Source organism: Schistocerca piceifrons, chromosome 7 (genome assembly GCF_021461385.2).
Source record: "Schistocerca piceifrons isolate TAMUIC-IGC-003096 chromosome 7, iqSchPice1.1, whole genome shotgun sequence".
Classification (NCBI taxonomy): domain Eukaryota; kingdom Metazoa; phylum Arthropoda; class Insecta; order Orthoptera; family Acrididae; genus Schistocerca; species Schistocerca piceifrons.
The window spans coordinates 414,038,239-414,182,417 of record NC_060144.1 but is presented as its reverse complement, the minus strand read 5'-3'; the positions used below and the strand labels follow the sequence as shown (position 1 = coordinate 414,182,417).

The following is a 144,179-nucleotide window of genomic DNA, read 5'->3' as shown; positions in this document are numbered from 1 at the left end:
AGTAACAGGTGAAAGTTTTGCGGGGGGTGCAGTGGCTGCAGAAAATTTCAGGAAAGAATGTAAAGAAGTTATTTCCTCCGAAAACCCACATCAGATTTGTAATGCAGATGAGTCTGAATATTTTTATCGGATGCTACCTGGTAAGGTGCTGGCTTCCAAATTAGATGACCCGGCAAGGGGTTATAAAAGGTGTAAGAATAGAGTTACAATTATGCAACTGCAGCAAAGCACCCAGAAGACATAAATTCCCTGTCCCGTTTACAGGAAAATCGAACCATCCAGGGCCATTGAAACATTTTAATCAGGCCTATTTGCCAGTGGTCTACAAGTCAGATATTTCCAGATTATCTGGATTTTCGGTAATCCGGATTACATCCTGTCCCACCCAGTCCAGGTAACGAGGCTCCTATGAAGTTAAGTAACAGTTAGAAGTATTATGGTAACGTTACTGTGACGTATCCTTCTCATAATTTGATATTGTTTGCCACGCTGCTATATTCTTTGAATAGAGTTCTGATGGAGTTCTAAGAACTTTGCGTTGACTTGCACTGTTTGGAACGGGGAGTGGTTTTGAACGTTGTAATATGGTTCGGTACGTAAGCATGTAAAATAGTAAAAAATGTTGGGTTAGTGGTTTGCTTAAATATTGGTTTGCTTAAATGTCTTTATCATGCATGTGTGTGTGTGTGTGTGTGTGTGTGTGTGTGTGTGTGTGTGCGTGTGTGTGTGTGTGTGTGTGTGTGTGTGTGACTGAGAAAGGGTAATCATATTCTGGTCAGTATCACTGGGAGTGGGGTTTTCAGTACCACAAGGGACTATGATGTAGAAGGTGCTTAAAAATTGTAGCAGCCGAAAGAGATAAGTTACAAGCGGGCAATTAAAAGCTGTTCAAGAGCCCGGAAACACTTCGGGCAAGGAAGAAGCAAAAAGCTAATCGCTCGTCTCCGGAGTATATGGAAGATCTGCTGAGGACATATAAGGAAACAAAGAATAGGTTCATGAGAGACAGAAAGGAAGCGGAGAGAAGGAAAGGGAGTAGCCAGAGAAAATGAAAGTGGAAAGGGAGAGGAATAAACTTGTTTAGTTTACATGTGCCCGTTAAACATACGACTACTACTGGTGTACTTAAGCCTGTCAACTCAGTGAGGATTAGGCTAGAGTCTTACGCCTGGTGGGACGATATCGTGAATGGGAAAATTAGATAATTTGTGAATAGTGTAACGATGTTGTGCAGAGTTAGCTCCAAGCGCGGAGTACTACTGTTGTGGGAGTTAGAAGGAGTAAAGTAGAAAACAGCTCCATTATTGCGTGGACTGTAGCGTCTGTAACTTAGCGAGTTTTGGGAGAAACGCTTGGTGGAACTGAAAATAATAAGTAGTTAATGTTTGCTGAGCGGTCGAGGACGCTCTTACAATAGATGACTGTAGCTTAACGAGTCTCAGGAGCCCGACACTACAGTGAAACGTAACGGAGAGTTACGGGTAAGTGGGATTTTATTCTGAGTAAATATGAACAGAAAGCTAAAAGCTTGGAAATGGTTATCTCTAAGCAGGTATGCAGAGGGCCTACGGCCAATGACGAGATTAGCGCGAGCAAGGGACAGGGTTTTACCGGCAGGGCTATTACAGGCGGCCCCAGGACAGCAGCGATGGACCGCAAGTAGATGCATCCTCAAGTATAGGGCTGGATAACGCCAGACGTAGTATTCACTTCAATAACATGAAATGATTCTAGGAAGAATAGTACAGTTAATACAAGAGCCAAATCAATCAACTGAGTGCATTACATCGTATAAAAAATTGCCAACTACAATCATAAGTAAGTTTACAATTCATTATACCACAAAAGTTTATTGTTACTGACCGATAAATAATGTTATGATACACAATAAACCATAAGGCCGTTAATGGCATTGCATAGAAGCCATCAGCGAGACAACAACGAATATTACAGTTTTGTTGTTAAATGTTCTATAATATTAAGTTCTATATCTAATGGTACTGCACCAGACCGTTCTCCACAATTACACTGATGAAATGAAGCCGTATTAAATTACAAATGAATGGGTTTATTAATCTATGATCAATTCTGATGACAATATGAGTGAGGGTGAGCTAAAAGCACAAATAGGTCGACGTTAATAAGATATACAATTAAAATAATAAGAATTGGTGTCAGCAGACATGTCATGACACAATCTGTCAATTAGAATCATTAGTGTAGGACTGGTGGTCCACTCCTATACCAGTCAAGCACCCAACGAAGTTTGCAACTTGGTGGGGAGCCGCCAGAGCTCTCATTGGCTGAAGCGTAATGACGATGGGGGATGCTGGTTGTGGATGAGGTGCTCGTGGGAAGAGAAGGAACGAAAAACAGGGAGATCAGTTGGGGACATCAAACGAGAAGGAGAGACTTTAGTTTTCTGCCATACGAGAGTACGACAGAGTGGGGTGATTAAATTTACCTACCGACACTTTGCATCGCTTATTCGACCTAAGTTATGAGCTGGTGAAGCAACATGTATTGTACACTATGTGATCAAAAGTTTACGGACACCTGACTGAAAATGACTTACAAGTTCGTGGAGCCCTCCATCGGTAATGCTGGAATTCAATATGGTGTTGGCCCACCCTTAACCTTGATGACAGCTTCACTGTCGCAGGCATACATTCAATCAGGTGCTGGAAGGTTTCTTGGGGAATGGCAGCCCATTTTTCACGGAGTGCTACACTTAGGAGAGGTAGCTAAGTCTATCGGTAAGGCCTGGCACGAAGTCGGCGTTCCAAAACATCCCAAAGGAGTTCTGTAGGATTCAGGTCAGGACTCTGTGCAGACCAGTCCGTTACAGGGATGTTACTGTCGTGTAACCACTAACCACTCCGCCGCAGGCCGTGCATTACGAGCAGGTGCTCGATCGTGTTGAAAGATGCAATCACCATTCCCGAATTTCTCTTCAACAGTGGGAAGCAAGAAGTTGCTTAAACATCAGTGTAGGCCTGTACTGTGATAGGGCCACGCAAAACAACAAGGGTTGCAAGCCCCCTCCATGAGAAACACGACCACACCATCACACCACAGCCTCCGAATTTTACTGTCGGCACAAGACACGCTGGCAGATGATGTTCACCAGGCATTCGCCATATCCACACCCTGCCATCGGTTCGCCACATTGTGTACCGTGATTCGTCATCCCACACAACGTTTTTCCACTGTTTCTATCGTCCAATGTTTACGCTCCTTACACCAAGCGAGGCGGCGTTTGGCATTTTCTGGCATGATGCTTATGGGCAGCCGCTCGACCATGAAATCCAAGTTTACTCACCTCTCGCCTATAACTATCATAGGTACTTGCAGTGGACCCTGATGCAGTTTGGTATTCCTGTGTGGTGGCTCGGATAGATGTCTGCCTATGACACATCACGGCCCTCTTCAACTGTCGGCGGTCTCTCTCAGTGAACAGACCAGGTCGGCCTGTAAGATTTTGTGTTGTACGTGTCTATTCACGTTTCCACTTCACTATCACGTCGTTAACAGTGAACCTAGCGATGCTTAGGTGTGTGGAAATCTCGTGTACAGATATATGACACAAGTGGCACCCAATCACCTGACTACGAAGTCCTTGAATTTCGCGGACCGCCCCATTCTGCTCTCTCACCATGTCTAATGTCTACTGAGGTCGCTAATATGGAATACCTGGCAGCAGGTGGCAGCACAATACACCTAATATGAAAAATGTATGTTTGGAGGGGGGTGGGTGTCCGGATACTTTTGATCACATAGTGTATATGTATCGCAGGCTGATTTGAGTGGGGAGTCTGTCATCTTTCGTGTCACACTATACAGCTGAAGGGGTGTGATACATTTCAATAATTAACTTTAGTTACGTGTAAAACTGCTCATAGGATATCCATTCACTGGGAACTTAGACCTTACTGAATAAACCATCTGATTTTAAAAGATAAATCTGTAGTGTTGCCTATGTTTATTACAAATGTTTCCCAGTTCGTTTATTTCATTAATTTATAAAGTGCATAACAACTCTGCCCTCAATTATTCTATCACAGGATCACCTTTTAGTAAAACATTTTGCCAATACAGCAACAGGCCGCAAAGCAGACAGTGTACAGCTCGTCCAAATGACACTTACGAGCCAAACTTTATTCAGAGCCGCATGTTTGTCCCTCTGTCGCATAAAATTCGGGGCACTAACGTCGCACATCTGGGGTAGGTGTAGTGCCAGATGGAACGTGAGCTGCACTAAATTGAATAAGTTTGAGGATAGCAACATGTGTTATTTAATTGCCGTAGTTTCTATCCCACTGGGTGATAATGGGTGCTGTTTAGAGACCTGGGACGTGGGCCAGATGTAGAGAGAAGTACATGTGTCACCGATTTTAGTGTCGTGGAGAGTGGAACTGCAGACAGTGATGGTATGGTAGATACTAAGGAAAATGTGCAGGATGTTGTTATACTGATACAGTGTGCTGCAGGTGTTGTGGAAGAAACGTTACGGACCCAGATATCTACTTCCTCAGAAGTGGGATTAATGTAGCGTCATCAGATTGGAACGCAGACAGTGATGGCGTGGTAAATACTAATGGCTCTGAGCACTATGGGACTTAACTTCTGAGGTCATCAGTCCCCTAGAACTTAGAACTACTTAAACCTAACTAACCTAAGGACATCACACACATTCATGCCCGAGGCAGGATTCGAACCTGCGACCATAGCGCTCGCGCGGTTCCGGACTGCAGCGCCTAGAACCGCTCGGCCACTCCGGTCGGCGGTAAATACTAAGGGAAATGTACAGGAGTTATTAAACTGATATGTTGCAGATGTAGAGGAAGAACATAGCGTCATGCAGAGTGGAACTGTAGACAGTGATGGTACGGTAGATACTAAGGGAAATGTGCAGGAAGTTGTTATACTGACATATTGCAATTGTTGCGGAAGAAACAACCTTGCCGAGCTAGCTGCTGACGCGTACTGTGATTTGTTTACAACGCAGCAGCAGTCTGATACGTGCAACGAGCGTATTAGTCGAACACAACATTATTGCACCTTGGAGTGAAGGCGTTTCGGTCGGCTTATCGTGCGACAGCGCGTAATGGGGGTTGCGGAGGGAAGGAAGGACGATACGATTACATAAGCAATGAAAACTAGTTCACCTTGGTCATTTGCGTTGTGAAGTGGATGGTCCATCACACAAATGATAGAAGCCGAGTTACGTGTTTCACTGGAATCCGTTCCAATTTCATTCGCCGTATCAGTTTCCACAGCATTGTCGTTGTCATGTGCTGCATTTTCATCTTCACTCTCCGGACCATTATTCATTATTACATTCCCTATTGCTTGTCCCGCCAGCTCATATCCGAGCCAATATTCGTTTTCAATTCTTTTACAGGTTCGCATAGTTTTAATCAATCATATTGGGTAATCTTAGGTAAAGACTCTTTCGCTAATTATTTTAGGGTAGTCAAATTAATGGTTTTACTTTGCAGTTTTTTGTTTCATTGTGTTCCAGATCAGCTCTGTAGGGTTCAAATCACAGTGCTTTTGGTAGCAGCCTCAGAACAGTATATCTCTTAAGCATTAAAACTGCATTTGTTTTAAAAACAGGCATCGGCTTACTATAATGCACAAAGCTTATTTCTTGTTAAGCTCAGTTAAAACTGATTTTATTCTGAATTTCTGAATGAGACATTCGGTTGTATCTTTTTACGAATTGCAGAAGTAGAGGGCTACATTTCTCTCAACAGTATGATACAGAGTGTTATTGCCAGGTGGGGCGTTAGGAATCAGTTTATCCTCTAACAGTTTGTGACAATTAGCCTCCATTTAAATCATCGTGATTATCTTGGGATTTAGATTTCGAATAGTAAATTAAGTGTGCTCCCTCTATGAAACCCATTGCTCTTCCAGCGTGGACAGCAACAGCTCTTTGGCCTGCCCTTCTGTTAACCATTATACCCGGTACTTCTTCATACTGCCAGCTCTGTTTCATGCTATAACGCGTGTGCATCAATGTTCCGTCCGTGAATGCTAGAGAATACTACTGCTTCATTTGGCCCCTTTGCATTATTTCCGATTGCCCTCAAGGTCAGGATGATTCTCTTATTTTTACAATATTTGAAATGAGATCCATTCTTGTTCAATATTTGCGGAAATGTTTCCCTTTCCCCTGAAAATATATCTCAATGTTGAACATATAAGCAGCTTTCTTAGCAATGAGATTTCCTTCTTCGGCTCGTAAGATTCCAAAAATTTTCTTCGAAAAATTGCTTTAACGAAGTAATCTAGAGAAACTACCCCTCTTCCCCCCTTCCATCCTGTTTTTCCCCACCCACCCTCTCTTTGACTCCATTCTCTCTCCCGAGTCCTTTTGCTTTCCCCTCCTTTGGCTTCCCCACTCCTTCTCGAGTTCACCCAGCTGCCCGTTTTATGTGTCCTCTCCCGCCATCGGCTCCTCCCCTGTTTGCTTTTTCCTCTCCTCCCCCTTTTTTCTCCTCATCTGTCCGGGGCATCCCCCCCCCCCCCCCCCAATCTGCCTTAGGCTGTGGTGTGTCATCTTCATGTTTATTCTATAGTGCAGTGTTTAGGTGAGCGTTCAGTGTTGTGTGTCCCCTTTTTTACATGCTGCGAACAGAAACCAATAGGTCACCGCTAAGTGACTTTTTATCTCTTGCGAGCAGAAACCTGACTGTCGTCGTGTTTTTTAATTGTCTGTCGTACTATTGTACCTGTCTACTGACTGTGTGTCCTAATTAGCATCACCAACCCTTTGTTTTTATATTTTAACTTCCACAACATTCCGCTATTTTACAGTTTTAAAAAGTCGGCGTTTTTATCGCCTGTTTTTATTGTTTATTATCTTCTTGTTATGTTTTTAACTATTCTGTAGGCTGACGAGCGGCGTAATAAGCTGCTGCCAGCCCGCCCCCCTCTGGGGGGAATCGAAACTCAATAAAGGAAAAAAAAAAATAGAGAAACTACCTTTCTGAAACAGCTTCGTTTTCTAGGAGTTTTAACTTCTCCTCGGTTTCCTCTGCTAACTTAATGTCTTTCATAATACATTTTTCTGACTTCCCTGTCATTGTTGCCACCTGCACGATTGCTTTCTGTAGAGGTATCACTATCTGAGTGTATTTTTTTTTCTTCCCAGCAAAATTCTACAACTCAGAGTATTAAGCTGTTTTCCACTTGAATGTGTCCACTTTCGCGACATCTTCTTTTTTGTCACCCTCAGGGGTATTCATGATTATGGGTTACACCACACTGCAGTACTGACGATATTTCATGAGGACACGCTGAACCACTTGACAATAAAGACATAACTGAAAGCCACTGAACGTGCGATGCGTTTTCCTGGGTCACCACTGTACTTGTTTATCGTAACATCAACGCGTGTTTCGGATAAAGGCCACTTTGATCAAGTGCAATAATATGGTGACTGGCTATTAATGTAGGTGAAACATACGAGATAAACCTGAGATTAAGCTTTGTGCAAGAACATAATGCCAAAATTGACCTTCAACGACAGGTGATGGAAACTAGTGGGACACCATTCCATCTAGGGCAAACTGTCTCCAGCAGACTGCTGTCAAAGGGTTCATCCACCATTAAGCGACAAATTAATTAAACTGTAGACCAAACCGCTAATCCTTAATTCGTGTGGTATTGTGGCAAAAGGCACTAGGAAGTTGCTTTGAGTGAGCAGAGGTATCAGAAAGTTGAGCATTTTAGGAATAATTCAGTCTGAGTGGTAGCACCGTACGCGATTCATGTTTGAGGATAGAGTGGGGAATATTTTTTCTAGGAAAGCATAAGGGGAACTTTTGTCACAGGAACAAAGCTCCAAATGTCGTTACAAAACAAAGGGTTAAAAAAATCTGTATAGACGAAACAGATCTTGAGTGTAAGGGAGTCAGTCAATATTCTGTTAAAGGACCTTTGTTAAGGATAATGTGTAAGGGAGAAAGAGTTTTTCAGTATCATTCTAATTGTAAGTGGAATGTAAGGAGTAAGAGATAGCTTTTGCATTGTAACAAGTGTAGTAGTAAGGAATGTATTTCCTAGTGTTTAAGATGTTATAAGACATGAATTTAAAACTTTTCGTGGCAAATAGAATGTTCAAACAAATTTATGGCTTGCAGCCTGTCGTCTTTTAATTCATACCGTGATATTTCGGTTAGGCTGCTGGCAGCAATCTCAAGGTGAGCCATTGAAGGCTGACAAAGGCGTGTTTTTTTTCCTCTTTATTGTAATTTCATTCCCTGCCCCACGAGGGCAAGGGAGGGCTGGCACTGGTACAGTCCACCACTCTTCAGCCAATTGGCTTTACAAAAATACAGAAAAGTGATCGCATGAAAAGGGGCCATAAAAAGGGAGACATAAAAAACACAGTAAATGGAGATGATGGGAGTTAAAATATATTCTAAGATGGGGACATGCACTGGGGGACAGTTAAAAAGTCGACATATAATTAAAAGAACTCAGCTGGCAAATCAACGTGCACTTAAAAACCACTGGAGGCAAACACAAGTTAAAAGTCGGCCACTGGATAAAAATCACACAGAGCAAGACACTTAAAAAAACCACTGAAAACGATGGAGCTCTCATGAAGAATAAAAAACCGCTGGTAGGGACCTGCTGATGGACTGGAGGCTGGAGGGGAGGGAAAAAGAGGGGAGGAAGGTGCAGGGGGGGGGGCTGGGGCGGTGGGAGGAAGAGGAAAAAAGGGGCAGGAGCCGCACCAAGAGGCAGGAGATGGGCAGGGCGGGAGATGAAGAGGGAATAAAATCCATGAGGGAGTGCAGAGACACTGAAGGGGAACATGGGAGAGGGAGAGGGTGTAGGAGGGGGAAAGCCACTCAGGAGAAGGGAGGGGGAGGAGAGGAAGGCCTTAGGAGGAGGCAGGAGGAAGGTGGGGTTAGAGTTTGTAGGAGGGGTAGACATGAGGGCGAAGCTCATCATCTGGGAGGGGTAGGTGCTGGATGTTGCATGGTAAAGGTGCGGCAATGGTCTGGGGGTGGAGAGGAAGGGGGACACCAGGGGGTGGGAGGGGGGATCGAGTCGGCGGACAATATACAGGGTGTGATTGTGTTCGAGGAAAAAGAGAAGGTGGGGAAAGGGGATGAGGTCATAGAAGATGTTCATGGGGGATGGAAAGCGGATATGGAAGGCGAGGCAGAGTGCATGGCGTTCTAGGATTTGGAGGGCTTTATAGAACCTGGGAGGGGTTCCAAGTGACACTGGAATAACAAAGGATGGGGCGGATCAAGGATTTGTAGACGTGACAAAGACGTGCTCTGTTCTGCCTTATGTAGTGCACTGCGAATGTTCTGCGCATGCGTCAAACTCAGGTTGACAAACGGACCACACTTTCCAGCGGCAGCACCCTCCCTCATGGAACTGCAGAACTCAGATGTCCTCTCTTTATCGCTCGCCACAGCTGTTGGCGCACTCTGTTGTCTTCAATTAGAACATATACAGGAGATCACAGGGTCCCATGCTCTGTTCAGCTGGTAGACACTATCACAGTTCAACTGCTTTTCCGCCAGGCGTATTTCCACGGATTCTTTAATAATGGAGTCCCAAAAAGATGTTGCTGTGGTGAGAAACATCGTTCTGTTATACTCCATTGAATGTGCTGTGGACATACAGCGTTAAGCAACAGCGGATTTGGTTGATTGGAAAAGGCAAGAACAACGTTGATGTTCAGTGTAGCGCTATTTGTGAGTGCGTATGGTCTTTCCTCTGTAATCCCTACCACATTGATAAGGTGTTTTGTAACTTCTGGCCTTCCGCAATAGCAAGTCCCTTTCACTGGAAACGACGGAGCACTCATGAAGAATAAAAAACCGCTTGTAGGGACTTTCTGAGGGACTGGAGGCTGGAGAGGAGGGAAAAAGAGGGGAGGAAGGTGCGGTGGGGGTGCTGGGGCGGCGGGTGGGAGCTGGTGGGCGCATAATCTCTTTCACCTGAAGTTTACAGAAGATTTTTGCTATTTTAAACGAAATGTTGCCCACAAGAGGACGAAAAGCTACAGATTTTGCCACTGTGTTCTCCTCTGTATCCTCTTCCAGATTCTCGGTTTTAAATGACAGTGCCCTGTTAATCTGCTGGGTAGAATACCCATCTTTCCAAACAGTGTCTTTAGATGGCTAAGCTCTTTAGGCAAACTATCTTGACCTGAAGCAGTGCGAGCTTTAAGTACGAGTGTTTTAAGTACGCTCATGGCTTGCGAAGCATGATAACTTGACACCTGCAAATACAAATCAGTATAAGTGGACTTACGATAAACTGAATGGCCTAGAGAGCCATCATTTTATCGTGTAACCAAGACATTCTAGAAAGGCGAACCACCATTTTTCTTTATTTCCGCAGCGAACCGAATGTTGTCATGAAGGAGGTGAGGTGATGGAAAAACTCCATCAATTTATCTTCTCCATGAGACCGCACTATGAAAAAATTGTCCACATATCTTCAAAATACAATTGGTTAAGGGTAGATGATTCAAGTGCTCTCCTCGAAGCCATCCAGAAAAGGGTTGGCTATCAAGGGAGACAAAGGGCTGCGCAAGGCGACAACGTCAGTCTGTTCAAAATATTCTTGGTTGAACATAAAATAGATTGAAGATAGATCACGTCGAAACAAAGCAGTGATGTCCACCTGAAACTTTTTGTCAATTAGTGGCAAAGAATCTGAGAGAGGAATGTTTGTAAAAAATGACACCACAATTCAAAACTAACCAGACGGTCATAACAGCTTAGAGGGAGAGCCCCCAGTCTACTAATAAAGTGAGCTGAGTTACGGATGCGATGTGAGCATTTGCCCACCAACGGTCTCAGCAAAAAAGCTAGATGTTTGGCTAAATCATATTTAGGAGTTCCAACGTTGATCACTATTGGACGTAATGGAACATTTCCCTTAAGAATCTTTAGAGGACCGTAAGTCTTGTCGGTATACAATCACGTGTTCTTAACCTCTTACTGGTCTCTTGTGGTAAGGAGGAGGAGTTCAGTAGTCAGAAGTTTTCCGTAGCACTAGTTCTGTAGGAATGACTGATTACGACCGTTTCTCGTATAAGTAACTGCGACTTTTTAGTAGAGATGTTCACAGTCCGGAAGACTGCCTATGAGGAGGAGACTATGGCAGGCACCGGCACACCACGGGCCCGGCTGGCTGCTACCATGGCGCCATCCACCACCATGCTCGTGGGCCAGCCCAGGCTTGCCCAGTAGCAGCTGGACTCCTGCCCAGGTTCAGCGTTTCATGACCAGGGTGGTAAAGCTGCTCTCCTTTGTACGCTGGTGCGGTCAGGCATCTTGGTGCTTCGTGCCACCACTCGCAGATGCAAGACTCCAGCCAGTAGGCTGACATCCTCCGTAAGACTTCAGGTCGTCTTCTTGCCTCTGATGCCACTCACTCACGCACAGCACGGCACGCCTGATTCGGATGTGTGTCACGATCAGGCTGCAGGCGTCAGCATTCTGGGGCACGTACTGCACATCAGGACTTGCCTACTGGCAGCTATTCACCAACTGACTCCACACCATGTGCGCCTATTTCGCCACGTATCCTAAGGGGCATGACCACTACACTACGGCATCTGAGTGTAGCTGCTTGGGTCCGAATAAAAAGTTGTGGACTTGCTAGTATCTTTTTAATGAGCTGCCGCCAGCCTGCATCCTCACCACGGCCCTCCGCACACAATGGCCCGCCACCCCCGGGTCGATTTCATTGTTAATGTGTTATTGTTATTTACAGACCTGAAAATTATCGATCGAAATTATTAATCATATGTAACAATTTGGAACAGAGACTGTTAAACAAATATATTTTTAAATACACAGTTGCCTCATTTCTCATTACAGTATGACATCTGTTATCAACATTTTGTTCATCTCTACAACTACGATACACTTCTCACTACTGATGTCGTTGAGGAACTTTCCAACGAAACGGTGTACAGGTCTGTGAACGAAACACACTATAGGCACCGCTCACGTGAATTAATGACCCGAGCGACCATCAAGTAAAGTATTAAGAGTTTCTTAGCTTACAGACAGACTGCACCAGAGGAGAAATCTGGTGAACGCGTTGACAAGGCAAGATTATTGGACCATTTTACTTCACTACTGGTGCCCTTGTCACATCTTAATTGTATACTGACATTCTCTGGATGTCTTCCATATACATTTTTTTTTAAGGTAATGGATGATAGGACATTTGTTAAGGCGTCAGAAATTAACCTCCATAGTCCTTGAGGAAACTGTAGATGGTAAAAATTGTAGAGGAAGACAGAGATTGGAATACATCGAGCAAATAATTGAGGGCGTAGATTGCAAGAGCTACTCTGAAATGAAAGGGTTGTTGGCACTGGAGAGCTAGTCGCGCTGTGATACATCAAACCAGTTAGAAGACCGATTACTAAAGGAAAGGATGATGAGCTTCCTTCTTCAAGTGGAGGTTCATGTCTGTCTCGATAACTTTCTCTTACTTTGTCAATGTCTTAGCCTGCACTGACTCTTGATAAAATCTCATTTGTTTTCGTTGGAGCTATGCCAGTGGTAATGGCTGCATCACTCCACTTCCAAATTAGAATCTACATCTCTGTAATAAAGATATCATTGCACTGGTACCTCCTGTGGTATTCACAGATTGAGAGCTGAAGCTGAATATCATGTAGATGGTCTACTGCTAAAAAGATAGCATAAATGGAGACACTGCTGTGTTGTCCTATCTTACACTGAATGTAAGTACTCGTATCTGTGCTGCAGTATGACATTAGTTTCATCCCTGTGGCAAGTTTAATGCAAAAGGTAAATAAAGTTTGCAGTCAACGAAGGTCTTTTTTTAGCCTCTCTCGGCATGTCTTATCAGTTAGAAATTGTAGTTAAATGATAACTCTTCTTATATGACTTCCCGTTGTTTTCAGACTAATTCAATCATTTGGGCATTAACGTTCGTCTCCGCCCAAAATGGACCAAAAATTATTAATACTTTCTCTTACCAGATTATTGTCCTCCATTCATTATTCGCTGCTCAGTGACCAACAGGTTCGAAAATGACGTATAATTACGTCATGTTAGCACTTGTGCATAGAAGTGAATTGTTGTACACAAGATGCCTCTGCCTCATCAACCAGAACGCTTGCGCTTTGATATTCGTGTGTCTGTCTTTCTGTCGGCGCTGCATTACCTGTAATATTTCTTAGATTTCTCACCTTTTCATCACGGAATCGATAACTTCGATCGTAAGGTATTTATGATCACAGAGCGTTCCTTATCGTTCCTTGTTATCCTTAGGCGCATCCGAAAACAGGCACATTTACGACAGAATCAGACTTTCTGGTTACTCGAAATCAGATGAATTATTAAGGCACATTCATCAAACGCTGTTTCGGACAATCAAATGATAAAAAAATGACAGCTTAGTTCGCACTGACGTGAAAGGCACTCCGGCGTCCCATTATTGGATAATCCGATGTAATAGCGATAAATTTTCACTTCGCTGCCAAAGTGTCACAAGTGATTTAATCAGGTCTGTGATCGGATTTTGGAAAACCTACCATCTGAAACCGACACTGTAATTTAAAGTTAAGGATAATAAAATGAACCGGGTAGTTAATCATAGAGAAGTACCAGTGAAACTGTAGAAGGAAATTTCTGTTTTCACACACCTATTGCACGGCACACTCTTAGACCTAGACAATCACCTACAAAATCTGTGCAACACACAGATTTAACGCCGCGTTTTTCTTACGGTCTACACTTTCCGAATCCTTCGCATTGAAACTACCCTGCCAACTTTCCAGAATTAATTCTTCTTCTCCTTTATCTCATTTATTGTAATTTCCATCGTTTTCATGATGTGGTTTCAATAAACTTGTTACATAGAAGAAAATATACGACCAAAATCTACCCATCGAAGGATCGTTATACCTTGGAGAATAGTTTCGATAGTGACTCGTTTTTAACGCTTGGTATGTATCAAGCTAACATGAGCTGAACTTCTTCCAGTTCAGCCTCCTGCTACCTCCTGTGGTATTGACAAATTGAGAGCTGAAGCTGAGCTAACAAGATGGCATAAATGGAGACACGTTTGCTGTCGATGAAGTGCATCGTACGACCATGAGAAGTTTTGTTCAGCAAATATCATACTTGCCTTAGGACTGTTGACTGAAGTCTGCTACTTCATAAGTTTACATCGTTACGAGTGTCACTTTATACAAATTCAATAAAACTGAAACGATACGAAACAGTATACAGGGTGTAAATTTTAAGTTGACAAACCAGAATAACTCGAAAAATACGCTTCACACAAAAAAATGTGTAGAATCCAAAGTTGATTATTTTCGAGAGGGACATCTGCTGATGCTAAAATTAGCCCACCACCCCAGCCCTCTGCGGGTGGCGCGGGAGGCAACTTTAAAATTTCAAATGGGAACCCCCATTTTTTATTGCTGAATCAGATTCTACATAAAAAACTAGGTACATTTTGTCTTAAAAATTTGTTTTGATTCTTGGTAGTTGGCGCTGTAATTCAAGAAAATCCATGTTCTCATTTCTGCGTGGAAAATGGTTACGGAGAAATAAAAAATACTTAGTTACTTCGTAAATTTTGATTCGGTTAGTTAGTTAGTTAGCTATTCAGGTGATTTGTTTGATAATTAAAAGCTGTGTGGCCTCATGACCACGAAACAAACAAAACTTATCCGAATCTACGGCAAAAATTAATATATGGGTCAACATTTATTAAACTCTAATTCCTCTCTCTCAAACACCACCCTATGGGGAGAGAGAGAGTTTTAGTTTTAGCGAATCAAAATTTACGAAATAAATAAGTATATTTTATCTATCCGTAACCATTTTCCACGCAAAAATGAGAACATGGAATTTCTTGAATTACAGAATCAACTACCAAGAATCAAAGCAAATGTTTGAAACAAAATGTACCTAGTTTTTTATGTAGAATCTGATTCGGCAATAAAAAAAATGGGGGTTCTCATTTTAAATTTTAAAGTTGCCTCCCACCCCACCCCTAGGGGGCTGGGCCCGCGCTAATTTTAGCACCAGCAGATGTCCCACTCGATAATAATCAACTTTGGATTCTACACATTTTTTGGTGTGAAGCTTATTTTTCGAGTTATTCTGGTTTGTCAACTTAAAATTTACACCCTGACACTGACAATGTTGAGTGTTTATGGAAAAAGTTCAAGGCAATCGTAAAATGGTTCAAATGGCTCTGAGCTCTATGGGACTCAACTTCTGAGGTCATTAGTCCCCTAGAACTTAGAACTAGTTAAACCTAACTAACCTAAGGACATCACAAACATCCATGCCCGAGGCAGGATTCGAACCTGCGACCGTAGCGGTCTTGCGGTTCCGGACTGCAGCGCCTTTAACCACACGGCCACCTCGGCCGGCAAGGCAATCGTAAAATGCGTTTTAGACACGTACGTGCCGAGTAAAACTGTGAGGGACGGGAAAAACCCACCGTGGTACAACAACTAAGTTAAGAAACTACTGCGAAAGCAAAGAGGGCTTCACTCCAAGTTTAAACGCAGCCAAAACCTCTCAGACAAACAGAAGCTAAACGATGTCAAAGTTAGCTTAAGGAGGGCTATGCGTGAAGCGTTCAGTGAATTCGAAAGTAAAATTCTATGTACCGACTTGACAGAAAATCCTAGGAAGTTCTGGTCTTACGTTAAATCGGTAAGTGGCTCGAAAAAGCATATCCAGACACTCCGGGATGATGATGGCATTGACACAGAGGATGACACGCGTAAAGCTGAAATACTAAACACCTTTTTCCAAAGCTGTTTGACAGAGGAAGACCGCACTGCAGTTCCTTCTCTAAATCCTCGCACAAACGAAAAAATGGCTGACATCGAAATAAGTGTCCAAGAAATAGAAAAGCAACTGGAATCACTCAACAGAGGAAAGTCCACTGGACCTGGCGGGATACCAGTTCGATTCTACACAGAGTACGCGAAAGAACTTGCCCCCCTTCTAACAGCCGTGTACCGCAAGTCTCTAGAGGAACGGAAGGTTCCAAATGATTGGAAAAGAGCACAGGTAGTCCCAGTCTTCAAGAAGGGTCGTCGAGCAGATGCGCAAAACTATAGACCTATATCTCTGACGTCGATGTGTTGTAGAATTTTAGAACATGTTTTTTGCTCGAGTATCATGTCGTTTTTGGAAAGCCAGAATCTACTCTGTAGGAATCAACATGGATTCCGGAAACAGCGATCGTGTGAGACCCAACTCGCTTTATTTGTTCATGAGACCCAGAAAATATTAGATACAGGCTCCCAGGTAGATGCTATTTTTCTTGACTTCCGGAAGGCGTTCGATACAGTTCCGCACTGTCGCCTGATAAACAAAGTAAGAGCCAACGGAATATCAGACCAGCTGTGTGGCTGGATTGAAGAGTTTATAGCAAACAGAACACAGCATGTTGTTATCAATGGAGAGACGTCTACAGACGTTAAAGTAACCTCTGGCGTGCCACAGGGGAGTGTTATGGGACCATTGCTTTTCACAATATATATAAATGACCTAGTAGATAGTGTCGGAAGTTCCATGCGGCTTTTCGCGGATGATGCTGTAGTATACAGAGAAGTTGCAGCATTAGAAAATTGTAGCGAAATGCAGGAAGATCTGCAGCGGATAGGCACTTGGTGCAGGGAGTGGCAACTGACCCTTAACATAGACAAATGTAATGTATTGCGAATACATAGAAAGAAGGATTCTTTATTGTATGATTATATGATAGCGGAACAAACACTGGTAGCAGTTACTTCTGTAAAATATCTGAGAGTATGCCTCCGGAACGATTTGACGTGGAATGATCATATAAAATTAATTGTTGGTAAGGCGGGCACCAGGTTGAGATTCATTGGGAGAGTCCTTAGAAAATGTAGTCCATCAACAAAGGAGGTGGCTTACAAAACACTCGTTCGACCTATACTTGAGTATTGCTCATCAGTGTGGGATCCGTACCAGATCGGGTTGACGGAGGAGATAGAGAAGATCCAAAGAAGAGCGGCGCGTTTCGTCACAGGGTTATTTGGTAAGCGTGATAGCGTTACGGAGATGTTTAGCAAACTCAAGTGGCAGACTCTGCAAGAGAGGCGCTCTGCATCGCGGTGTAGCTTGCTCGCCAGGTTTCGAGAGGGTGCGTTTCTGGATGAGGTATGGAATATATTGCTTCCCCCTACTTATACCTCCCGAGGAGATCACGAATGTAAAATTAGAGAGATTAGAGCGCGCACGGAGGCTTTCAGACAGTCGTTCTTCCCGCGAACCATACGCGACTGGAACTGGAAAGGGAGGTAATGACAGTGGTACGTAAAGTGCCCTCCGCCACACACCGTTGCTTGGCTTGCGGAGTATAAATGTAGATGTAGATGTAGATGTAGATATACGCCTAGAGATAATATAACGGTTTACGTCATTTCTTAATAAATTTAATGCTACTTTAGCCAATTTTGTTTTGTAATGGTGAGACGAGGAATTAAATGCGGAAACCACTCAAAAGCTGAAAGCTGCTGAGGGAGCAATGGAGAGACGTGTGTTGGTAATTACTTGGAGGGGCAGGGAAAGAAACGAAAGCATCAGAGAACACACTGGCTTGGCAGACGCAATTATGACTAATCGAAATAAAGGTGACGTCGCCAAAAAAAATTAACTAGATGAACAGATGGAAGACGTATCAAAAATGTTTTTGATGGATTCCAAGAGAAAAGACAACACTGAAACCGCTTATCAAAACGACAGCTTTTAGAACTGATACTTCTTTTGCGTATTCTACAATTCCAAACATGCTACAAGGATATTTGTGAAGCAGGCGGTCGATCACAAGAGCGGTATAGTGCGCGCAAAATGCCGTCGCCGCTAGATGCGTAGTCAGCTGGGGATGCGGGAAAGAGCGGCAGTGGTGATGGGGGGTCGTTCAGAGCGCTATCGTTCTAAACTGAAGCCTATGCTCAAATTTTTTGTAAATAGTAAGTGAGGCCTTTCCACGCCCACATTTGCATGGTAACCATTCAGAAAGATCTGTCGCATGTGCTTTCGTTAGTATCTAAGATGAATTCCTCCGAAAATGAACGATTTATTTTCGCCTGGCTTGTTCACCATTTGTAACTTTCAGAGCAGCGTCACGGGTGGAGAATTTGGAGTAAAACTGATGTGTCAATAGAAGTGCCGACACAGTGTGGTTTGAGGAGACCGATATGCACGCTATAAGCTCACGCAGGATGGCGTGAGGTCTGAAACAGGATACGTAATGAATGCTATAAAGAAAAGTACGTAGCTGCTGGAATACTTAACTTTAATCCATCATTGCTGTACATCGCTCTTGACGATACAAGTGGGACTCTGTAGATACATGCAATGTAAGGCTAATGGCGCCTTGCTAGGTCGTAGCCATTGACTTACCTGAAGGCTATTCTAACTATCTGCTCTGCAAATGAGCGAGGCTTCGTCAGTGTGCATCGCCAGCTAAGCCGTCCGTACAACTGGGGCGAGTGCTAGTAAGTCTCTCGAGACCTGCCGTGTGGTGGCGCTCGGTCTGCGATCACTGACAGTGGCGACACGCGGGTCCGACATGTACTAATGGACCGCGGCCGATTTAAAGCTACCACCTAGCAAGTGTGGTGTCTGGCGGTGACACCACAAAAACCTACACATTTCTCTTGTTGCCATGTCAAAATGTGTTTCTTTTGCCAAAACACAGCGTGGTTCACACTGTCTCACCTCACTAAAACTTTGTGCAGACACAGTTGCGAGAGAATTCTGGAATAGTGCTTTATCAGGTTTATTAAGTGAGGCACTGAAGAAAAGTAAAGTCATTAGCTTATGAAAAAGCACATCTTAGGTGCAAAAAAACGTGTAATGTCTTCACAAATGTTGTTCCAAAACCTAGAGCATTTCTCGTTCCACCAGCTATCGATGGCCTTTAAAAATTACATCTTTCCACTGAAAAAGTCTGTAGTTACTGGAATAATAACGTAGATAATGAAGTTTTACGTGATAACGATACAGAAAATACTCTCCTCTTTGCGTCCTATCATTTGCCAAAATCTCATTTCGATATCTGAAACCGTTTGTGAAATACGAAGAATATAGTGGATATTTCACTCTGGCATGTCGTTGGTGCGGCCCGGTCGCAAATGAGTGCGCTATATCAGATCAGTTTTCTCCCAAGTTTTCTACCCAAGTGTAAAGAAAAATTCAATATGTTAGCTAAATTTCAAACGCAGCCACATATTATGTAATATGCACCAAACTCAAAATCATAGCGACCACTATTTTTCATTGCACACTTTTCCGATTATTGCGCAGTGTCTTACTTTCACGTAAATATCACAGTAACTATGACCATTAACGAAATGATAGGCACATCATGAACCTGACATATAAAGCTATAAGTAAAGCAAAAATGATTTTTTTGACCGAATAGTTGCCGTAAAATCATTTGAGAAAGATTGTCAGCCTCGATTCTGTCATCGCTGACTGGCCGAAAGACAGAAAACACTTACCTGCCTTCCCTTCCGAACAAACGAATGAACTCGCCCAGCGTTTTGGACGAAAACTGGTCACTGTGCTTCGAGCACCGTATCCTGCGAGAGCTATAACACAGTGTTTTACGAACTTAGCAGGAATTTTGAACTGATATAGATGTACGTAAGTAGATAAGATTTTCTGTTGGAATGTATCGTAAGGTTTTAAAGAAAGAGAATCCACTTCAGAGACGGTTAAGAAGAGAAAGCATAATCATTTTCAATTCCTGTTGACTTTATAATAATGCTGAGTTCTTTTCATTTAACAAAGTCAGACTTAATAGTTTTTACCATAGGACATAGGATTTAAATCCAGATCAAAATGGTGTTTCTTGGTTAACGACCCGCTTGGTGAGGAATAACCATAAAGTTAATGGGACTTCGCGAAAAGATGCAGGTCCGACTTTCGTATGGTAAAGAATTAACGATAGAGTGTTAATGACGCTGTCGTTGCATCGCCAAGCAAGTCACAAGCAACTGAAATTAAATAGCAAAAAAATTACTTAATCAAAAGCGAAAATTACTTAATTAATACAGATAAAACAGGATAATTGAAAGGTAGATTATTACAAATTAAAATAAATTTTTAAATAAATTGTCCAGTTATTATTGGTAAAAATACTGCAAGTGAGGCACTCACATCTGTTTCGTGCCGCTGCCAAGAGAGGAACAGGGAGGCAATAACAGAACCTTTTCTACGCAAATAAGGTAATTGTGCTTTCATGAAACAAACATTAAAACAATGTCAACGTGTTATAAGGATTAGTTTAAAAAAATACTTTTACTTTTTTACAAGTACTGATCTTTACCGTCCATTTATTCAGGCTAAAGTACACAACGTACACAAACACTTTAATCAGGCGCAAGAGCCTACTTTCTTACTTTTTGTAAGATACGCGCAATAATATCTCAAGTGGAACACTTTGGCGAGCTGTTGAGCTAGCCGTTGGGTAACGAGCCCGACCGTTCGTTTCACTGGGAAGTGTCCGTTTGAGAGGCACAAGGCAAGTGGAGTCTAGTGTTTCCTTGTCTCGGTTTCCTGTCGGTGCTTTCCTACTGCAGTGGCGCTGCCAGCAATGTGCTAAGTTGCATTGAGATCGATTTATATCGATCATTCTCTCGCGTCGAACAGCTTCACGTATCATTATTTACAGCATTTCCAGATCTTTAATGTGTATTTATCGATGTTCAAACTTAACGTTCACTGTTTGGTGAGGCGGTCAGTTTTCGAGGCATTATACAGAATCATGTTTACTAGGGCCAATGAATTCATCACAACCTCGTCTAGTAAAAGGTTTTCCACTAGTTTCTACTGAATATGGAACTAATTTGTTCAATTCGTTATTTTGTAATAGTCTATTACACAACGTGTTTCACCCAAGGTCGCTTGCTTTACCATAGCAATGTCAATGCTTTAGATGGATTAATAATTACTTCAATCAACATTTATGAGTTTTCTTAGTAACCCCATGCTGCTGTTTAGAGGTTCTATTATTTTCACGATAGTGTGTGCACTTTGCAACATATGTCAAATGACGACACGGGATTTTTCAGACTCTCTGCCTACGGTAGAGAGACCAGTCTTGGTGAACAACTATTACACTAAATATGTGTTGTTGTTGTTGTGTTCTTCAGTCCTAGGACTGGTTTGATGCAGCTCTCCATGCTACTCTGTCCTGTGCAAGCTGCTTCATCTCCCAGTATCTACTGCAACCTACATCCTTCTGAATCTGCTTAGTGTATTCATCTCTTGGTCTCCCTCTACGATTTTTACCCTCCACGCTGCCCTCCAATACTAAATTGGTGATCCCTTGATGCCTCAGAACATGTCCTACCAACCGATCCCTTCTTCTAGTCATGTTGTGCCACAAATTCCTCTTCTCTCCAATTCTATTTAATACCTCCTCATTAGTTATGTGATCTACCCATCTAATCTTCAGCATTCTTCTGTAGCACCACATTTCGAAAGCTTCTATTCTCTTCTTGTCCAAACTATTTATCGTCCATGTTTCACTTCCATACATGGCTACACTCCATACAAATACTTTCAGAAACGACTTCCTCACACTTAAATCTATACTCGATGTTAACAAATTTCTCTTCTTCAGAAACGCTTTTCTTGCCATTGCCAGTCTACGTTTTATATCCTCACTAGATATGTATGTTCCTAAAAACTTCAATCGTCACTACGCTTCAGTTGTTTCTTTGCATGCTTTTCAGATAAGGAGGTAAGTCATCATCTGGAGATGCAGAGAGTGTTGGCGGTACATCGCCATACGTAAGACATCATCTCTGTGTCTTTAGATTTCAGGGCTCTAAATAGGGAGAATTAGATTAACAGATTGGTCCACGCATACTCACAGCATGTTACTTGCTCACAGTGTGGGTTACAAGCAAGTTGTTGAGATCAAATGTTCATTCATGGCCCCTACTATTTCGTTACGCACAGTACTTATCTTTCAATATGTTCGATACCGTTTAATTTGCATTCAGATAGCTCTATAAAATAATTTCATGGGTCTAAAACTCTACGAGGAAGAGGACATTTATTCGAGGCATTTTTCAAGATACTTATTTGCATGTAATCAGAATTTAAACAGGAGATACGTAGCTTACAAGACAAAGACGACGACCTAGCGAAAGATGGAAAATGATATCATAATAGCATGCAGGATGTGATGCAGTCAAGTGTAATATACGTTATGAACTCTTGGCTAGCAATGGGTACCGATATTTTCATTTGTAAGTTAAAACTGTCATATAAAAGTACGATTACTAAAATTTATTATTTCATGCATGACTGTTGATGTTTATGTGACTAGGATAATTCTGAAACTTTAACACGAGAAACGTAAATTTATTTTCACTGAGTATCGTTAAATAAATTGTTGTTGTTGTTGTGGTCTTCAGTCCTGAGACTGGTTTGATGCAGCTCTCCATGCTACTCTATCCTGTGCAAGCTTTTTCATCTCCCAGTACCTACTGCAACTTACATCCTTCTGAATCTGCTTAGTGTATTCATCTCTTGGTCTCCCCCTACGATTTTTACCCTCCACGCTGCCCTCCAATACTAAATTGGTGATCCCTTGATGCCTCAAAACATGTCCTACCAACCGATCCCTTCTTCTGGTCAAGTTGTGCCACAAACAAATAAATTAGTTGATTTAAATAAGATCTTGACCAGAGATGTAAATAACTGAATTCTTTGCATTTTTATGTAATCTTTGTTATGTCTTGCATTTGGTGGTAAGCTTGGGAGAAAGAGAGTTATGTTTGAGGTATTTTAAGGAACAGTTGCGAAAGAATTTGTGGAATCTTTTGTGAATTATAGGCATGATTTGTGCAAGTGTAACAAACAGAACTTTGTGGCTCCTATATTTTGTGAACCAGTCAACCGAACCAATAAAAATACAGAAGATATGATGATGAAATTTTTTTATTTGTTATTTAGTGAATACTCTCGATCCTTACAATCCTGGAAATAATATAATTTTTCGTAGAAGTAAAGCCTGCAGCTATTGTCATATTTTGAGAAAAAACAACGAAGCCAACATCAAAAATGGTTCAAATGGCTCTGAGCACCATGGGACTTAACATCTGAGGTCATCAGTCCCCTAGAACTTAGAACTACTTAAACCTACCTAACCTAAGGACATCACACACATCCATGCCCGAGGCAGGATTCGAACCTACGACCGTAGCAATCGCGCGGTTCCGGACTGAAGCGCCTAGAACCGCTCGGCCACCGCGGCTGGCAAAGCCAACATCAAAAGATTCAGATCGGTACCATTTTAACAGTTTAGTACTCTGTGCACGTCTTTTCAATGTCATTCAAAAGTAACTACTATCCATACTGCGGATAAGTTATCGCGTAAACATTATTCAAAGAGGCTTGTTACAAGGCGCAACTTGGGTGCGTGTAGATGAATACAGTAATGCATGGAAAAGTATAGTTGAGGCATTACCCGGGCTGAAGCTGCTGTTGTTAATGTCATTATGAAAAACATGATCATAATGATGAACTGTGATATGTCACCATTATTATCAACCATTAGACATCCAGTGCTACACAAACGCCTCTTCTACTCTTTTCCATGCCCTACCGTCTTCAGTAACATACATCCACGTTGCATGTGCACGTTTTCTAATGTGATCCATCTACCTTTTATTAGCTTGTCGTCAAGGCCTTTTCTTGGGATGAAGTAATGAACTGCCATAGCTGTTCAACCACCCTTTTCCCAGGTACGTTTCATTTTCATTAGAGTCGTAATAACGTCAGCTTATTATTTAGTGATCCATTCATTTACTATCAAGTTTTTATTAGCAAATCGTAACTATAAGCTCCACCCCAGGAAAGGTAATTAAAGATGAAGTAGACCTTATTTTTACAAAAATAATAATTTAGACTGCAGAGTTGAGGCAGGATCCGGAAAAAGAACGTAAAATGTGATTAATATTGTTCATAAAACAATAATAAACTATTTTACATACCTTCTTCGTTTATTCTTTTTCCAATACTCGCAGAAAAGTCCGCTTAATTCTTCATACTGATACTATAGCAACTATAGATCATTTGCGTGTGCTTCTTGCTAATGGCAGAATCAAACTCTTCCTTAAAAAATTGACACTTCTTCTCTTCCTCTACGGGACAATCTAGTGCTTGCGTGGAAGTGACATCAAAATGATGTCAGTCGACGTGATCACGAAACTCGGTAACAATCGACAAAGTGTCATGATCGGCTTACTGTGAAGTGATGCCATATTGGATTTCTTCGCATTTGCTTGTTTTGTCGGTACAAGTAAGACAGTATGTCGTTCGAAGGCAATGGTACATTGAAGATTTACCACAAAGACGTCATTCTTGGTACTATTTCTTGTAATTAAACGTCAGTTAATGACGCATTGGCTATAAAAGTCTTCAGGAGAACGTAAGACGACCGATATTGTTGTTGGAAGTTCAGTGTGTTCACCGTGGTGTGATGAATTACTTATTCAGCGTCTCGTATGATAGGGTTTACATAACAACCAAGCTGAAAAAAACATGTCCTGCAAACTGAATATGGCCCACCGTATTTTCAGACAGCAAAGCTTGCACATGCACCACGGACTTAAGGAAGAAGAGGGGAAGAGAACTGCAGAGGCCGGATCCTGATCCGGATACCATGAAGCTTTCAACAACACGTGGAAAAAGTGAGAGAAAAAATTACCTTCATACGACTCGGCAATCACATGGTGGACGAAATGCTCGAACCCACTATAAGAAAACAGACGATAAATTATTCCTGGGAGAGAAAAAATTGGCAGAAACTAGGAAATGAATTTTATTTTTAATAATTATGAGACCTATAGGAACTTGAAGCATCAGTAATCAACAACTACGTGTCAAAACAAAATCTTAATGTTAAAACGGAAACAACTTGAAGGCTGCAAAATTAGACCCCGACGTCAAAATGCAGTGCCAGGAGAACAACATCACTATACTATGCAATACGTGAAAGCAAGTGCAAGACAGGAAAAACAAGAAACCAGTGAGGATCTCCCGACGGATAGATACAAACAAAGCATCATGAGATGAAGCAAGAAATACGCACCCACCCTAAATAGTTATTTTCTAATATAGTAACTAACATAAGGCCTCAAAATGACCTGATAACAGGAATAACAGGAGGACTCGACCTGGAAGAACTCAACAGCCTCTTAATGGAGATACCGGAAGAAGAGCAGAGGACGGTATAAAATGAAACCAGCAAAACAAGTCGCCAGGACCTGACGGCATCACATTCACAGCTGCACCAAACATTTGGAAAACAAATGACAGAAAAGCTAAAGTGCGTGTGTAATGAACTGATGAGCTCTCATAATGAAATCCCATATGACTTGTGGGAAGGAACAATAGTTCTCATTCCTAAACAAATGACAAGGAATCAGCAGCAAATTTAAAACCTCTGGCATTTATAAACTGTGATTACGAATGATGCGCACGCACTATACTCGTAAATGAATGTCAAATCTGTAACGAACTTCATAACTGGACCATATTCATCGACCATGGGCAAAGACACAACACTATGTGACTATAAGGATACCATATCGACCGCTGAAGCTTGTAAAATGAAATGCGCCATGATATTTATGGATTTCGAAAAAGCATTCGAAATAAACCGTGCTCATAATTTGCCGCAAATTACACAGAAATTTTCGCCGTTATACGATACACTGCATGTCAATACATTCTGAGTATTGACGTAATACAGATAGTGGATTTAGTGAACTCCAACGTAACCTCCAAATTAAATTATGTGGCACGAGTCATGCTTTGCCAAAAGATGTAGCTAAACGAATTTCATCTGCTCTTGGGCACTTCGTCAGCTGCAGACATATTTTGAAGATCAAATATGAAAAACTAACATTAACAGCAACTACTCACCATAGACCGTCGTTAATGTTCGTATTTCATATTTAAAGCTTACAACTGTGTACAATAAACTGCTAGGTCTGTACATTTGTAAGATTTACAAACAGTGGAAGAAATCGCCGAACAACATGATGGCAACTCTCTTAAATGGAACAGATTCCACATATCAAGTGAATTGTACACTCTGAAGTATTTCGTCATAGAATATAATTATATTAAAATGAGAAACTTTGAAAATACATGACCAAAGTGAAAGAAGTGCACAAGAACTTGATGCAAAGTAAAAGTAGGGATGTCATAGAACACATGTATAAAGACTTTTAACTGGCACAAAGTTTGGAAGATTAGCCGTGACCCAACCCGCTATTGCCTATCAATGTTAAGGGCAAAGTGGTACTACGCTGTCAAAAGAAAAATTCCAAAAAATCTCAGGATCGCGATCGATTCATTGGGCAGATTCTCCATTGTGTACCGCCTGCAATCTCATTGACACTGAAAAGCAGCAATTTGTATGTGGAAATGCAACTAACGTATGGTTTCCCACCACAAAAAAATTGCAAATATCCAAAGAATGTAGTCCAACATGTTAACACTGATGAGTCTTCTACACCCAGATAAAGAACCTTACCATGACATGCAAAAAACTTTCGTCAGCCTGTTAAAGTAACATACAGTACTTTACACACTCTCAAAAAAGGACAGGAATGAAGAAGACTGCACAGCACCAAAAACTATAACAAATTAACAATTATTATGGGATTCATCCTCAAAAAAATTTCATGTGATTTGTATAAGTCTATCACGAAATAAATTACTCAGTGGACTATTTCTTACAGATTCCCGTATTAAAGATTAAAATGCGACTGTCTTGTTCAGTACATGATTATTTACAAACTGTGGTTTCGTTTTTTTTCTCACAATCGATTTTAATTCTAATAGCAGGGTATTTAAACCATTAGACAAATTATTACTCTGGTATGAGTTGTTTCCTCGTAAGGTCAGACATTCAAATACGTTGGAACTAATTTACGATCAGAGTTGATACGCTTACCACACATTATCCAAAAAACGAAAAATCTCTGTCTGTAATACTATATGAAGACAAGTTGTTTAAATTTGTTACCAAAAATCTTGAAAAGATATATAGACATATAGGGTGTGTCAAATGTATACACACTTTGAAGCGTCATAGAAAATGTATTTCCCATTCTACAAATTTCTGGAAATGGAAAGCTTAAAGTCCAATTGGAAAAATAAATGTATTTTGCAAATGTGATTAATGTTCAAACTCGTGGCCTTCAGCATCAACACATTTCTGAGTCCGAGTCACCACTGATTCTGTACATCATACCAAAGTGTCCAATGAGATTTCTGCGCACACCGCCTGAATCTCATTCCAAAGTGTGTCCAGGTTACGTGGTTTACGTTTGTACACCTCATCTTTTCCTGTGCCCCATAAGAAGAAATCCAGCGGCGTGAGGTCTGGAAAGCATGCAGGAAACTCGATTGGCCCCTGCGTCCTATCCACTGGCCTGGCACATTGTGATCCAGGTATGCTCGTACATCCCTATGATAGTGCAACAGGGCGCCATCTTGTTGGAAATAAAACTCATCATTACCGTATAATGCACGAATGGCAGGGAATATGGAGTCAGCAAGCATTGTTAGGTACGTTTCTCCAGTAACAGTACCTTCAAAGCGGAAAGGCCCAATGAGTCCCCTTGCAGACAAACCACACCACACATTTACATCAGGCAAATTCACGGTCTTTCAACCGTAATGTGAGGATTATTTTCAGCCCAGTACACACAATTGTGCCCATTGACAGTTCCATTGAGTTTGAATTGGGCTTCATCCGACCGAATTATGCTTCCCATGAATCTCGGATCACGTCTCATCATTTCCTGAACCCATTAACAAAATTCTAACCTTCGATCTGGATCGTCGTCACTTAGCTGTTGCACCAGCCTTGGAATGTACACACAAAACCTGCCTTTCTTCAGAATGCGTAGCACACTACTAGCACTTACATTACTCTCAAGTGCCGCTTGCCTTGAAGATTTTTGAGGCGAACGCTGAAACAATTCCAAGACCGCAGTTGTGGAATCATCACTTGTAGCTGTACAAGGTCGCCCTGATCGACCTCCATGCACATCACACACTGTTCCATGAATTTCGAATTTGTGTCGTAGACGTGTAATTGTTAACCTTGAAGGTGGTTCTGTACCATACTCACTTCTCCACTGTCTTCGAACCGCAGCTACATTCTCAAACTTCCGGTATCGCTTAATTATCTGCTTCCGCGCTTCAAACCTCAAACGCACGTCCACCATGTTGCAGTTACTTCCTTGCCACTGCTGCCACCTGTTGAAGAAACTTAACATTACTTTCTCATAGATATTTAACCCCGTAGAACGGGAAAAAAATTGTCTATGACAGTTCAAAGTGTGTATACATTTTTTTTAACCATAGATACGTGTGTTTGTGTGAAGTCGCGCATCATGCACCCTAATGTACACGGTATGAACCGTAACACGACGTCCTGTGGCTCCACGAACAGCATTATTCAACACGGTGGCGTTGCTGTCAGGGTTCCTCTGAGCCATAATCCGTAGGTAGCGGTCATGCACTGCAGTAGTAACCCTTGGGCGGCCTGAACGAGGCATGTCATTGACAATTCCTGTCTCTCTGTACCTCCTCCATGTCAGAATAACATCGCTTTGGTTCACTCCGAGACGCCTGGACACTTCCCTTGCTGAGAGCCCTTCCTGGCACAAAGTAACAATGCGGACGCGATCGATCCGCGGTATTGACCGTCTAGATGTGGTATCGATAGCTACGATGCCACGGCGTAGGTACAAGTTCATATGTTGGCACTACGAGACACCGACGACAGTGTCCTCTAGCAGGGGCTGTTGAGATCTACGAGCTCCGCTGCAGATTCTGCCCGTTTAATCAAGAGCAGACGGTCTGGAGACATCGCTTCAACCTCAGCTTGCTATTGAGACTATGTACTACTTACGACGGGTCTAAGGCTTCGCACTTCAGTGGAAAGTTATGTATTCAATTACTATTGTGATATAGTAAAACGATTTCTAAGAGCAGTACCGAGAATCTTACCTCACCTGCTCCTACTCACTTCCTACATTCGGCCTACCCATTCAGTTTACAGGAGCAGACGCACGCGCCGCCTTCCAGGCGGGATACATAACTAGGCATGGTTGAACTACAGACAACACGAGCCGTGTACCTTCTTCCTGGTGGAATGACTGGAACTGATCGGCTGTCGGACCCCCTCCGTCTAATAGGCGCTGCTCATGCGTGGTTGTTTACTTCTTTGGGCGGGTTTAGTGACATTTCTGAACAGTTAAAGGGACTGTGTCTGTGATACAATATCCACAGTCAACGTCTATCTTCAGGAGTTCTGGGAATCGGGGTGATGCAAAACTTTTTTTGATGTGTGTATATATGAGAGTCATTCAGTAATTGAAGAGACAAATTGGTCTGGATAAAAAGGCGTCTATTTTTACAAAACAATACTTTTTCAAGTTTTCAGCATAATCCCCTTGAACATTTATGCACTTGTTCCAACGGGCTACAGGCTTTTTTATTCCGGCTGCAAAGAGCTCTTTATCTTAGTGTTTGAACCAATTTCCCACAAACTTTTTCACGTCCTCGTTGTCCTGGAACCTCTTCCTACGTAATGCCTCCTTCAGTGGACTAAACAAATGAAAATCATTAGGTGCTAAATCAGAACTGTAAGGGGGATGAGACTGTACTTCCCAGCCCAATCTGTCGATGGTTTCACAGGTTAGTTGAGCAATATGAGGACATGCGTTTTCTTGCTGGAGAATCACACCTCTGCTCTGAGATCCACGACATCTCTCTCTCTCTCATGGCTGGCTTCACCTTGTTTTAAAGCAAGTCCGAGTAGTATTGGCTGTTCATTGTACGCTGTTCTTTGAGATAATCACAAAAAACTGGACCTTCAGCATCCCAAAACACCGTCACCATGACTTTTCCTGCTGATGCTTGGGTTTTGAATTTTTTCTTGACAGATGTGTTGGTGTGCTTCCACTCCATGCTTTGTCTTTTTGATTTTGGCTCATAATAGTGAACCCATGTTTCATCACAAGTTAAAATTTTGTTGAGGAAGTGCTCCTCTTCTCTTTCATAATGTTCCTTTAGCTCTGTGCACACTCTCAACCTTGTTTCCTTGTGTAGCCGCGTCAACTCCTTTGGGATCCATCTTGCACATGTTTTGCGGTACTTCAGTTTGTTACAGATAATGTTATGAATTGTACCAGTACTAACTTGAAACTTATCAACTATCATTTCCACACTCACAAAGCGGTGTGCACAAATAATGCCATCAATTCGACTTTCAAGTGAAGTAGTTGAAACTGCAACTGATCGGCCAGAACGGTGTTCGTCAGTCACTGAGTCGCGACCATTTTTGAACTGCTCTACACACTTGTAAGAATTTCCACGATTCATACAACCTTCACCATAAACTGTAGACATTCTACAGTATATATTCATTGGTTTCTCGCCTTCAGCTAGTAAAAAACGAATAACAGAACGTTGTTCAACTAATGTGAACATTTCAAGCTGACTCTCAATCTTGAAATGTATTTTTGATGTTATTAACAAAACAATGTTGATACATCACAGTGATGCCAACTTAAAGCCATAAAAGCATCAAACTTGCCCTACTAACAGTTTTTTCCAAAGACCAGTTTGTCTCTTTAATTATTGAGTGACCCTCTACATATATAGTAGGGGAGCTGTTAGAGAAATCTCCAACTTTTCTTAGCTATCTTCAATTTTTTACACTATACTGTAATAAGCATTCAGACAAACAAAAGCCATTTTTTTAAACAATAATGTACAGGTTTTCTGTTAAAACAAACTGAGAAGAAAAGTGCTGCGCTGTAAAAATGTACAGTTTCATTTTCTTTCTTGCAGTCAGTGTTAACTTTGACAGCTGGGCCTTTAAAGCACTTGATGAATTGTTTCTCCCATATATATTCTTTCTCCTTATATATAATTTTAAACATAAATTGTATACACAGCTACATGCTGTTTTGTTTTCTCCCTTGCAGCTGGTTTTAACAGAAAAGGTGTATTTATGCCTTATCAACTAATGATTAGAATACTACTACACAACCTGAATCCTACCCATTTGCAGCAAGTTTTGCAGGAAGTTTTATGTAACTGCATTTTGTACATCTTTTTAAATCGTTAAAAAACAATAAAAACCAAAAACAAAAGAGTCTCTTTCAGTCTTCATTCACTTTCTATATTATTTATTGTAATTTCGAGTTTCATATCTTCAAAGTGAGGGCAGTCGCAACATGGAGCCGAAATTTTCCTTCTGACACAACTCCAGTTATACCTCAGACTAGGGCCTATATCCAGTTCTAATATACATAGTGTCTCAAAAGGTACATTACAACTTCAATGTATTTTAGCACCTAAACTAATTAAGATATTCACACCATATTTGGCTTATGTGACAGACAAAATAACAAAGCTTTGTTTGGTAGGTTGTCGTGCATGAAGCATAATGGCAACAGTTCAAGAAAAGGCTCAATGTGTGGAATGGTATATTCAGACCAAATCGGACACATATGTTCAAAATAGCTTCCAAACATGGTATAGGGAGCACCAACCGTCATGGACATAGATACGCCAGTGGCACTGGAATTTTATGCAGACAGGAAACGTTGACATGAAGCATCGTACTGGACGACTTGGAACAATTGAAGCCGACACAGAACGGCTACGGTTGGCTTTTCAGCATTCACCGCAGAAGTGTTTTTGGACGGCATCGAATGAGTTGCAAATCTCTAGGGGGACCGAGTACCAGGTCCTTTGGAAACGCTGACAGATAAATCCATACCGATTGCAACTGCTGCATGGACTGAAACTAGACGACAAGTCACTAAAAGTGTAATTCACTGTGGATCTTTAACGGTTAGAGGAGGATGGAAATTTTCTAAAGACCCTAGCATTTTCTGACGAAAAAATATTCCATGTGCGTGGTGAGGGAGACAAACGCATTGTTCGAATAAGGAAACAACCAGTCCGCATTCTGTGACGGAAGAGCTACTTAACAGCGCGAAAGTGAATGTGAGGTGTTGTTTGATGATTAGCTGCAGTGTACGACCATATCTTCTCCGGAAAAAAAATAAATAAAAACAGTTAATTCTAGCAATTGCCTTGGTATGCTGGAGCTGTTTGCGATGCCACAACTGACTGACCGCCAACACACAGTGGTTTTCCAAAAAGATGGTGAACCGTCACACTGGGCTCAGACTGTGCGAGATGTTCTAGACCAGGTGTTCCATATCGCTGGATTGGTCAGGGTGGTCCAGTTCATTGGCCTCCTAGGTCGCCCGACAATACAGCGGTGGGCTTCTTTCTAGACTTCTTTCTATGGGCATGTGTCAAGGACAAAGTCTACCAAACGCCTGTCAACCACATCAGTGATTTAAAGAACCGAATCGTTGCTGCCATTGCCACAGCTGTTACAGATGTGTTGCGCAGAACGTAGAGTTTGAATACAAACTGCCACCAAAGCCCACAAGTTGAAACTGACTGACAGGCATAAAAACTTTTTGAGGTAGAGTGTCAAATAAGTCAAGCGTACTGTGAATATCTTAATTAGTTTGGGTGCTGTAGCACATACAAATTGTATCGTAACTTTTGGTGAAATTGTACTGGGTTAAATAAAATTTTGAAAAAAATAACTGGTTAAGGAAGTCAAGTAACGGGGCCGAAGGAAGTAGGTTCGCATACCACTACATTCTTTTTTTTCCATTTTCGCGTTTGTAACAGATCATGGGACGCCCTTATTATAGTGACAGAAGTATATTTTGTAATGTTCGATGTTGTTTACGAGTAAGAGCAGTCTTTCTCAGGAGTGAGTTTGTTCGGCTTTGTGACTCCAGTCTGATTAAAAAACGTAAGATTAAATTGCAGCGAGAAAAGCAAGCAGTAATGAAATTTATATTCATGCTTGTCACGAATGTTTGTTTATTTCCGAATATGTCGCGATTTCAGAGGTTGTGGTTAGGCAGGCATCTAAGAGCACAGCTTAAATTGTTGCGAGTGGCGCTAGCAAAGCTAGCGTCATTATCGGCTTATTGCATTAGCTGCCAATTTGGCGGTGGCACAGAGTGTTATGTCTTTTTGACGTCATTTCTGCGTAAGATTCGAGTGACATCAGCTTCTCCCTTCCTATACAGAAGGGAAAATATAAGAGGTTAGGCAGATATGTACATTCGATCGTTATCTGCGTGGAGGTACACTGAAGAGCCAAAGAAACTGGTACACCTGGCTAGTATTGTGAGCACGCGCAAGTTCCGCAGCATGACGTGGCTTGAATTAGACTAGTGTCTAAAGCAGTGCTGGAGGGAACTGACTCCATGAATCTCGCAGGGCTGTCCATAAATCCGTAAGAGTACGTGGAGAGCTCTTCTGAACAGCACGTTGCAAGACATCCCAGATATGCTCAGTAAGGTTCATATCTGGAGCCATTCTATAGCACTTCTGGACGTGTGGGGTGTCGCATTGTCCTGCTGGAATTACCCAAGTCAGTCGGAATGCACAATGGACGTGAATGGATGCAGGCGATCAGACAAGATGCTTACGTACCCGTCACCTGTCAGAGTCGTATCTAGACGTATCGAGGGTCCGATATCACTCCAACTCCACACGCCTCACACCCTTACAGAGCCTCCACCTGCTTGAACAATCCCTTGCTGATATGCAGGATCTATGGATTCGATGCTGAAAGGCAGGTTTACAACGCCGCCCTCAGGCGAGAAGGCACAGTCCAGCGGGTACTCTATACAAGTGTGAAATAATCAGGGCAGCACAGGGTACTGACATGGTGTGAAGAACCCATACGTTGCAGTTACAATAGCGCCTATTGACCTTTGTTTCGGGGCCTAAACAGGCTGAAGAAAGATTACATTGTAATTATTAAAGAACACCGCACTTCTCCCCTTGAGAGGAACAGCGTCAGAGGTGTAGGGGAAAAATGTATAAATAAGCAATCCCAGAGGCAAATCAGGCAGTTGTGACACCATTCTGTTTGCATCTAGAACCAGAGAGAACGACTGCTTAAGTTGCACGCCAACCACGATGACCTCTGGTGATGGATATCCGCAGCCAGCCAGCCCACTCAAACTGCCACCAACCTCAGCTGAACGGATGCGTCATAGCTGTGGCAGGACGGGCCGTACCTTGGAGATGCACTGGTGCAAAGAGCGAGAGGGCTACTGGACTCCGCTCTCTGGGTGACCTAGTCTGGCAGATTGCAAGCTGTCTTCCGCAGAAGCGGGGCCAGGGCGCGATTTCGTAGTTTTCCGGGTGCAGAGCTATCTGCAGTCACTGATCAAGCTGCCCTGGGCAGACGGCCGGGGCTGCTAAGGCTCACTGCAACGACAGGGGACGGCTTTAATGTTCTACATGGGTTCCACGAGTTGTGCTTGAGGGAGCAGCCAGTTGTGTCCCGGGTTATTGGAGCATCCAACACACATGGTGGCCACTTAGCGCTGGCGTGAGTGGGAGTGCTCCATCTGCAATGCTGGGCAGCTAGACACCAACACAGCAGATTTCAGCATCGATATTGGTGCTGACACCCACACGCAAGCCGCTCGTCGCCGTCACCGGGACCAGCGAAAGGCCGGCTGTGTACCTTCGATGCAATAGTCAGTGACACACTTGCCGATGTTTCTCTGCATGCTTTGGGGTGAGTCATCCGTCTTTCCCAAACCATACCTCTCGGTCGTTCTGTCATATTGTAACCCATGAGCTCATGGGGCTGTAGCAGTGTGGTGTCAGAAAGTGATCGTTCTGCTCTCCTGCGAGCTTCTGTAAAGTTTGGAAGGTACGAGACGAGGTACTGGCAGAAGTAAAGCTGTGAGGACCTGGCGTGAGTCGTGCTTGGGTACCTCAGTTGGCAGAGCACTTTCCCGCGAAACGCAAAGGTCCCGAGTTCGAGCATCGGTCCGGCACACAGTTTTAATCTGCCAGGAAGTTTCATATCAGCGCACACTCCGCTGCAGAGTGAAAACCTCATTCTGGAAACATACCCCAGGCTGTGGCTAAGCCATGTCTCCGCAATATCCTTTCTTTCAGGAGTGCTAGTCCTGCAAGGTTCGCAGGAGAGCTTCTGTAAAGTTTGGAACGTAGGAGACGAGGTACTGGCAGAAGTAAAGCTGTGAGAGCAGGCGTGAGCCGTGCTTGGGTAGCTCAGTTAGCAGAGCACTTGCCCGCGAAAGGCAAAGGTCCCAGTTCGAGTCTCGGTCCGGCACACAGTTTTAATCTGCCAGGAAGTTTCATAATATATTGTGTTGGAAAGTGTTCATTCCACATCCAACACTACATTTTGGTGAGAGAGTTGATTATGGTGAGTGGAGAGTGAGTCAGCAGCACTTGATCTATGTTGGGTGGTACCAGTTCAACACATGTGGTACGATGAGTCTGAGTTTTATTTTTGTGATTTTTGATGTATGTTCTAGTTGTCAGAGTTAGTTGTGTGAGCTAGGGTGCAATACGTTTAAAGTTACTTTTATGAAGCCAAAGGAAGCCGTGGACATATCTTTGTTTAGAGGTAATAGTAGACATGCTAATTTAGTGCCAGTGAGGTGTTCATTTTGCAGTTTGTTTGGGCGCGAATTGCGTTATAGCAGAGCTGCAGCAGATGTTTGTTCTGTATGTAGGCGTACTAGTCATCTGTCTAATAGTTGTACTGAGTGCAGATGAGCGATGATTCGCCAGATGAATTAATTTTTTTGGACGGGTTAAGTGGGAATTTGCGTTTTTTATTTTATAAACAATTGCATTAAGGTGGAGCAGAGTATGCAAAACGGTGGAAACATGTGCTACCACCTCAGATGCAGTTGCCACTTTAACTCAGCGAGTGACATTTCGAACTTAATCGTGAGTTAGAGGCTCTTAAAGAGAGTCACGATCAGTCGCAATCAGAGTCATGGGAGAGTAAGTCTTGATTGGGAGTACCTTTTGTCCCGTATGACCTAGCAGTGGTCGCACTGATTGATCCCTTCTCGGACAAGGCAACAGAGGAAGTGACAATTTTCGTTATGGCTGTTAGGGTTGCTGCAGAAGCATATGGTGCTCAGATGAAGTATCCCTGTACGTTGCTAATATGGATATGGCAGGGGGTGTCAAAGCATATGTCGTATACCACGAGTTGTTGTTGTTGTCTTCAGCCCTGAGACTGGTTTGATGCAGCTCTCCATGCTACCCTATCCTGAGCAAGCTTCTTCATCTCCCAGTATCTACTGCAACCTACATCCTTCTGAATCTGCTCAGTATATTCATCTCTTGGTCTCCCTCTACGATTTCTTCCCTCCACGCTGCCCTCCAATGCTAAATTTGTGATCCCTTGATGCCTCAGAACATGTCCTACCAACCGGTCCCTTCTTCTTGTCAAGTTGTGCCACAAACTCCTCTTCTCCCCAATTCTATTCAATACCTCCTCATTAGTTATGTGATCTACCCATCTAATCTTCAGCATTCTTCTGTAGCACCACATTTCGGAAGCTTCTATTCTCTTCCTGTCCAAACTGGTTATCGTCCATGTTTCACTTCCATACATGGCTACACTCCATACAAATACTTTCAGAAACGACTTCCTCACACTTAAATCTATACTCGATGTTAACAAATTTCTCTTCTTCAGAAACGCTTTCCTTGCCATTGCCAGTCTACATTTTATATCTTCTCTATTTCGACCATCATCAGTTATTTTGCTCCCCAAAGGGCAAAACTCCTTTACTACTTTAAGTGTGTCATTTCCAAATCTAATTCCCTCAGCATCACCCGACTTAATTCGACTACATTCCATTATCCTCGTTTTGCTTTTGTTGATGTTCATCTTAAATCCTCCTTTCAAGACACTGTTCATTCCGTTCAACTGCTCTTCCAAGTCCTTTGCTGTCTCTGACAGAATTACAATGTCATCGGCGAACCTCAAAGTTTTTATTTGTTCTCCATGGATTTTAATACCTACTTCGAATTTTTCTTTTGTTTCCTTTACTGCTTGCTCAATATACAGATTGAATAACATTGGGGAGAGGCTACAACCCTGTCTCACTCCCTTCCCAACCACTGCTTCCCTTTCATGCCCCTCGACTCTTATAACTGCCATCTGGTTTCTGTACAAATTGTAAATAGCCTTTCGCTCCCTGTATTTTACCCCTGCCACCTTTAGATTTTGAAAGAGAGAATTCCAGTCAACATCGTCAAAAGCTTTCTCTAAGTCTACAAATGCTAGAAACGTAGGTTTGCCTTTCCTTAATCTTCCTTCTAAGATAAGTCGTAAGGTCAGTATTGCATCACGTATTCCAATTTTTCTATGGAATCCAAAGTGATCTTCCCCGAGGTCGGCTTCTACCAGTTTTTCAATTCGTCTGTAAAGAATTCGCGTTAGTATTTTGCAGCTGTGACTTATTAAACTGATGGTTCGATAGCACGAGATAATGAGTAAATCACAAATCAGCAGTGGGCCGCTGGATTGTCCTAGCAGTACCAAAACCAGAAAAGTGCGCGATTTTTGCGGGACAGATTAAGTATGTTGTCGATGCAGCACAATGAGTCTGAGGAAGTGTTCATATGGTTCAAATGGCTCTGAGCATTATGGGACTTAACATCTGATGTCATCAGTCCCCTATATCTTAGAACTACTTAAACCTAACTAACCTAAGGACATCACACACATCCATGCCCGAGCCAGGATTCGAACCTTCGACCGTAGCGGTCGCAACGTGGGTTGTGCAGATTGTGCGGGCAGCATAACGAAGCGGTCGACGGCAGCTGGGCTAGGATGGGTAAATGTGGCACGGGGCATGGCTCTGCTCCTGGGTGCAGGGTTGTTTGTGGTCACTGACCGAGCTGCCCTGAGCGGATTCCCGGAGCTGCTAAAGCTCACTATGACGACGGCAAACGGGTGTTTCACGTCAGTGCTCTACCTGGGGTCCACGAGTTGCGCTTGAGGGAGCAGTCAGCCATGTCCTGGCTACCGGTGCAGCCAACAAACGCCGCAGTCACTTAGCCTTGGTATGAGTAGGAGCAGTTCGTCTGCAGTGCTGGACAGGCAGACGTCGATGCAACAGATTTTTGCATTGGCATTGGTGCTCACCCATGCATGCACGCTGTGCAACGCCATCACCAGGATCAGTTAAAAGACCAGCTGTGTACCTTCGATGCAATAAAGTCAATGACACACTTGCCGATGTTCTCTGCATGCTTTAGTCTGAGTCACCCCTCTCTCATACCTCTCAGTCATTCTGACATATTGCAACTCCTGAGTTCTGAGAGTTTGTTTCATAGGATTTGCTAGCCATATTCTCTCAGTGTGTGAAAGAGAATATTCTGCCACTGAATTAGAAACATTACCTATTGTGTACACTGTTAAAAAGTTCCATTACTAGTTTTAGGGTAATCATGTCACTGCCTTCTGCGATTATCAGGCTCTGAGTTTTGTTCTAAGCCGCAAACAATTACTTGCCTACTTTGCATGCTGGTCTTTATTTTTACAAGAGTGTAACCCTCAAATAAGCTGTTTTAGTGGAGTAAGTATTGTGTTAGAAGATGCCTTATCCCACCTTAACCAAAGCCCTCCAGAATTTTCCGAGTTAATTGACCAAGCATCAGTTTACGGAATGTTGCTCATCAAAGGTATCAACTACAGGCAATATTACATAGGCATGTGTAGGAGTGTGGAAACTCTCCAGGATACTGACTAGTGGTGGCAAAGAGTTAAACAGTTACTACTTCAGAATCGTGTTGGCAAACTATCACATCACTACAGAATCCATAATAATATATTATTCTACAGAAAAATCCACAATCTGATTCTTGGTGTGTGTATTCTCATAGCCTGTCAGCCTAGTTTAATATTAATTATACATGGGGCAGAATGGTACTGCAATCTTTTTCGCTACTTTCCAGATATATTTAGAACAGTGCAACAATTTTTAGAACTTGTTTGATCTGCCTGGAGACCAAATCATCGAAGAAATGCTGTCAAATGGAGCTACATTCAATATTGCCATCTAAACCACTTCAAAATGTGTTGATTGACATCTCCGGCCCTCTACCTCAAACCCAAGGTGGAGTAAAATACTTGGTTGTCCTTTATGATATCGTCTCTAAATATGTCAGGTTGTACAAATCAAAAAATGCCACATCATTCCCTATCACTAAAAGAATTACAAATGATTATATACAAAGATTGGTAAGCCTGGCACTTTACTGGCAGACAGGGTTCTAACATTACAAGTGTGTTGGAAAGCATTTCTACGAGAACAACAAATCAAGTAAATTTTAATTTCATAATTTCATCTGTGTATGTATAGAGTACTATCAAGCGTGTGGAGAAATAGTAAAATACCCGACGACTGGAGAACAGGAGACATTGTTTCCATCTTCAAGAAAGGCAATAAAAGACTTTGTAAAAACTACAGAGGAATAACCCTCATGAGCCATACAGCCAAGATTTTTGAAAGAATTTTACTAAATCGAATAAGTGAAAAGATAGAAAAGGAGCTGAGTGAAGAACAGCATCGGTTTAGGAAAGGAAGGAGCACGATCGACCTGATATTTTCTATCCGTCAACTGATGGAAAAAAGTTGGGAGTATAACAAGAGGGTGATAATGGTTTTTATAGACATAGAAAAGGCATATGACTCAGTTAACAGGGAAAGACTCTGGGACGAACTGAAGAAGATAGATATAGAAGATGGATACATTAATGTTATAAAGACAATGTACAGAGGCCACAATTGTAGAATTAGAACACCATTGGGGAACTCTGAATACTTCGAAATAAGACAAGGACTTAAGCAAGGAAGTATTCTACCTCCTGCGCTTTTTAATGTTGTGATGTAGGGAACGAATAGGGCAGTTAAAGATATAGTAAAAGAAAAAGACAAAAAGATGATTTTTGCAGATGATATGGTAATATGGGGTGATAAAGAGATAGATGTACAGTTACAGGTTGATGTGTGGAAGGAAATAATGAAAAGGTATGGATTAAAAATAAATAAAGATAAGAGTGAAGTAATGGTATTTGGAAGGGAGAAAGGAATCAACGGAAATATCACCTTGAATGGAGAACCCCTCAAAGTGGTAGAAAGTTTCACTTATTTAGGGAGTGAAATATCTAGGGATGGAAGAATAACTAACGAAATTAATAGGAGGTTACAGAAGGGAGGCCCTTTCTACCAAACAATAAAACATCTGATTTGGAATAATGAAGTTTCAGAAAGAACAAAACTCCTTATGTATAAGTATTATTACATCCCTATTGTCACCTATGGTGGAGAAACATGGACAATGACAGAAAGGGACTGGAGCAGACTGCAAGCGGGGGAAATGAAATTTCTCAGAGCAGTTAAGGGAAAAACAAGAATGGACAGAGTAAGGAATGTAGAGATTAGAAAGGACCTCAAACAAAAAAGTATGAGAGAAGAAATTGAAAGAAAGAGATTAAGATGGTATGGGCATGTTAAGAGGATGCATGGGCAGAGACTCCCCAAATTTATGGAAGAACTAAAGATGGATGGGAAAAGACCTAGAGGGCGCCCAAGAACACGGTGGAAAATGGGAGTGAGAATATCTGTTGAAAGGAGAGGTGTGACCCGGGAGCAAGTGGAGGAAGAAAAGTGGTGGGAGGACCGAGCCAAATGGAGAGGACTCATCAGCACCCAGACCCAGCAGTAGCTGGAGCGGGATTCGGACATAGATAGAATTTCATCTGTGGCAAAACCAGTGACTGGATCTGCAGTGGATTGATTAGCACCAAAATTGCTAATCAGCTAACATGCTGGATTAAATACCTTGGGCCTTTGGAACAAATCAATAATTTGTCACATACCTCTACACAGTACACTCCAGCTGAATTAATGCTTAGACAGTCAGAAAGAAACGAGTGGCTAGTCCCACTTCCCCAGATCCCAAGGAAGGAAAACTGGACTCGCGTTCGGGAGGACGACAGTTCAATCCCGCGTCCGGCCATCCTGATTTAGGTTTTCCATGATTTCCCTAAATCGCTCCAGGCAAATGCTGGGATGGTTCCTTTGAAAGGGCATGGCCCACTTCCTTCCCCATCCTTCCCTAATCCGATGAAACCGATGAACTCGCTGTTTGGTCTCTTCCCCCAAACAACCCAACCCAACCCCGATGGAAGGAAAAATCCAGGGAAGAGAAAATAAGATAAACACTTACTATGTAGACCGAAAACACTCACCTAAGGAAAACAAGCTATGATAAGAAGTAAAAAAAAAAGACTCAAATGGCTCTGAGCACTACGGGACTTAACATCTGAGGTCATTGGTCCCCTAGACTTAGAACTGTTTAAACCTAACTAGCCTAACGACATCACATACATCCATACCCGAGGCAGGATTCGAACCTGCGATCATAGCAGCAGCGCGGTTCTGGACTGAAGCGCCTAGAACCGCTGGGTCACAACGGCCGGCAGTTAAAACATACTCAAGATTTCCATGTGTGTGTGTGGGGGGGGGGGATACGATACTCTTAAGAACCCATCCAAAGCCATCCCTTTTAAAGAAGAAATCGCAAATGCCACCTGACATTTAGGACGATTTACAATAGTTAGAATACCACATGAGGGGAGCTACTTTTTAGCCTTATGTGACTCAAACAAAATTAAAGACCTACACCCTCACCAAGATCTAAACAAGTACATATAATAACATTAAGTAGAACAGAATAGAATCTTTATTGTCACAAGACATGTTAGATACAATCATTTGACTGAAACATTGGTGGCTCGTCAGTGAATAGTTCTATGCCAAACTAAGTATACCTTATAATAAGATATATTAAAATAAAACATATGGATGCTCCCAGAAGCAGATTACAACATAAAAACATAATTAAGTGTTAGATTCTTCCTGTTTCTTAAAATTTCCACAGTGGTTTAAAATCATTCTTTTTAAGTACTTCTCATGCTTGTTTCTCTAGTTTATAAATATGGACATCCTTTACAGAACACACACTTTCATAAAAGTAGTATCTAGATATTTAGATACATAGTTCACATGACACATAGTATATAAGTATGGTCAAACATAAAAGAACATATATCCCCATTAAAAGGGAACATAAACATACACATAGAACATAATGGAGAAAAAAAGCAGGAAAACAGAACAAATGTAATATCTCCTACTTGTCTTTCTCATTTATAAAATCATTCACACTGTAGTAGCATTTGCTTTTTAAATATTTTTCGGTGTTTACGCCTTTGGGTTCTAACTTGCAGTCCTTCAACTTTGAATGTATTTTGTTGCTAAGCTTCAAAGCCATGTAATATGGAGTATTTTCAAATAATGTTAGTCTGTGGCAAGGTAGCATGTTTGTGTCTTGTTTCATAAGCATATGTAAATGAATTTCTCTCAAAAAGATGTGGTTTTTTTTAACTCAAAGAGAAGTGTTTCATATATAAACATGGAAGGAATTGTCAGTAAGTCAAGGCTTGCAAATAAAGGTTTGCATGATTGACTCTTGTCTGTTCCAGTCATAGCTCTGATTATTTTTTCTATAGCTTGAACAGTCTGAGGAGGCTTCCTTTTGGAACTCCCCAAAATATTATGCCATATATTACAACTGATATAAAATATGCATGATACACAAATTTTCTAACAGCTAAGTCAGTTACTTTATTTAGAACCCTCATTGCGTAAACAAAACTATTGAGCTGCTTCAGTAAGCAATCCACATGATCAGTCCATGATAAGTTTTTGTTTATGGTCACTCCCAGAAATTTAACAGATTCTGCAGCTATCAGTTCTCTACCTTCATAACTTAACTGTGTTATATATTCAGCAGTTTGTTTGGTACTGAAGTGCACAATTGGTGTTTTTGTTAGGTTTAGTTTCATAGCATTATTATTTACCCAATTTTTTAGTTCTTGAAGAGACTGTTTAGTTTTCTGTGGTAATTCTTCAGTGTTTTTACAGCAGACAGTTACCTTACCTGGCATGTCATTTATATAATATAGAAATAGTAATGGGCCTAGTATGGACCACTGCAGCACAACTGCTTGTATTTCCTCCCAACTAGAGCAAGCTTTCTCGACCTTATGTTATATAACCACCCTCTGTTTCCTATTTTTGATATACAATGTGAACCAACTTAAAGATTTTTCATGGAAGCCATAGGAAGCTAACTTGAGGAACAGCTGCTTATGATTTACCATATGAGATGCCTTACTGAGGTCACAGAAGATACCAGATATGCTCTACTTGTTATTGCTTATTTTAGTGATTAGTTTATTAATACCATGCACAGTGCTTTGGCCTTCCTACATCCAAACTGATTATTAAGAATAATGTTTAGGTTTTTTGTTATATTTTTTTCTAGTAGGTTACACACTACTCGCTCAATTGTTTTAGAAACAATTGGTAATATTGATACTGGGTGACATTTTCCTATCTCCTCTTGTCTTCCCTTTTTGTGGATACGTCGAACTTCCATATACTTCAGTCTGTCTGGAAAGCAGCTCTCATCAAACGATTTATTTATTATGTGACAGAGTTGGGGTGCAATATTATCACATCCTGCCTTTATTATTTTTGTTGGAACTTCATACCAAGCCACAGATTTGATATTTTTTAAGGATTTTATAATTTAGCCACTGCATAGCAGGATACATGAGTGAATTTGAATTCTGCTGATCTGTGCCACATTGTATTGGGGCTTATGTGTGGAGGAGGAAAATCGTCAATTTTGTTAGAATTTATGAAATACCTGTTGAATTCTTCGCAAATATGTCTGGAGCTTGTAATCATTTCGCCATCTATTTCTAATTTATGATTAAAACTTTTTGTTTTTTGAGCCCCTATTTCAATCCTGACAACCTGCCATACAGCTTTTGATTTATTTGTGCCATTTGATATGTATTTACTATTTGCCCTTTGTTTTGCCTGTTTAACTACTCTACCAAATATTCTTTTGTATTTGTTTACATAGCTGACAAACTCTGCATCATGGTTGTTCTTTGCTTCCATGTGCAGTTTCCTCTTTCTAATACTAGAAATCCTGAAACCTTCAGTTATCCATGAGTTCTTTTTACAGTTTTTGTCATGTGCTGTTATGAAGGAGAAGCATTCATTGACAACACTCATGTATTCTGGTATGAAGGCATTGCAGCTTGTGTTTACTGAGTACCACTTGCTGAATGGTGAGGACGTTTCATTTAGTCTTGAGACAAATGTATTCACATTGTGTTGTCTAAAGTTCCTGACTTGTTCAACTGTTACAGTTTTATCTAAATTTGGCAATGAGATAAAAAAGGGCTGAATGATCAGATACACCTAATTCTAAGATGAACTTTTCTGTAGCACCATATCTGATGCTGCTCACTATATTATCTATATATGTTGCAGAAGATGCAGTTATTCTAGTGTACTCACAAAAGTTTAATGTCAAGCCATTTGTAAATAACGCAAACCTGTCATCAGCTCTTACATTCATGTTGAAGTCAGCACAAATTATGACCTTTTTAAATAACTTTTCTACCTGCAACCTGCACAGAAAAGTTTCAAATTTGTCTAAACACGCACAAGTAGCTGAATAGCCAGGGATATGATATATACTAATAATTAATATGCCATATTCCAAAAGTTCAATGCAGCAGCTTTCAAATAATAGTTCCTCGTTCAAGCAATTAAAAGTCTGCCTGACTTCAAAGCTTAGTGATTCTTCTACTAGAATGCACGATCCTCCAAAACTGCTTTTTTTTATTACAAAAACTCGCTGCTAAATTGTAACCTCAAAGTGGGTTTATCAAGTTTATATTTTCACTTTTAAGCCAGTGCTCCTTTAAGCATATAACTTTTACAGAACTTGTGTCCTCAAGAAAAATTTCTAGTTCATACAATTTGTTCATCATTCCTACTGATAGACCGCCTATGTTAAGATGCATTATGAAATTATTACGAACTAAATCAAATAGAGAATTATTTAATTGCTCATCGAAAGTGGCACCTAAGTGGGTCTTCAACTCTGAACTGCATTCCCTTATTTTGTTTCTCGTGGACCAAATTCCATGGGAATTGGTCCACTCTGTTGGTTTCCCTGCGAAGGATCGCCCAACACAATAACAGACTTATTTCTGCTTTCGTTGACGAGAGAGATATCTTCAAGAGCATTGCTTATTTTAGAAGCTTGCGGGCTTTCAAATATTATGAAATGAAATGATGTGGTGACCGTCAATTACGTACCCTTCGACTCAGTGTTGAAATAGTAAAAGTTTTGGCTGGTTTCGTTGTCTAGGGACTGGGATACGTAGTGGCCGCATTAGAAGCCAAATACTGCTGAGTCTATAGTATACAATATGAATATACACATGAATCAAATGCTCGAAGGTTCCTATCACTCGGCAATTGCAAATGTAATGTAGAGATTTTGCAATTAAATAAAATCTGCAGGTACTATCTTAAAGACTTTAAATGATGAGTACAGTAGTAGAAGTACTTTTGAGAATGCGGTATATTTCTGCAAAACACTTATTGATGTCGATGGTCCAGCAATTAAATAAAATATAAGCTGAAGAACCGGGCAACAATAGATTCCTACTGCACGTAATTAGTTATGAACAACATAGCTCGCGAGATATTCACTTCTAAACGCACACTACGTCTTCACTGTAGATGCCACGGAAATCTCACAAGTGCACAAGTCGGCACTCCGAAGTATTTCTATATCTCGCGACAATGTGCGAACTGCTCCACTCTCCAAGTCTTTCCCTCGCCTGGACGTCGCGCCTTCACTTCCAGCACTCCCCCGTGTCCTCTCGCGTGCTGCCCTCTCGTGTCCTCTCTCGAAACGATGCTCCTCTCCTACTTCCACCCAGTTTCCCCATTCACGAGTGCTGTGATTGGCTAGAGTGCTCCTGCCATATCTTCAAGCCAATGCACATTCACAAACATAATTAAACCCTTTCGAAATACTGGATTTACATTTTAATAACTTGAAATTAAATAAATGTTCCTACGGCTGGACCATAAAAACGCCCTAATACACATTATTAAATGCATAAGCAAACTGAATAAACATATATCAAAGGAATAGCAACAAAAGATAGGCCAGTAACCTAATGTCTCTGTGCTTTCTAAAACACAGTAAATATTTAACCAATTTCTTCATGAATAGTATATATTGGATATAAACAAAATAAATAAAAACATAGACGAATAAATATAGTTATAAGCATGCTGCTACCGTTTTTTCGTGTAACTGTGGAGAACTTATAGTCTGACGCAATCAATATTAATCGGCTACTTTGACCTCCAAGAACTCATATACAATTCAAGTTACATGCCTGTAATTTATACCAATTTAGGTTTACACTAATAGCTTTCTAAGGACACGTCGATCGACAAAATCGGATGAACCGTTTAGATTTTGGAAATTCGTTGCTGGATGTTACCTGCATAATTTACAGTCAGATACTAAACTTTAAACTAATAAAGATATTGAAAATCTGATTACACCATCAAAATCGTCGTGCAAACAATGGTAATGTACATGTTTCTTTTTAAGGTATCATGATTCCTCTGGCTATTATTAATTTCTATATGAACCGTAAAATGTCTGCCATTAAGGTTTCACAAAGTCCGCCATCTTTGGCACTCCCAGCGTACGAGTCTCTTTCATCGACACGCAGCTGGACCACGCGCTGGGGCTACCGCCTCTTGCTTAGCTAATGTTCAGCACCACGTGGCTGCTGCCAGATCCCAGCTTGCCGAGTGGCCCGTGCGGACACGCCAACTCCGAACTTAAGAATATTTTCAGGGCACCACGACTCGCCTGCTACCTCACAAGCTAGCATCCTTTTACCAAATTTGTTGAGATGCATTCCATGGTATGTGAAACAGTCTCTTTCCTAGTTACTGATGTCTATCACATTAACATTCAGAAACTTGGTGCAGAAGTTTTTCAGCTTCAAATTAGTAAGTCTAATTTCCCTGTTAACGCACGACCGTCTGGTAAGTCATTCTTACAAGGGAACCTCCCCATCGCACCCCCCTCAGATTTAGTTATAAGTTGGCACAGTGGATAGGCCTTGAAAAACTGAACACAGATCAATTGAGAAAACAGGAAGAAGTTGTGTGGAACTGTGAAAAAATAAGCAAAATATACAAACTGAGTAGTTCATGGAAAGATAGGCAACATTAAGGACACTGGGACCGCAGCAGCGCCGTGGTCTCGTGGCAACGTGAGCAGCTGCGGAACGAAAGGTCCTTGGTTCAAATCTTCCATCGAGTGAAAACTTTAATTTCTTATTTTCAGTTTATGTGACAAACTCTTATGTTTTCATCACTTTTTTGGGAGTGATTATCACATCCACAAGAAAACCTAAATCGGGCATTCGCCAAGTGTACAAGTTAGGTGGGTCGACAACATATTCCTGTCATATGACGCACATGCCGTCACCAGTGTCGTATAGAATATATCAGATGTGTTTTCCTGTGGAGGAATCGGTTAACCTATGACCTTGCGATCAAATGTTTTCGGTTCCGATTGGAGAGGCACGTCCTTTCGTCTACTGATCGCACGGTTTTGCGATGCGGTCGCAAAACACAGACACTAAACTTATTACAGTGAACAGAGACGTCAATGAACGAACGGACAGATAATAACTATGCAAAAATAAAGAAAGTAAAATCTTCGCTTGTGGGAAGACTTGAACCAAGGACCTATTCTTCTGCAGCTGCTGACTCTACCACGGGACCACGGCGCTCCTGAGCTCACGTTCTCCTTTATGTTGCTTATGTGGCCATGACTGATGACCAGTTTGTATATTTTGCTTATTTTTTCACAGTTCCACACAACTTCTTCCTGTTTTCTCAATTGATCTGTGTTCAGTTTATCAAGGCCTATCCACTGTGCCAAGTTATAACTAAATCTGATGGGGGTGCGATGGGGAGGTTCCCTTGTTAGTGGCAATGTTGCTACGATGACATTGGTGAAACACAGGAACCCTCACTAGCCTCATTCCTGTAGACGTTATTAGCACCCCTCTATGAGCACAGCACAGTCAGTCCTTGTGAAATCAGAACATTTTTCGTTAACACTCACCGTTACGCTATCGAAATTTGCTCCAGGTTTTACGATGCCAGGAACTTCAACGCTGTCATTCAGACTGTTTGTCGATAATTCCGGAATATTTCGAGCATGACTATCGCCAAATAGTTTCACTTTCTTCTTTTGTAGCCGTTTCTCCACTGGTGAGCCGTTATTTGACTTACATTTAGCATATTCCTTTGAAAAACCGTTATTACACGAATACAAAAATTAAATTACTTATTTGATAAATGTGCCAAATCATTTTATTCAAGTTTATGTGAAAATACTACATCTGTACACATTGGAATACTAACGCCTTAAAGTTTGTTGTAGTTCAAGACTTGTCAAGCAGAGTGGTCATGGCCCAGATGAGGGTTATGTGGACATTTTTGAGGGTCACGTAATGATCTGGAATAAAACTGTTTTGTACTGTGTTTAATTTTGTGTTTCACTTTCAGAAAAGTGTTAACGTTGTCTGCATGCAGCGAAAGATGAGTTATAACGATTCACTTTTTACAGACATTGGTTTCAATTTTTCAAACGTCATTGATTATGAACAACTCAATCTTGTGTGTTGTGCTACTTGGGCACTTCGTAGCCTCTGCTAAGATCAGGATCTAGCTGCTAACTTCCCACCAGATTCCAACAACTGTGCTCATGGACTAGCTGTGTTGAAGTTTATGGCTCGTAACATCTATAACTAATTAGCCCTATCTTTGGATGAGATTGATCTGATAAGACTAGAAATGATATTACTGACTTCGAAAAATTGGTTCGATATTTTAGTTTTGTCTTTCACTAAACACGCAAAGTTGTGCAATATGATACAACGTGGGATTTACTATGTGGAGTCCGATGCCATGGAGCTTTCAGGCAGTATTTTCGTGGACGATCACAAGAAGTGGCGGACAGTATTGGTTGGCTTAAAGTTTCCTTTATAATAGGTGAAGCACATTCTGTCTTATGATTGGCTCTGGGTAGAGAACAGATAATCCCTGTTCTAGTTTATGGCAGTCGGACGGTAGAGTAACAGAAGCTCTTGCGTTTAGATCCAATTTCGTGGCTGTGTATTTGTTAGCGGTGCAAATCTTTACAATCGGAAGAAATTTTTATTTAAGTGTCCAAATGGCTTCAATACTGCAAACGAATCTTATATATATGTATTTGTGTGAAAATAGTTCGATATGCTGGGCTACTGTCATGGTTTCCACGTTTAACCAAGATAACACAAGATTCATGCTCAGTTAAGTAAATGTGATGGTATCCAACACTAACTGTGCACGCAATCATTGCCAACATGGTATTAAATATCAGTTTAAATTTCTACAGCAATTCTTTCATCATCAAAGGTGAGTGAAAACATAAGATCACTTGTGGTCAAGCACAGCATATGGTCTAAGAAACGGACATCTTTAGAAGATTCGAGGTGAGTGGAAAAGAAATTGTTATGGACACGTCCATCTCCATTGTCCACCTGAACTCTCAGGGAAGAAACAGGCAGCTCTCTCAATAACAGTGTCTTTAAATGTTTCGTGAGTGATGTACAGTCATACTCAAAAGTATCCGAACGACCTGAATTGCATTTCGCCTGTTTCGCATGTAACCGGCATAACGCAGCTGCCTAGCAGGTCCTCTAATCGCTCCTTGGTACAGTCGTTAGACTATTGAAAATGGCTCCAACATGTCACCACTAGAAAACACTGCTCTGTCTCGCAATAACTCATGATGTAACGTAATACCACGATACTGAAAATATCAGGGAACACGTTACCACAGATAAGAGTGTCGTTAAGGCTTGTAAGTTCACATTTGTTACAATAAATGACATACCTGAAATGTTACCACTCTTATTATTACGTCAGATAGGTAATGCACGTGATAAGTTCGTCGTAATCATGATTTCCTCTGCAAAGTAACATACAGTAGCCTACTTATTATTTAACACAAAATGACATTAAAAATTTAGGTTACTCACGAGCTGCTAGTTGAGAATATGTATGAACTTCAAATGACACGACGAACCGTCTCGTTCTGCATATGGATTCAAACCCAGGTCAGGCAGACTAAGCAAATATTTAGTGACTTACTCAAACTAACAGTCATTCCTGATTAGTCATGCAGAGAGTGATATACCTCGATTTTAGACAGTATCAGTTAGCAAATATCAACTTTAAATTACATAACGCAAACATTTTTAATGGACGCGAATTCCTCCCCAGCATCTCTTGTCCCTGTTAACGAACTACGAGAGATGTTAAATATTGCTTCTTCACAAGTATCTTACTTGAAATGCCGTGAGGTAAAGCTTTGTGTTGGACAGGGATTCGAACCCAGAACCTAAACGGATTGCTATCGAAACACAAACAACTGTGACATATCGGATTTTCTCGGCAGTAGCTAGATGTTTTAACTGAAATGACGAGACGAAACATTATTTTTTTCCTTCCCAGGGCTCCAACCCGGCACCTATCGCTGTTATACTCTAGAGAAAACGAACGTTAAATATCGGTTTGTTACATCAGCAGCGACATGTGAGCATGTTTGAACTAGAAATAATATGACGAAGAGTTCAGTGCTGACTGGGAATAGAGCCCCACGCATATCGTTGTCGACTACACAGAAAGAGACGTCAGCTACCGAATTTTTCTCCACCAGCAGCTCAGAATAACTTCTTGAACTTACAGTGATCTCGCAAATAGTTCTGTGTCCCACTGGTTTACGTTGGGAAATGACATAGCAGAAGTCATAGCAAACAGAAATACAGTCGCCAGTAAACTCACTTACATTAGAAAATTTTATTTTATTTGATGAACCGATAGCCATTTAAAGGAACAGGTCGCTTATTTTACTTGTACTTGATTGAACTAGAGGCGTTGAAAAATTTGATGCTGGACTGTGATTCGAATTCGTATCTCCTCTTTCGAGGATCTGAATCTCTCAGAACAGTGTAGTTCCATCATTTCGATCCTTTTCCCAAGACTGCAATCTTCTCTAGGTCTCCTCCAAAGGATCCAGTACAAAAATATTCATAATTTCATTTCAAGCCCTATCAAGTGCACACCAACCTGCTAGTGAAAATTAACGTGCATTTTTAATGTCTGTTCATGTGTTGCCAACAAACGCAATAGGTGTCGTTATTTATGGTCAGACACGCACACATCTTACTGTTGGTGAGTAAGCAACTGATACTCAAGCTATATTCGTGGATGCACCGTAGGTGTGCAGTTCGATTGTCGATTAGGCACAAAACTTTGTATCCTTATTTTAGATTCAAACACCTAGCAGCTCGTAAGAAAAACCGATACATAACATTTGAATTTTCTTAGTTAACAATCCGATTACGTGTTGGGTTCGTATCTCCGTCACAGAACTTCACATCTTGCACTTCATCTTTAAATGCATGCACACTTTGTTACTTCAGAATGGAGGTATATCAGACATCTTTCGTGGTTAGCTAACAGGGACGAAAGGGTCTTGATAGGGGTCCCGGTTTATTACAAAAATTGTCGTCTTTTATTTTCAAGTTTAGATTTGGTTACTGCTATTGGTAAAAATTTCGGTAATTCATGACTCTTCATGGCTAGTCATCAATATGATGTGATTAGATTAGATTAGATTAATTCTTGTTCCATAGATCATGAATACGACATTTCGTAATGATGTGGAACGCGTCATTTTAAATGAAAGATTTCTTTACATATCATGATTCAATTTCTTTACAATTTTTTACACACACACACTCTCTCTCTCTCTCTCTCTCTCATTCTTTTTTATTTCTCTCTCTCTCTCTCTATCTCTCTCTCTCTGTCACACACACATTATTTTTTTTTTTATTTGTTTGTTGTGCTCGACTATCGGCGAGGCACGAAAAGGCCTGTGAATGAGTTTCTTAGTTTTGAGTACACTTGCGAAAGAAATATAAAAACAACTATGAGAGTTACTGATTTATGATGCTTAGTTTGCAGTCAATTCTGAGTATTTTTAGTAACTACGCTCCAGTCCCTAAACCTAGTTACAGAAATGCGAATCAGTCGCATTACGTATTCCAGGCTGTAGCAGCTGCGACTTGGAGACACCAGCTATGGTCACCTCCCAGCCCGCTGTAGGATCACATCGGTTCGTCTTCTTCCTGCTAGTACTGTAACTGAGATTTGGCAACAAGGCAACGTATGTTTGGCAACTCTGTGATCGACGAGTTACTTCCTTGTGTGCACGGAATTAAGCCTCAAAGTTCACTTGATTTTACCTGTCATTTCCATTGAATAATCTCAGTTATTATCGCTTGAGGTGTAACAAAAGATTGTAAACTTAACGGTTTTCAGCTCAGGAAAGCCTTTGCAGGTGGAAATCGCAACTAATCTCGTCCTTTAAATAGCGTTTTATGAGTTCTAGCCACTATTGGCCTTGTAACAGGAAGCTCACACACATACCTGTTCACCAGCTCAGTGGTAACGTGCTGACCTGTGGAAAAGCGTCTGTTGTGGTTCGCAGTTCCAGTCTCACTGGCTTCAACGTTTTTACCCCTTCTGTGAAAGAGCTACAAGCAGTCACATCAAACATCAATAAGGAAATCGCAAGAAAATACTTTCGGCTCATAGTGCAATGGTGAAAAACTTACAATGCTGCACAACAGGTAACTCCTCTTTCCGCTGCTGACAAGCAAATTTTGGGTTTCTAGAAATACATAACTATATTTATGAAATGCCACATTTGCATACCTCTTGAGTATGACACAGCATACCAATTAAACACAGACCCAATCAAAATCTAAGTGAGTAGTATTTTACTAATTCGTGTCGATAGAGGCATGCTTGTGTACAGATACTCAGTTTTATTAAAACAGACTTTCGTCGGAAGTTTATAGTGGTTAGTTTTATTTCATTTCTTATAATACAGTGCACAGTTTTCGTAAGGTTTCCTTTAGTGTTGTTGAAACAATAGTAACGATGAGAGCGAAATTAATCATCAACGATATATGCGAATTCTCTGATGTTATCTATAACAGTCTGACGATGCACATGCAGTTTATTGATTACATGCAAATAGAAAACTTGTTCTGAGTTAAAGCTGTCAAACAATGTTTGAAGAAGAATAAAATGCCACTACCACAAGACAGCTTATGTAGAAAATACTTTTCTGACGTATTTGGGCACGATTTTATTATGGTTATCACTGTTAGCATTCAACCGCGATTCTTATACATATATTTTAACAACGCGTTTCAAGAGACAGTGCTCTCATCATCAGGTTGTAAAGTCTATGTCATGAAATTAAACGGACTAAAAAGACAAAATGCCATCACAAATAGTTGGGAAGTCCATAGAGTAAAACAGAATTAAAAGTATATTGGACTATGGGTCCTCGTCTTACATTGAAGTTGTTGACACAAGTCGATGGCCGTCCCACAGCTACCAAGTATGCTGTCGCACTGTGCCGGCTCGGGAGCTGTTGTGGACTGACGTGTCTAGGTGTTGTGGCGTGGTTACAGCCGTGTGCTTGGCGGTAACGCTATGCTATTGGGCGCCTTATTTCCTTATTGCATTGGTCTGCCATCGTTAGCCTCTCGCAACAGTTTTTTAACCTTATCTATTCTGTAACCGTCATTCCTCGCTATTCTCTTAACGGTATTAATTTCAGTCTCCCTATCTTTTTCGCTCGTAAGTATGTTGACTGCCCTATGCACGAGACTACGGAAAGCAGCTTCTTTATAAGTCTGCGGATGGCATGAATCAATCGAGATCACGGCATCAGTCGTAGTTTGTTTTCTATAAACGGAGAACGCATGTTTGTTGCCCTGCTTTTTTATATTCAGGTCCAGGAACTGCAAACAATTGTCAGTTTCATACTCCACGGTAAATTCTATTTTATTATGTGCATCGTTGAAGTTTTTTACTATTTTCTCAATGTCCTCACGGGAACCATGTATTATCAAACTCTAGCATGAGAACAGCTATCTGGTGGTGGATAATAATTTTGATTTTTAATGTTTTTCATTCGTTGTCAACACTAACGATATCTGACGTTTTTGACTCCCAGTGGGACACAGAACTATTTGCGAGATCACTGTAAGTTCAAGAAGTTATTCCGAGCTGCTGGTGGAGAAAAATTCGGTAGCTGACGTCTCTTTCTGTGTAGTCAACAACGATATGCGTGGGGCTCTATTCCCAGTCAGCACTGAACTCTTCGTCATATTATTTCTAGTTCAAACATGCTCACATGTCGCTGATGATGTAACAAACCGATATTTAACGTTCGTTTTCTCTAGAATATAACAGCGATAGGTACCGGGTTGGAGTCCTGGGAAGGAAAAAAATAATGTTTCGTCTCGTCATTTCAGTTAAAACATCTAGCTACTGCCGAGAAAATCCGATATGTCACAGTTGTTTGTGTTTCGATAGCAATCCGTTTAGGTTCTGGGTTCGAATCCCTGTCCAACACAAAGCTTTACCTCACGGCATTTCAAGTAAGCTACTTGTGAAGAAGCAATATTTAACATCTCTCGTAGTTCGTTAACAGGGACAAGAGATGCTGGGGAGGAATCCGCGTCCGTTGAAAATGTTTGCGTTATGTAATATAAAGTTGATATTTGCTAACTGATACTGTCTAAAATCGAGGTATATCACTCTCTGCATGCCTAATCAGGAATGACTGTTCGTTTGCGTCAGTCACTAAATCTTTGCTTAGTCTGCCTGACCTGGGTTTGAATCCATATGCAGAACGAGACGGTTCGTCGTGTCATTTGAAGTTCATACATATTCTCAACTAGCAGCTCGTGAGTAACCTAAATTTTTAATGTCATTTTGTGTTCAATAATAAGTACTGTATGTTACTTTGCAGAGGAAATCATGAATACGACAAACTTACTACGTGCATTACCTATCTGACGTAATAATGAGAGTGGTAACATTTCAGGTATGTCATTTATTGTAATAAATGTGAGCTTACAAGCCTTAACGACACTCTTATCTGTGATAACGTGTTCCCTGGTATTTTCAGTATCGTGGTATTACTCTACATCATGAGTTATTGCGACACAGAGCAGTGGTTTCTAATGGTGACTTGTTGGAACCATTTTCAATAGTCAAACGACTGTACCAAGGAGCGATTAGAGGACCTGCTAGACAGCTGCAATATGCCGGTTGCGTGCGAATCAGGTGAAATGCAATTCAGGTCGTTCGGATACTTTTGAGTATGACTGTACATTATTCTATACAATGTAGTCTAATATCGTACCGTGTTTCGTTGTAAAAAGTCGGAAATGAACGAGTGAACTGAGTTATGTTACCAGCTGCCATTCTTTCAGAGACACAAACAATTTAAAAAATCTTAACAATGAAAAAGCGGCTAAATTTGTCACCGATCAACACAATAGATTGCTGAACCCAGAGATCCTGCAATACCGGACTTATCTGGCTAACAGATGAATGCAGATAGATACAACTGCAGACACAGCGCCTTCACTTTCAACAGGTGAAAATGCATATGTTTTTGCAACATTGATTTGCTTTTAGATCCGCAAATACTGAAGACAGACCTGTGTTGTTAATTTATAATTAATGCTTAACGAGTGAAAGCATGAAACCCGCAAAATCACCACTTACAGAATATGCCAATAAAACTGTGTCTTTTGGGGGGAAGCTACTGAAATAAAAGGAAATTAAGAAAAAAACAGTTTATTGAATTCCATTCATGAAGACTATGTTATCAAGCAGCCCAGTTAATAGTAAAGCCTGAAAAACCAAATGGTGTAGGCTGCATCTTGTATTACCAAGACTAAATGAAAAAGTACTAGACCAAAATTAGCAGATGATTTTTTAAAATATCGGACTAGTATGAGTAGGACACGCGTTCTAAAAGTTCTGTACAAACTTAATTATGTATACAGGTAGTTCATTAGGTTTTGATGGACATACAGACAACAAACTGATTTATTAGTGTTTCGATTTTTCCAACTATCGTACAGAACTCTAAAAATTACGTTTTCGAGTCATACAATGGTAAACGTATTTTTTAAATTAGCAATGACCAGTGTGATTTAAGGAACTTTAAATTTGAAATTCAATTGGTTGGATCGACTGATGAAACTAACATCGCGCAGCTCTTTGTATTGGCAGGCATTGCTATGCTGGGTCTGTACATAAAGATTTAATGTTTTATCAGGCATTAGTGGAGCATTGTTACAGGTAACGAGATGTTTTTAAAAGTGAATGAATTTTTCTGTGAAATGAACACAAAATGGAATAAATGTGCTTGAATATGTACTGAATGCGCAACAGCAGTGACGGGAAGAATTGTTGGTTTTCATGTTGAAACACCCCCGTTTAAATTCCTTTGCTGGATTTTATGTAATTTATCGAAGCCGCCAAACAGTTAATTATTATGATTATATGACCGTGTGCTTAATGGATGAAGGCTATCGGTTTTCCTGCTGTAGTTTTCGGGGCATTTCAACCGAGTGCGGCTGTTCTGAGACTGAATAGTGGAATGATTGAAAGTTTGTCTATTATTAAGGACTACAAAGGTTGCAATGTACAAACTGATATATATTTTCTACGAACACACAAATTATGAGGCAGTTGCTACCTTCGCCTTACACGCCTAATTGCGGTTATATCTTTTTATTGATTGTGGCTTTTAAGTACTTCGTCAAACGTAATGATGATGGTTAACATTCACAACAATCCTCACTGCAATCCATGGTTGTTGCTGGCCGACGCGAAACACGTAATTCGGCACTTGTCACTTTCTGTTTCATATCACTCGCGAATCGGCATTAGTGAGGGTCAACCCCACGACGATCAGGGGGACATGCTCACTCGTCATCCTCCGGTGAATTTTACCGTTTACAACTCACTCGACCACCATTCTTGCCTGTCTCTCCAGCACCACCGCTCGCTCGACACTCTCCACTACTACTCCGCACTCGACACTCGTCTCACTGCCTCCTGCAGCGCTCGACAATCGAATCCTGTCTACTATCGACCTGGGTGTCGGATACTAGCATCTATGTTCGTGGGACCACGGATCCCTTACAATGTTAAAGATAAATCTGCTAGCAATTGTTCTACAACTTGACGTCTTGGCATTATTCATCGAGAAGCGTTAGTGTGTAAACAAAAGAATTAACCCTTTGGAAGATAACAGGGAAATTAATTCATCTGAAACGTTTTCATGTACCAACGACTTTATCGATGACAGCAAGTTTGATTCCATTTGATTGAGCATAACATAACTGATCAGATGATACGTTTGGAAAACAATTTTTAGAAGTTTTTACTGCCCCAGTAGGACAATAATCAGTGAGATTGGATTTAGGCTCCTTCTGACATAGAAATGAATCATATGAAACATGTCTCACTTCATCAGACCAAAATCTACACACACTAGTGAAAATGTGAGAAAGGCTCGCTACCATATAGTACACTACATCTGTCGTTGTTACACGAGTATACACACTGCATAGTTTACCACAGCAGTCAGAAATCAGGATACAGCGTCCATACTTACCTTTATGAACCTGTAAATTACTCATTCACAGAGAGGGATAGTTACTCTTAACGATAAGAAAGAATTGTGTACGACTGAAGTATTTGATTATTCTCACACTGATGTATCATTGATGGCACAAAGAGAAATCTTAGCAACATGTGTCAACAAAAAGGCGTCTCGCTAAGTGTGCATCTGTTTTATGAGCCATAACAAAGGAATGGCTAGGAAGAGCAGAAACAATTAGCAGGAATGCTGAATATAGTTACTATACTGTTCTCAGATTCATTTGACAAATAATATAAACCACATGGATCTCAGTAGTTGTGACTTAAACTGAAGTTACAGTAAAAGCCATGAAAATGTATGTTTTCTATGCACATCTTCTAATGAAAAAATAAACTAATCTTAACGCAGCAGAGGATGATAACACTGAGTGTATAACACAGGGGATGGAATAAACACAACTTGATCTCATAATCAGCTTCCAGTTTACGAAAAAAGAGCGTTCTCTGAGACTTCTCTGAGACTTCGTGATACCATGCGCCTGTATACCAAATTACGTTTCAGTTCACTATAAGTTTTGCACGTAGAATGATTGCAAAATAAGTGTACAAACATTTGTGTCAAATGACTAAAATGATCTCAGCATCGCCTATGAACAACGACGTCAAAATAGCTCAAGTGCGCCTCTACGAAATCTCCAACATTGCAGACGTCGCCTCCTAGCTGTCTCATTTCAAATTCACGAACACAGTGCACTCTCCAGATACACACGTCCGCACGGCGCATACAGCCACCAGCATTCCAGATTGACTGAAGGCCTGGACGGCACACCAAAGATGGAAAACTCGCTTTAGCGGCACCAAAACGAGACTATCCCAAGAGTTGCATGACTAATCGAAGCCAGTCACTGGATCATTTGCTGAATAGTGCGATATCTGCGAGATTAAGAAAATAAAAAAATGTGGGTAAAAACGTACATGTGGTTTAAAACAAAACAAAAAATAGCATTAATGTGAAGTTCTGTAACTATATACTCTGAAGAACCAAAGAAATTGGTACACCTGCCCAATATCGCGTAGGGCCCCCGTGGGCACACAGAACTGCCGCAACTCGACTAGTGTCTGAAGTAGTGCTGGAGGGAACTGACACCATGAATCCTGCAGGGCTGTCCGTAAATCTGTAAGAATATGACAGGGTGGAGATCTCTTCTGAACGGCACGTTGCAAAGCATCGCGGATATGCTCAATAATGTTCATGCCTGGGGAGTCTGGGAGCCAGCGGAAGCGTTTAAACTCAGAAGAGTGTTCGTGGAGCGACTCTGTAGCAATTCTGGACGTGTGGGACGTCGCATTGTCCTTCTGTAATTGCCCAAATCCGTCGGAATGCGCGAGGGACATGAATGGATGCAGGTAAACACACAGGATGCTTACGTACGCGTCACCTGTCAGATTCATATCTAGACGTATCAGGGGTCCCATATCATTCCAACTGCGCATGCATCACACCATTACAGAGCCTCCACCAGCTTGAACAGTCCCCTACTGACATACAGGGTCCATGGATTCATGAGGTTGTCTCCATACCCGTACACGTCCAACCGCTCGATAAAATATGAAACGGGACTCGTCCGACCAGGCAACATGTTTCCAGTCATCAACAGTCCAATATCGGTATTGACGGGCCCAGGCGAGGCGTAAACCTTTGTGTCGTGCAGTCATCACGGGTACACGAGTAGGCCTTCGGCTCCGAAAGCCCATATCGATGATGTTTCTTTCAATGGTTCCCTCGAGGACATTTGTTGATGGCTCAACAATGAAATCTGGAGCAATTTGCGGAATGGTTGCAGTTGTGTCACGTTGAACGATTCTCTTCTCTCGTCGTTGGTCTCATTCTTGCAGGATCTTTTCCAGCTGTAGCGATGTCGGAGATCTGATGTGTCACCGGATTCCTGATATACACTCGTGAATGGTCGTACGGGAAAATCACCACTTCACCGCTATCTCGAGGATGTTGTGTCCCATCGCTCGTGCGCCGACTATAACACCACGTTCGAAATCACATAAATCTTGATAACCTGCCATTGAGCAGCAGTGAACGATTTAACAACTGTACCAGACACCTATTGTCTTAGATAGGTGTTGCCGATCGCATCCTGCCTGTTTACATACCTCTGGATTTCAATATGCATGCCTATACCAGTTTTTTTGGCGCTTCAGTGTATGTTTGAAATATCTCTTCTCAAATATTTTTGACGTGTAAGAATTTACACGATCACGGTTTCATTAAGAGATTTGTTTGGGTGTTGTTCATACTGAAAAGGACGTGTAGAAACTTGAGTGTTGGTTGGTTGTGTGCGCTGATAGTACTAACTATATTTAAAACTGTGTGTCAGTGATGAAGAAATGCATCTAGACGAAAGATGTTCCCAATGAAAAAGTTGGAGAAATCCTGCTGTAGGATGTAGGCCATGTTTAAACAGTAGTTATTAACGTAAATGAGACAGCTAATAAGACAGGTGTGGTGATTTAGCGGTACAGCACATTCCTATAAACCAAAAGGTCACGAGGTTGAATCCCAGTCAGACCACGGATTTCTTCAGTTTGTCTTTACCACTCACCTCTCAGTTATGTGAAGATCCACCAAAAACAACTCATGGTTTGGATTCCATGCTAAACTGTAAGTCTGCTCTCCATGGTTGGATAACTGGGGTAGACTTGGAACACGTAAGTCACTGAAGAGGCGTCTAACTCAAAGACTTGCACCAGGCAACTGAGCCACATGCATTTATTATTATTATATTAATAAAACAAATAATTTGATTAAAAATAACTGAATCCAGAAATTTACCTAACTTCATAGCATCTATTTTATAAGATAGTAGTGTATGAACTAGCAAATGTTGAATATGATGCTGAAATTATATACGAATACTCTCTAAATGTTATTATACAAGATGAGTAAATATTATTCAGTACAAAGAAACAGTATTGTTTAAATGTAATAAATATATGGAGTAAAACTTCAGTATCTAAAAACTGGACACTAATACAGTTCAAAAGCCTTAGCAAGCCCATAACTCATTGTTACACTAGTAAGAAGCGTGAGATCCAAAATAAGACCATAAATTTGAATTATATATAAGGATTACTGCAGGAATTGAAAATTAAGAGTGCTTTATTAAGCTCAAAAATGTGTAAAACTAGCCAACATTTACACATATCTATGAATTGCAATTTGGAAACAGTAGTTAATTAAATGAACACTTTGAAAATAAATGTTTCTTAAAAACAATAGCATTAATGTGAAAGAAAGTTATTTGAATTACTCCAAATCATGCATAACAATTTAAATTAATTTATATAAACTTGATTTTGAATGTATGGATTAGAAAAATTGACAGTCGTTTATGTAAGGCAAAGAAGAGGAGTTAGACGGTGAAGAATGTGGTTCGTGGGTCTGGCGTTATTGGGCTCAGGAACGATATATGTATAGATCGTTCCTGAGAAAGAGAGTATAGTGAGAAAGAAGTGGGAACAAGGGAGATCTTAGAAAGTAGTCGATAGCAAGCAAAAAGAAAAGAACCATGTTTACCCTCATGATATGAACTACACTGCCAATGATCAAAGTCTCCTTGACTACGGTAAATACTTAGGCATATGTGTGACCCTCTTCCTGCATTTTTTGAACTTACGGTCGGAGGTATGATGTGTTTTGTGAGTGTACCGGAATAATACTCTTTCCCATAGCACCAGTACAAATGAAACAACAATAGCAAAGAACATTATTGCTAACAAAGGTGCTGCGTTTTTGAACTGCACTCGTTTGAAATTACTGCCCTGATCTGGCTGCGCTGGATTACAAGACGTCGATTTAAGTCTCTTCAGAATACCGCTCGTTCGCAGTTTCTCCATTCTGAAACAACACAGTTTGTCGTTAAGTATTTAATTGCATTATGACCCATTTTCTATAGAAAAAAACTTGAATATGTTGTGATTTACTTGTAACTGATGATGCGTGTGAAAGGGCTCTGTTTTCTGAGTGCAAAGCCCAAATAGACGGATGACATCGAGACTGAAATTTCAATGGCGTCACAAGGGTGTTGCCGCGAGCACCGTACGGAATTCCTCTCTGACACAAAACAAGTCTTCTTCCAGTTGCACATGTGCAACAGCCCTTCGTTAATGGTGACGGGAAGATAAAAATATTTTGGCTGAATCATCTCGTTGTTAATGGTTTGTAGGATTCCCTCTGATGCATACTGAAAAAGAAAACAAACTGTGAAATGAAAGTTTTTATATTTTATTTGCAAAGGCGAACTGATTTTTCGTGAGAATTTCTAGCCTAAATTACACTTCAAATTGGATATATTTCAGCTTTTATAGTAGTTTAAAATGAATATAATTACGAGAAAGTCAAAAAATGCTTCGTTTCCATCGCTACATTTTATCCCAAATCACAAAAAAATTGGAAGAAAATGTGACCCAGTTATTATACAGTAGAACATTTTAGGCTTTAAGTCCTGAGGAATAACTGTTACATTCTCTCGCTGAAATAAATTAACAAACTGTCTTCCATGATCATCGTAAATGTGAACACAGCCGCTCTCTTCTCAAAGGCGCTAATAGTTTTCGTATTTTAAAAGAGAGTACATATTCCGGGTTGCCTGTAGGTGTAGCGGCCATCGCTGAAACGACCGGTTTTAAGTTATGTCGGTTTTGTTCGATGGCAATGTAACCTGAGTGTTAACACCGCTCAAAATAACCAGTGTCTCAAATAACTGATTTTCAGTTTATCCTGTAGTAAACGTAGAAAACTAACAAAGATTAAAAACTTTTGACTCCCTCAGTTTCATGATACATACACTCCTGGAAATGGAAAAAAGAACACATTGACACCGGTGTGTCAGACCCACCATACTTGCTCCGGACACTGCGAGAGGGCTGTACAAGCAATGATCACACGCACGGCACAGCGGACACACCAGGAACCGCGGTGTTGGCCGTCGAATGGCGCTAGCTGCGCAGCATTTGTGCACCGCCGCCGTCAGAGTCAGCCAGTTTGCCGTGGCATACGGAGCTCCATCGCAGTCTTTAACACTGGTAGCATGCCGCGACAGCGTGGACGTGAACCGTATGTGCAGTTGACGGACTTTGAGCGAGGGCGTATAGTGGGCATGTGGGAGGCCGGGTGGACGTACCGCCGAATTGCTCAACACGTGGGGCGTGAGGTCTCCACAGTACATCGATGTTGTCGCCAGTGGTCGGCGGAAGGTGCACGTGCCCGTCGACCTGGGACTGGACCGCAGCGACGCACGGATGCACGCCAAGACCGTAGGATCCAACGCAGTGCCGTAGGGGACCGCACCGCCACTTCCCAGCAAATTAGGGACACTGTTTCTCCTGGGGTATCGGCGAGGACCATTCGCAACCGTCTCCATGAAGCTGGGCTACGGTCCCGCACACCGTTAGGCCGTCTTCCGCTCACGCCCCAACATCGTGCAGCCCGCCTCCAGTGGTGTCGCGACAGGCGTGAATGGAGGGACGAATGGAGACGTGTCGTCTTCAGCGATGAGAGTCGCTTCTGCCTTGGTGCCAATGATGGTCGTATGCGTGTTTGGCGCCGTGCAGGTGAGCGCCACAATCAGGACTGCATAGGACCGAGGCACACAGGGCCAACACCCGGCATCATGGTGTGGGGAGCGATCTCCTACACTGGCCGTACACCACTGGTGATCGTCGAGGGGACACTGAATAGTGCACGGTACATCCAAACCGTCATCGAACCCATCGTTCTACCATTCCTAGACCGGCAAGGGAACTTGCTGATCCAACAGGACAATGCACGTCCGCATGTATCCCGTGCCACCCAACGTGCTCTAGAAGGTGTAAGTCAACTACCCTGGCCAGCAAGATCTCCTGATCTGTCCCCCATTGAGCATGTTTGGGACTGGATGAAGCGTCGTCTCACGCGGTCTGCACGTCCAGCACGAACGCTGGTCCAACTGAGGCGCCAGGTGGAAATGGCATGGCAAGCCGTTCCACAGGACTACATCCAGCATCTCTACGATCGTCTCCATGGGAGAATAGCAGCCTGCATTGCTGCGAAAGGTGGATATACACTGTACTAGTGCCGACATTGTGCATGCTCTGTTGCCTGTGTCTATGTGCCTGTGGTTCTGTCAGTGTGATCATGTGATGTATCTGACCCCAGGAATGTGTCAATAAAGTTTCCCCTTCCTGGGACAATGAATTCACGGTGTTCTTATTTCAATTTCCAGGAGTGTAGAAACAAAATATCCACCGTTCGCTGCTTTTCTCGAAAAATGACAAGTGGCTGTATAATACAAAAAATTACCAGTATTCTCCTACAGATTCTAATTTTTTGAAACTCTGCTCAAAATTCGTGACGTAATATTAATTGCACTATTTGGGCACTACGAATAGTCAATGCTAACGGATGAAAACTGAGGTCGGAGAACAGTTATTTTCATGTTAAGCTGTCGCTTTTAGAAAGATACAAGCAGATACAGGCATATTATGTAGACACAGGCAACAGATTCACTAAATTCTGTTTTTATTACAAACTATGAATGAATTGTTAAATTTTTAAGATTACTCCTTATGTGATGTCTCAAGTTTGTTGTGGCTCATACCGTTCTTAATATTTTAGGGCAAATGGGACACTGTTCTTCGCTGATACAGCACTTCGTAAAATACTCCAGACTAGAGAAGTCCGACGACAATCGCGGGAAACACCTACTGACCAGATGGGGCAGGTCTTTCACAGTGCATGCACACACGTAGCATCAAACAGGCCACGCCATGTGACAATAGGCACCTTATTTTTCAGCAATGTTGTACCAGGTCTTACGTCATGTGTTTGTTGTTTGTTTCTGTTGTCATTGTTATTAAAACAGCATTCATCGCTTTTCCCATTTTCTATAATGACGCAATATTTCAAAGCTATGGAAATATTATGAATAAAAATTACTCATTTTTAAAAAAAGTTTACTTAAAAACCAAAAAGTTGTAGCAGTACTGCTATGGCTAACTGATATTTCGGTTTTCTTACCCGCTTAGTAGTAAAAAATGAAGAATACCTGTTATAGCCGAGATCAGACAAATACCGGTTATTCAGAACTAAAATACCGGTATCGTTTTTAACTGGTCAGTTTTTCCTTTTCCTAGTTGCTAGGCAGACACAGTTCTGCCGTGATACAAACAACAGGTGCATGGCAGTGTGGGAATGAAGTGGCGTGGCACCTGGAAACGCACTCCAGGGCTGAAGTACGAGGAACAGTACGATTCTTGTACAGAAAATACCTAAATTAAGCACAGATTCATTATGAAATTCTCGAGTTATGTAGACCAAAAGCAATATCGCGTCAACCTGTAGTCAAATGTTTCAAACAATGTCAGCATGACCACTCAAAGACGATTGATGCTGATCGGGATGGAAGGCCATCGAGATCGACCAAAGACTACACTGACCATGCAATCGAAGAGCTGCTTCACAGCAGTCGCAGATTTACCAACGATGAGAATGTTCACAAAGCGGTTCTCGAATGTCTCCGTCGGCAAGGAGCAGAATTCTATCTTCGAGGAACTGCACGATTGGTAGAACGCTTCGACTGTCGTTTACAGAGACTCTGTGAGTGCGTTGAAAAATAGTGTCATGTATTTATGTCACTTACAAGGGAAACTTCTCAACGCAACCCCCCCCCCCTCGCCACCCTCAGATTTATGTATAAAGTTGGTCTTCTTATTGGTGTGCTGATGTAGGAGGAATGCCGTAGACATTGCTCGTATGTACTACCGAATGCCGAGTATACCACACGTAGTCCAAACCGTACGCGCTGCCGAAAGCCCAATATACACGCGTAATTTGAGCCAGCGTGGCTGAAAAGCCCAACCAACTTATAATTATACACAACCTATAATTATGCACAACCTTACGAACGCTGTTGTTAGTGGATAGAATCATAAAATGAAAACGCCAAAGAAACGGATGTGAACTATGTTACAACAAAGGAATTCAAGAGTCGAAACTTCCATAACGGAACGCAACTTAAACGTTAAAAACATATGTTTTTGCAGAGCACAGAGAAACCGTGAGTGAGCAACAGTTGCATTCATCTGTTGCAGCTTATGTGACAAACTAACTCCTAAATCGAGCAAGGAGGCATACCTCACTCACTCACCAAGCTTATAAATTAGGTGCGTCTGTAAGAGATTCCTATCATACGACAGTCACTAATGTCGTGTATGACACGCCAGACGTGTTTTCCGGTGGAGGAGTTGGTTGACTTTTCGCCTTGTCATCAAACGGTTGCGTTTCCCATTCGCAAGCCACATCCTTTAGGCTGCTAATAGAGTAGTTGTCCAGAATCGACTTTCATTATAGGCCCCTTCCTTACACCACGCTGTTGCAAGCGGACTTAACAACAGGATACAGACGCAAATCTGAATACAGCGAACAGCGAAAGAAACGGTATGAGAGAACTTTGAACAGGGTTCGCCAACTTGGGAGCAGAGGCGGTGGTAAGGAAGGTGCTATGGGGGCTATAGCCCCCCTCCCCCCACCCACCGACCCTCCAATGGAGTAACACATTCCACTGGATAAAAGGACTTCAGAAATCAGCGATTATATTACTCCAACAGATTCAATTTTTTTTTTTTTATAATTATGTAGCAATATAGGTTGCAATGTAGTTCAGACACATTTTAACAAAAGAATAAGAGCGGCACATAGCTTTCTACCCAAACTAACAAATATCATTTAACGTAAAATGGGCGTCTTTTTTATTAATACACATTTTTTACCATGAACTCCAAAACAGTTACCAGAAACTAATTTAAGCAACACCAAATTTCACCAGTTTGTCAGTGGAGGACCCAAACTTTCCTTTTGTCAAGCGACAAGGGATATACCATTTTCTCCCCCTCCCCCCCCCCCCCCCCCCCTTAGCTCCATCCCTTGATCGACTTCTAGAAGCGCCCGTGTTTGGGAGTCCAACACCACACGCCTTGGCTGTTCCATATTGCTCTATGTTGTACTCCCCATACTTGGACCATTCACTGTTTCTATTTTGCTTTTTTTTTCATCGGATTGTGACGGGCTATCCACTGGACCATCTTACCACTAAATCTGAGTGAAGTGCGATGGGGACTTTCCCTTGTTAGAAGTGCAGTGCAGCGTTCAATAAAAATTACTTGGCCTGTTATAGTAATGTGTAACCTAATTTTTGAAGTCCCCTGGTAATACATGTTCCTAGCAGATGTAGCCATTTTAGTCTTAGGACTGAAAGGTCGGTCCACTCTTGGATCATGAAAGCTACAGACGTAGCGGCAACACAGTTTCTGACATTGTAGCCGACAAATCCGTGTTATTGTTAAGGAACAATTCCAACATTCGCCAGAAAAGGCTTGAAAGATCAACGTACCGAGATCCCAATTTGACTACTCCAAAGTGTGGGATCAATTTATCATTATTCACTCAGTCGAACTCACATCTTGAAAGTGTTACACGGAAAATACTATTTACAGTAAAAACAAAACTTTCACCAAATAGTGACGCTACTGAAATCAAGCGACATTTGTGTTATTCTATAGTAGTATGCAACAGAGGAGTCGGATAGCACTGGAACAATCGGTTTTCGGTTATATCAGTTGTTTTCAATGCCAGTTTAACCGTACTGTTAAAAAGGTCAAAATAAACAAGTTCTGAAATAACCGATTTTAGGTTCTTGATTCCTATTATTTCCTGTAATAAACGCATAAATCGAACGAAGTTTTAAAAATTTTGACTCCATTAACTTCAAAACACATATAATAAAAATATTAAATTAAATATGCAAATACATCTACATTTATATCTACATGGTTACTCTGCAATTCACACTTAAGTTCCTGGCAGAGGGTTCATCGAACCATTTTCATATTACTTCTCTACCATTCCACTCTCGAATCGCACGTGGGAAAAAGGAACACCTACATCTTTCTGTTCGAGCTCTGATTTCTCTTATTTTATTATGATGATCATTTCTCTCTGCATAGGTGGGTGTCAACAAAATATTTACGCCTTCGGAATAGAAAGTTGGTGATTGAAATTCGTAAATAGAACTCGCCGCAAAGAAAACCGCCTTTGCTTCAGTGACTGCCACCCCAATACGCGTATCATATCAGTGACACTCTCACCCCTATTGCGCGATAACACGAAACGAGCTGCCCTTCTTTGCACTTTTTCGATGTCCTCTGTCAATCCTACCTGGTAAGGATCCCATATTACGCAGCAATATTCCAGAAGAGGACGGACAAGTGTAATGTAGGCTGTCTCTTTAGTGGGTTTGTCGCATCTTCTAAGTGCTCTGCCAACAATGCGCAGTCTTTGTTTCGCCTTCCCCACAATAATATCTATGTGGTCTTTCTAATTTAAGTTGCTCGTAATTGTAATCCCTAGGTATTTAGTCGAACTGACAGCCCTCAGATTTGTGTGATTTACCGTATAGCCAAAATTTATCGGATTTCTTTTAGTACCCATGTGGATGACTTCACACTTTCTTTGTTTAGTGCTTATTGCCAGTTTTAGCACCATACAGGAATTCTCTCTAGATCATTTGTTATTGGAATTGATCGTCTGATGATTTTACTAGACGGTAAATTACAGCGTCATCTGCAAACAATCTAAGGGGGCTGCCCAGATTATCACCTAGATCATTTATATAAATCAGGAACAGCGGAGGGTCCATGACACTACCTTGCGGAATGCCCGATATCACTTCTGTTCTACTCGATGATTTACCGTCCATCACTACGAACTATGACCTCTCTGAGAGGAAATCACGAATCCAGTCACACAACTGAGACGATACTCCTTATGCACGCAATTTGATTAATAGTCGATTGTGAGGAAGGTATCAAAATCCTTCTGGAAATCTAGGAATATGGAATCGATCTGAGATGCTTTGTCGACAGCACTCATTACTTCATGGGAATAAAGAGCTAGCTATGTTGCACAAGAACGATATTTTCTGAATCCGTGTTGGTTATGTGTCAATAAGTCATTTTCTTCAAGGTGATTTATAATGTTCGAGTACAGTATATGCTCCAAAATCCTACTGCAAATTGACGTCAGTGATATGGGTCTGTAATTCAATGGGTTACTCCTATTTCCCTTCTTCAATATTGGTGTGACCTGTGCTACTTTCCAGTCTTTAGGAACAGACCTTTCGTCATACGAGCGGTTGTATATGATTGCCAAGAAAGGCGCTATTTTGTCTGCATACGCTGAGAGGACCTGATTGGTATACCACCTCGAACGGAAGACTTGCCTTTCTTACGTGATTTGAGTTGTTTCGAAGCACCTAAGATATCTACTTTTATGTCACTCATGCCAACAGCTGTTCTGGTTTCGAATTCTGGAATATTTACTTCGTCTTCTTTGGTCAGTAATTACAGAAAACTGTATTTAGTAACTCCGCTTTAGTGACACCATCATCGGTAACATTTCCATCGCTATCGCGCAGTGACAGTATTGACTGTTTTTTGCCACTAGTGTACTTTACATACGAACAGAATCTCTTTGGGTTTTCTACCATATTTTGAGACAATATTTCATTGTGGAAACTATTAAAAGCATCTCGCATTGACGTCCGCAGTGTTGGGGATTTTGCGTTCTTCTGAATTTGGCATGCTTTTATCGTTGCTTCTGCAGCAGTGTTCTGACGTGATTTGTGTAGAAAACGTAGTCCATCCACTGTTTGCTGCGTTTCTAGAAAAGATATAAGTGGTTGAATAGAATAAAAAAATAGCAGTATCCTCATTCTGATTCTATTTTTTTTTAAACGCTGCTCAAAAATCATATTGTAATCGAAGATCATAGCACTATTTGGACATTAGGAATAGTCAAGTGTTAAAGGGTGAAACTGGAAGTGAAGAACTCCATGTTAATTTGGCTGTTTTCAAGGGCTGCGAACAGATAAACGCATGTTATGTACACACGGGCAGCAGATTAGCTGCTTGCTGTTTTATTATAACTATGAATAATTAAGATTTTTTTAAGAACCATCCTTATATTATGTCCCAAGTATCTTGTGGCTTCTGGCGTTTTTACTCATTTAAAGCAAGTGGAGTATTGTACTTCACTGGTGCCGCACTTCAGAAATCCGATAAAACATCAGATCTCTGACATCGCTGCGGCCGGAAAAAGATCCTGGAAGGACGGGAGCAACGACGACTGAAGAGAACGTGACAGAAGTGCAACCCTTCCGCAGATTGCTGCAGATTTCCATTCTGGGCCATAACCAAGTTAGCGCGTGAACCATTCAACGAAACATCATCGATATGGGCTTTCGGAGCCGAAGGCGCACTCGTGTACCCTTGATGACTGCACCACACAAAGCTTTACGCCTTCCCTGGACCCGTCAGCACTGACACTGGAGTGTTGATGACTGGAAACAAGTTATCTGGTCGGACGAATCTCGTTTCAAATTGTATCAGGCCGATGGACGTGTACGGGTATGGAGACAACCTCATGAAACCAAGGAGGCTGCTTGTCAGCAGGGAACTGTTCAAGCTGGTGGAGGCTCTGTAATGGTGTGGGGCGTGTACAGTTGGAGTGATATGGGACCCCTGATACTTCCAGATACGAACTCTGACAAATGACAAGTATGTAAGCATTGTGTCTGGTCACCTGCAACCATTCATATCCATAGTGAATTCCGACGAACTTCGGCAATTCTAGCAGGACAATGCGACACCCCACACGTCCAGAATTGCTACCGAGTGGCTCCAGGAACACTCTTCTGAGTGTAAACACTTCCGCTGGCCCCCAAACTCCCGAGACATTAACATCGTTGAGCATATCCTGGATGCTTTGCAACGTGCTGTCCAGAAGAGGTTTCGACTCAGTCGTACTCTTACGGATTTACGGACAGCCCTCCAGGATTCATGGTGTCAGTTCTCTCCAACACTACTTCAGACATCACTCGAGTCAATGGCACGTCGTGCTGCTGCACTTCTGCGTGCTCGCGGGGGGCCTACACGATATTAGGCTGGTGTACCAGTTTCTTTGGCTCTTCAGTGTAAGCCAGATGGGGCAAGGCTTGCACACTGCACATACAAACGTACGATCTACTAGGCCATACTACATGGTAAAGGGTACATTACTGTCACGTGTTTGTTGCATGTTTCTGTTGGCATTGTTATAAGATAGCACTGATCGCTATTCCCATTCTCTGTAATAACACAATATTTCGAAGCAATGCAAATTGTACCAATAAAAATGAATCATTCTTTAAGAAAGGATTATTTAAAAAAGAAACATTTTTGCACTGCTGGTGTGGCTAATTGATGTTTGATTATTTACGCGGTTATTAGCAAAAAATATAAAACCTTGTTATAACCGAGACCATGCAAGTACCGAAAAACACCGGTTATTCGGAACTAAAATAGTGGTATCGGTTTTAACCGGTCGGTTTTTCCCGTCCCTAGCATAAAGTTGCAAAGGCGTTTCAATCAAGTGCCGCCAATTGTTTCGCTAATAGACAGCTATTCGATACTGCAGACTGTTTTACGCAGTGTGTAAATAATGAATATAAAGATTTGTGGAGTTAGTAGAGGAGATAATGATTATTTAAATAAAATCTTTTTATCATAACTCGTTTTTGAAGCTGACTAAGAAGTATAAAATAATTTCTTCTAGCCCCATACAGATTCCTAACCTCATACAGAGAGTCCTGATAACTTGTACTTGTGATGATAATACTTGTAGAATTTAAAACGAAAAATGTGGGGCGCATGCATTACATAATACACATATCAAAAAAAGTTTTGCATGATCTCGGTTCCGTGAGTTTGGGAACCTGTACAGAAAAGTGGAATAGAGATAACATAACCATCGTTTCCGCCCTTTTTATTGCTCATGAAAGCCACATTTTGCATGTTGTACCACCATACAGCGAGACCTTCAGAGGTGGTGGTCCAGATTGCTGTGCACGCCGGTACCTCTAATACCCAGTAGCACGTCCTCTTGCATTGATGCATGCCTGAATTCGTCGTGGCATACTATCCACAAGTTCATCAAGGCACTGTTGGTATAGATTATCCCACTTCTCAACGGCGATTCGGCGTAGATCCTTCAGAGTGGTTGGTGGGTCACGTCGTCCATAAACAGCCCTATTCAGTCTATCCCAGGCATGTTCGATAGGGTTCACGACTGGAAAACATGCTGGCCATTCTAGTCGAGCTATGTCGTTATCCTGAAGGAAGTCATTCACAAGGTATGCACGATGAGAGCGCGAATTGTTGTCCATGAAGACGGATGCCTTGCCAATATGCTGCCGATATTGTTGCACTATCGGTCGGAGGACGGCATTCACGTATCGTACAGTCGTTAAGGCGCCTTCCGTGACCACCAACGGCATACGTCGGCCCCCCACAATGCCGCCCCAAAACAGCAGGAAACATTCACCTTGCTGCACTCGCTGAACAGTATGTCTAAGGCGTTCAGCCTGACCGGGTTGCCTCCAAACACGTCTCCGACAATTGTCTCTTTGAATACATATGCGACACTCATCGGTGAAGAGAACGTGATGCCAGTCCTGAGCGGTCCATTCGGCATGTTGTTGGGCCCATCTGTACCGTGCGCTGCATGGTGTCGTGGTTGCAAAGATGGACCTCGCCATGGATGTCTGGAGTGAAGTTGCGCATCATGCATCCTATTTGGTACAGTTTGAATCGTAACACGACGTCCTGTGGCTGCACGAAAAGCATTATTCAACATGGTGGCATTGCTATCAGGGTTCCTCCGAGCCATAATCCATAGGTAGCGCTCATCCACTGCAGTAGTACCCCTTGGTCGGCCTGAGCGAGGCATGTCATCGACATTTCCCGTCTCTCTGTATCTCCGCCATTTCTGAACAACATCGCTTTGGTTCACTCCGAGACGCCTGGACACTTCCCTTGCTGAGAGCCCTTCCTGGCACAAAGGAACAATGCGGACGCGATTGAATCGCGGTATTGACTGTTTAGACACGATTGAACTACAGACAACACGAGCTGTATACCTCCTTCCCGGTGGAATGACTGGAACTGATCAGTTGTTGGACGCCCTCCATCTAATAAGTGCTGCTCGTGCATGGTTGTTTACGTCTTTGGGCGGGTTTAGTGACATCTCTGAACAGTCAAAGGGACAGTGTCTGCGATACAATATCCACAGTCAACGTCTGTCTTCAGGAGTTCTGGAAACCGGGGTGATGCAAAACTGTTTTTGATGTGTGTAGTAAGACGCGAACTATTCATGCATCAATTATGTATCAAGGAAATACATAATTGATGCATGAATAGTTGTTCACGTAATAGATATTAGTAAGGATGTGAACTATTGATGCATCAATTGTGTATCCAGGATATACATTATTGACGCATGAATAGTTGACATCCTTACAATTATCTACTGCATGCGCCCAGCATTGTTTGTTTTAAATTCTACAAGTATCCATTTCATACCTATTAAAAATTTACAAGTACAAATTATCAGTGCTCTCTGTATGGGGTTAGAATTGTGTATGGGACCAGGAGAAATTATTTTATGCGTCGTAGTCCATTCCAAAAACTTGTTATAATAAAAAGTTTTTATTTAAATAATTATTACCTCCTTCGTTAACTCCACAAATTTGTATACTCAAATTTGGACACTGTGTAAAACTTAGTCTGCAGTTAGAATAGTAGCCCATTAGCGAAACAATTGGCGACACTTGATTGAAACGCCTTTGCAACTTTATGCTAGGGACGGGAAAAACCGACCAGTTAAAACCGATACTGCTATTTTAGTTCTGAATAACCGGTATTTTTCGGTATTTGTATGGTTTCGGTTTATAACAGGAATTTTTATTTTTTACTAATAACTGTAAATAATCGAAACATCAATTAGCCATACCAGCAGCGCTAAAAATGTTTCTTTCTTAAATAAACCTTTCTTAAAGAACGATTAATTTTTATTGGGAAAATTTGCATTGCTTTGAAATATTACGTTATTATAGAAAATAGGAAAAGCGATCAGTACTATTTTAATAACAATGCCGAAAGAAGCGTGCAACAAACACATGGCAATAATGTGTCAGTTACTATCTTTTTACCCACACCCCTCAACCCTATGGAACATAAGAACATTCCCAAATTTTGTTAATCATTCCTATTATAAATTTCATAATTCGCTTGGCTGAAAAGTGGTATATTTCTCCGCTGATAGCCCCCGCCCCCCCCCCCCTCCCACACCCCACCCACCGCCCATACGTGGCGAGGGAGATGAAATAACAATAAAGGGAAAAAATTTCTCTTAAAACCAAAAAATGCCTATTAGACAGCAGAAACTCTGAGATTTTGCTGAAAGACGTCGGATATCTACTCAATAACATGAACAACAGCAATTTTAGCTGAAAGGAAAAACACACAGATGTAATAATAAAACGATGAAAGCAATAAAACTGTTTCCAAACACAAAAGAAACCAATTCTGCAACTGTTGCTATCTCTGAACCACAAAGGACGATGACCGTCAACGTATTCCGTTTCGAAGCAAAAGTAATAACATTTATGAAAATATTCGAGTATTAGAAAGTCGAATGAAGTGTAAGAGAGGGCGAATCATTAGACTATATACAAAACTTATGTGTCAAGGAAAGTGGTTATCAATACAAGAACGGAAACAACAGAAATATATCCATATGCTTCTCATGCATTAACTATGTGCTTATATTCTCCTGCTTTTTCAGTGGAGGAAGCGATATTACATCCATATTCGAAAGAGGAATTTCTTAATGAGTAAGGCGTAGCATATGTTGGTGATTCAGTGATATTTGGCTGGTTTTACATTTATCTCACGCTCATTCATGTCTCTTGATCAACTACTAATGCTTGGATCGCAAAAATTATAATAATTATTTCGTTACTTAAGTAAAAAATAATTAAAAGCAAACTTAATATTAAAATTCGCTTTCTCGCGGCTAGGGGCTGCTGGTGTCGTTCCAGCTGTCATATGGTTACAATTTTCACTGCAGGGAGTTTCGCGACCGTTCGCGGCTCTATATGTTTGTTATAAAACCAACACATAGGTACATATCTTTTACGCAAAGTTTCATAAGAACAAAAACTTCCACTGTGAAACTTGTGTACCTCCTGGCATAGATTGGCAGTTACTTTAAGATTTCTGGTCATTTGGGAAACATTTCAGTCGTTGACATATGCAACAAGAATTGCAGCAAATACATTATCCACACTAATATTATAAATGCGAAAGTAACTTCGTCTGTTACATTTTCACGACTAATTTGCTGAACCGATCTTGATGAAATTAGGCGTGGAGATAGCGTGAAATATGAGGACGGACATACGCTAGTTTAGAAAGTATGTAGTAGAAGACATTTATTCATTTGATGAACATTACATGAATCAAGGAAAAACAGAGATAGAGACAGAGGAAGAGTTACAAGACACATATGAATTGTCAAAACCACGCTGGAGTTTTGCAGTAGCAAATAGGTTCGCAAAAGGTGACTCTTTTCGAGAAATGATAGTGTCACGAATATTATTTGCCAGTGGCTGTAATCTACGTCTACATCTACATGGATACTCTACAAATCACATTTAAGTGCCTGGCAGAGGGTTCATCGAACCACCTTCACAATTCTCTATTATTCCAAACTCGTATAACACGCAGAAAGAATAAACACCTATATCTTTCCGTACGAGCTTGGTGATCGTTCCTCCCTATGTAGGTCGGTGTCAACAAAATATTTTCGCACTCGGAGGAGAAAGTTGGTGATTGGAATTCCGTGAGAAGATTCCGTCGCAACGAAAAACGCCTTTCTTTTAACGATTTCCAGCCCAAGTCCTGTATCATTTCTGTGACACTCTCTCCCATATTTCGCGATAATATAAAACGCGCTGCCTTTCTTTGAACTTTTTCGATATAGTCCGTCAGTACTATCTGGTAAGGATCCCACACCGTGCAGCAGTATTCTAAAAGAGGACGGACAAGCGTAGTGTAGGCAGTCTCCTTAGTAGGTCTGTTACATTTTCTAAGTGTCCTGCCAATAAAATGCAGTCTTTGGTTAGCCTTCCCCACAACATTTTCTATGTGTTCCTTCCAATTTAAATTGTTCGTAATTGTAATACCTAGGTATTTAGTTAAATTTACGGCCTTTAAATTTGACTGATTTATCGTGTAATCGAAGTTTAACGAGTTCCTTTTAGCACTCACGTGGATGACTTCACACTTTTCGTTATTCAGGGTCTGCCACTTTTCGCACCATTCAGATATTTTTTCTACATCGTTTTGCAGTTTGTTTTGATCTTCTGATGACTTTATTAGCCGATAAACGACAGTGTCATCTGCCAACAACCGAAGACGGCGCTCAGATTGTCTCCCAAATCATTTATATAGATAAGGAACAGCAAAGGGCCTATAACACTAACTTGAGGAACGCCAGAAATCACTTCTGTTTTACTCGATGACTTTCCGTCAATTACTGCGAACTGTGACCTCTCTGACAGGAAATCACAAATCCAGTCACATAACTGAGACGATATTCCATATGCACGCAATTTCACTACGAGCCGCTTGTGTGGTACAGTGACAAAAGCCTTCCGGAAATCCAGAAATACGGAATCGATCTGAAATCCCTTGTCAATAGCACTCAACACTTCATGTGAATAAAGAGCTAGTTGTGTTTCACAGGAATGATGTTTTCTAAACACATTTTGACTGTGTGTCAATAGACAGTTTTCTTCGAGGTAATTCATAATGTTCGAACACAATATATGTTCTAAAACCCTGCTACATATCGACGTTAACGATATGGGCCTGTAATTTAGTGGATTACTCCTACTACCTTTCTTGAATATTGGTGTGACCTGTGTAACTTTCCAGTCTTCGGGTACGGATGTTTCGTCGAGCGAACGGTTGTATATGATTGTTAAGTATGGAGCTAATTCATCACCATACTCCGAAAGGAACCTAATTGCTATACAGTCTGGACCAGAAGACTTGCTTTTATTATGTGATTTAAGTTGCTTCGCTACTCCGAGGATATTTACTTCTACGTTACTCATGTTGGCAGCTGTTCCTGATTCGAATTCTGGAGTATTTACTTCATCTTCTTTTATGAAGGCATTTCGGAAGACTGTGTATAGTAACTCTGCTTTGGCAGCACTATCTTCGATAGCATCTCCATTGCTATAGCGCAGAGAAGGCATTGATTGTTTCTTGCCGCTAACATACTTCACATACGACCAAAATCTCTTTGGGTTTTTTGCAAGGTTTCAGACAACGTTTCGTTGTGGAAACTGTTATAGGCATCTCGCATTGAAGTCCGCGCAAAATTTCGAGCTTCTGTAAAAGATCGCCAATCCTGGGGATTTTGCGTCTGCTTAAATTTGGCATGTTTGTTTCGTCGTTTTTGCAACAGTGTTCTAACCCGTTTTGTGTACCAAGGAGGATCAGCTCAGTCGTTTGTTAATTTATTTGGTATAAATCTCTCAATTGCTGCCGATACTATTTCTTTGAATTTAAGCCACGTCTGGTCTACACTTATTAATTTGGAATGAGTGGAGATTATCTCTCAGGAAGGCGTCAAGTGAATTTTTATCTGCTTTTTTGAATAGGTATATTTTTCGCTTATTTTTCGTGGATTTGGGGATTACAGTATTCAATCTCGCTACGACAACTCTGTGTTCACTAATCCCTGAATCGGTTTTGATGCTCGTTATTAACTCAGGATTATTTGTTGGTAAGAGGTCAAGTGTGTTTTCACAACCATTTACTATTCGCGTGGGCTCATGAACTAACTGCTCGAAATAATTTTCAGAGAATGCGTTTAACACAATTTCGGATGATATTTTAACGCCACCTCCGGAATTAAACATGTATTTTCGCCAACATATCGAGGGTAAATTAAAGTCACCACCAACTATTATCGTACGAGTCGGGTACGTTTTCAAGATCAAACTCAAGTTTTCTTTGAACCTTTCATGCAACTGTATCATCTGAATTGGGAGGTCGGTAAAAGGATCCTATTATTATTTTATTCCGGTTGCCAACAATGACAACTGCCCATACTAACTCACAGGAAGTATCTACTTCAATTTCGCGACAAGATGAACTACTTTTGACAGCAACAAACACGCCACCGACAACCGTGTTTAGCCTATCCTTTCGGAACACTGTTGGGTTCTTCGCAAAAATTTCGGCTGAGCTTATATCCGACTTTAGCCAGCTTTCAGTGCCTATAACGATTTGAGTATCAGTTCTTTCTATTAGCGCTTGGAGCTCTGGTACGTTCTCAACACAGCTACGAGAATTTACAACTGTTACGCCAATGGTTCCTGTATCTGCGTTCTTCCTGTGTTCAGCCTGCTCCCTTTGTGACTGAAGCCCATCTTGTGTTTTCCCGAGACCCTCTAACCTAAAAAACCGTCTAGTCCACGCCACACAGCCGCTGCTACCCTTGTAGCCGCCTCCTGCGTATAGTGGACACCTGACCTATACAGCGGTACCCGAAACCCAACCAACCTTTGGCGCAAGTCGAGGAATCTGCAGCCTACACGGTCGCAGAACCGTTTCAGCCTCTGATTCATTAAAAGACATCTCAATGGGATCCAACGCAAGTATTTGGCTGAATTCCAAATCGCTGACACGATTTCTACCAAAAAGCGTTACACATTATCAGCGACTTTCGTGTGTGCCTATAGAACCGAGACCACTTCTTATGCTGGGTGACGGTGACATAGTCGTTGTGATCGTGTTTTTAACAGCGCGGTCCTTATGTGTAATGTCTGTTGCTGGCGGTAGAATCCTTCTGTGGTCAGCTTCAATAGTGTTCCTCGAAAAGAATATCGTCTTCCCTCCAGGGATTCCCATTTGAACTACCTGTTGAGTGTAATCCGACTACTGAAAAAGAAAAATTACTCGCCATGCAAAGTGACTCTTAAGATCGATTTAATTAATTAGCCTATCAATTTGATATCAGTGACACGCCGCCTGGTGGGTGTAGGCGATGGCTAGGGCATCAAAATAGTTCAAATGGCTCTAAGCACTATGGGATTTAATATCTGAGGTAATCAGTCTCCTAGACTTAAAACTACTTAAACCTAACTAACCTAAGGACATCACACACATCCATGCCCGAGGCAAGATTCGAACCTGCGACCGTAGCAGCAGCGTGGTTTCGGACTGAAGCGCCTAGAACAACTCGGCTACAGCGGCTGGCGCTAGGGCATCACGGATATGAATCTTCACTTGGTGTTTCTTTTTTTTTTCGTTGCGGCAATATACAGGGTGAGACAACCATCGTAATAAAATGTGTTACCGAATTTATAAAGTGATACGTAGTGTAAAACTTATGTTTACAACTTCACTGTGCTTTTACCTTAAGATATTTCGTATGTGGTGAGACATTTGGTTAGCATAAGAGAGTCCGAAAGTGAGGAGGCGTCCTGCGACAGTGGTAGATCTTAGCTCTCCATCAAGAGTCAAAAATGAGTTTAATATTCTAGTCCTGTGATGCAGAATGTGACAGACAAGAAAAGGCATTTTTCTGTCGGATGAAAGAATACTCAGAGGGATACAGCCTAAGCCATAGTCTTCTACAGGATTTTGACAACAAGTGACGATACTTTAGCGATAAACAAAAATGTTATGTCACTAGGACCTCCCGTCAGGTAGGCCGTTCGCTGGGTGCAAGCCTTTCGATTTGACGCCACTTTGGTGACTTGCGTGTCGATGGGGATGAAATGATGATTAGGACAACACAATACCCAGTCCCTGAGCGGAGAAAATCTCCGACCAATCCGGGAATCGAACTCGGGCCTTTAGGAGTGACATTCTGTCACGCTGACCACTTTTTTTTCATTATTAATCTCATTTTGTTCGATTTCGTTTGTTGCATCTGCTCGGGGCGGACGACGTACGACACCCGTTTAAGTTCGTCGCTGATCGGTTAACTCAGTTTCTTTTATTACAGAGGGCAGCTAACCCTCTGACGAACACGCTGAGCTACCCTGCCGACACCATTCAGCTACAGGGGGCGGCCACTTTAGCTATGTGAGGTGTGTATTGTCTGATTTCTTCTACCTACGAAAATAACTTATATAAACGGGAGGGATTCACATTTCGCATGAGAAATTCGAGATGCATGGTCAACAACATCGTTGCCTCGGATTGGGTAAAGTGGGTTTTTAAAACTGGGTGGTCTATTTTTGGGGTGGAATTGTTTAGAGCTACTGTATGCGTCCAAACTGCTGCTGCTCGTTTCACAGGCATCGCGGCTGCTTGAAAGGGCGGTCACGAGGAGTCAGCAACCGGCCTTTGACATTTGCAAAGAATGGCCCTACCTGTGTGATCTCGCCCACGACAGCGAGGGCAGGTGAGTATTGATAACATCCGAATTCCTACCACTCCAATCATTCCCGGATGCCCTCCATGGCCAGGATTGGTGCACTCTGGCATTGACGCGCGTCCATGACTGTGACTGCGGCCGTGGGTGTAGATTCTCCCGTCCCTGAACATTGATAACGGTGGCGTCCGAGGGGTTTGGCGCTCTGTGTGTGGCCCTCGGTACAGGTGTGCGCGGGATGTGCGAGTGTTTCAGCCGTCTCCGACAACTAGCCATGACAGCTTACTGCTATACACTGGATCGCGGTCTAAGTGCTTCGTGTTTAGCGCTTCTCGGTTCATCGCAGTGGACTCTGTCTTGCAGTAGTATTTGCAGTTTCTATTCTGTCACACAGTACGACCTTCCTCCCTCCTTCCGAATGTAGTAGAGAGAATCAGTTTAGAAAGTCTATAGTACCTTTAAAAACCCAATCGCGACGGCAAATTCCCGACTGATCAATGTTGTTGTTGTGGTGGTCTTCAGTCCTGAGACTGGTTTGATGCAGCTCTCCATGCTACTCTATCCTGTGCGAGCTTCTTCATCTCCCAGTACCTACTGCAACCTATATCATTCTGAATCTGCTTGGTGTATTCATCTCTTGGTCTCCCTCTACGATTTTTACCCTCCACGTTGCCCTCCAATACTAAATTGGTGATACCTTGATGCCTCAGAACATGTCCTACCAACCGATCCCTTCTTATTCTCTTCTTGTCCAAACTATTTATCGTCCATGTTTCACTTCCATACATGGCTACACTACATACAAATACTTTCTTAAACGACTTCCTGACACTTAAATCTAAACTCGATGTTAACAAATTTCTCTTCTTCAGAAACACTTTCCTTGCCATTGCTAGTTTACATTTTATATTCTCTCTACTTCGACCATCATCAGTTATTTTGCTCCCCAAATAGCAAAACTCCTTCACTACTTTAAGTGTCTCATTTCCTAATCTGATTACCCCAGCATCACCCGACTTAATTCGACTACATTCCATTATCCTCGATTTTTTTTTTTTTTTGTTGAAGTTCATCTTAAATCCTCTTTTCAAGACACTAAGCATTTGAGATGTGGCGCTATAGACGAATGTTGAAAATTAGATGGACTGATAAGGTAAGGAATGAGGAGGTTCTATGCAGAATCGGAGAGGAAAGGAATATGTGGAAAACACTGATAAGGAGAAGGGACAGGATGATAGGACATCTGCTAAGACATGAGGGAATGACTTCCATGGTACTAGAGGGAGCTGTAGAGGACAAAAACTGTAGAGGAAGACAGAGATTGGAATACGTCAAGCAAATAATTGAGGACTTAGGTTGCAAGTGCTACTCTGAGATGAAGAGGTTAGCACAGGAAAGGAATTCGTGGCGGGCCGCATCAAACCAGTCACTAGACTGATGACCAAAAAAAAAAAAAAAATGCATTCAATTCAACTGTGCTTCCAAGTCCTTTGCTATCTCTGACAGAATTACAATGTCATCGGCGAACCTCAAAGTTTTTATTTCTTCTCCATGGATTTTAATACCTACTCCGAATTTTTCTTTTGTTTCTTTCACTGCTTGCTCAATATACAGATTGAATAACGTCGGGGAGAGGCTACAACCCTGTCTCACTCCCTTTCCAACCACTGCTTCCCTTTCATGTCATTCGACTCTTATAACTGCTATCTGGTTGTAACGTGCCGGGCTGAGTCCTTGTATTAGTGCCACTTAAAGTTCACGTCACAACCGGATGTAGTGAAACATTTCCTCACCCAGTAGATAGTGCGCAGTGTTCCTGACCTACCTTGCTTTGCCTATTCTATATTGTCTTCTCGGTAGCTGCGTCGGTCTCACCTAAATCACACTGCAATTAAGAAGCCAGGATCCTAGATTATGTTTTCCAAAATCAAAAGTCAAGACCGTATTCATTGTTGGACACTTATGACAACCACAGCGCGATTTATTTGTTATCACCTCACACAAACAAAATATTCAAGTGACCAGACCTCTTACACTTAATAATCGTCACATTAGGTAGGTCAAAAACTTCCAGTCTTTAAAATGTTCACAATACGCGTTAAATGTTCAAAACCGAATACAATTACACTTTTTTGGTACCGACCGGAAAAGTTAAGCTTCTGTTTCAAGTATTATCATATCATATTCCGGCACCGACTCGCCGCACTTTTGTTCCATGAGAATCTGACCGAGAACTAACTGAGAACTGCACCAGCTCGGACCTTATATAAACGAGTGATTGAATATTTGACTATTTCTGTTAATATATTATAGTTTATAATTTTCCAGGGTTAAAATGATCCTTTATAATTGGTTTTGAAGTTAACTATTGAGTTTTATTACTCAAATAACATGAGTGAGCTGTATCAATTTAAATAACGCAGAACTAACTTATGCATCCGCAGTGGGAATTCCAGACTTATAACCAGGGCAGCCCTCCTGAACAATAATTTTTACTTACTCAAATTTACTTAATTCTTAATTAATGCACTTACAAAGTTGGGACTGGAGTCATTTTACGTAGAAAAAATATAGGTAGCAAAAGTATAAAAACAGATCTCGGAATTATTCAGTACAGGGCTCTTACAAAATGATTGAAGCGATCTCATAAATTCACTGTAGCTCCATTCATTGACATATGGTCACGACACACTACAGATACGTAGAAAAACTCATAAAGTTTTGTTCGGCTGAAGCCGCACTTCAGGTTTCTGCCGCCAGAGCGCTCGAAAGCGCAGTGAGACAAAATGGCGACAGGAGCCCAGAAAGCGTATGCCGTGCTTGAAATGCGGTCACATCAGTCAGTCATAACAGTGCAACGACACTTCAGGACGAAGTTCAACAAATATCCACCAACTGCTAACTCCATTCGGCGATGGTATGCGCAGTTTAAAGCTTCTGGATGCCTCTGTAAGGGGAAATCAACGGGTCGGCCTGCAGTGAGCGAAGAAACGGTTGAACGAGTGCGGGCAAGTTTCAGGCGCAGCCCGCGGAAGTCGACGAATAAAGCAAGCAGGGAGCTAAACGTACCACAGCCGACGGTTTGGAAGATCTTACGGAAAAGGCTAAAGCTGAAGCCTTACCGTTTACAATTGCTACAATCCCTGACACCCGATGACATAGTCAAACGCTTTGAATTTTCGGCGCGGTTGCAACAGCTCATGGAAGAGGATGCGTTCAGTGCGAAACTTGTTTTCAGTGATGAAGCAACATTTTTTCTTAATGGTGAAGTGAACAGACACAATGTGCGAATCTGGGCAGTAGAGAATCCTCACGCATTCATGCAGCAAATTCGCAATTCACCAAAAGTTAACGTGTTTTGTGCAATCTCACGGTTTAAAGTTTACGGCCCCTTTTTCTTCTGCAAAAAAAACGTTACAGGACACGTGTATCTGGACATGCTGGAAAATTGGCTCATGCCACAACTGGAGACCGGCAGCGCCGACTTCATCTTTCAACAGGATGGTGCTCCACCACACTTCCATCATGATGTTCGGCATTTCTTAAACAGGAGATTGGAAAACCGATGGATCGGTCGTGGTGGAGATCATGATCATGTCATGGCCTCCGCGCTCTCCCGACTTAACCCAATGTGAATTCTTTCTGTGGGGTTATGTGAAAGATTCAGTGTTTAAACCTCCTCCACCAAGAAACGTGCCAGAACTGCGAGCTCGCATCAACAATGCTTTCGAACTCATCGATGGGGACATGCTGCGCCGAGTGTGGGAGGAACTTGATTATCAGCTTGATGTCTGCCGAATCACTAAAGGGGCACATATCGAACATTTGTGAATGCCTAAAAAAACTTTTTGAGTTTTTGTATGTGTGTGCAAAGCATTGTGAAAATATCTCAAATAATAAAGTTATTGTAGAGCTGTGAAATCGCTTCAATCATTTGTAATAACCCTGTAGTTTGGTCACAATTGGCACTGAAAGCAATACAGGCTACAGATCTCAAGTCTTACTATCTGTTTAACTAATAGACTTCAGATTAATTTAAAAGCTTTGCTGGAATCAGTAAAATTTAGGCTTTCTTTTGGATACAGTCTTATAGCTGAATTCGATCTATTACCTCACTCGAATTTTACTTAATATGTATTGCACAATATACGTCATTGCCCATAACTTTTAATAGGATGCATTTTGAATAAAAGTAATTAGCTCGTTACTTTCGGAATAGACATTAGAATGTACTGAAATAATACATTTTACCAGGGGAATTTTATTTAAACTGTTTCTGAATTCTGTGCTATGGGGCTGAAGGCCACAGAATCTGTAGTCGGAATCTGAGTAGTGAAAATGAAAAAAAAGAAAAGTTCATTGCTTAACTAAGTTACTGAAGGAGTGTAAAACCAAAACAGGATAGCAGTGGGCAACCCTGCTTCGTTACATAGTTGCTGTACAAATTGTAAATAGCCCTTCGCTCCCTGTATTTTACCCCTGCCACCTTTAGAATTTGAAAGAGAGTATTCCAGTCAACATTGTCAAAATCTTTCTCCAAGTCTACAAATGCTAGAAACGTAGGTTTGCCTTTCTTTAATCTAGCTTCTAAGATAAGTCGTACGGTCAGTATTGCCTCACGTGTTCCAATATTTCTACGAAATTCAAACTGGTCTTCCCCGAGGTCGGCTTCTACCAGTTTTTCCATTCGTCTGTAAAGAATACGCGTTAGTATTTTGCAGCCGTGACTTATTAAACTGATAGTTCAGTTATTTTCACATCTGTCAACACCTGCTTTCTTTGGGACTGGAATCATTATATTCTTCTTGAAGTCTGAGGGTATTTCGCCTGTCTCATACATCTTGCTCACCAGATGGTAGACTTTTGTCAGGACTGGCTCTCCCAAGGCTGTCAGTAGTTCTAATGGAATGTTGTCTACTCCCGGGGCCTTGTTTCGACTCAGGTCTTTCAGTGCTCTGTCAAACTCTTCACACAGTATCATATCTCCCATTTCATCTTTATCTACATCCTCTTCTATTTCCATAATATTGTCCGCAAGTACATCGCCCTTGTATAGACCCTCTATATACTCCTTCCACCTTTCTGCTTTCCCTTCTTTGCTTAGAACTGGATTTCCATCTAAGCTCTTGATATTCATACAAGTGGTTGTCTTTTCTCCAAAGGTCTCTTTAATTTTCCTGTAGGCAGTATCTATCTTACCCCTAGTGGGACAAGACTCTACATCCTTACATTTGTCCTCTAGCCATCCCTGCTTAGCCATTTTGCTCTTCCTTTCATCAATTAAATTCGGTATATGTTCTGTCACCCAAGGATTTCTACTAGCCCTCGTCCTTTTACCTACTTGATCCTTTGCTGCCTTCACTACTTCATCCCTCAAAGCTACCCATTCTTCTTATACTGTATTTCTTTCCCCCATTCCTCTCAACTGTTCCCTTATGCTCTCCCTGAAACTCTGTACAACCTCTGGTTTAGTCAGTGTATTGTTTCCAATAGTTTTATTCCGTTCATGCAAGCATTCGGGTGTGGGTCTCTCTCTTCCAGCCAGCGCGGACAGGGATACCTGCAGTCGGCGTGCGTACTTCGTGACCGCGAGTTTGCGTGATCGTCAGGATTTTTTTTTTTTTCATCAGATATGTTTAGTGTAAGTGTTGTGGTGGAGGTGGGCGCATACAAGACACCGTATATACGAGGGATGGAACTTAAATAGTGGCAACTATTTATTCACAACCGATACAAAAGTGTTATATGTTTGCACCTGTTACTGTCCTTCAAAGTAGTCACTAGCGTTGTGTAGAACCCGTCGCCAGCGATGTGGAAGGCGTAGTATACCATTAGCAGAGTGTAAGAGGTCCATGGCTAAAGAATTTATTGCTAGCGCACTCGAGCAGATGTAACTTCGATGGATTCCTCATGCGCTGCCTGCGATATGTAAGCTACAATAGAATCGCAGACCAGGGAGCAGTGTCGGCAGCAGTAGGAGTCGTAGCTCGCAGTCGTGCGGTTGGGTCAGGTCGCTCTTAGAGAGCAGTTGTCGAGTTGTATACTTCACAGAGAGCACTTGTGTCCTGTATGGAATTACCAACGCCGGTCGTGGAGATCGATGGCAGTGCCTAAGCGATGTAGCATAAGGTAAAAGCAAAATATTTTATTATTTATTGCCGCGCGCATATGTTAATTGCTGCAACTGATTTTTGAACTATTGTTATATCAAAATCTTAAGTAAAAGTTTTCAAAAAAAATCTTTGAATAATAATCTTTCTTATAAAGATAACTTTTGACAGTCATTCATCTGAATTTAAATTTTTTACTAATTTCACCCATCCATAGTCATGCCAATTATCGTACATAAAATCAGTTGATTTTTCATACATAACAAAATCTAGCGTCCAGCGTTGCACTCGGCTGTGCCACAAAAATTTCTTACAGGAGCAGATATATACGCGTTATCCGGCGACATCACTGAGGTAAGAATTTTCAGTTTATTCAGAATGACTTTTGAGGGCCATGACGCAGCACTGCTGACGTCCAGGTTTACCAGTTTAGATCCACAGTCAGTTAATTATTGAAAGGTTATATATGAGTCACATTTGTATTGAGAGGTTAGTCACATTTTTATTGCGAGGATACGGAATTTATCTGTTGGGAGGTTACAAGAGCCTCTTCTGTTGATGGTGCGAATGAAGCGGTCTACTGCCTGTCGAATCTTTGGAACAGTTCTGAAGCGAACGCCACGAAGTCATTCCTTCATCTTTGGAATGAAATAAGAGTCACAAGGACTTAAGTCCGGGGAGTATGGTGGATGGTGCAGTACTTCCCAGTCCCATCGACCGAACAGAGCAGCCACAGCTTGTGCTATACTCGCCCGCGCATTGTCGTGCAAAATGATGGGTGGGTTGCGCAGAAAGTGTCGCCGCTTCTTTCGCAAAGCTAGTCGCAGGCGATGTCCAAAAACGACCAGTAAAACTGTGCATTGATGGTCTGCCGTGGAGGAACGTAATGCAGGATAACACCACAGTCGTACACGAGAATAACCATAACTTTAGACCGCTCCATTCGCAGCATCAACAGAACAGGTTCTGCTAACGGTATACTACGCCTTCCACATCGCAGGCAACGGGTTCTACACAACGCTGGTGACTACTTTGAAGGACAGTAACAGGTGCAAACATGTAACTCCTTTGTAACGGTTGTGAATAAATAGTTGCCACTATTTAAGTTCCAACCCTCGTATTTGGCGTTACGATCTATTTGCGACGGAAATTTCATTACTTGATTTGCGTAATATTTGCGTGTGATACTCAAACGTTGAAAATATGTTTTATTATGAAGAAGGATCATCGTGAAGTGGAAGTGAGTGTTTTAAGCGATCTATTTAACTCCTGCAAATTGCTAAACAATTAATTTGACAGGGTAGTGCAAATGGATTGTTTCATTCTACTGATATCAAAGCTGCGTCAGCGTAACCTTCGTGTCCAGCATTAGGCAACAGGAATACAGTATTCTGAGGAGAGATGAACACCTCCATCTTCGTGTTTGGAGACGTAGGTTCAAACAGACCAGCAGGAAGTGACCTCTGGAGAGACATAGAGACGTGAAGCGAGTCTGGAATTTGCCGATCAACAAAATGCCGCCGCTTGATGCTTTGATTAGGGGATGCGAGATTAAAGGAGGTCGATATCCGGTCCATGGTCGGTTTAGTAACGTGATCTGTAATTAGAACATTGGGCTGTTTTGACCTTTGTGGCGGCGCCCTGACGATACACACACACACGGGAGATCTCAAACGGTGGCTATTGTACCACACTTCGTTCCATTCATGATATATAGATCCCTTTTGCAGGGTTTAACTGTCAGTGCAATAAGTGTGAATGTTTCTCGAGCTGTACAAAATAGTTTGCCGATGAAATTCTCGTAATTTGTCCGTCTGCAGAAAGCGACAATGAGTTTCGAAATACGAGGTCCGACAATAAAGTAATGAGCCTGATGTGAAAAAAATGTTGCTTACCGTTTTAGTCAAGTTTAGTGTTGTCTCCTTCAAATAGTTCTCTTCTGACTGCACTCACTTTTTCCAGCACTTCTGCCATTGATTGTAACATTTCTGGAACTCATCTTCTGTAATATCCTCCAAGACCCTCGTCACAGCTTTTTGGACATCTTGTGTTGTTTGAAAATGGTGTCCCTTCACCACCGTTTTGACTCTTGGAAATTGAAAAAAGTCGCACGGATCGGTATCTGCTGAATAATGTGGCTATGGTGGTACTGAAATTTGTTTTGAGGTTAAAAATTGCTGTACTGACAGAGCAGTATGGGATGGCGCATTATCGTGATGCAGAATCCAATTGTCAGCAATGTTGGCACGAACACGAAGCACTCTTTTACAAAGTCTTTCTAAAATTTCTTTGTAGTAATATTGGTTAAGTGTTTGTCCAGGAGGCACCCACTCTTTATCAACAATTCTCTTGGAATCAAAGAAGCACACAAGCACGCATTTCACTTTTGACTTTGGTCTGGATGATCCCTTTGAGCACCATTGCGAACTTTGGCGTTTTGTCTCTGGATCGTACTGAAAAAACCAACTTTCATCACCAATGATAACACGGCTCAACAATTCTGGATTGATTTCCGTTTGCTCTAACAGATCGGCTGCCACATTTTTCCCTGAGGAGAGACACAAACACATGTTAACTTATTAGAGCACAACTCACGGCTGAGCAGTTGCATCGATGTGCCGCTTGGACTAGAAGCAGCTTATAGACAAAGGTGAAAGATACTGTGCCTACGAAAGCCTGCATGGTTGACTCATCTTGCAAAGAAAATCAGTCTCATTACTTTAATGTCGCACCTCGTATGTCATGAACTTTCACATATGTCATTGTTCTGATATTCCCGTCTGTGTTTAGATACCAGTATGCTTCGAAAAGTTAGGAAAATGAAAAATAAGAGCCTTAACATCCCTAACTCCAGCAGAAAATATAAAATAAGCCCACTCAGCGTTTCCATACTCAATCAGAATAAAAAAGCGCCACAATTGTTTGAATATTCCTTATTGCCTTGTCACCCACAAACTGTTTAAGTAAAGAGTATTCCATACATTGCAGTCAATTTCCCGACAAATTCTCTAACTAAATCAATAAACTATATTACATACACCACCTTGTATCTCAAAAATTGTTTAAATAAACAATATTCGACACATCGTCTAAATTGTTTAAACAATATTCCGTACACTGCAATCGATTTCCCTCCAAATGGCCGATCAGCTGAGTTTTTTTCCGCCAATTTCCGGAAGGGGGAGGGCTGGGAGTTTTCCCAGAGGGTGGATTTAATTAATTGATCGATTTAATTAATTAGTCAATCAAATTGGTATCAAAAGTGTGCTTGTATCAGCGATAGGTGTTCCCAGAGGGATGGGGAAGGAGGAGGTGGAGGGGGAGGAGGAGGATGGGGAGAGGTGGGGGAGCAGTTAAGGACCTCTCAATCAAAAGGAAGGATTATCTCCAGGGTGTCATAACCTGTTCATCAAAAGGATGGATTATCCCCAGGATGTCTTAATCCTCTTAGCAGAACAATAGGTTAAGGACCTATCAATCAAATGAGAATAATAGGTTTATCCCTGATATAGGCAACCCGCAATGTGTGCTGAAAACGGCCTTGCCCTACTGCTCGCGGTTTATGACACTATCGCTCATACTACAGTTTGAACCTAAATTCAGTATCGAAGTAATTTTTACAAATGGCTAAAGGCTGTAACCACAAATATCTGAATGTCTTTATTTGATATTTAACTCTGACAAATTGTACCAGAAGTGACACACTTTTCATAAATTCTCATTGTGCGTAGCAATGAAATGACATACTCTCTTAGTACACAAGTTACAATACGAAAAGCCTTTAATTACCAATATGTAGTTTTCTGTCAGTTCAATGTAAAAAATCGTACTATAAACCTTTTTACAAATGGCTAAAGGCTGTAACCACAAATATCTGAATGTCTTTATTTGATATTTAACTCTGACAAATTGTACCAGAAGTGACACACTTTTCATAAATTCTCATTGTGCGTAGCAATGAAATGACATACTCTCTTAGTACACAAGTTACAATACGAAAAGCCTTTAATTACCAATATGTAGTTTTCTGTCAGTTCAATGTAAAAAATCGTACTATAAACCTTTTTACAAATGGCTAAAGGCTGTAACCACAAATATCTGAATGTCTTTATTTGATATTTAACTCTGACAAATTGTACCAGAAGTGACACACTTTTCATAAATTCTCATTGTGCGTAGCAATGAAATGACATACTCTCTCAGTACACAAGTTACAATACGAAAAGCCTTTAATTACCAATATGTAGTTTTCTGTCAGTTCAATGTAAAAAATCGTACTATAAACCTTTGATTTTCATGAGATCCTCAATGTGCTTGTGCTTTGAAATAGCTTATATTGATTCTATGTCTGCTACAGTATAAAAACCAACAAACATGGAGTACAACTCCATATTATAACTTCATACAATATAGCGTCTCCTAAGTTCTGCTTGTGGCCTAAAACCAATGTTGTATCTCACTGGCCACAGTTCTCTCCATGAGGCTTGGCAGATTCTTCCTTTGACGCCTCATAATGTAGTGGAATAATTAGTTGCACACTGTGACGTCACCAGCTCCTCGTCATTGCCAATGAGGTATATGAGCCCCATGGCGTGCGTCACAGCACGTGACACTACAGGTCTTATGAGTGCCAGTGGCCGTCTCCTGATGGGAGTGAGTTACTATTTCAGATGAGTTTAATAATTCTTAAGTCCATGTTTAAATACCTGCGAGTTCTCGGTAATATACGACAAACTTAAGACATTTCTTTCATTGACATATTGATTTCCTGTGGGCCCTGCACAGAGCCGAGTGTTCAAGAAGTATGGAAGGCAAGGCGACCAGTGTGACATTACAAGCTCGGTGCGGGGCCCGTATTTCTCGTGGGCCCTGCGTCCTGTGAGAAGACGGGCTAACGAACATTTTCCTTAACCTATTTCAGGAATCCACAGGGCAGCTAAATCTGGGTGGTCGGTTAAGGATTTCAATTGTCATCGTCCCATATACGTGTCCAGTGTCTGACCACTGTGTCAATAAACGTGATGTAGATCGTTCTGCCAGTGGAATAGAAGAACGTGTGACTCGTTGTTTATGTGATGTAATAAACTGATTTAAATCTAGGTACTTGCTGCCATTGTGGGGTAATAGCACAGTTCACTATAAAATTTCGTGCCTGATTTCTGTAGCACAGACCTAAACATCATGTTTCAGCATCCTTCTGGAAACTTGACCCAGTGCATATCTGAAGTACTTAAAAAATGCTGTCTGTTCCAATCCAATGCATGGTAATTAATACGTAACACACTATCTGTTAATTTAAAGATGGCTGATTTTAAACGCAAGCTGACCCAGACATTCTAAGATTGTGATCTGGTACTTTTTCAATTTTTATCTCTTCTTAGGGAAACGCAGTGACGGTTCACGCGTTCTTTGTCATATCCTTCACAAAATTTTAAAAATATAATTTCAAGCTTAAATAGGTTTTATCACTTGGTAACGTTTTTCATCTGTCGATGTAGCGATATTGCTTTCATCTTCCTTCGATAACTTAGTGATCTAAAGCTTTAAGCCCCAAAATTAGAAAGAGGACCTCAGATGTGCAGGGAAAAAATTCTGAGTCGTATTAATTTAGCGGTTCTCACTTTGTTGTACGGTGTACGATATTTATTGTCATCTCCATAATTGTAACGTGCATAGGAGATCATATTTATATGTGTCAACAATATAGGAAGTAACTGATTGTGTCGTGAATGTAGAGATGTACGCGTTGCAACTAGCGCTGTGGACCAGTGTCGCATCTACCGAGAGTCCTTAAAATATAGGTGATAAATACTATAAATCATCTTGCAGTGGCACCCTCTGAACGTGGTCTACGTATTTCAATTGAGAAGTGAGTGTTCAACGTCTTGTTTGTATACATCTGCGCCAGACGTCCCTTGAATGTTGTGCCGAAAGGACAAACCCTGTTTCGTCACCACCACTTTTATCTAATATGTCCTTATTTGGTTGTGTGTTTGGAGATTTGTGCAATATCTTGTGTACGATTTCGAGTCTCGATGTAGCACATATTTTCAATCTGCCGGAGTTCTGAAAAATATCTTACACAACTTGACTGAGCAGAAACACACATATCAGATTAACCGCATTATCTTTGTTCTGTATTGTATTGCAGTTAAATCTAATCAAATCACTGCAAAAATGATTTAGCTCAGGATTATTTTTCAAATTATATGTGTGAGGAATACCTGAAACGTCTCAGCAGCAGATGTTCCGGGCACGACTTGTATCTCGTAGCCAGAAGCGTACGCCTCCTCCAGATTTGTGAAAGGCAGAGATCTGTTCGAATTGGCCAGGTGAGAGACAACTCTGGCGCAGTAAGCGGCGTTGAGGATTACGGCTGTGACGAAAGCCGACATGTAGACGAGGCGAAGAGACCACCGTTCCAGGTGCACGTTGTAACCTGCGACAGACAAGTGGTAACTGTATTCGCATCACCAAGAAGAACGTATTACGACAAGAAAGAAGCAACTGGAGCTGCACCTTTATCGAATACACAAGAAATACGAGGTGCGACAATAAAGTAATGAGACTGATGTGAAAAAAAAAGTTGCTTATCGTTTTAGTCAAGTTTAGTGTTGTCTCCTTCAAAGTAGCTCCCTTCTGATTGCACACACTTTTTCCAGCGCTTGTGCCATTGATGGTACAATTTCTGCAACTCATCTTCTGTAACATCCTCCAAAATCCTCGTCATAGCGTTTTGGACATCTTGTGTTGTTTGAAAATGGTGTCCCTTGACCGCCGTTTTGATTCTTGGAAATAGAAAAAAGTCGCATGGAGCGATATCTGGTGAATAAGGTGGCTGTGGTAGTACTGAAATTTGTTTTGATGTTAAAAATTGCTGTACTGACAGAGCAGTATGGGATGGCGCATTATCATGATGCAGAATCCAATTATCAGCAATGTTGGCACAGACACGAAGAACTCTTTTATGAAGTCTTTTTAAAATTTCTTTGTAGTAATATTGGTTAACTGTTTGACCAGGAGGCACCCACTCTTTATCAACAATTCCCTTGGAATCAAAGAAGCACGCAATCAGGCATTTCACTTTTGACTTTGACATGCGAGCTTTTTTTTGGTCTGGGTTATTCCTTTGAGCACCATTGCGAACTTTGGCGTTTTGTCTCTGGATCGTACTGACAAAAAACCAACTTTCATCACCAATGATAACACGGCTCAACAATTCTGGATTGATTTCCGTTTGCTCTAACAGATCGGCTGCCACATTTTTCCGTGTTTCTCGTTGTTGTGGTGTGAGGTTTTTGGGGACCATTTTTGCGCAAATCTTTCTCATACCACGATCTTCAGTTATTATTAGACAGTTGATGATCAGTTCTTCTGCAATCATTTTCACGGATAATCTTCGATCAGATCGTACGAGTTCATGCACCCTGGCCAAGTTGACATCTGTCCGTGAGGTTGATGGTCGTCCACTGCGGTCTTCATCTTCAACATTCGTTCTGCCTTCATTAAACATTTTATAATAACGAAAAACTTGAGCTCTTGACATAACCTCCTCTCGAAAAGCCTTCTGAAGCTTACCGTAAGTTGTCGTCATGTTTTCACAGAATTTAATGCAAAAAGAAGTGGCATACCGTTGCGCAATATTATGCGGTTCCATTTCCGTGACAAGAGACACAAACACGTGTTAACTTATTACATCACAACTCACGACTGAGCAGTTGTATCGATGTGCCGCTTGGACTAGAAGCAGCTTATAGACCAAGGTCAAAGATATTGTACCTACGCAAGCCTGCAGGGTTGCCACATCTTGCAAAGAAAATCAGTCTCCTTACTTTATTGGCGCACCTCGTACAGTATCTACACTACCTAATCAAAAGTATCCGAACACCTCTAGGTAATGCAGAATTGGCCACTAAATGTGATGAGAGGCAGTCCCGCCAGTATAAAAGGAGGCGGCGACTGTGCAAGTAGTGCAGCGATAACAGCAGAATGGGTCGGTCAGGAGAGCTTAGCAACTTCGAACATTCGAATGTGGACTAGTCACTGGGTGTCGCCTGGGTAACGAATACATCAAGTACATTTCAGCCTACCTGCAGTTCTGCAAGTCGATTCCTATGACATGATTGCGAAGTGGAAACGCGAAGAAACAACCACAGCTAAACCCAAACCAGGAAAACCTTATGTGGGACAGCAGTGTGGTGGGCAGTTTTAAGAAATTGCATGAAATCAATCGCTCGTGAGTTCCAAAGTGCCACCAACAGTTCAACTAGCGTGATGTGTGTAGGGCTTTAAAAAGAACTGGGCAGATCGGTCGAGCAGCTCCTTATAAGCCACACATTTCTGTAATCAATCCTGAGCGAAGCTGAGGTGGAGCAAAGAGCGACCCTGTTTGACAGTGGATGGCTGGATCCCTGTCGCAATCCGATGGAAGGGTCTGGGTTTGGCGGAATCCTGGAGAACGTTACGTGCCATCACATGTTGTAACAACAGTGAGATACGGACAAGGTGAAGTGTGGTATGGTGGTGTTTTTCGTGGTTAGGATGTGGTCCCCTTATTGCGCTTAAAAAAGGGCTAAATGTGGAAGATGTTAACACCTTTTACCGTATTGGATATTGTGCACAGTAGAGGAACACTTCGGAGACGATGATCGTAACAGTGTGACAATGCATCCTGCCATAAATTAGCATGCGTGAGGCAACGTTTTGTGGACAATATCATTCTCGAAATGGTCTGGCCTGCCCAGAGTCCCGGCAGGAAAGCAATGGAACACCTTTGGGCAGAGTTAGAATGTCGACTTCGCTCCAGATCCCAGCGTCTAGAATGACTGCATTCTCGGATTTCGGATCTTGAAGAGTATCACAGACCTCCAGACACCTCATTGAAAGTGTTCCCAGCAGTGTCCAAGCCGACATAAAGGGGAAGGGTGTTCACTATAGGTGTCAGTTTTGATCAGATAGTGTAAATAAGCTCTTACAGAGATGAGAAGCTGGCCATGGTTCGAGATATCTGCCAGTCTGATTACTTGGGTCATTTGGTAGAATTAATTTGTTCAGAATTGTAGATAAGCCTTTCATCTAGACATGTTCGTGTGAACATCCTACGTCGGTGTGTAGCGTATGGAACTGGAACTTTATTTCAACAAAGCCTGTAACAAAAAAAATCGTCTGTTGCCTTATGGAACAAAAAAATTGTTGCCCCTTTATGAGAGCACACTGGTCGCTCAGGAACGCTATAGATGGTGCATGATTGGTACCAGTAAGTCACGTGACCCTCCACCATTGGCATAACTCGTGACAATGAAGTGATGTGTTTTCGCTAGTTGTATAGATTCAACGTAGTATGATGGATCGTGAAAGAATAGCAGAAAGGAGCTGTCGTGTCTGGAAGTACCGATGGTAGTGCCTTAAATGAAGTTGGTGGATCTTTTGATGTATTAAAGAAGACCGTCCAACGTTCCTACAAGGAACTGTGTACAGCTCGCACACATGTAATGCAACTTAAGAGAAGCAAAAATTCCCTAACCGACAGGGACCAGAGACTCGCATCACGCCTTTCCAATAACAATTGGTTTCAAACCCGACACGAACTGCTGATTGTCAATGAACGCAGATCCACCCCAACCATTGCGGAGGCAAGTGCACATACTGGACATTTCGATTCGGATACCTCACAAAAGGCCGTTACCCATAGAGCCACTTAAAGTTGCGCGTATTCAGTGCGACAGACAACACACAAACTGGACAGTAGGTGGATGGAGGCGTGTAGTATGGCCCGACGAGTAACAATTTTGCGAATTTTCAAATGATGAAAGCTGTAGAGTGCATCGACGGTCCAATGGCATGTTTTATCCGCAGTGTGTGGACGGTACATGTTAAGCTGGGGATGGCTGTCATGTTTTGGACGTGTTTTTCTTATCATGATTTGGACTCTCGTATTCAGATTACCCCAAACATGAAGTAGGGCGGTTCAGTATTCTCAGTTACCGAGAGTTGTCCTTTTTTCTACAGGCGGCGTTCAATAAGTAATGCAACAAATTTCTTATCGGCCAGTTTCGGTTGGAAAAAGCGGAATTTGTTGCGGGACATCGTAGAATATTCCTGCTTCGGCCCCTCCAGTTTCATGAAGTTTCGATAGCTGGCGGCGCTATACTTAGCCTTCAAAATGGCGTCAGCAGTGCAGGTGCGTTCCAACAGAGAGGTGTCATAGAGTTTCTTTTGGCGGAAAACCAGAGCTTCGCAGATATTCATACGCACTTGCAGAATGTCTACGGAGACATGGCAGTGAACAAAAGCATGATGAGTGGTTGGGCGAGGTGTTTGTCATTTTCGTAACAAAATCTCGCAAACCTCTCAGATCTTTTGCACACCGGCTGGCGCACACAGATGTGACTCCTGCAATATTGGAACGTGCGGACGCACATTCGGAGTGATCGACTGTTCACAATCAAACCCTTCGCTGTTTAACTGGACGTTTCTGTTCGTACTGTTGGCACACCCGTCCACCAATTGGGGTACTCAAAGGGGCGTGCCCGCTGGGTTCCTCGCCGCTTAAGACTATAAAGAGCAACAAGGGAACATCTGTGCGGAATTGCTTGCACGTAACGAGGCTGATCGTGACGATATTTTGTCGAACACCATCACAAGCGATGAAACATGTGTTTATCACTTCGAACAAGAAACATCCACCCTACATCCCGGATCTCGTACCTTCCGACTTCCATCTATTTGTCTCAATGAAGGATGCATTCTGCTGGAAGCAGTACATGAGTGATGGGGAGGTTATTGGTGCAGCAAGACCATTAGAGTAGTACGATGCGGGCAAATAGGCCCTCCCCGCCTGGTGGCTAAGGTCGTCTCATTAAACGGGGATTATGTTGAAATATAGGGTTTTGTAGCCAAAAGAGTTGGGAAAAATGTGGTATGTTGGAATCCTGAATAAAACCATCCTGCTTTCAGGAAAAAAAATGTGTTGCATTACTCTATGTCGAGTATGCTGTGGTCACTCCCACGATGACGAATTATCAAGCGCCTTATCACACCTCGACTGGTCTGCTAAATCACTGCACCTTAATTTGGAACAGGAGGTGAAACCCAGCAGTCAACAACCCCACAATTTGCTATAAATGATTGGATCATCAGTGAATGCCTTCAGCTATATATGAATTACCCGAGAAAACTCGTCGATCTTTTCCTCGCAGAATTGAGGCCATTGTCAAGGCTACACATGATTAGTGTGGTATCTTCTGGAACTGATTAATCTTTTGTCTGGGGCGACAATAAATAACACTTTAGGGTCAGTACGAAAATTTTTACTTTTAAATCGAGTGTATTAATTCACATTAATGTGACTTGATGGTTTATATCACATTTGTGCGTGTAAACACTGCCAAAAGCCTGAAGACACACATTTTACAGGGCGATCGGCTGCGACATATGGACAAAGAGAGGCAGTGAGCATCTGGAAGGTGGATGTGGAGCCACTCGTACTCCAGTACCTTGGCCAGCTGCGCTAGGTTTCTCAGTTGGTGAACCATGGCATAAGCAGCCCAATCGAGGTGGTCCCACAGATTCTCGATTGCGTTTAAATCCGAGGAGTTTCGTGGCCAGTGGAGCGCAGTAAACTCATCCTGTTGCTCTTCGAACAATCCACATACACTGCGAGCTGCGTCACACATTGCATTGCCCTGCTGGTAAATGCCATCCTGCCAAGGAAGAACAAACTACACGTGGGGGTTGACACAGTCCCCAAGGATAGAAACGTATTCATTTTAATCCATGGTGCCTTCCAGATTGGCGAGACCATCCAGGCAGTGCCAGGAAAACTTTCCCAGAACATAACGCTCCCTGTTCCAGCCTGCTCCCTTTGCTTCCAGACGTTTCACGCCGTACACGACACCGGTCATCCGTCCGATAGAGCATAAAACGCGATTCGTCTGAAAAAAAAAACACCTGTCGCCACTCAGTGGACGTCCAGTTGCGGTACTGGCGTGCAGATCCCGGCTTTCGTCGCCGATGAACAGCTGTCAGCATGGGTGCGTGAATCAGGCGCCTGCTGTAGAGGCCCATTAGCAACGACGTTCGCTCTACAGTCGTTGAGGAGACATTGTTCGTAGGCCCTTGGCTCATCTGGACGGTCAGTCGTTTCAACAGTTTCACGTCTATTTGCCCATACACATCTCCGCAGCCGTTATTCACCCCTGTCATCTATGGCCTGTGCTGAACAACAGTTAAATCGGCACTAGTTTTGGATAGCGCCATTTTGCCATGCACGGTATTCTTTAACCATGGCAGCACGCGAACAGTTTATAAACGTTGCCGTTTCGCAAATGCTTCCACCATTGGTTCGAAAGCCCAAACATAGGCGTTTCGAAACTGCTTCCACCCTTGGCCCGATAGCCAGTGATCGTACCCTTTTGGAGGTCAGATAAATCGCTTCGTTTCACATTATGTCAAAAACTGCACTGATTTCCGTGCCCTCCCCTCCCCCCCCTTTCGCGACACACTCTATATACCCTACACTGCTAGTGCTGCCAGCAGCAGTCTGTGAGTGATACGGCACATTGATGTCGATCATAGGCGGTGGTCACAATGTGACTGGACCGTGTATACTTTTGTATTAACTACAGATAAATTCTTCATGTTCTGTATTAAGACGTATAACGTAAAAACAAGGTCTGTTGAGAAAAAAATAACTTTATTTTTTTAAAGCTCGTTATTAATTTTGCAGATCATTGGTCCTTGTCGCCTTCAAAGTACTTCCCTCCCCTAATCACACACTTTATCCAGCTGTGTTTCCACTTTGCGAAGCAGTCCTGGATAGCTTCATTTGAGATGTTCTTTAAGGTCGGTGACGAATTTGCTTTGATGTCATCAATATCTGAAACGGCGTCCTTACAGTAACGATTTTAGTTTTGGGAATAACAAGAAATCTGAAGGACCCAGGTGTGGCCAGTAAGGACGGTGCATGGAGAAAGCTGAATGTGCGGCTGCATTGTCATGGTGCAAGAACCATGAGTTGACTTGCCGCAACTCTGGTCTCTTTTTGCGGATTTTTCCAAAAAAAATGTTCAAATGTGTGTGAAATCCTATGGGACTTAACTGCTAAGGTCATCAGTCCCTACGCTTACACACTACTTGATCTAAATTATCCTAAGGACAAACCACACACCCATGCCCGAGGGAGGACTCGAACCTCCGCCGGGACCAGCCGCACAGTCCGTGACTGCAGCGCCTCAGACCGCTCGCCTAATCCCGCGCGGCGCGTATTTTTCACGTAACCGCTGCAAAACGCCTTGCTAGAATATTCGGGTACTCATTCACCTTGAGGCAAGAATCAATGCACAATTCCATGAAAGATGAAAAAACAGAAACCATCTCTTTGACACAGGATCGAGACTGACGGGTTGTCTAGGGGTGTGAGGGTCCTTTGCCAAGCCATTGTGATGACTGAACTTTTGTCTTAATGTCGTAGCCGTAAGCCCAGCTTTCGTCTCCCTCTATGATCCTTTTCATGAACGTTTCATCGCCATTTGCTAGTTGAAGAAGTTCCTGACAAATGTCCACTCGGTTTTCTTTCTGCTATCCTGCCAGCAAGCCAGGAATAAATTTTGCTGCAGCTCAAGGAATGTTCACTTTTTCAATCAAAATTTCATATTACGACACAGCTGAAAGATTAGCCTCTTCTGCAGTTTCTCTGACAGTCAATCGGCGATTTTCACGTACCAAATCGTTGATTTCCTGAATGGGTGAGTCATCTGTCGAAGTGGAAAGCCTTCCTGATTGACGATCATCTTTAATTGACTGACGACCACTTTTAAATAGTGGAAACCATTTGTAATACTCCATATGACCTCCGTAAGCCTCATTCAAAAGCGGGAACGTTTCTGTAAAAGTTTTCCCTATAGCTGAGTCGGCGTAAGTTGACCCCTGACAGGTGCGGTGGGCTGACAGCTCTGTAGCCGGCTACTGTTTTCGCCTGCAGCCGTTAGCGCTTAATAGCTGAAAGCTGGCGTCGGCGCTGCGAGCTGTCAGGGAACTTCTTACAGCGTCTCGACTTTTGCGATGTTTTGTTCAGACAGAAAGAGTACATTTCAAAACTCTCCAGGAAAACTTAAACACTTTCCAATCAAAAATATCACGAAAACCACACAAGATATCAACTCTCCAAGAAAACGTCCTTATAAAGAAGATAATGCGCAAGACAACCTTCTCGCCGCATATCTCTAAATAGCTACAGTGGGGCGTAATTTAGAATGTTCGTTATTTTCTGAACAGACCTCGTATTTCAGTAGTATGTGTAGGATCACATTGTGAAAACACTGCAAGATTATAGTGAGGTTAAAATTTCTGTATTGCTAATAAACCATGTTTTGTAGGGAGGAGCAGGGAGAAACTTTACGCTTGTTGGTAGCTCGCATGGAGACGAACGTTGAAGTAAACTGCTGCGCTGGATAAGCATTACTGGTGCGAATTTTCTAAAAGCAAACATTTATTGGACGTAAGTCTTACTAGAATCTGATTTTGAAATTTTGCTGTTATTGTGTTTAACTGTGTCTAAGCTTCATATAAATCTAAATGAGAGTGAAATACAAACTAACACAGAATTAGAAGTAAAAACGTTTATACCCATTCAATCTAGAAATCGACCTCGTCAACTAAAGTGAGCTTCTGGGAAATGAAAATTATTTATGATATTATAAGGTATGATCGGTGACCCTTACAACAGACCTGTATGTTTAGTGTTTCTATATTATCCTTCGTTCTTTATCGCAAAACTCGCTACTTATATCTCATACACATTCCAGAAGTTTCTAATTCCTTCCGTAATATATAGTGTCCAGTTTCTCAGACCTCCTTTCTTCATGTGTTTGTTTTCCAAAAAATGGCTTTTATTAGTGTTTTTCTTATAGTGTTTTCAGTATGTTGCGGTTTATGGTGTACACCTCTTGCCTCCAAACAATCGAACCAAATTTATTCATTCCACTGGGGTAAAGGGCCTATAGGTTTCATGTGCATCTCCCCTGAAACAACTTTAAATGTTACCTCACTTCTTCTTACACTTTTAATAAGTTCCAATTTTTTCGGCTTTTATGTATTTAAATACACTCCTGGAAATTGAAATAAGAACACCGTGAATTCATTGTTCCAGGAAGGGGAAACTTTATTGACACATTCCTGGGGTCAGATACATCACATGATCACACTGACAGAACCACAGGCACATAGACACAGGCAACAGAGCATGCACAATGTCGGCACTAGTACAGTGTATATCCACCTTTCGCAGCAATGCAGGCTGCTATTCTCCCATGGAGACGATCGTAGAGATGCTGGATGTAGTCCTGTGGAACGGCTTGCCATGCCATTTCCACCTGGCGCCTCAGTTGGACCAGCGTTCGTGCTGGACGTGCAGACCGCGTGAGACGACGCTTCATCCAGTCCCAAACATGCTCAATGGGGGACAGATCCGGAGATCTTGCTGGCCAGGGTAGTTGACTTACACCTTCTAGAGCACGTTGGGTGGCACGGGATACATGCGGACGTGCATTGTCCTGTTGGAACAGCAAGTTCCATTGCCGGTCTAGGAATGGTAGAACGATGGGTTCGATGACGGTTTGGATGTACCGTGCACTATTCAGTGTCCCCTCGACGATCACCAGTGGTGTACGGCCAGTGTAGGAGATCGCTCCCCACACCATGATGCCGGGTGTTGGCCCTGTGTGCCTCGGTCGTATGCAGTCCTGATTGTGGCGCTTACCTGCATGGCGCCAAACACGCATACGACCATAATTGGCACCAAGGCAGAAGCGACTCTCATCGCTGAAGACGACACGTCTCCATTCGGCCCTCCATTCACGCCTGTCGCGACACCACTGGAGGCGGGCTGCACGATGTTGGGGCGTGAGCGGAAGACGGCCTAACGGTGTGCGGGACCGTAGCCCAGCTTCATGGAGACGGTTGCGAATGGTCCTCGCCGATACCCCAGGAGCAACAGTGTCCCTAATTTGCTGGGAAGTGGCGGTGCGGTCCCCTACGGCACTGCGTAGGATCCTACGGTCTTGGCGTGCATCCGTTCGTCGCTGCGGTCCGGTCCCAGGTCGACGGGCACGTGCACCTTCCGCCGACCACTGGCGACAACATCGATGTACTGTGGAGACCTCACGCCCCACGTGTTGAGCAATTCGGCGGTACGTCCACCCGGCCTCCCGCATGCCCACTATACGCCCTCGCTCAAAGTCCGTCAACTGCACATACGGTTCACGTCCACGCTGTCGCGGCATGCTACCAGTGTTAAAAGACTGCGATGGAGCTCCGTATGCCACGGCAAACTGGCTGACACTGACGGCGGCGGTGCACAAATGCTGCGCAGCTAGCGCCATTCGACGGCCAACACCGCGGTTCCTGGTGTGTCCGCTGTGCCGTGCGTGTGATCATTGCTTGTACAGCCCTCTCGCAGTGCTCGGAGCAAGTATGGTGGGTCTGACACACCGGTGTCAATGTGTTCTTTTTTCCATTTCCAGGAGTGTACTTATTTCCATAAAAAAGTGACGAGGCCGTATCACATCATCGTTATAAATACTCTGAGGTGACAAAATCATGGGATAGCAGTATGCACATATACGGATGGCGGTAGTATCACGTACAAAAAGTATAAAAGGGCAGTTCAATGGCGGAAATGTTATTTATATTCAGGTGATTCATGTGAAAAGATTTCCGATGTGTTTATGGCCTCACAACGGGAATTAACAGCCTTGAACGCAGAATGGTAGAAGGAGCTAGATGCATGGAGCATTACGTTTCGAAAAGCTTTAGGTAATTCAGTATTCCGAGGTCCACAATGTCAAGAGTGTGCCGGGAATATCAGATTTCAGGCATTAGCTCTCACCACGGAGAAGGAGTGACTGACGGCCTTCACTTAACGACAGAGAGCAACGGCTTTTGTGTAGAGTTGTCATTTGACGTCATTGGGCTATGGCAGCAGACGATCGACGCGAGTTCCTTTCCTAACACCACAACATCTCCCGCAGCGCCTCTCCTCTCCCCGTGACCACATCAGTTGGAGCCGAGACGACTGGAAAGTAGTGGGATGGTAACATGAGCTGATAGTAGGGTTCGACTGTAGCATTTATGGGACGTAATCGACAGATCAGTCCGTGAACAAAATCCTGCACCTGTAACACTTTTGCAGTTTTGGATGGCCATAGAGGAAGCATGGCTCACTATTTCTGCGGGAGTCCTCCAAAGAATTGTTGAGTCCATTCCACGTCGAGTTGCTGCACTACGTTTGGGAAAAGCAGGTCCGGCACGGCATAAGGAGGTATCCATGAGTTTTCTGACCTCAGTGCATTTCTAGGTACCGATGGATCAGTGGCGACCGCCAAGCGGATCCAGAGAGTGGATCCTCCGATATTGAGAGATGGAGGAGCTTGGCTCGCTCGTCCAAGCATAGTGCATAATATTAAAATGCTTGTAAGCGGAAAAAGGCAGCTGTTTGGTAGTGCACGTACATATGTCCTGCGTAATAGAACAATCGATAAATTTCAGTGCATAATTTAAGACACTTCGCAATGTTTATAACCTATATTTGTATAAGTCTGCGGTGCTGCGCTCATTGAGCCTTATGATTAAACAGCGAACCGTATCATATGGATAAAGTGAAAATACCATACTGTGTATTATTCGGCGACCATGAACGAATCATTGCGATATTTAGAAACGAATTGAGTATCGTAACAGAAAAGCATGATAACACTCATGAGAAAGAGATCGATAGCCTTATGTAGTTTGTCTGTGAAAGTGATTTCAAGTTATGTTCAAGAATAGTGCAGCCGCCGGCCGGAGTGGCCGAGCGGTTCCAGGCGCTATAGCGTGGAACCGCGCGACTGCTACAGTCGCAGGTTCGAATCCTGCCTCAGGCAGGGATGTGTGTAATGTCCTTAGGTTAGTTAGGTTTAAGTAGTTCTAAGTCCTAGGGGACTGATGACCTCCGACGTTTAGTCCCATAGTGCTCAGAGCCATTTGAACCATTTTTTAATAGTGCAGCCCCGTGCAGCCCCCTAAAAGAACAATTTTCAGATCAGAGTTGATATTACAAGAACTATGTTACTTTAATTGCTTTAGTAGTACCCATTCCCTCTGTTTAGAATTTTTGTTCTATGCTGAAACATTTGAGCATTTCCACGAAAGAAAATGCCACAAACGAGGGAGCACCTCGCGCTGCAGCTTCAGGTAAGTGAATTAGTCCAAGGTCGTTAAACAAATTTCCCTGTCACCAACATATTCTTTCACCCGGACCACTGACTGGTTCTTGCAGTAATCTACCTGCGTAGCCACAGAATAACTTTCTAAAAAACCTAATTCAATAGTCCGGAGAGCATTCTGTCCACGGGAGTCGCGTATTACCTCACCTTGTGACATGTCAACCAAAAAAAGCTATACAGGAATGCGCATAGCCACTCCCCCCCCCCCCCCTCCCCAAAAAAAATCGGTTATGACACCGTCATATGACAGAATAGAATTTAAAGGTTTTTGTGTATCGGTATCGCACTTCCTTTCTCTTTGCTACAACATACCGTACCAAAATGGCCCGTTTTGGAGAGCTCCTTAATGCCGTGTCCCATTTAAACTGCTTACTTTCGCAATACGTAAGCATTAGTTCGAAATCCACCAAAAATGGTATGTTAGCTTCGCAAGCACTGAAATCGAGTTTGCGTTGCGCTATTTGCTTTGCCAGCCAATCAGAGGACGTGATCTCGTCATGCAATCACAGCACAGAGTAAGACCACAAGATATGAGACCAGTCAACCAGCCACAACATCACGAACGCAGAACGAGGTGTGATTAATGTATTAAATCAATATACATACTATGTAGTAACAGGTAAAGCTATGCCTTCACATGTAATCTTGGTTGGCATAAACATTTGTCTCGTTTTTTCCGAGGAACCTAAGAGCACAGCTTAAATTCCTGCGAATGACACGAGCAGCGACGACATCTGTATCCTGGCTTGTCACAAATACTAGGCTGTTTTGTGATTTTAGGTTCTCCCAGCGTAGGAAAATGTTGAACAATTCTCGGCTCGTCCAAAAGGCGATATATTAGTTCTTGCCACCTTCAGACGTTCCTGATGACTAGCTGGTATCTCTCTCTCTCATCTGTTAGTTTCCCCTCTTTGGGGAAGTGTTTTGAGGAGTTTGTAGCCTTGCGGCTTTTACTCCACTTGGTACTTCTGTATGTGTTTGGTACTTGCCTGGGGTTGGCGAGATGATTGATATTGTGGGGGAGGGGGGGGGGAAGAGGATCAGGAATTGGGTGTGGGGATTTTCTCTTCGACTTAGTCGTCGAAAATCGTAATTGGTCGTTTGTGCTTGTCACGGGACATGTCATACCGGCCTAGGGAGTGGATGAGGACGTTTCCTGACCTGGAAGAGCTTTCATAGAAGGCCCTTGCCAGATCTTGGAAGCGCTCTTTTAGGAGTGGGATTTCAGCTGCGGCGTGCAGATCGTCAATAGGGAATCCGAGGGGTAGGTGCAGTGCCCTCCTGAGGGCGCGGTTCTGCAGCCTCTGGAGTTTGTCCAGGTGCTGCTTCGCCGCGTATCCCCACACAGGGCATGCATACTCCATTAATGGCCGTAACAGGGCCTGGTATACGTTCACACCCACAGAGCAGGGAAGGGAACTGGTTGAGTTGAGGATTGGGTATAGAATGGGCATTCTGGCGCAGACCTTCCTGTGGACCTCGTCTATGTAAGACGAGAGTCCAAGGTTACGCCAAGATACTTGGCGGTTCTGCGCCAGGGGAGTTGAGTTCCGTTTAGGTGAAGGTGGAGGGGGGAGGGGGCGTTGAGGAGGTCCGCGCCTTCCAAGCCTCCGGATGATCAGCATTGCCTGCGTCTTTTCAGAATTGATGGTAATGCGCCAGCGAGGGGTCCAGGTTTCTGTGTCATCTAAAACCCTTTGTAGCCTACGAATGACCAGGCCCTTATTCGCATTACGAGTGTAAAAGGCGATATCGTCAGCGTACTGTGCGGTGTGCACCAAGGGGGCCGTTGGAGTGTCCGCACTGTACAGACTGTACAAAACGGGCCCTGGACCGATCCCTGTGGTACCCCAGCACGAATACGTCTTTTGGTGGAGGTGGCGGTTTCTACTTTGACAGAGAAGGTCCTATTCGTGAGATAGCTTTTGATCTGCTTAACTATGTTCCCGGGGAACCCTTGTGTGTATAACCTGTAGAGTAGCCCTCTATGCCATACGGAGTCGAAGGCTTTGGTTGCGTCTAGTAGCACTATCCCGCAGTATCCTCTGTGGTTGAAGCCCTCTGTGTCTGCTTCGACCACTCTCATGATCTGCTGTGGTTCAAATGGTTCTGAGCACCAGTCCCCTAGAACTTAGAACTACTCAAACCTAACTAACCTAAGGACATCACACACATCCATGCCCGAGGCAGGATTCGAACCTGTGACCGTAGCGGTCGCGCTGTTCCAGACTGTAGCGCCTAGAACCGCTCGGCCACTCTGGTCGGCTGATCTGTTGTGGGGCAGAGTGGTTCTGCCGGAATCCGAATTGGAAGTCCGGCAGAAGTTGCTCTCTGGTAAATGTTCCTGTATCGGTTTTAGCACGAGGCGCTCATAGATCTTGCTAAGAGTTGGCAAGAGGCTAATCGGCCTGTAGCGCTGCGGGAATAGAGGGTCTTTCCCTGGTTTGTGTATCGCGACCACTTCCGCGTGTTTCCAGCAAACTGGGAACTCGCGCGAACGAGTAATCTCGTTGAAGACGTTCGCGAGGTGTGTGATCGCCGAGGGCGGGAGGTTTTTGACTAACTGATTGGTGACGCTGTCGTGTCCTGGCGCCTTTTTTGCGGGGAGAGACCTAATTACTTTTGCCACGTCCTCGGGGGCAAAAAGTGAGTTCGTCCTCTGGGTCCTCCTCAGCGTAGGAACTGGTATCTGCTAGGTACCGCCTTTATATCCTCCCCCCCTACCCCTTCCGAAGCCACCAGCCTCTCGTCTCTGGGTGCAGACCTGTTGCGGTGGTCAGAGAAGCGCCACGTCGGAAGCCGATCCAGGGTCCTAAGTAGCGTCGCGGCCGTCGCCGGACGCCGATCTCTGTTGGCATGGGGGCAGTGTGTCCTCGTCTTCTTCAGATGTCACGTCAGTGTGGTTGTACAAACTGTCTCAGCTACATGATTGCACCCAGTATGGATTGGAATATTTTAAGTGTCTGAACAACTAAACGAATGTACGGGAGCGTTCAATAAGTAATGCAACACATTTTTTCCTCTACCAATGTCGGTTTTCAACGAAGAATTTTTTGCGGGACATCGTGGAATATTCTCGCTTCAGCCCCTATAGTTTCATGAAGTTCTGATAGGTGGCGGCGCCATACATAGCCTTCAAATGGCTCTGAGCGCTATGGGACTTAACTTCTAAGGTCATCAGTCCCCTAGAACTTAGATCTACTTAAACCTAACTAACCTAAGGGCACCACACACATCCATGCCCGAGGCAGGATTCGAACCTACGACCGCAGCGATCTCGCGGGCCCAGACTGTAGCGCCTAGGACCTGCTCGGCCACTCCGGCCGGCCTACATAGCCTTCAAAATAGCGTCAGCAATGAAGGTGAGTCCAAGAAGAGAGCTTTCACTGAGTTCCTTTTCGCGAAAAGTCCGCCTCCGTAGCGTAGCGGTAGCGTTACCGACTACCACGCAGTGGGCCCAGGTTCGATTCCCGGCAAGGGACTGGGTGTTGTGTGTCCTTCATCATCATTGACTCCCAAGTCGCCGATGTGGCGTCACCAACAATGCCATACTATCATTTCATTTAATTTCATTTTCCGCGGAAAACCAGACCATCGCAGGTATTCATAGGCGTCTGCAGAATGTCTACGGGGACCTGGCAGTGAACAAAAGCACAGAGAGTCGTTGAGCGAGGCGACTGTCATCATCGGAACAAGGTCCCGCAAACTTGTGCAGTCTTCAGCAAGCCGGCCAACTACACACAGCTGGGACTCCTGCAGTGCTGGAACGTGCGGACACTCTCTTTCGAGTTGACCGACGGATCACAGTCTAACATCTCGCTCCACACCTGGAAGTCTCTGTCGGTAGGGCAGACACACTCATCCACTACCCGGAGTACTCAAATGCGTATGCCTGCTGGGTTCCTCGCAACCTATCAGAAGACCATAAAGGGCAACGAAGAACCGTTTGTGCCAACGAAGAACCATTTGTGCGGAATTTCTGACACGAAGAAAATTTTTTGTTGGAAATTTGTGGTAAGGTCTTATGGGACCAAACTTCTGAGGTCATCGGCCCCTGCTAAGAAAACGTTCAAATACCCTCATGTGGCGAAGGTCTTGTGATACTCTCAGGGGCTGTTCTGTTTGATGCTCTCCCTCAGGAAACAACGATGAACTCTGAGGTGTATTGTGCTACCCTCAGGAAACTGAAGAAATGGTTTCTACTTGTTTGTCGTCACAAAAACGCAAACGAACGACAACGCAAGGCCTCACACGAGTCTGCGCGTCCACAGAGTCTCACAGATCTTCACTGGACTGTACTTCCTCATCCACCCTACAGCCCGGATCTCGCACCTTCCGACTTCCATCTGTTCAGCCTGATAAAGGATGCACTCCGCGGGTAGCAGACGTGGATGGTCGGGAAGCTATTGATGCACCCAAACATTGGCTCCGTCGTCGACCAGTGGAGTGGTACCAAGTGAGCATACAGGCCCTCCTAGTAGGGTGAGGTGAAACCACAGCACTGAACGGAGATTATATTGAAAAATAGGGCTTTTCAGACAAAAGAGTAGGGAATAATATGGTGTTCTAGAATCCTGAACAAAACCAATCTTATTTCAGAAAAAATGTGTTTGCTTATTGAACGCCCCTCGCAGTATAAATGTTCACTCAAGTGTCCATAACACTTACCTCTCAGACAAAACGCTGCATATATTCCCATGCGAATTTCTTTCGCAGGACTATGGGGATTATTGTCATTAGACGCATAATACATGACTGTCACGCAGATCATATACAACAAGACTGTTCCTATTACTGCCAACCACAGATTCGTTTCGAAAGGGGACGCAAAACTCCACCGGTTGGCATCAGTATAAACTTCATCTTTGATAAAGAGGCCAAAACTGTAAGCAAAGTAAGTAATATTAGAATCATAGCGATTTGAATAGACTGATCAGAGGAACTTTACTAAATGTCATAAACAAAAAGAAGCCATTGAGAAACATGACAATTCACAGGCATAAAAGTCTTTCATCAAAACATGCAATTAATAAAACACATAATACAGTAATTTGAGGTTTAACTACAAACTTTGAACTGTACATTAGATTGTGTCACTGACTACTGAGTAGAGACACAGAAATCCAGCACGAGTATTGTCATTGTACAAAAGGATAGACCCTTATTGTAGGACTGCTTCAAACAGTGGAGGGTCGTGTATTTATAGTAGAAAACATTTTAAAGCAAGACCTGATCTTGGCTCAGTAAGTGAAGACAAACACTTTGAAATATCAACAGGTCTTGGTATCACCAAGAAATTAATCATTTTGAGTGCGTAGCGATCACCCAGTGATACTGAGAACACTTTTTTCAATAAATTAATAGAAGTTCTGCATAAAGTCTCAACTACAAAAGTCAAGATAATTTCGTATGGAGATATAAAAACAAATATAACAAATGAAACTAGTAGAAACTTCAGATTTCTAGCATATCCCTGTTGGCCACAAATAGTATAGGGAAAAGTATGCTATATCTGTAAAAGATCTTGATCCCAAATTCCATTTCCGCCAAATAATAACAGTAAATGCAGGAATCTAAAAAATCCAGAAACTACAGGTCCTACAGGTCTAGAAATGACATTTACTAGAAGTCAAAATTCAAGATTTTTCAAGATAAATAGCAAACCAAAGTTGTGTTGTAGTGTGCAGAGGAATCAGTGTAAATGCATAATCCTGTAAGTTCTTATCATTTTTTAAATTTAGCTTCGAAAATGTATTTCCAAAAGCTTGCACGTCATTAGAAGTATTTCACAAAAACAAATAGATAACAGCAGATATTAGCTAGTCTTCCCAAACCCTGAAGTACGCCACTTTCATGAAAAAGAATCATAAGTGTTGCAAAAAAAGCCATTCAATGACAAAACGATATACAACGCCGAGAATAAAAGCGAAGTATTTAGGGTGGCATTAAACAGGAAACAAGGAGAGACAAACATTTAGTGATAATGGCGGGTAATAAAGTAATAATTGACCCACATCACCTAGCAAACTATATGAATGAGCATTTAGAACTACTACAGAGAAATTACAACAAAAATTCCTAAAACAAATATAACATCTGTAAATAATTATGCACTAAGTACAATGATGTTACTACCAACCACAGATAGTGACCTTATAGACAAAAAGCCATAGGCTTAGATGGGCCACCAATATGTGCGTTGAAACAATGCAGACAGTGTACACAAGCTCCTTTAATAAATATAATAAATGAGCCAATCGCACCATAAAAATTTCAAGAGTATTTAAAACAGATAAAAGTAGTACCTCTGCTAAGGAAAAGCAACACAGAAGACATATACAACCACTAGGTCATTTGCCTGTCTCCATCATCATAAAAAATTATGGAATCATTTATGGAAGACAGATTAATGAATTATTTGAATAATTATGACCTTTTAAGTGAACGATAATTAGGGTTCGAAAGTGGTAGAAGTACAGTATCAGCCATTGTAGAGAACTTGCGACTAGAATGAGTGGGTCCCAGGCATACTGTTAGGTTTTTCTAAGTATACTGTTGGCCATAAAATTCTACTAAATGAGCTACTAACATTAAGAATAAGAATTTAAGTTAATGAATGATTCCAGTCATATGTAACAAATAGGGTACAAAGAGTAGAGAAATAAAAACCTCGCATAAAGCTACACTTATAGTAAAACACTTACCAGAATCGAAACACGTTAATGTAGGGACTCCCCACAGTAGAATACTATAACGACTACTACTTTTCATATACGTCACTGACATTCCCGGTAGTGTTAGTCAAGGGCCAACACTTTTGGCTAATGATAACAATATTATAGTTATTGATAAAACAAGGATAAAAATACTATAGTCATTGATAAAACAAGAGAACTTCTTGCAGAGAATGTAAAAAATTCACAACTGGTCAGTATGCAGTATAGTGACATTGAACATAAAGAAAACACCCACCATGATTTTCAGTATGAAGAGGAAAAATCATGTTGTGAAATTAACTGTAGATATCATTTTTATCGACTACTTAACAAACGCAAAATTTCTAGGAATGAATATTGAGTCTCAGTAGAAGCGATGTGTACACACAAAGATACTTACAAATAGACTGTCATCAGCATATTATGGCATTAGAGTCCTGTCATCAGTGTGTAACATCCAATGTCCTTTAGTTACGTACTACTCACATGTACAATCAATTCTTAGCAGTAAAATTATTTTCTAGGGAACAAATGCACTAGATATGAACACATATTTAGAAATATACAAAAGGGCTACGAGAATAATAACCAAAAATAGCAGTCGAGTTCTCTGCAAAGAACTCCCACAAACACTGGGAATTTTGACCATACCATGTAAATATGTTCCTATCAGTTGCACACATCGAAAATGACTCATAATTACTGCACAGCAGTTCTGTCAGTAACCATGGAACAAGCTCTATATTGGACTTACATTTACAAAGAAAGACTAAACAGAAAACTGAAAACAGCATTTTCTACCAAGGTATAAACCAGTGCAATGAAGTTCCCAAGGGCATTAAAGAGACAACAAAAATCGAACACATTTAAAAAGGCAAAAAAGTACATTTTAAGTAACGCATTCTATACAGTAACACAAAGTAGGAGTTTGATAGAAAATGCAAGTAAATAGTAATAGCGATAATATTAATATATCTTTGACTAATCTTACTTCCAAAACTAAGCAATTTGCAATACTAACACCTTATCCTCTTTCTGAGCTCAACATTCCATTAATTACAGAGGTTTACTGGCTCCATTTTTTAGGCTAGCGAATGGGAAGCTGCGGCCCACAAAACATTGGCGCTATGGTCCTGACGTCAGCCGATAGCGCGTAATGTGTTAAACTATGAAATAATGTGTGTGCATAGTATTTCCAGTGTGTACAGCGACCGTCAGAAATGAATGAACAGTGTACTAATAGCATTTTACATTATTATTAAATAAATTCGTTGCACAACAATACCGTACAATAGGAGTAGCACGGTTTTAAGCAGATTGGCCTCATGTTCTGGGAGGTGGAAGCTCCAATATTCTTTCGACCATTCTGATTTAGATTTTCCACGGTTTCCCTACTAACGCACAGTGGTTAAAGCAGGCCAACTTGGGTTTCCACTAGCATGGCAAGGTTCACAAGACGCGTTCAGCGTGCTGCACGTGACAACAGGTTGCGCCGTCAAGTCAACGTGACTAGCCAAGTATAAGTTTGCGTAGGAATTTTCACTACAGTTCATTTATCATAACGGTGGGAGCAGCAAAATGAGCAAACCAAAATGAATGGAGATTGAGGAGAAATTATGAACTGGGATATATCAGTCATGAAACAGAGTCCAAGCAGAGCAGAGGAAAAGTTGCTGTGTGTTTATGAGGTGTTTCAAATAAATTGGTAGGTGTCTTGTATAAAAAGATATGAATTACTTATTCGGGAACATAGAGTATTTCCAAGACCCAGGCAGTCATCATAGGTCATACCACTCGCTCCTTCCGGCTCCTTGATTTCTCCCTTACCATCTGTGCCCGTCCAGTCTCCCTTTGCCCCACCCTCAGCTACCTTGGCCTCACCATTGACTGTCACCTCACCTGGATCCCTCATCTGTGCTCTATCCAATCCAAAGCCCACAACCACCTCCGACTCCTCAAACTCCTCTCTGGCCAGACATGGGGGTTGAACCGCTCTACCATCCTCCACACCAACAAATCCTTAATCCATCCCATCCTCTGTTAGGCCAGTCCCACCTGGATATCCACCCTCCCCCCAAATTCTATAAGTCCCTCCAGATCCTCGAGTGCCATGCACGCCTTCTCACCTTCCATATACACCTCCCATCCCCCACGCGGATCCTCTACGACCTGATTCCTTTCCCCTATATCCCTATATGCTCCTTTTCCTCGAACATATCGGTGTCCTCTACAACTCCCGCCTCCTTGGTCCCCCTCATCCCCTGGTTGCTCCTCTCCTCTACAACCCCCACCCTCTGCTGCGCCTTCACTGTTGTGTCCCCCCTACTCTCCATCTCTACACCCTTCATCTCCTTTCCCAACGTGGCTTCCGTCAACTCAACTTCCCGGACGATGCCCTCTCTCCCTCCATTTATCCCTCCTATCAACTCTGATCCTCTCCTGCCCCTCCCTTCCTCTGTCCTTTTCCTGGGCTCCCTCCTCCCCTTCCATCCTGTTCCTTTTTCCGCCTACCCTCTCTCTGGCTCCCTTCTCTCCTTCAAGTCCTTTTTGCTCTCCCCTTCACTGCCTTTCCCACTCCTTCTAGCGTCTGCCCAGCCCCCCCTTTCTTTTCTCTGTCCTCTCCCTCCATCGGCTCCCCCTTTTTTCACCTTTCCTCTCTTCCCCCTCCCTTTTCCCCCCTCATCGGTCCGGGTCCTCCCCCCGCCTCTACAGTGCTATTTTAAGTGAGTGTTCAGTGTTGTGCATCCCCTGTGAGTGTTGTGAACAGCCACCATACTGTCAGCAGTTGTGTTTTTATCTCGTGCGCACAGAAACCAGAGTGTCGCCATGTTTTTTAATTGTGCCTGTCTCCTTCCTGTGAGCCTTCATCCGCATCATCAACGCTGTGTATTTGTATTTTAAGTTCCGCAACTTTCCGCCATTTTATTGTTATTCAAAAAGTCACCCTTTTATCGCCTTTTTTATATTAGTTGTTCTCTCGCCATTGTTTGTTTAACTTTTCTCTCGGCTGTACAGCAGCGTATTAAGCTGCTGTCAACCCACCCCTCCCCAGGTGGGGGGAATCGAAAATCAATAAAGGAAAAAAAGAAAGCATCGAGTAGGTTAGGAAAGGCTGAGAAGTATGGGCCAAGGACTTGAGGCCACTTAGCAGTAGATATTCTTTCTAAACTTTGGGCAAACAGACTGAAATAAGAAAAAAAATATGGCTCAGTGGCTATTAACGGCCACATTTTGGAGATATGCAACGTAGTGCGAAAAAATCTTGATATGAAAGGAAAGCTTCTTCTTTCGGGCGTGTACTTTTTAGACTAACTTAGTGTGAGAAATGAACTTCGTGTTTGCTAAAATGCATTTGGGAAAATTATACTGAACTATTTTGGCCACTTCAGTTAATTCAGCGCACCTGCAACACACATCCTGGAAAAGGTACTTAAAATTGGTATAACTGGGGTCATGTTTGGCTGGAAGACACTAAGGCTGCAGAAACTAGACTTCCGAACCTTACTTTAGTTGACGCTGCAGTATAACAGACATCTCCAGTTTCTTAGGTGCACAGGATCTCGACTTTCAGAGATGGTTCTGATTACTACAAAAAACATACTATTATTGGTGACCTGATGGTGGCTCGAATTGACAGAAGACGGTGCTAGTCGAATGACGATGAAGTTGCAGAGAAAAGCATTCATACTGAAATAAATAAATAAGCCGGATAAACGCAAAGGAAAAAAGAACAAATAAAATCCGCCATTTGGTGACCCACAGGGACCCGAAATGAACATACACTTCATTGAGCTTCGCCCCGTGATTTTCGGTTAAAAAAGACTTTTCATCAACTTCTGAACCCTATTCATAACACTACACCATATGGAAGCGTACAGAATAAACTGCCAGTTAGCGTAGTACAGAGGGAAGACGGGCAGACAAGCAAGATTCTTTTAACCAGTTTGGGTTGGGCATAGCTTCGTTTGAATGGAACTAAAGCAGCCTGCCCGTTCCGCTGATAACCTGCGGCAGCTTGCCTGACTGGCTAATAGGCAAGCAAGGGCAGATTACAAGCGGAATGCGCACACCCTAGTAACAGGCAACGCAGGGGTGGGAGCTACACCGGACCACTCTTTATGCTTCTGACTGCCAGGCAGAATTTATCTTCTCGGAAAACCGTCGCTGTCGCTTCTTAACGTAATAGTTGCCGTGTTTGTTTTATGTCACACCCATAATGAACACTATTTCGATTTTTAAAAAATGTTCATTTGGTAGCGCATATCTTTCTGAAAAAGTTGATATATAAAACATATATTTTCCAGGAAATGTACGACATGTTATTTGATCTTAAGTGTGCCAAAGTGCACTGCCGCGCCTCTTCACACAGCATTCATCTATCGCACGTCACTATATTTCGTTCTGTGGAATACAAGCGTGTATATTTTGTAATGGGAATCATTAAACCTATATTTGGGACAGTGGAAATTAAAATGTCCTTTGGTACCTCTCCTACTCAGTCGGCCAGTTTGACATCCTAACCCCCTTAAAAAGAAAGTCACAATGAATACTGAGTGGGATTATTTGTGACCAGGAGAATAAGATTTCATCAGAAAATTTGCACTCTTTATTGCCTGTTATCTAATAACATCTCTTTTGTGTGACATAAAATTAAGTAAGACAAGTGACAAACAAGACAGTACACATTTCTTCAGTCCTTAGGTCTCAGCATTTTTGTCTTTCTAGTCTTGCTAGCGCTTTACACGGTGTGTTTCCTTTCTGCGACGTTAGTCAAACATTCTAATAACGAAAAGCAGGTGTGGTTTCTGATTTGATTACGTCTGTTTTGTCACTGTCTGCTAGATAAAACGAGGTAGGCATTTCTAATATTGCAGCAACTGTAACAAACGCCAAATAAGCGAGACCGTTTTGGCACATATGGTCATTTTTATCTACACATAAATAACACGACAGAACACAATTCACGGAATACTAGTATAAAATGCCTATTGGCCTACTACAAGCAAAATGTTTTATGTTAGCAAACAGTTTCACATTTCATTCAGATGCTCCAGTTTCTCAAGCATGAGATCGAAAAGTAGTAATAGTACGAAATTTTTATATAAATTTGGACTCATCATATTCTTCCATATAATTTGTGCGATGTCTCCGTTTCTTCTTCTTCCTCCTTCTAACAAACAATCCAGTCGTCACTAATTATGTAGCTATTCCTGCCATTGTCAAAACTCATTCTCCAGTTAATTTCACCAATCCCGCCAGAAACGCCAGTTCGCGTTTATTCTCCGGTTAGGCGTTATTACGCGTTCGTACAAGGCATTTTCTGCACTGTTCGGAGAACAGAACTTTAGCGGCTGCTAATCGGGAACTGTACGGCTGGCCCTTAGTTCTATAGCGATCTGCCAAAAATGTCTGTAAAAGCTTCAATTTCTTGGATACACCGAGAAGATAATATGTAAGCTTCCTTACCTATTATTCCTGTCAGTCGTTTAGTTCCTTTCTGGTACTTGTTAATTATAACAACGCTTATCATACGCACATCCTATCAACTACATAAACAGACAGTGACTGATATTCACCTGTTCGGGTGTCTTCGGCTCAGCTCTTATAGCCCCATCCCCTTTTGTCTGCGGGAAAGTTTTTTATTTCGTGATGCGACGGGATTCCCTGGGGACATCACATACACTACGCACGCAACGAAAATCAACTTACGATTCGCCACTCTCATGAGGGATGATTAAATGATGAGGACAGCACAAATACTCAGTTATTCCGAGACCCCGACAGGAATCGAACCAGGTACCCGTGTTCGGGAAACGAGAACGCGACCGCGAGTCCACGAGCTACGGACAATAGTTCAGAGCACTACATTTCCTGTAACTACGCGTTAGTGTCTTTGTTGTATTTTCCGCGCTGCGAGCAGTGCGTTCGCTGTAGAACATACTCAAAAAGGGCGGTTTTGATTGAGCGTCATGTGAGTGGTAAGTTGCCGTGAAGTGGCTGCACCTTTTGGTAAAAAATGGCTCTGAGCACTATGGGACTTAACATCGGCGGTCATCAGTCCCCTAGAACTTAGAACTACTTAAACCTAACTAACCTAAGGACATCACACACATCCATGCCCGAGGCAGGATTCGAACCTGCGACCGTAGCAGTCGCGCGGTTCCGGACTGAGCGCCTAGAACCGCTAGACCACCGCGGCCGGCCTTTTGGTAAAAGCGGGCGCTGAGCGGCGTCCCGAGTCACATTAACGAACCGTGAAAAGAAGAGGGATTGGTGTCTGTGGGGCCGCTGTGCGCTAACTACTTGAAAATCTGGTGGTGGTTGGGTCAACAGTGCCGCCACACGCTTATAGAAACTAAGCAATACGTCCAGGCTATTTCAAATATTCACTGAAAACACAAAAACCAATTCCTGATATGCTACATGGAATCCGATGGCAGCGCTGAAGACGCAATAAACAGACGAACTACCAAAATTATTATGGCATTTACGATGGTAAGCTATCCGCAAAGTAGTTATAAAATTTTATTGTAATCAAATATGAAACTTACACGAACATCATTTTTCGACAGTCTCCTTGCGTTTCAGCGCACTTAGTCCATCGTTGTACAAGCTGTTATGGGAAAATGTTCATATGGAATTTACCCACTTTGCTGATGACGTATGTCTAGGTGTGATTACTATTGTAACTGAGCAGCCAGAAAGTCACTTGGAGTATTATCTGTATCTAAAGGATATTTCCAGATTTATTGCCTTTCCGTTTTCGTTTATTAAACATTACTTTAATATTTGTATATCAGAATGACGTAGATGCGTCTGTATGTAAGGATTGGTGCAGGACAGTTTTGGCGCGAGTATGATCATGGTGAGCCTTCTGATTGGCAGCGAGTATGGTTAGCCAATCAGAATTGAGACGGTTCCCACTCGTTACCTGATAGTTATACTGGGAGCGAGGCTACATGGGGGAAGTCGCTCGCTAGCTTTGAACGTGGACGGTCATGTTACTAGTGCTCGTCAAAATAATGTGCAAAATGAAGGAATATTGACTTCCTCGCGTTTGATACGTATCGTGACTAACGCTGATGTCGTTACAGACAGTTTTGTGAAGTTTGGAAGCTCTAGAATTGTTGTCTTGAGCAGATATTCGCATGTGAAAATTTGGCCTTCGTAGTATCTACGTGGCAAAGTTGCAGTATTCAACCACTGAGCATTTTTTGGCGAGTAGTTTTTTTTTTTTTTGAGAAATCCACAAGAAGGACGGAATGTAATAACTCATGTTAGTGGTGAAATTAATGACTGTGAGAACGATGTTTAATTCGGGTCGGATTTGGACATATTTCTGGCTGCTGTGTGTGCGAAAAGAGTGTATGAATTGTGAACTTGACGAAAATACCCAATAGTTTAAATGTGGACTGAATAGTACCGTTTCTTTGGTTATAAGAGCAAATAAACGTTTTTGTGTGGAAATTTCGGATATTATTTTCCAGGAGCCAATGCGTTATCTTGCTGCCTGATAAATTTTTGCTGACAGTTTTTCTACAGAACTTTATTTCATTGCGCGGCCTCAGTATTTGCAGATTTTAGATGGTGCTTTTTATCAACGCTGCTTTTACATCGTCTTCTAAGTATCTGCATTGCCGAGTGAAGAGACATCGAGCAGACGCCATTCTGAGGTAGGTGAATTACTAATTTGCACCCTGCACAACACACGGAATTACAAACCCCGTCACGCCGCAAAATGCACGTTGGTGGTAACAGAATCATCCTGCAGTCAGCTGCAAATGTCCGTCCTCTAAATTCTCAATTGGGTATAGCGAAAAGAAGGTCGTCTTCTCACCAGGGATTCCCAGTCGCGTTCACTAAACATCGAATCTTCCGTTAATAAATCTAGCAGCATGCTGCTGAATTGATTCGATGCTTTCCTTTCACAGACCTGGTGGAAATCCCAAAACACTAGAGCAGTACTCAAGAATGGGTCACACAAGTGGTCCTATACACGGCCTCCTTTGCAGATGAGCTACACTTTCCTGAAACTATCCCACTGAACCAAAGTAGAACACTCATCTTCCCAACTACCGTCCTTACGTGTTTGCTCCTTTTCATATCCGACCGCAACGTTACGCCTAGATATGTAATCGCCGCGGCTTAGTCAAGCACCACCACTAATACTGTATCCGAACATTACAGGATTGTTTATGTTACTCATCTGCATTAGCTTACATTATTCTACCTTTAGAGCATATTGCCATTCATTACACCAAATAGAAATTCTATCTAAGTCATCCTCTGTTCTTCTACTGTCACTGAACAACGATACCTTCCTGTATACTACACCATCACCTGGCAACAATACAAGCTGTTCAAAAACTTGGTCATATGATCAAGTTTTTAAATAGGCTTTTGACACTGTACCACACAAGCGGCTAGTAGTGAAATTGCGTCCTTATGGAATATCGTCTCAGTTATGAGACTGGATTTGTGATTTCCTGTCTGAGAGGTCACAGTTCGTAGTAACTGACGGAAAGTCATCGAGTAAAACAGAAGTGATTTCTGGCATCCCCCAAGGTAGTGTTATAGGCCCTTTGTTGTTCCTTATCTAAATAAACGATTTGGAAGACAATCTGAGCAGCCGTCTTCGGTTGTTTGCAGATGACGCTGTCGTTTATCGACTAATAAAGTCATCAGAAGTTCAAAACAAACTGCAAAACGATTTAGAAAAAATATCTGAATGGTGCGAAAAGTGGCGGTTGATCCTGAATAACGAAAAGTGTGAGGTCATCCACATGTGTGCTAAAAGGAACTCGTTAAACTTCGATTACACGATAAATCAGTCTAATTTAAAAGCCGTAAATTCAACTAAATACCTAGGTATTACAATTACGAACAACTTAAATTGGAAGGAACACATAGAAAATGTTGTGGGGAAGGCTAACCAAAGACTGCGTTTTATTGGCAGGACACTTAGCAAATGTAACAGACCTACTAAGGAGACTGACTACTCTACGCTTGTCCGTCCTCTTTTAGAATACTTCTGTGCAGTGTGGGATCCTTACCAGATAGGACTGGCGGAGTACGTCGAAAAAGTTCACAGAAAGGCAGCACGTTTTGTATTATCGCGAAATATGGGAGAGAGTGTCTCAGAAATGATACAGGATTTGGGCTGGAAATCGTTAAAAGAAAGGCGTTTTTCGTTCCGACGGAATCTTCTCACGAAATTCAATCACCAACTTTCTCCTCAGAATGCGAAAATATTTTGTTGACACCGACCTACATAGGGAGGAACGATCACCACGATAAAATAAGGAAAATCAGCGCTCGTAGGGAAAGATATAGGTGTTCATTCTTTCCGCGCGCTATACGAGATTGGAATAACAGAGAATTGTGAAGGTGGTTCGATGAACCCTCTGCCAGGCACTTAAATTTTTCGTGATCTTTTAATTTCGTGTCTTGGTGGATAAGGTTGTTTGGTGAGGTATGCGTGGCCGATGAGCCGCGTCAGTTTACATGTTGGTTGGGACATAGCATTATTTCGATGTGCATCTATACGGGACTTAGAGGAGTATCAAGGACTTACAAATATTTTAAACAGTGCGTGATAGTACAGTTATTAGTGACTGACCTTGCGCCAAGGTGAATTTTTTTATTCCATATAGTCTTGAATGAACTTAATGGATTTCTACATCTACGTCTACATCTACAACGGTGTTTTCTAAACCCACGTTGACTGTGTGTCAATAAACAGTTTTCTTCGAGGTAATTCAGAAAGTTTAATTCAGTTGAATGATTTGGTGCTTGCACATTACCTATGACTTAAATTCATTGCTGTCTGTGAACACTGTGCTTGCCCTGATAGGTCACATGATTTCTGATTCCTTGACTGTGTTTAGGTATCAGCCTACGTAAGGCCACAATTCGGTGTAACTTTGCAGCTGATCCGAATAGTGAACTCTAATTCTGTGGTTAGGTTATGTCATTATCTTGAGAGGTCGTCCCATTAATATTTTTTTTTATTTTAATAACCCTTTCGTTAACTTATGTTTTCACATACACTGTTCACTGATTGAGTGTGATAAATTAATGTGCCTCATGAAAGATCGATGCTTCTACAAGGACTTGAAGCAAAAGAGCGTGACCGAACCCCTAACGTACAGATGAGCCACATAAAAATTTAAGATAGTGTACTCGCTCTCTGGTGGTTAGGTAAAAACAAAGCGATCCCAATGGCCGATTAATTTCACATCATTCTGCTTGTTACCAGTCTCAGAAAAGTTTCAGTCATTTCCATCGCACTCTTCATTGTCATATCGTTTACCACGGTCGACGTGTAGGCGTACTGTGTACGCTCACGCTTATCAGAGCTGGTAATTCTTTTCCAGTAGTTCTCTCTGGACTGCCTCCCCTCTAGACCGTGTTTGGACATTATCGCAGGGCAGACAATGTGAGGTCTGTAGAATAAGGTTCATGGTCACATTGGTAGAGAGTTTGTGAGTGGACTCGTACAGTTCGATCAGCACACAGGAAAAACGCATAATAACATCGCTGATCTTTCACACAGATTGACTTATATCAAAGTTTTATATTCCCGGCGACTTTTGAAGCACTGTCGATAATTATAACGGACAAATCGTATTTTGTTGTAACTATTTAACATTTACGCAAGGTTCCGCAACGAGACTGAAGTGATTGTCAGACAAGTTTAGGACCTTTACAACGAAATTTTGCTTTCGCAATCGGTTAATGTTAAAACTTTTTAATAGTCTCGGCGAAAATAAAATATGAAATTGTGATTTGCCGGTAAACGGTTTGGGGTGATTGACAACCTTATTCAGATCAAGTTTACTAAAGACTCATTGTCATGTGTAATGGTGGCCACAAAAGCATGCAATCTCAGAACCTTGCTTACGAAGGAATCTGTACCTAAGTGCAATGTTGGCGTTATCAGCGCCAACAACAAAAATATGGTCGAAGCATGGCTGTTAACGCTTAAAATCATCAGGAGACTCGTGTTACCCGTAGCAACGATGATATGGCTGATGTAGTACTTTGGTAGAGACTCATGATTTTGAGTTGAACGTAGTGACGATTTTGTTGTGGCCAACGGTGTGCTTATGTGCTGGCTGTTTAGAGATACGTACACTGATAAGCGAGAACATTACGACAACCTACCTTATAGTAGGTCCATCTTTGACACTGATAACAGGGGCGACGTGTCGTGGGGTGGAAGAAGTGAGGCTTTAGTAAGTTGCTGGAGGGAGTTGGCAGCTCATTTGCCCTTCAAGTCATCTAATTCCCGTAAATTCCGCGGAGGGGGGCGATGAACTGTGATGCCACTTTCAATCACATCCTAGATGTGTTCGATCGGGTTCAGATCTGGCGAGTTGGAGGCCCAGCACATCAATTGGAACTCGCCACTGTGTTCCTTGAACCTCTCCATCGCGTTCGTGGCCTTGTGACATAGCCCATTACCTTGTTAGAAATCGCCACTGCTGTCAAGAGATCTGATTGTCATGGAGGAGTGTACGTGGTCTGCATCCAGTGTACGATACTCCTTGGCCATCATGGTGCCTTGCACGAGCTCCACTGGACCAATGGATCCCACGTGAATATTCCCCAGAGCATAATGGAGCTGTCGCCAGCTTGTCTCCATCCCGCAGTACAGGTGTCAAGGAGCTGTTCCCCTGTAAGACAATGGATGCACGCCCTCCCACTGGCATGATGAAGAAGGTAGGATTCATCAGATCATGCAACGCTCTGCCACTGCGTCAAAGTCCAGTGCCAGTGGTCACGTGACCATTACAGTCGTAGTTGCCGCTGTCGCTGTGTTAACATTGGCACATGCATGGGTCATCGGATGCAGAGGCCCATCGTTGTAAGTGTTTGGTGCACTGTCTGTTCAGACACAATTGTTTTCTGACCAGCATTCAAGTCTGCCATTAGTTTCGACACAGTTCGTCGCCACTCCTATTTTACCAGTCTGCCCACCCTACGATGTCCGACATCTGTAAAGAGGGATCACCGCCCAACCCTATGACGTCTGGACGTGGCTTCACCTTGGTTTCGCCACGTGTTGAAGACAATCAATACAGCACTACTCGAACATCCGATAAGTCGTGAGTTTCTGAAACGCTTGTGCCAAGCCTCTGGTCCATCAGCATCTGCCCTCGGTCAAACTCGGATAGAGTGCGGGCCTTCCTAATTCTACTCATGGACAGCACGCTCACTGATACTACATGCACCTTGCTTGTGTCTGACTAGTAGTCATTCCTCGCCAGATAACACTGCTGTCACCTGGATGGGTTTATATCGATAGTAGGTCGGGCCGTTAAGGAGACGAAACGACACCCTGAAGAAATTGAGTTTAATATTTCTGAACGAATACCGTTGAAACGGTAACAGATACCAAAAAAAATCTTTGTGGTATCGATAGCAACGCATAGTTTCAAAGGTTGGCGCTACTACGAGACACAGACGACTGCGCCCTCTAGCTGGTGCTGTCGAGTTCTACGAGCTCCGCGACTGCTTCGCCCCATTTCATCAGTTGCAGCCAGCCAGGAAACTTCGCTACAGTTTGCTCTCCATACGACGGGTCGAAGACTTCGCATCTGTACAAAGTTATGTATTCATTCTTGCACCAGTAAACCATTTTTAACCCACTGCAGTACCGACGTATTTTTCCTGCTCCTTCTCCTACCCACGCGCCGCCTTCCAGGCGGGATACAAAAATCTTGAAATAAAAGTTGTATGGTTTTTAATGTACGTTACAACGGTGTACCCAGATTTGTCGAAAGAGTCAATGTTGCGGAAATCACTACCCCTCCCCCCACCAGCAATATTTTGTTTTTTATTTCGACATCTGACTACCAGCAAAACGTATAGCACCGTTTATACAAAATTCAGTTATGTGTGATGAAGTAGTGTCCCAAAGAAGCATTTTTCAAAAATAGCTCATAAGGAAATAGTTTGAACAGGTTTATATACCCAATACAAATAAAAATTCTGTCTGGTATTTAGATTCATAGGACAGACTAAATGAAAAAAATATTTGACACCATCGGTAAACACGGAATCGAGGTGAATATTTTAACAGTTCTTGCCGGAACGACTGGTATGATTCAACCATCAGGCATACAAATATTTCGGCCTTGAAAAATTTCTTCATTAACTTGCATTTAAGAAATAATATTATAAAAATTCAATCCTTCATCCACGATCAGTTTTTTTCTCCCAGATTCGTCAATCTTTTTAAGTGTGTAAGGTATAAGAGTGGTTACACTGAACAGAGATCACCGCATCTGATCACTTACACTTTAAAAACTGTGATCGTATTAGTGACTCCTGTAATTTAATAGCACTTGTCCGATATGCTTGGTGCTAAAATCGAAAGTACATTCAGCATTTTTTTTTTAGTCCAAGAATTGTATGCTTCCTCATTATGGTACACATTCACAATAATGTTACATCAATAACAAATCAACTACTTCAAATACAACAAAAAATGGTTCAAATGGCTCTGAGCACTATGGGACTTAACATCTATGGTCATCAGTCCCCTAGAACTTAGAACTACTTAAACCTAACCAACCTAAGGACATCACACAACATCAAATACAACATATTATAATTAAATCTGAAGAGGTTAGAACTTTAAAAAAGAAAAAAAATATATCAAATGTAAAAAGAAAACACAAACAGAACACAAGATATTTTAATTTCATAAAAGTGAAAGAATATAAATATATATACGCAGAACATACATTTAGAACATAATATTAGGCGCGAATACAGCGATGCAGAGATATTTCTAGCTTATTTCTGACAAATGCGTCTTTCGAATCCCACTTCAGTATATATGATTGAATTTTGTATTAACGATGCTATACGTTTTGCTGGTAGTTACATGTCGAAATGAAAAACAAAGTAGTAGCGGTGTAGGGGGAGGACGGCGGGGATTTCAGCAACAATGACTTTTTCGATTAATCTGGGTGCACCGTTGTAATGTACATTAAAAACCATGGAACTTTTTCTTCACTTTTTTTATATCTGTTACCATTTCAACAGTATTAATTCAGGAATGTAAAACTCAATTTTATGAAGGGGGTGTTTCACTCCCTTAGCGGCCGTATGGGCATGTATAAAAAAATATGGATCTCTTATTTCACTCTACACTACAACATATTTATAACCAATCAAAATCGAAGTGTATCCCTTGGGTAGGTTTACTTGTTAGTGTGTTGTGGCCGACACTGAGGTCTTTAGTAAGCCTGATCTGAAGAAAGTTGTCAATAGTTCGAAACCAGTTATAATCAAATTGCAATTTTATATTTTATTGTGATCAACACTATTAAAAAAACTTCAAAAAATTATACAAATAGCTGTATCTCCGTCACCCGTGATGACAGGTCTTAAAAGCGATTGATCTATCCAGAGTACCGAACTTATATTAATCAGTTTGAGAGAACACGATAAACATATGTCCCTGCTAATGTACCTATTCTCATAAAAAGCCTAGTCGACGTGTGCGACTTTAACTTGATAGGAATGAATCTGGAACTCTTCTTATTTCAAATTTTCTTATCTCGAATGTTATATAACTTTTGTTGTAACTGTAACTGTGACAACATGTGTCGGGTCACACAGTCATTATTACAGACAAATAGTCCTTACAGAAACGAGTAGCACAGGTAGTCAACCAGCGTGATGCCTAAATTTTGATGACCTTTAGTAGTAAATTCTGGTATCGGATTTACAGATGCTTCCCCCTTACCTGCAATCTGTCTCTCATATACAAAGCACAAGGAATCAGCCCGAACATCTCTGTTCCCCTCTACCATCTATAGAAAAGTCTGGTGACAAAAAATGGTCCAAATGGCTCTGAGCACTATGGGACTTAACATCTCAGGTCATCAGTCCCCTAGAATTTAGAACTACTTAAACCTATCTAACCTAAGGACATCACACACATCCATTCCCGAGGCAGGATTCGAACCTGCGACCGTAGCGGTCGCGCGGTTCCAGACTGAAGCGCCTAGAACCGCTCGGCCACCAGAGGCCGGCAGTCTGCTGACAGAAAGAAGAGAATCCCAGTACGAGAACCCTTTGATCTCCAAATTGCGGAATGTTTATTCAACTTTTATTAAGCCTAGTAATCTGCCAGTGAAGTTTTAGCCGTAAAAGTCGTCAAGAAGTAAACATTTCAACCACGCGCAAAACTGCATTGTTTCCATTTATCACTAACGTGATAGGTTTTTTAGGACGTAAAATACTTGTCTGTAATGGCTGGTGAGGAAAAGTCGACTGCATTCATCCTCGAAGCCGTTACAGTCAGCAAATCGGTTATAATCTCCGCGCTACCCTGCTGCAGCAAGCCGATCAAACCCGTCCAGCTTTTATCCTTTTTCTGATTTCCTGGTACGAGTCCTGTAAACGTTGCAACTTCATACCTGCAAAAAAGATAGACTCATAATTAGTTCAAATCAAGATGAGACAGCACTGAAGTTTATAATGAGAAATTAACTGGATAGTAGGAAGATGTAACGGACTTAGTGAGGTTCCGCAGTTTCAATAAAATCACAGAAACTCTCTTAACAAATAAGTTATAAAATTGTTCTATACGTCAGGCACATGAAAGTTCTTCTTTCACACTGTAATTACTTGGGAACTAGACTTAATTATAAACACTGATGAGAAAACGTTATTGCCACCTGTCTAATAGCTTGCCGGTCCACCTTTGAAACGCAATACAGCAGTTATTCTGCGTAGTATAAATTCGACAAGTTCAGATGGTTCTAATGGCTCTGAGCACTATGGGACTTAACATCTGAGGTCATCAGTCCCCTAGACCTCGTACTACGTAAACCTAACTAACCTATGGACATCACACACATCCATGCCCGAGGCACGATTCGAACCTGCGACCGTAGCAGCCGCGTGTTTCCGGACTGAAGCGCCTAGAACCGCTCGACCAAAGCGGCCGGCGGTTGGTTTCCGAAGGCATGTGACATCATATGTCTACGCACAGTTCATGCGACTGCTGTAAATAATGAGCCAGTGATTCGTGGTTCTAGAGGTGCCGCCCGATAGAATCCCAAATGTGTCTCAACGCGAATTTGGTGGCCAAAACTACGCCGTGAGTTCATTATCAAACATCACAAAACACTGTAACACGATTCTGGCCTACTGACGTAGATAATTATCCTGCTTTAAGTTGCTTTTGCCATTGGGGGAGACATCAAGAATGAAGGGATGAATTTGGTCCACAACAATGTTCTCGACGTCCTCATGTGTCTTGGTATTTTCCATTACTACCACAGGTCCATGGGAGCCCATATGAACGTTCCCGATAGCATAATAAAACTTCCACCAGACTGCATACGTGGAGCGATGAATGTTATAATCTGCTGTCCATCTGGAATGGCGAAATATAGACATCGATATGGTGTATCAAACAAACGTATTCATCCTATCAAGCAACGCGTTTCCATCGATCCACAGTCCAATGTCGATAATCCTATCTCCATAGCATTCTTAACTGACGCACACACAACAAGAGGAAGGTGCCCAGCAAGCCAAGAACAACCGAACTTTAACAGGGAAACTACGCAACAACTTAACAGCAGAAACAGCTTCTTAGTACAGTAATGAAGATCTTCCGGATCTACAATTACGGAAAACGTTTCTGGAAGGTGCAAGTGAGTCTACAGGTTGTAACAGTCGAGATAACTGTCCCAAGCACGGTTGGTATAGGCTGCACTGGTGATGTCCTGGTTCTAATGAATGTGCTGGATTTACAGGAAGAGTCTAAAAGCAATTCTGAAGTGTACTTCAGTGCCGAGGCTGGATTCGCATAGTCTGGCGAGCTGCTGGGCGGCTTCCTATAAAGACCACCCCGTGGAAAAATACGAGGAAATAATGTTGTGTAACGTGGCCAGCAGCGTGAGAGCCAGTGGAAGGTGGTTGTGATGGCAGCAGCAGGGCTCCTGGTGGTTGGGCCAGCGACAAACGGACCAGAGGTCTACTGGTTACTGGTGGGCAGGCCAGATGCGGGCGGTTTGGAGGTGAATACTACATCTACATGGATACTCTGAAAACCACATTTAAGTGCCTGGCAGAGGGTTCATGCAACCTCCTTCACAATTCTCTATTATTCCAGTCTCGTATAGCGCGCCGAAAGAAAGAACACTTATATCTTTCCGTACGACCTCTGATTTCCCTTATTTTATAGTGGTGATCGTTTCTCCCTACGTAGGTCGGTGTCAACAAAATATTTTCGTATTCTGAGGAGAAAGTTGGTGACTGGAATTTCGTGAGAAGATTCCGTCGCAACGAAAAACGCCTTTCTTTTAATGATGTTCAGTCCAAATCCTGTATCATTTCAGTGACACTACTTCGCGATAATACAAAACGTGCTGCCCTTCTTCGAACCTTCTCGATGTACTCCGTCAGTCCTATTTGGTAAGGATCCCACAACGCGCAGCAGTATTCTAAAAGAGGACGGACAAGCGTAGTGTAGGCAGTCGCCTTAGTAGATCTGTTACATTTTCTAAGTGTCCTGCCAATAAAACGCAGTCTTTGGTTAGCCTTCCCCACAACATTTTCTATGTGTTCCTTCCAATTTAAGTTGTTCGTAATTGTAATACCTAGGTATTTAGCTGAATTTACGGCTTTTAGATTAGACTGATTTATCGTGTAACTGAAGTTTAAAGAATTCCTTTAAGCACTCATGTGGATGACCTCACACTTTTTGTTATTTAGGGTCAACTGCCAATTTTCGCATCATTCAGATATCTTTTCTACATTGTTTTGCAATTTGTTTTGATATTCTGATGACTTTATTAGTCGATAAACGACGCCGTCATCTGCAAACAACGTAAGACAGCTGCTCAGATTGTCTCCAGAATCGTTTATATAGATGAGGAACAGCAAAGGGCCTATAACACTACCTTTGGGAACGCCAGAAATCACATCTGTTTTACTCGATGATTTTCCGTCAATTACTACGAACTGTGACCTCCCTGACACGAAATCACAAATCCAGTAACATAACTGAGACAATATTCCACAAGCACGCAATTTCACTACAAGCCGCTTGTGTGGTACAGTGTCCAAAGCCTTCCGCAAATCCAGGAATACGGAATCGATCTGAAATCCCTTGTCAATAGCACTCAACACTTCATGTGAATAAAAAGCTAGTTGTGTTTCACAGGAACGATGTTTTCTAAACCCATGTTGATTGTGTGTCAATAGACAGTTTTCTTCGAGATAATTCATAATGTTTGAACACAATATATGTTCCAAAATCCTGCTGCATATCGACGTTAACGATATGGGCCTGTAATTTAGTGGATTACTCCTACTATCTTTCTTGAATATTGGTGTGACCTGTGCAACTTTCCAGTCTTTGGGTACGGATCTTTCGTCGAGCGAACAAATGTATAAGATTGTTAAGTATGGAGCTAATGCATCAGCATACTCCGAAAGGAATTTATTTGGCATGCAGTCTGGACCACAAGGCTTGCTTTTATTAAGTGATTTAAGTTGGTTCACTACTCCGAGGATATTTACTTCTACGTTACTCATTTTGGCAGCTGTTCTCGATTCGAATTCTGGAATATTTACTTCGTCTTCTTTTGTGAAGGCATTTCGGAAGGCTGTGTTTTGTAACTCTGCTTTGGCAGCACTATCTTCGATAGCATCTCCATTGCTATCGCGCAGAAAAGGCATTGATTGTTTCTTGCAGCTAACATACTTCATATACGACCAGAATCTCTTTCGATTTTCAGCCAGGTTTCGAGACAAAGTTTCGTTGTGGAAACTGTTATAAGCATCAAGCATTGAAGTCCGCGCTAAGTTTCGAGCTTCTGTAAAAGATCGCCAATCTTGGGAATTTTGCATCTGTTTAAATTTGGCATGTTTGTTTCGTTGTTTCTGCAACAGTGTTCTAGCCCGTTTTGTATACCAAGGAGGATCAGCTCAGTCGTTTGTTAATTTTTTTGGTATAAATCTTTCAGCTGCTGCCGCTACTATTTCTTTGAATTTAAGACACTTCTGGTCTATACTTATATTATTAATTTGGAATGAGTGGAGATTTTCTATCAGGAAGGCGTCAAGTATATTTTTATATGCTTTTTTGAATAGGTATATTTTTCGCTTATTTTTGGAGGATTTGGGGATTACAATATTCAGTCTCTCTACGACAACCCCGTGTTCACCAATCCCTGTATCGGTTTTGATGCTCGTTATTAACTCAGGATTACTTGTTGTTAAGAGGTCAAGTGTGTTTTCACAACCGTTTACTATTCGCGTGGGCTCATGAACTAACTGCTCGAAATAATTTTCATAGAATGCGTTTAGCACAATTTCGTACCTCCAGAATTAAACATGTATTTTCGCCGACATATCGAGGGTAAATTAAAGTCATCAACAACAATTATTGTATGAGTCGGGTACGTATTTGAAATCAAACTCAAGTTTTCTTTGTACCTTTCAGCAACTGTATCATCTGAATTGGGAGGTCGGTAAAAGGATCCAATTATTATTTTATTCCGGTTGCCAACAATGACCTCTGCCCATACTAACTCACAGGAATTATCTACTTCAATTTCGCGACAAGTTAATCTACTTCTAACAGCAACAAACACGCCACCGCCAACCGTGTTTAGCCTGTCCTTTCGGATCACCGTTAGGTTCTTCGCAAAAATTTCGGCTGAGCTTATATCCGGTTTTAGCCAGCTTCCAGAGCCTATAACGATTTGAGCATCAGTGCTCTCTATCATCGCTTGCAGCTCTGGTACTTCCCCATCACAGCTACGACAATTTACAACTGTTATAAAAATGGTTCCTGTATCTACGTTCTTCCTGTGTTCGCCCTGTACCCTTTGTGATTGAAGCCCTTCCTGCCTTTTCCCGAGACCCTCTAACCTAAAAAACCGCCCAGTCTACGCCACACAGCCCCTGCTACCCGCGTAGCCGCCTCCTGCGTATAGTGGACACCTGACCTATTCAGCGGAATCCGAAACCCAATCATCCTTTGGCGCAAGTCGAGGAATCTGCAGCCTACACGGTCGCAGAAACATCTGAGCCTCTTGATTCAGACCTTCAACTCGGCTCTGTACCAGAGGTCCGCAATCGGTCCTGTCGACTATGCTGCAAATGGTCAGCTCTGCTTTCATCTTGCAAGCGAGACTGGCAGCCTTTACCACTTCTGTTGGCCGCTCGAAATCAGAGAGAATCTCTTCTGATCCAAAGTGACACACATCTTTGGTACCGTCGTGAGCAACCACCTGCAGTTGGCTGCACCCTGTGCTCTTCATGGCATCCGGGAGGACCCTTTCCACATCTGGAATGACCTCACCCGTTATGCACACGGAGTGCACATTGGTTTTGTTTCCCTTTTTGTCAGCCAAGTCCCAAAGGGGCCCCATAACGCGCCTAACGTTGGAGCTCCCACCTACCAATAATCCCACCCTCTGTGATTGCCTGGATCTTGCAGGCTGAGTGGTTTCCTCTGAAACAGGACAGGCGACAGCATCTGGATCAGCGACAATGTTAGCCACAGACAGGGCCAGGTGTGATCAGGGCAAAGGCCAGCAAGACAGTGGTGGAAGGGCCAGAGATGGTTGGTTGAGCAGTTTGTGGGCCAGCATCATGTAGGATGGAGGCAGGCAAGCAAGATGCAGGCAGGCCGGAGGAGATGGGCTAGAGTACGCAGGCTAGGAGCATTCAGGTGAGCAACATTCAGGTCAGAGGTGGGTAGGCTGGAGGTTGACGGATAAGAGGTGACAGGCCAGCAGCTTATGGGCCAGCACCATGCAGGCCAGAGGCAGGTAGGCTAGAGGGGCAGAGGCAGCTGGACTAGAGGTAGGCAGACCAGCAGAGTGCACCCCAGCATAATGTGGGCCAGATGCATGCAGGTCAGATGTTTGCAGGCCAGAGGCAGATGTGCCAGAGGAGATGACATGGCTGTTTGTGAGAGCGCTAGTTGTACCAAAACAGATTACTTCATGCTCCCTGTGCAGGCCCACTGGGCATGCCATCTCATGTCGATGCAGGCCATGTCTACTGCATGGACAATATACAGAATACAGCCTAATTCAATATTCCAGTGAACAAACTATTCACCTTGTTCAAGAAGACGCTGCTGCTGCTGCGGAGTCCCGCTGAAAACTGATGCCAAGGCTGCAAATCGTCGTCCTGTATAGGCCTGTATGGTAAATACACGGTTCATGCGCCGCCCTTCACAGTTGCTCCCCTCCAAGACTGGACAGGTGACGTAAAACTAAGTAGAACAGCGGCGGCAACAATATATCGCACTCAAAGATTATTTTCAATCGTTCGAAATGGCTGCACCAAAGAACGTTCTGTTTTGATGTGGGATAGTACAGGGTTCCACGTCCTGCAAAGAGGAATGCCATTGCCTCTGTTAATCGAACTGTCTGCCGACCTAATTTCAACTGCCTCTTTATAAACGCTATTCCAAAAACCGGAAGTATTGGTAACTATCACAGCCTCGTCAAATTTCATCCTGTGTGCCTCGTTCAAGAACTGTTATCGTTGATTTTTCCTGCTGTTGTAGCCTCGTGTAACGGCAATTTTCCACGCACCTGTCCTGAAATGTACAAATCGAACAGTCGATGCCAGCCTTCCCCCACTGACACAGAATTTTATATATGCTAAGCTTCCTAAGTCCCAAATAACCTTTCACAAAACCGAGTTGTACACTAATCTTGGAAAGTGGATGGAACACACTCTTATCGTGAAAGTCCCTAAAATTCTTCCAGTCTTAAACGATATGCCCCAAGTATAAGGAATACGCTCCTCTTTGTGCACCTCTGTGAATGGTCCAAACTCCATAGCTCGACGAATCTGCTTCTCAAACTACCCATTTTCCTTAAAAACAACCATCATATGTGCACGTTATTGGGTTAATCTGTCCGCGTCGGAAATGGCATATGCTTTGCGTACCAGAATCCTAATGGTTGGTGTGGTAGATGGCAACTCCTAGCACATCGATATCGATCGGTGTGTCGGCTTTCGATGAACGCTACGTCCCAGAGTACCATCTTGTTTGAAAGAACTTTAAGGCGTTCTCGATATGGCAGGATGGAGATCTAATGCAGGTGGCCGGCCAAACAGTCATGTCGAGTAGTCAAATGGAATATGGCTACTGCTTCTATTCTTGCTCCATCAAGTACTACTTCTCCATGAGGTTTACACTACTGAGCAAAACGTTTTGCGTGATGTTCACTGTCAAGTAACGGAGCTCGATGAAACTTGGACCATTCAGAGAAAAGGCTGTCACATTACAATATAGTATAGAAAAGTAACCGAAAGAAGCCCGCTCGGTTAGCCGTACGGTATAAAGCACAGTTTTCCAGACTGGGAAGGAGCGCCTGGTCCCCGGCACGAATCCGCCTGGCGGACTTGGTTGAGGAGTGGTGAGCCAGCCAGTCTGTGTATGGTTTTTAGACGGTTTTCCATCTGCCTCGGCGAATGCGGGCTGGTTCCCCTTATTCCTCCTCAGCTACACTATGTCGGCGATTTCTGCGCAAACAAGTTCTCCACATACACGTACACCACCATTACTCTACCACGCAAACATAGGGGTTACACTCGTCTGGTGTGAGATGTTCCCTGAGGGGGTCCAGTGGGGGCGGAACCGCACAATAACTCTGAAAGAGTGGTTCGTTGTGGGATTGTGGGACAGCGGAGGGGTGAAGTGGCGTGTGGTAGTCGTCGTGGGGTTGTGGACTACTGTGGTTGCGGCGGGGACGGAGCCTCTCCATCGTTTCTAGGCCCCCGGTTAACATACAATACAATACAACCGGAAGAAATACGCAATGAGACGAACAGAAACACCGTTTTCATTGAACTGCACTGATGTAACAGCGATTTGTGATGGTTACCTTGACATTATAAATGGCGAGAATGGTACTCAAGAGGATGTGTGATCACCACAGACAGCAATGCATGCTCTGCAACATGCTCCCATGCTGGCCATAAGGTTGGTAAACACTTCTTGTAATAGAGCGTCCCATTCCTCCACCAGCATGGCTGACAACTGCTGGATGGTCGTTGATGCGTATTGTCGCGCTGCAATACGTCCCCCAATGCAGTCCACATGTGCTCTATGGGATTTAAGTCAGGAGAACAGGCAGATCAGTCCGTTCCCTCTACATCATCTCGTTCTAAGAGCTTCTCTACCTGCACTGTGTGATGCGATAGTGCACTGTCATCCATACAAATGAAGTCAGGGTCTAATGCACCCCTGGAAAGACGCACATTAGGAAGAAGAACACTCTTACAATAACGTTGACTAGTGAGTGTATCGCGTTAAAAGATTTGGAAGTCAGTACCACCATAAGCATTGCGCCCTCCCAACACCTTAATATCTGGACCACCAAAATCATCATGTTTAACATTATTCTTGGGTGCATTACGTGGTCCCACCTCTCGCCATATGTGGGCATACCCAGAATCAGTATTCAGAGCGATATGTTGTCAGCCAAGAAGAGCATGTAAACCCACTCCCTATTAGTGAAGTCCCTATGATCTTGGCACCACCGTAACGGTGCCGTCAATGTGCGGTTGTCAATGAAACAACACTACGTCTGATTGTCTGGCAAGGGGATCGCCCCATACAGTTACCATGCCCCAGTGGAGCGTGAGATTCCGTGCCTTGCAGTTGTGTTAAATGTGGTTGCAGTTGCACCAACTGTTTGATGTGGGTACTTTGTTGCCTTTTGATCGAGCAGCAGTCATTCGCTGCCGTAGTGACCATGGTCGACCACCCCCTCTCCTTTGGGCAGCAGTGCCTGTGATTCAGAACGCTTCCCATGCAAAGAAACAATGCTATGAGCAACACCAAACGCCTGGGCTACACTCGTCACACTCTATCCTTCCAGTTTCCCCATGTGAAGTAACTCAAATGCTGTCTCTGGGCCATGTTGTAATGAAGAACAACGCCACAGTGCACCATAACCACTAGCTGATTGATACATGCCGTCTTTTCCAGTTCCTTCAATTTCAGTTGCGAGGCCAACCCACTTTGGTTTATAATCACGCTGACCTCACGCCATATGAAGCCCAGCATTTTATGCAAGACTGGTAGACTTCTGGCAATGCGCTCTCTCACTTTCATTCATTCATAAGTTTATAGATTATTTCACTTTCTTTAGCTCGTCCTTAAGTTCTGAGAACAGTTTAGTAATAATGTGGTACGTTAGTTCTCAGTACATTTCTTTTTAGCATAACTTCCAAGAAATTAGAGTTGAGAGAAATCCATCATTTGAAAATCATTTGGCCAAAAATCTGAAAACTAGATCTACACAGACTATCAGGGTTGCCACAAGTTCTGGAAATCAAGAAATATCAGGGAATTTCAGATGTGTCAGGGAAATCAGGAAAATTTGAAAAAAAACACTGGAAAATCTCGTTTTTGTCTCTGTAGATGAATTGGTTAATTTACTGGCACATCATGCATCATCACTGGCTGTGCGCAGCTTAGTGTGTGAGCCACTTCCCTACACCCTCATTCTTACTGCTTCTTTCCTCTCTCCCACTCTCCTCAGCTTGCAGTCAATGCTGCCACCACTTCTTGCTGCTACATAGTAGCTGCCGACGAGAGACATGGAGGCGTGAACAGTGGTTTGTTTGGACCTGATTCTCAGAGAAAGTTGACACAGCGCTCGGAGACAGCGGTCATGTGTGCATGAGTTGAGTCTGAGCGATTGTGTGAATGTGTGCGTGCTCTCGTTTTCTGACAAAGGCTATGGCCAAAAATTTGGTTGTGAGAGTGTGATTGTCTTTTCTATGTGCCTATCTTGCTGCTCAGTGATCACATATATGGTGAATTGCTACGTATCCCCACTAGTACTGACTCTCAGTGTATTCACGCAAGTTATCTCTTGCATGTATTGACCACCGCAGTCTCATTTCCTCATTATGGTGTCTGTGACGTGTAAATAGCTGGCCACGTCAGTGGACTCCCATTATGGGCCAAAACCGCAAGCCATTTCTATGGGTATTTCTAACTGATCGGGCCGGCCAATCTGAAGCCCGTATTTTCCCACTAATGTGCCGGCACTGCCCATTGGATCTAGTCTCACCGATCTGCCTTCAGGCCAGGTCTGTTCGTGTGTGGCCGATTTTCGTGGTTTATCCATGGACTCAGGACCAGTGCTCCTCGGCGGGCCAGAGGCCACAGGCGATGGATTTCAGGAATTGCGACAGTCTCACCACAAGTACATTGTACAGTGCCGCATTTTATAGACGTTTTATTTATCCTAGTGCATTCTGGCACTTCAAAAGTAGTTTGTATATTAAAAAATATGGATACTAAGAGGAAGAAAATTGTGGCAGTCACTGTGTACGCTATGTATTCACGTATTTCTTGAAAGAAAAACCACACAATACCTGTAAAATAGTACACATAACACAGTGGGTAATAACCGACAATAACAAATGTAGTAGAACCGACATTTTATTGGCAGTCACCTATAGCGTTGGTTTACACAACTCCTTCCTGCCTTATACCTTCTTTCAAGAGGTCTACTTTTTCTGAGGTTATTTCTGAAATCAGTGAAGATATTTTAAATATGTCTTGCGACTCCAATGAAATGCGTATTTTTGTCGCCAAATGTGTTTCGTTTTATTGAAATAAAATAACATCAGTGGTCTTAATGACACATATATACGATACGGCTTGCTTTCTCCATCTAAAAACAGTTCATTGCAAAAGATTTAAGATTTTTTTACTCACACGTTTAGAAATACAGAAGTCCTTACATTTTTTATCAATCTATGTCTTGTCTTACCCTTGAGATCTCAAAATATGTCCCCCCCCCCCAATGGGCCCACAGTTCTTTTGTGGGTATGTGTATGGCCCTTGTGGGTCCCTGAGCTATTGTGGCCTTTATTCTTTTCCAGGCTGCTTTACCTTCCCCTACCTCCTCCTTTCCTGTCCTTCTTCCTTTCCCTTTGCTCCTTTCTTTCTTTCTCTTGGTGTTCTTCGTTATGTTGGGCCAGCTACCCTCATGACTTTGCTTCATCCTGCAGTTTTGGCTTGTCACTTTTCATTCTCCTTCTTGGCTTTTCTTTTTTTTCCCCTCAGGGGTTTGTTCCATCTCCAAATTTGAAATCTGTAGTGTGAGCCAGATGAAGAAGAACTCCCTCTCTAGCATCTCTGGTGTGGATTCCTCTCCCCCTGCGCCTCCTCCTCCTCCTTCTATCCCTCTCCATCTCCCTTTTCCCCCTTCTCCTCCCTCCCTGCCAAAGCCCTTTGGCCTCCTTGCTAGGTCACCAGCTCAGGAGCCAGTCCGTGTGGTGGGGCTGTTATGTATGCATGTGGATGAGCCCCTGACAAAACAGGGATCACACTGCTGGTATCTGCGCTGTGAACACCTTGTGCAAGCCTAGGAGTGTTTGCCCGTCTTTTCGTGTTGTTAAAACTGCTGACAACGACCATCCTGCCAGGCGGCCATTGCTGTGTTGGGTGGCGCCCTCAAGGTGAGCCCCTGTTCGAGTGGGTGGTGCCAGGGCAGACATTTGGTACATAAAATGAGTTAAACTCTCTGACCACTCTTCCTCAACACAGTTCTGTCTCAGTTCCTGTCTCTGCCTTCTCGGCCTTACGCTACTTCAATACACCCTGGGAGGATGGACAGGCCTGCCAGCTTGGGGTGAAATCCTTTCCACGGTTCCTGCTCTGTATCAGGACCAATGGGGAGACTTTTGCCTCCACCAAACCCCTTTTCTTTGTGGATCATACTGTGGATAAGTTCGGTGATGTTGAGTCATTAAGGAAAATGAGATTTGCCTCTCTCCTTATAAAGAGAACTTCTGTCAGTCAGCCTCCCTCGACATCCCCGTGACAATTGCTCCTCACAAGCCACTCATTATGAAACAGGATGTAATTTTCCATAGGGACCTTCTCCTCCAGGTCAATGATGAACTTACAGCTAATCTGGAATTATGTGGCATTCATTTCATCCAGTGTGTCCAGAAAGGCCCTAAGGACCATCGTGTAGACAGTGGTACTTTCATCATGGCATTTCCCGAGAAGGTCAAGGTAATGGTGTACATATGCGACATGAAACCATACATTCCATCTCCCATGTGTTGCTTCCATTGCCTCAACTTCAGCTACATGTCCTCACGATGTGAAGCCACTTCCATCTGTGGTGACTGTGGCCGACCTCTTCATGTGGGGAGCCCTTGCACCCCACTGCCTAACTGTGTAAACTGCTCTCGTCTCTATTCTCATCACTCACCTCCAGTGTACATGAAGGAAAAAAGAATTGAGGAAGTAAAGATCCTTGACCTTCTCCACTACTGTGAGGCCCGGAAGAAGTTTGACAGGGTTCAATTTGTAAATTCCCCTCTACCTCTGCCTCAGTTACATCTTCCCCTCCTCACGCCTCCCCTTACCCCCATCCTGCCCCCTTCCCTTTCATAGCCCTCGGTGGCTCCCATCCACTCCCCTCCAGGAACTGCTCTTTCTCCTCAGCCTCCTCCTCCTTCTTGACCAGGAAGACTTCCCCTTCTCTGATTCCAGCTAGGGTTGGGGCTCTTTCTCGGAACACCCCTCCCTGGCGTTCTCAGACAGGAAGTTTGCACCCTTAGAGGAGACATCCACACTCTGATATCCCCTAAGCCAGTTGCTCTTTGTCAGATCCCAACATCACTGCCACCTCTTCCCTTACTGATAATGCCTTCTCCCCCTGAGGGAGAAGAAGAAGCAGCACAAGTCAAAGGATGAAGCATCCCCAGCTTCCTGGGGGGCTTCGCCCCTGCTCCTCATCCTTAGCAAAGACCCAGTTTTTATGGGTGTCACCCCTTCTTGTTGGTGACGACTGCTGACCAAGGTACATGACCTCCACGTGGCTTCTTTATGTCTCACATGGACTCTCATCACACGATAATCCAGCGGAATTGCAACTGATATTATTGTCACCTTCCAGAAATACAACGCCTTGTTTCCTCCTACTTTTTGTTCTATCTCGCTTTTCAGGAAACCCACTTTCGTGATGACCACTCTCCAACATTTCATGTTACTGGGCGTCCTGTTGGAACTGTGCTGGCCCTGGGATAGCGTCTGGAGGGGTCTGCACTTTGGTTCACACCGATGTCATTAGTGACTGGATCCCCCATCAGACCAACCTGGAAGCAATAACAGTTAGAGTGCAGACGACTCTGGCAATCACCATTTGCAATGGCTACCTTCCTCCAGGTAGGCCATTTCCTTATGTTGAACTGTCTACCTTAATACAACAACTCCGGCACCTGTATCGTCTCCTTGAGGACTTCAATGCACACCACCCCCTGTGGGGGAGTGCCACTTCATCAGGTACGGGGCCTTCTACCTGACCAACATACTACAGACTTTGATTTGTGTTTCTTCAATGACTGTTCTCCTTCCCACATCAGTGCCATCCATGGAATCTTTACTGCTATCGATCTCACAATCTCCTCCCCTGCTCTTGTGGCTTGTTTACAGTGGTCACCCCATGGTCGTCTTTGTGACAGTGACCACTTTCTGATGATTTTGTCATTCCCCTGCTGCCGCCAGGCAGACAGACCCCCACGTTGGGCATTCCATAGGGCCAGTTGGCATTTATATACGTTTCTGTGCATTTTAGAATCTCTCTCTTGAAATGCATTGATGTGGTCGTGCAGGGATGCCACTATTCTTCATGCTCCTGGCACTGCTGTCCCCTATCCACAGGTCATGCTCATCATTGACAGTATCTTGGTAGACCAAGGATGTAGCAGTAGCTGTCCAGGACAGCCACAGGGGCTGCAACGATTTAAAAACATTGTTCACTGATCAGCCTCCTTGCTTTTAAGCATCTCCATGCTAAGGCTTGTCACCTTATTAAGCGGAGTAAAAAGAAATGCTGGGAGAACTATGTTTCTTCCCTGGAGATGTATAGCACTTCATCGCAGGTTTGGTCCAAGCTCTGTAACTTTCTGGGCCGCCAGCGACTGTAGCGGGGCTTTGAATTTCGCCGCGCTACACTCGTTTCCTCAGATAAAAAATATCCCGTCGCAGCGGTATGAGCGCACGACGGCAGAGAAAATACTAAAATGGTAACACTATTTTTGTTTTCTATCCGTTTTTTGTCTGTCTCTTGATAGCCGAAGCTTAAGGCAGACGTGATCTGATTAAGACGAAAAAACTTATTAATGTGTAGACATTGTGGAAGTTGTTATGAAATTCGGAGGATGGAGAGAAGTAACTAAAATAAATTGCATTTAATATCAAGACGGTTTTGTGTACATTAGAAATTCCTGGACAATGAAACTTATTGAAAGATTTCGGAGCCGACTTTTCACACAGAAATGAAAGAGATTTTTGAACACCTTGACGCCGCCCGAAAGAAGATAAGTTAACCTGGTAAAGGATGATCTCTCATCTACGCCACTTCCCCCTGTCAGTTACATTCTGTTATTCTCTGTTTCTTTTCAGTAATTTTTGTAGTGGAAATTGGTTTAACTTTTGCTCAAAAACGCCACAAGGACCACCCCAACAATAGCTTTTCCGAATAACGAAGTCCGATCTGCATTTCTTTCTTTCTTTCCCTTTTTTCATGGTCATTAACGATGTTGAAAAAACCATTTTTATTCACGATTTCTTCCACATTTTCAACCTTTTCTTCTCTTCTTATTTTTCTTTTTTTATTAACCACTACACGACAGTCAACTGTCCAGGGGCTTATCCTCCAAGACGCTCTGTGTACTGATCCATTGGTCCTTGCCAAACACATCGTGTCACGCTTTGCGACAGCATCAGCGTCCTCTTCCTAACTTGCTACCTTTCTCCAGCACAAATACAGAATTGAACACACCCCTCTCTGTTTCAACCCTCACCAAGCTGAACCCTTTAATGGACCCTTCACTGAATGGGAACACTTGCAGGCTCTTACCTCTTCAGGTCCAGATTCCATCCACAACCAGATGATCCAGCACTTGGACATTACACAGAGGCACTATCCACTTAGGGTGTTCAACTGCATTCGGATCAAGGGTACCTTCTCCTCACAATGGCGAGACAGCATAGTTATCCTCGTCCTTGAGCCTGGGAGGAACTAAACGTCTCTCGACAGCTACTACCCAATTAGCCTGAGGAATGTGCTTTGTAAACTGCTTGAGAGGATGGTTAGCTTCCAGTTACATTGGGTACTCGAATCTCAGGGCCTTTTGTCCCCCTATCAGTGTGGCTACTGTCAAGGTTGGAAACAGCAGTTCGACATACTTTTACTAACTGCCAGCACCTTTTCGTGGTCTTCTTTGACCTAGATAAGGCATACGACATGGCTTGGCACCATCGCATTTTAGTTACCCTCCATTATTGGGGCTTTCAGGGCCCCCTTCCTATTTTTATCTGATAGTTTTTATCCCACTGGCTCTTTTGGGTTAGAGTTGGCTCTTTATTCCGCATCCCTTGGATTAAGGAGAATGGTATCCCGCAGGGTTCTGTGTTAAGTGTCACACTCTTCCACATAGCCATCAATGGGCTTGTAATCTCTGGTGAGCCTATGATTACCCTGGCATTGTATGTCGACGCTTTTCACATCTGGTGCAGCTCCCACTCGTAGCACCTGCTGAGAGCTGGCTCCAAGGTGCCATCCTACAGGCCTCTGCGTGGTCCATATCACATGGCTTCCATTTTTCTCCCTCCAAAACAAGGGTTATGCATTTTTGTCATCGACCCACAGTGCACCTCGATCCAGAGCTTTATTTAGGCGACCAGCTCCTTGATGTTCCAACACACTCCTGTTTCTTGGGCCTTATTTTTGATAAAAAGTTGATGTGGTTGCCACACATTCACAACATGAAGACTAAATGCATGTGGAAGCTTAATGTTCTCCGCCTTCTGGGCCACACATCTTGGCATGCAGACCATGCTATTCTTCTCCATCTTTAATTTACACTCTGGTCTTGTCCAGACTAGAATATGAAAGTCAGTTTTATGGCTGAGCAGCTTCTTCCACGCTGAAAATACTTGATCCCATTCACCACTGTGGGCACGTCTGGCTGTTGGTGCCTTCTGCACTAGTCCCATTGACATACCCCTCACAGAAGTGGAGATTTCCGCTCAACAAATATGATTAAGCCAACTCCTGGTTTCTGCTGCAATCGCCATTCACAGATTCCCTGACTGTCCTGTGTATCCCGTCCTCATTACAAGTGAGGAACGTCTCCCTCCTGATCACCACCCACACGTGGGACTGTCAGTTGGAATGCGTCTCACTTCCCTCTGTCGGGATCTCCATCATCACTCACTGAAATGCGTCCCATGTACTTCCTCTCACATCCCCCTTGGGTGGTGCCTATACCACGGATTAGGCGACCTGTTCCAAGGTCCTAAGGTCTCTGTCCCCCTATGGTCTTCTGGTATCTTGTATATCCTATCCTTGCTATCATCTTCTAGACTGATGGTTCTAAGGCGATAGATGAAGCGGGATATGCTTTCATGTCTCCTAATGGCTTAGAACACAATTTATTGCCTGAATCACGTAGAGTGTTCATAGCAGACCTGCTAACCGTTACCAGGACCCTCTGTTTTGTTATTCAGGCCTCCCTCCACAGTGTTTTAATATGTACCAACTCAATGAGCGGCCTGCTACTCTCGTCATCCTTTGGTCTCTGCTCTTCACGACCTTCTCTCCTCCCTTGGCCATGGCGCCTGCTCAGTTTTCTTTCTCTGGGTCCCAATTCATGTGGGTATCCCAGGAAATGAACTGGCTGCCTGTTTGGCTAGAGAAGCTGATACTCACCCTCCATTCCCTTTCATAACTCCAGCTGCGGATATGCAGATCTATGTCAAATCTCTCTTTGCCCAAAAGTGGAACGATATCTGGTGCGCTACTGCTCTCAGTAATATTCTCTGCACAATCAAGGAGACTACTGCACATTGGTGCTCTTCCTTCTGCTCCTCTCAGGAGTCCACTAGTTAATGCCATCTACACATTGTTCATACCAGGCTCAACCATTGCTTTCTCCCGTGTAACGAACCATGAACACAATATGGTCGTGGCGCCAGACTGACGGTATCCCACATATTCGAGGAATGTCTTCTTCTTTTGGCCCCTCATGCTAAGTATACCCTTCCTTAACTTTAATAATAGCAGACAATTCATGGATGGTTGAACTGGTCCTCAGTTTCCTCCATGAAAATGGTTATTTCCAGATATAAGGTTTTGCTTTACTCCTCTAGCAGGGGCATGGTGGTTGTGGTTGGGGCCTCTCTTCACGCGTTCTCTGTCTTGGACCCCATGACCACTCTCCCGTGGAAAGACCGCTCTTTTTTACAATTTGTAGATATAGTCTAACCTTTTATGCCTTTTACTGTGTGCGTTTTAACTACTTGGTTTTATAGTTTGACTTCCCAGACTGGATCCATCCACTTTTAGCAGACCCTCTTTCTTACGTGAGTAACTTTGGAATCGCAGGACTGATGACTTCGCCGTTTGGTCCCATAAACCCTCTCAGTTAATCAATCAATTCAATCACAAAAGTTGTCAGGGAAAAATGCTAGAATTAGTCTGGAAATCAGGGAAATGTCAGGGAATTTCACTTGAAGAAACTTGTGACAAACCTGTCTATGGTTCTGCGAACGTGTAAATGGGGGAAAGGTTTCATCTCTCTGTCTTTTCCGGCTACGATCGGGATATTTAGTCTTACTGGGATTTTTTTCTTAATGGAGGGTCTTTTACCTTCTGTCTCGCCTTATTCACCTTACCACCGTTAGCTGTTTCCGCCTGTGGACTCAAAACCCACTTCAGATTTGTTTAAAGCAGCAAGTATGGTGAGGATGTGAATGGGAGCCTTTTGGTAGACGGAATGTTTTCTGCAGCCAGTCAGACCGCAGGCGAATCCGCATGAGCTGGCCCCCAGGAAAACAATTGAAAGAATTCTGTCTTAAACTCGTTACGGCTTCTGCACCACTTGTTAGCAGCGCAGCAGACATAGTGGCTGTGCCAAAGACTGAGACGGCGTGGAGTTTTACAATTATTTATTGAAATTTCTTTACAGTTTCTCTCTCGTCGTCGCTGCCCAGCCCTGTGGATCCATCCGCCTGGCTGCTGC

The 144,179-nt window shown here is 42.6% G+C and overlaps 1 protein-coding gene across 1 annotated transcript; it reads right to left on the bottom strand.

The window, feature by feature from the left end:
* Window positions 1-61,037: 61,037 nt before the first annotated feature.
* LOC124709128 lies at window positions 61,038-126,439 on the bottom strand. Its single transcript, XM_047240789.1, has 4 exons — window positions 126,356-126,439; window positions 92,341-92,555; window positions 61,616-61,875; window positions 61,038-61,529 (listed from the first exon to the last, which is right to left on the bottom strand). Exons 1-4 carry the CDS (start codon window positions 126,390-126,392, stop codon window positions 61,253-61,255), a joined length of 789 nt encoding a protein of 262 aa, XP_047096745.1. The 5' UTR covers window positions 126,393-126,439; the 3' UTR covers window positions 61,038-61,252.
* Window positions 126,440-144,179: the final 17,740 nt, after the last annotated feature.

What these genes read in the sequence shown, in the direction of transcription:
- LOC124709128 (XM_047240789.1), bottom strand. Translation starts at nt 126,392, where the DNA reads ATGCAGTCGACTTTTCCTCACCAGCCATTACAGACAA. An exon ending in TCACCAGCCATTACAGACAA is followed by an intron (nt 92,556 to 126,355) that starts GTATTTTACGTC and finishes TGTCTGTCGCAG; the next exon opens with GTTACAACGTGCACCTGGAA. An exon ending in CTGCTGCTGAGACGTTTCAG is followed by an intron (nt 61,876 to 92,340) that starts GTATTCCTCACA and finishes TTTCTTTTTCAG; the next exon opens with TATGCATCAGAGGGAATCCT.